At 31.6% G+C, this 126,198-nt stretch overlaps 1 protein-coding gene across 3 annotated transcripts; it reads left to right on the top strand.

Annotated features, from left to right (window-relative positions):
• The first annotated feature begins 27,970 nt into the window (after positions 1 to 27,970).
• On the top strand, positions 27,971 to 95,404 carry LOC134693365 (cholecystokinin receptor type A-like). 3 transcript variants are annotated; one of them, XM_063554139.1, is made up of 2 exons: positions 27,971 to 28,041; positions 93,086 to 95,404. In XM_063554139.1, exon 2 carries the CDS (start codon positions 93,140 to 93,142, stop codon positions 94,346 to 94,348), a length of 1,209 nt encoding a protein of 402 aa, XP_063410209.1. In that variant the 5' UTR covers positions 27,971 to 28,041; positions 93,086 to 93,139; the 3' UTR covers positions 94,349 to 95,404. The 3 variants fall into 3 exon arrangements, with proteins under 3 accessions (XP_063410209.1, XP_063410210.1, XP_063410211.1); XM_063554140.1 differs by lacking the exon at positions 27,971 to 28,041 and adding an exon at positions 69,741 to 69,863; XM_063554141.1 differs by lacking the exon at positions 27,971 to 28,041 and adding an exon at positions 83,445 to 83,540.
• The last annotated feature ends 30,794 nt before the right edge of the window (positions 95,405 to 126,198 follow it).

The raw sequence follows: 126,198 nt of genomic DNA, 5'->3' as shown, positions 1-126,198 counted from the left end.
AACTTATGCTGTTGCACTGAGGACCTCTGAACGTTAATGTTGACGGCTGTATTCAGCTTATAACTTATGCTGTTGCCCGGATGACCTCTGAACGTCAATGTTGACGGCTGTAGTCAGCTTATAACTTATGATGTTGCACTGAGGGCATCTGAACGTTAATGCTGACGACTGTAGTCAGCTTAAAACTTATAATGTTGCACCGAGGACCTCTGAACGTTAATGTTGACGACTGTAGTCAGCTTATTACTTATGATGTTGCAATGAGGACCTCTGAACGTTAATGTTGACGACTGTAGTCAGCTTATAACTTATGAAGTTGCACCGATAACCTCTGAACGTTAATGTTGACGACTGTAGTCAGCTTATAACTTATGCTGTTGCTTTGATGACCTCTGAACGTTAATGTTGACGGCTGTAGTCAGCTTATAACTTATGATGTTGCACTGAGGGCATCTGGACGTTACTGTTGACGGCTGTAGTCAGCTTAAAACTTATAATGTTGCACCGAGGACCTCTGAACGTTAATGTTGACGACTGTAGTCAGCTTAAAACTTATAATGTTGCACCGAGGACCTCTGAACGTTAATGTTGACGACTGTAGTCAGCTTATAACTTATGATGTTGCACTGAGGACCTCTGAACGTTAATGTTGACGACTGTAGTCAGCTTATAACTTATGAAGTTGCACCGATAACCTCTGAACGTTAATGTTGACGACTGTAGTCAGCTTATAACTTATGCTGTTGCCCGGATGACCTCTGAACGTGAATGTTGACGGCTGTAGTCAGCTTATAACTTATGATGTTGCACTGAGGGCATCTGAACGTTACTGTTGACGGCTGTAGTCAGCTTAAAACTTATAATGTTGCACCGAGGACCTCTGAACGTTAATGTTGACGACTGTAGTCAGCTTATAACTTATGATGTTGCACTGAGGACCTCTGAACGTTAATGTTGACGACTGTAGTCAGCTTATAACTTATGAAGTTGCACCGATAACCTCTGAACGTTAATGTTGACGACTGTAGTCAGCTTATAACTTATGCTGTTGCCCGGATGACCTCTGAACGTGAATGTTAACGGCTGTAGTCAGCTTATAACTTATGATGTTGCACTGAGGGCATCTGAACGTTACTGTTGACGGTTGTAGTCAGCTTAAAACTTATAATGTTGCACCGAGGACCTCTGAACGTTAATGTTGACGACTGTAGTCAGCTTAAAACTTATAATGTTGCACCGAGGACCTCTGAACGTTAATGTTGACGACTGCAATCAGTTTAAAACTTATGCTGTTACACTGAGGACCTCTGAACGTTAATGTTGACGACTGTAGTCAGCTTATAACTTATGCTGTTACACTGGGGACCTCTGAACGTTACTGTTGACGGCTGTAGTCAGCTTATAACTTATGATGTTGCACTGAGGGCATCTGAACGTTACTGTTGACGGCTGTAGTCAGCTCAAATCTTATGATGTTGCACTGAGGACCTCTGAACGTTAATGTTGACGACTGTAGTCAGCTGATAACTTATGATGTTGCACCGAGGACCTCTGAACGTTACTGTTGACGGATGTAGTCAGCTTATAACTTATGATGTTGCACCGAGGACGTCTGAACGTTACTGTTGACGACTGCAATCAGTTTATAACATCATCATTATTTATGTTCATATATCTTTCATATATACGCTTTTAGTTCTTTTAAACATAACATTGTTTATTTCATTTTGTTGTGTGGTTAACTTATTATATTTGTATCATGTATATGTATATGTAAAGCGCCTTAGACATGTTAGAGTGATTTTTTTGTTATATAGGGCGCTATAGAAATTTTTACTATTATTATTATTATTGTTCCCTGAGGACCTCTGAACGTAAATGTTGACGGCTGTAGTCAGCTTATAACTTATGATGTTACACCAATGACCTTTGCATTTTAATTGTTCTTATCTTCTGCAATATATTATGTAATTGATTACCGCGAGGGACATTTATTCTTCTTAATCTCATTCTTAAAATTAATCAAAATGTTTGTTATCAAGGAAAATTATTTTATATTTCTTTCTATGTGTCGTGTATATTTTCTGTCGTCATACACGCGAAGCATTGCATGTGGTTTTCAAATTTGATATACGCTTTTTGTGCTTTTTTGTTAAATATTTGTTTGTTTTGAGATTGTGACACAATGATGTCTGCTGTATCAATATTGTAACTATTTTACCTATAATGTCTGTTTTGTTTACACGTCGTTTTCAATTTAATGGAATTTGATGCGACAGTCATACAAGTGAGATGTTTAGCGCTATAAAACTTGGTTCAATCCACCATTTCCTTCATGTGAAAACGACCGTACCAAGTCAGGAATATGACAGTTGTTGTCTATTCATTTGACGTGTTTTGTCATTTGATTTTGCCGTTTGAAAAGGGACTTTCCGTTTTGAATTTTCCTCGGAATGCAGTATTTGAATTTTTAATGCTAGGTACACGTAGATCAAAAGGGATAAACTAAGTTTAATTGTTTAAAATATCTACCTAAGAAATAAATTACTTTAGCTGTATTTGACAAAACCTTTCTGAACTGTTGACCGTCAATACTCTTCAACTTCGTTTTTGACCATTTAACATTTTTAAATCGAGCGGTTCTGAATAGTCTTTGGTTGAGTGTTTAATATCAAAAGATTGATATTTTGCTTTACATTTTCTATAATAATCTAAATTCCAAGGATAAGGTACAAGGTTCTCTGTTAGGCATATAAAGACATCGAAAAAAAATTAAAATTAAAAATTTTCATAATTAATCAAAAGCGCTTTTGCAAAGAAACACAGACAAATCTTTATCATATTAAAAAGCCTTAAATTATCCTTAAACTCTATTATTGAACCGTTAATTCTACATTTCATATATGTTTTCCTTTGATTTCCTGATTTTTTTCTGATATAGTATTATAGACATTTTTGGATGTTATATATTTATTTATATGTTTAAACTAACACGATAGGTATATTGTCCGTCTGGGATCATGGTTTTTACCTACCGTGTTAATATCTAAGTCTTAAAATGTGAAGATCCCTTGCTGGTCATGGGTCTAGGTATTTCAGTTACATTATTACTAACGTATACCTCAACAATGATGTTTTTTTTTTTAGTTTCAACCCTGTAACGTTTCAAGTGTATTTGAATTCATTGTTGATTACTTGGAATGTTGGTTTTACTGACGAAGGTCTTTCCCTCTGGAAATGTTAGATTCTTCCATTACAACAAAACCTGACCTCAACGATATAGCAAAACTGATGAAAGTGGCGTTAGTACCACAATCTGATGATTTAAGCATTTTTCAAATGTCTTTTTTCATAGTCCGTTCTTATATTGTATTGCTATACCACTGTCCCATGTTAGGGTCGAGCACTCACAAACATGTCATATCTTGCAATTGGTATATAGATGTAGCTGCATGTATATTGAACTGAGGTTTATTAATTTGAATTGCTCGAACCACAATTTTCACCCCAGGAATAGATTACCTTAGCTGTATTTTACAAATCCTTCGTGAAATTTGACCGTCAATGCTCTACACCTTCTTACTTACTTATCCTATTTGCCTTTTTTTATTGAGCGTTATAGATGAGTCTTTCCTAAAAATTCTACATCGTGAGGTATAACATTCTTATGTTGATATTCAATTTAGAATTTTAATATTCCATTAAAAGCACTTTTGCAAAGAAATAGATATCAAAGGTTTCAGGATTATAATATAATACGCCAGACGCGCGTTTCGTCTACAAAAGACTCACCAGTGACGCTCAGATCAAAACACTTAAAAGCCAAACAAGTACAAAGTTGGAGCGCATTGAGGACCGAAACACAGACAAATCTTCATCATATTATTAAATTATCCTTAAAATATATCATTGAGTCGTATAACTGACATTTACGATATATTTTCCTTTGCCTACTTAAATTTTCTGATATAGTATTTTCGATATTTTTGGAATGATGACTGTTAAGATTCAAAAATTGGATTAGCAGACCGATTTAGCAAACAGATTTATTTGAAAGAAAAAGTAGGCGTTATATTTTTTCTGATAAGTGTAATCATATTTGTAAAGATATTATTAAAAACAAATATTATATGTGACATGAAATAATTAGACGATAAAACAATTTAAACAACGAGACATTAACAAATCGACCCACAAAAGTCATCAGTATAAGATATGTGACTCTCAACCTCCGTGTAATAAAGTCATGTTCCTTGGTGACCGAGAGTCTATGTATTTCATTTCTTTATCACTACCCTATGTACACTGATGTTTTAAGTAAGAAGCATGTAACGGGCAACTAGGTGCGTTTAAATACATTGCTATTTACTAGGGAGTATCAGTTTGCATAACGAAGCTCGTTGTATCTCTTTGGAAATGCTGGCTTCGTCCTTTAAGTAGCCTGACAGCCACGATATAGCCAACACTGCTTAAAGTGGCGTTTGTTTACATCTGATGTGTTAAAACTTTTTTAACAGTTTTCTTTTATAGGCTTTTCTTAGGTTTTACTGTTAGATAACTGTCCCAGGTTAAAGGGGTCGAGCTATCAGAAACATGTTTAACCCCGCCACATTATTTGCGTGACTGCCCCAATTCATGAGTAAGTAGTTCAGTTGTTGTCGTTTAACTGTTGATATCTGTTTGTTTTTGTAAATTGTTTTATTTTGGAAATGATCTTAAGTTTTTGTCAGTTGAATTGTTTCATTTTAAAAATGGTCTTAAGTTTTTGTCAATTGAATTGTTTCATAATTTGTCAATCGATGTCTTGAATATATAGCTGATCACACGGTTTGGGTTTTTCTCATAATTGACGACCGTACGGTTGCCTACAGTTGTTTACATCCACACCATTTGAACTTAAGTAAACACATTGTAGTTGTCTCATTGTCAATCATACCACATCTCTTATTTTTTTATATTTAAAAACAACAATCAACCTATATAATGAAGATATTTTAAGATACATTCCTTATCCTTTGAAAATACCTGTACCAAGTCAGGAATATGACCGTTGTTGTCCATTCGTTTGATGTGTTATATCCTTCATTTTGCCATTTGATTAGAGACTATCCTATTTGAATTTTCCTCGGAGTTAAGTTTTTTAGTGATTTTACTTTAACTGGTATCAAACATCAGTCATGAACTAAATAAAGTTTATCTTGTTATTCATATCAAATAAAAACAGTATAACTTTATTATTTATGTTTCTGTTAGTCTTCAGTAAAACCATTTTAAGCCAATATCGATGAGATTATTTTCTTATTTCCGCATACAAACCAACTTTTACTAATTGAATTTATAAATATCGTATCTAATAGAAATTGTATCCTCAACAACATAAAAAACGCACTACTTGCTCTTGTATAATAATGTTTCGTAAATTTGGGAGATTATGCAAAAAAATGTTTGATACACTAGTATATTTCATCTCTAACTTATTTGATAACATTTTCGTTAAAATGATATGGGATGTTTTTTCACAAAAGTATAAGTTCAAAGGTCTCAATTTTTTCAACTCAAAATTTGTCATTTGAGACAACTTTAGTCAAAAATCTGATTTTTCTAAAGTCAGTTTCAAAGTTTTTGTAAAAACAGATTCCCTCGATTGTATCTTTAAAGAAAATTGCATCATTTTGGGTTGAAAATAAATTGTTTTTAGAAAATGAAATGAATATTCATTTTCACTAAATGTGATGTTTATAAATTCAGAAAGATTGTTTGAAAATGTTAATTCTTTTCAAAAACACATTTGCAATTCTCTCCATAGAAATTACTGGTGCGTTTCTTATGTCGTTCATCATATATTTGCACTTATAAGACTTTTAATGAACATGCCTTAACGAAGACGGTAGATAAACCAAAAAACAATTTATTAATCATGTAGGTTGAAAGTATCATTAAGGTCTTTCCCCTACGTGAGGAAAGACCTTATTGTTTTTCTAATGTTTTTTTTTCTTTTTCTTTTTTTTCTTCCAACATTTGTTTGACAAGGCCTCATCCCCTTTCTGTTGAAGTTATCAAGACCAAATATATATCATTGATAGACCTCATCATGAACTTTTACCAGATGAACTTTTGTAGGATTTCATCATCCCCTTTAGAAGTTATCTCCCTTTTATTGATTTTTTTCAACATGGCCCCCCTTAAATGTTTTAAAAGATATCATGACCTTATTTGGACAAAAGTTAGATCTCATCATGATGTTTTACCATATGAGGCTGCTAAGGATTTCATCATTCCCTATGAGAGTTACGTCCCCTTGAAGCAATTTCTTTCTTTTACATTTTTCTCAAAAAGTATTCAAGATAGAATCGATTTGAAAACGGCAACATGTACAAGACCAAATGGCAATGATAATAAACATATACAATCATTTTGTTGTTAACCCTTATAAGGAGTTATTTCCCTTGAAAAAATATACACAATTTTTGAAAAATTGTATCTCGAGAACCGGAAGTCGTAAAGACTTGGGACCTACACCAATAATCTTAAGTTCATGTGACCTTTAATTTGCACCCAAGGTCAAAGGTCACCAAGTACAAAAAAAAATTACGCTGCAATTTCAAGCTTGCATATTAAGAAAACGATAAGAGTTTGCTGCATACTTACAGTGTATAAAATGCTCCTCTCGACGAGCTCTACATTTTATACACTGAGCTCAAAAGATTCCGACTGTCTGTTCAAAAGTTACGACGGGATGATTCTTAAAAGTATAGTATTGTGTGTATATCTTTTTAAAGGTAACAGATATCAACCTACTATAAACTGCAAAGATGATCAGTAGTTCAAGACCTTCAATTTGAGGTCAATGTCAGGTCATGATGAAATTTCACCTTGACCTTCACATTATACTATGACCTTGACCTTGTGACATTTGAAAGGTCAAGTGGTCCTGAGTTGAATGGTGATAGTCCCATGTCTCTACGACTTCCGGTTCTCAAGTTTTGTATTGCATCATATATTTGATGATTAATTGTGACCTTGGTGAACTTTGAAATTGTCCACATTCTTTTTTTATAATGTTGTCCTTCAACTGTAGATCATTTATCATTTAACAGATTTGAGATATCTATTGTCGTTTTAGAGATAATGCAGTTTGAAGTTTTGCGAGCGGAGGCATGTATTTCTGAATCATCAAGAGCTTACCACGAAAAATGTTTTAGAAATTGAAGAGGTTGACATAGTTATGTGTTTGACCAAATACCAAAATCATTCCATGGAAAAAAACACCAAAAAATCAATTTGAAATTTTCATGTTTTGCATTGACTTTGTAAGTTTCATAACTTCTATTTATAGAGTTGATATTGCATCATTATTTGCACTTTGTCAAATGGGGTCATCTGATATATCAAATTGAAGGTCTTAATAAACTCTACTTAAAAAAAGAAAATTTTAAACCCCCTTTTCATCCCAGGGGGGAAGGGTGGGGTCATTTAGTGCAAACATTCAAATTTCTCAGATGGTAAGGTTGTCGCATATCAAATGAAAGAACATAAAGCGTACATTTCATATTTAAAATTGACGTCCCCCAAAAATTGGTTGGATGGGGTCATTGAATAAAAATGTCTGCCTTAGTCTATGTAGGTTATTTACATATATTATTTTTCGCTTTCATTTGTTTTATTAGGTTTTTTAACTATTAGTTCATTGAAATTATCGTCTTTTGATTAAAAAGTTCAAAGTCGTCTGCTTCTAATTATAAAGAAAAAAGGAATTTATCGTTCACATTATTTCCTAGGCATTTGGATGATTGTCATTTCAATTACAAACGATTATACTAGATGTCCATTGATTTGTATGAGACGAAAGAAAAGAAAAGGTCAAATTTACCAAACAAACAATAAGATGAAATAAACGTGAATAAACGATATCTTTATGAACATCCTGGCACTTCAAATTCTGAGGAGGTGTTATTCTCGGGCCATAACCTCAAGCTGAATTATATTTTTTGATTTGTAAGATACATTTCGTACGAATGTAAAGAAAAAGGTTAAACTTATCAAACAAATAATTAGCTTAAATCAAGTGAACGAGCGTGATCTGTTTTACATCATGCACTTTAACTATTAGGAGGGATGCTAGGAGTTTAACCTCAAACTGCATACACATTTTTGAGCTTGTAAAATTCGATTCGGCAGGTAAAGAAAAGGTTGAATTTATTGACCAAACAACAAGCTAAAATCAAGAGAGCAAACGATATCTTAACGTATATCCTTGCACTTTGAATTTTGAGGAGTTGTGATTCTCGATAATCTATCTCTACAACTGCATTCACATTTGAATGTAATTAAAGAAAAGGTAAAACTTTTATTATACCAAACGGACGATACGCTAAAATCAAGTGAGTGAACAATATCGTATCTTTACGATCATCTAGGGGCTTTACATTTTGAGGAGGTGGGATTCTTGTTGTTTACCTCAAACTGCATTCACATTTATCTTTTATATGTAAGACACGGAGAAAAAGAAAAGGTGAAACTTATCAAACTATCAATCATCTGAAATAAACGTGAGCGAACGATATTCTTATGCTTTAAATATTAAGGAGTTAGGATCCTCGGGGTTTTACCTCAAACTGCGTTCAAAGGACAAAGGAAACAAAAAGGTTAAATTGATCGAAGAAACCGATTACGATTAAATAAAAATTAAAAGGTAAGTGAATTATATGTTTACGTGCATCCTCGCACTTTAAAATAATTTTGAGGAGGTGGATATCCGGGTTTTACCTCAAACTGCATTCGCCGTTTTGGCTCCTTTTGCAAACGACGAGAGTATAGAAAAGGTTCAACTTATCTTACAAATGAGTGAAATATAGCCTGTCTAATTCATATTGACGAACATTCTGGCACTTCAAATTTTGATGAGGTATCATATGATTCAGTCCTTCTATTGTTTGAGGGAAATATTTTATAAATCAAAGCTTAAAATTCGTGCTATACATATATGACATATGTTAAAACCCGATTTGTCCCAGCTTCAACTTATTATTTAAATGGATAAGTTATCACAATATGATCATCTCTACAAAAATGTTAATGCCTAAAGACAGAATACTCGTCCAAATTTGTTCGCTTTTTCTCAGTGTATTTAAACCGCGGCTCTGTTTGTAGGTCGGGGTTAACATAATGGAGAATAATGGTTATAAACTACTGATTACGGGAACGAATGAAATAATTTTCGAATAAAGAAATCATCGTTTAACAGAATAACTTAAATAAACAGAAAAACCTTTTTCATGAAATTACAGAATACGCGTTACTTCTTAAGACATGGACTATGCCCTTAAAATGTAAAGAAATCAAGAACATCTATCCGGATACCTACACATTTCTTAGTGACACGTGTGTTTTCATTCCTATTTCATACTGGAAGAGTATCAACAATTATGAACGGAACAAACTATATCACAAATGCAGTCGTTAATATTGATATTCATCAGATCTCAAAAGTTAAATAGTTTTGAGTTCATAACGGATTTGTTTCACTTAAATTTCGAATCATTTCTATTCATAAACAATGAGTTGCACGCAATGTCGTGCGAAGTACATGCATACCCCACACTTTAATAATCATTTTTAATCAATAAAATTCCATGCTTGTTGGATAAAATGACTTATCTAAATTAATGTCAAAAAGGAAGTAACTGCCATGGAGATTTGAAAATTGCTTACACGGCACTTTCAACATAACCAATTCAAGATCAAATATCAAATTAATAATTTTTTAACACTGAAGCTGCGTGGTTTTATAATTTAGCTTATTAAGTTAGACATGCGCAGTTAAATGTGAAACTTGTTTATTCAATATTAAATATCTAAATTCAAAATATTCCAAAACACTGGAGGTGAGAAATATGAATTGAAAAATTCCATCCTCAGTATGTAGGCACTCTGTAAAATCAAATTATCGTCAAAAGATACAGATGAAATATCAAATTATTTCTAGATACAGAAGCTGATAAATATGTAAAAAAAATAACAGACGGACGGACGTTAACTATGCCCACTCTATCGTAACCAATAGGAGAGTGCAATGGAATCAATATTCCTAATAACAACAGTTGGACGTACAGTATATATTGAACATATGTATCAAAACGTTAATGTTTACTGGTCGTCCGACATTTCATATAGTTTCAGATTTCCACGAATCGAACATTTTATAACATCAAATTTGTTTAATTCGAAGCTTCCATATCAATTTTGACAACTGTTTGTTATATCCATGTACATATTATGCAACTTTTTACGATAAACTACACGAATAGACAGGCGCTCAGAAAGTCTACAATAAATAGTCAAGTTCTTTGTGTGCACCATCATCAGTAAGCAGTGCACACCCTCAGTTTAATTTCTGTGTCTTTGTTGATATTTGTCCAATCGGCAAACATCGGAAAATACCCTTAGCTACTACTCTTCTATCGTTAGATAAAGGTACGGAGTCGAACGAGTGGTTATGAATGCGATTTCCAATACATTTAGCTAATAGTTATTATAAAGAACGGAAAGATGAAGTTTTTGATACAGGGCTCCGAAGTAACATAGTTAGAAACATTCTTCCGAAAGGCTTTGGCACACCATTTTAAGTTAATATACTGTTACGGAATATATCTGTGAGAGAAGACCATGATTATGTTTAATTATCGTTACCACAATTCTGTCCTTTTTCCTCAATTTTAACTTCACAGAATTTCGAATTGCTTGGGAAACATGGCGGGTGTATCAAGTGGAGCAGGATTTGCCAACTCCATTATCGCAACAGTTTAATGAATGCAATCATGGTCTGCAGGATTTACTGTAAATGAATTCTGTGTCACAGATGACAACGGATTAGCTAAAGTTCCATTTGTCGAACATATTGTCATTCAGTATATATGGTGCTTTTTCTGGGTGTATGGCATCACTTCCAGGTTTAGACTGATACTTCCTTGTTACATGAAGGATTTTGATCAGTCATCATAGTAAGAAACAATCATAAGAGGACAGGGGACCAGTATAAGCAAGATACAACATATTATGCGCAAGACAACAAATGTCACAATAAGATGAAGAACTGTTTATGACCATTCTGGACAACCTGAAGTTACCCTTTTATACATAAGTAACCATAAATGAGAATTGAGAATGGAAATGGGAAATGTGTCAAATAGACAACAACCCGACCATAGAGCAGACAACAACAGAAGGTCACAAACAGATTTTTAATGAAGCGAATAATTCCCGCAACCGGAGGCATCCTTCAGCTGGCCCCTAGATTATGAATTTGCCTAAGATTTGGATATTTAATCATATTTTTATCTTTGGTGATGTCTAAAGCCGTACTTAAGTTTGGAATCCGTAACTAACAAAAATTGAGAAAGAAAAACAACTAGAAACAAAAAAGAACTACAATTATTTTTTATTAAATTCTATTTATATATATTTTTTTATATAAAAATTGTCACCTTTGAACAATTATTGCATGCCTGGCAGCTTCAAAGAGGTGTATTAGAGAGGGTCTTGATGGGATTATAGAATAGAGAACAGTTGACAAAACTTGTAAAATATAGGTAAAAAGATATAAAGAACAGACATGGAAAAAAGGTACGGAATTTATAAAAAAAAAGAATAGAGAATAATTAAAGAATACCAGGAAAAAATCAGAATAGAAAGAAATAGCTAAAATATTAAAGAATACATAATTGAAGAACCCCTTCCTGGCTCACTTGAATGACAGGATATGTAAAGTTAAAGGAAAACAAAGTTGAAAAGGCATGTAATTGCATATAAATAATAGGTTCACTTTTTTCAGAAACCAATTTGATTACCATTTATATCAATTATAAAAATTACATCAGATTGTCTAATTTTCGCCCTCATTTTTTTCAATGAAAGTCGGAAGAAGATAACGTGCGAGGAAAAGAGGCATCAAAGAGCCTGTATGGGTTAGAAAAAGCAGTAATGTATGATAATGATTCATTCATGGTTTCTTTGATGTAAAAAAAATAGATATAGTGCTGTTGTCACAATAGAACTAGAAGTAGATGTATGCTAATTCTATAACAGAAAATTTCAAGTGGAATGACATTTAACTTGTATTTGCCATTTTGCACGTAGCACGTAAGCTTGTTTGAAATGTTTAAGCAATCGATGCCGATTGATAATTGAACTTTGATATCTTATGCAAGTTTTTTTTCCAATTGTCAATTGTGTACAATCTTCGCAAGAAAGGAAGGAACATTTAAATAAAATAAGCATGTTTTAGAATGTTATATTATTTAATATTTTAATATTTTAAATGTGATTCTATTTAATAAATTTCTAACTAGTGCCTTGTTCTCATTTATTTAAGTATATTCAATTTGGTGTTAAAATTTGTTAATATTTTACATGTTTCCGCAATATAATTCTCAGTCATCATTTGTTATAAGCTAAATACTACGTGGGTTGAATAATGGTCAGCGGCTGTTTGCTTTTCATCCACAGAAAAAATATTTAATTTGGGTCAGGTCGGGAAGAAATTAACAATAAAAACAGAAGGAAAGTCCTGTTATATTGGTCGGCAGGTGAAGGTCGGGAAATATATGGACTACCCCTTGGGAAAATTTGTTCTGCTGTATCCATGCAAAAGGCCTTCTGCTCAACCCTTGTTGATGCATTTGTTCTGTAATGTGAAGAGAACTTGGCACTCTAGTATGAACGCATCATATCAACTTGCCCGTATGTCCCAATTCTGACAAAACATGGATGCGTGTGTATTCACCTACACATATACCTCAATGTGACAAAGGTTCTACTGTGGGTCGGTAGAAGACTAAGAGCAGTGACTGTACCGTTTAGTCACGTCTTTGAGTGTATACTCTTTTGAAGACCTACCTGGAACCTGGTATCAGGACAATACAGCTTCAAATTACATTGTATTTTATTTTATACATAAATTAGACCGTTAGTTTTTTCATTCGAATTGTTTAACATTTGTTATTTCAGGACTCAAAATAGCTGATTATGCAATATGGGCTTTGTTCATTATTGAAGGCCGTGTGGTGACCTATAACAAATTGTTATGACATTTGGTCTCTTATTGAGAGTTATCTTATTCACAGCTATTTGTCCACTTTCAAATGCATTGATCGGCCAAAAAAAGGGTAACCCAACCCCTGAACCCCCCTTGGAACCGCCAATGTACCTCTGCACAGTATTATAGTTTAAACGATTTTGTTCGCTCAATACTGAGCGGTACTGATAATGAGAAATTAAATCCTTTCTGTTGTCTCCGATCTTGCACATGGTAATAGTTCCATGGTGTTTTTCGATTTAACCAAGTTTAAAGTGTATCATCAAGAGTGATAAAAGAGAGGCGAATGTAACAAAGGGACATTCAAACTCATAAGTCGAAAATAGACTGATAAATTTAACCCCGCCACATTATTTATGTATGTGCCTGTCCCAAGTCAGGAGCCTGTAATTCAGTGGTTGTCATTTGTTTATGTATTACATATTTGTTTTTCGTTAATTTTTTACATAAATAAGGCCGTTAGTTTTCTCGTTTGAATTGTTTTACATTGTCTTATCGGGGCCTTTTATAGCTGACTATGCGGTATGGGCTTTGTTCATTGTTGAAGGCCGTATGTTGACCTATAGTTGTTAATGATTGTGTCATTTTGGTCTTTTGTGGATAGTTGTCTCATTGGCAATCATACCACATCTTCTTTTTTATATGATAATGGAACGGCTAAAAAACAACAGTACACAAAATAGAGAATTATAGACTTATCAGCACGGAAAAACACTGGGATTATATTGGGGGCTCTGGAGGGATTTTAAGCAGATCGTGTTTCACATGTGGCACCCGTAGATTTATTTTTTACTTATTATAGAACCAATCCGGTTATAAGTCTAGGTAGCATCGGTAGGTAATATTCAAGGATACTACTACTAATAGTACTATACTAATTCAACTCACAACATATTAAACTCGATTTCATATGTTCATGAAATTGATAATTTTATTTTGTTTTTTTTTATTCGACATTTTGCATACTTCTTAAAATATTAGTAAATAAACCGATCAAATTATGCGATCTTTTGTGAATGATAAACTTGTTTTGATGTTGATGATGTTTTATTTTCATTGTATAAGAGGCGACAGTATTTTATGTCTGTTCTTAAATTGTAAATCATTTTGGATATACCAGACGATGCGAATCTGTAGATATCATATGAGTGCAATACGAAGCAAGACCTTGTCTGTTAACAGAACAATAGTTTCCTGCTTTGGATGCATCGCCCTTCATGTCTGAATATAACGTCAATCGGTAAAATTACCGAGAAGACGACCATTAAATTCAAAAAGGTCAATGTTGAGTAATGTCTTGTCTTGTAGTTATGTAATTATCAAATTATATACAAAACCTCGCAATCAAACCGGTATTATTACGGCGATAAGTGTCAGAAAGATTTGTTACGTAAAACTGCATTTAATTATATAGAATTCAAGATTTAATTATAGAGAAACACGTTGTTGTAAGTCAATTTATAACACCATTGAAGAATCGTGGCAGTACATCGTTTATAGTTAATAAAATTTGATTATTATGATCAATAAACATGAAATCAATGCGCAGACCAGGGCGCAGTCTGAATAGAATTCTTGTCTCTACAATGAAAGATAATGAAAGTATCATGTATGATAGATATTATCTTTAATAAATGAATTAATCGGTAGTAAATCAAACTTAGATAAATATTATTAATAGTCTGATAAGAATATTTGAACGGAACTTTATCTTTCATGGATATAAACTTTCAATTAATGGCTTTGTGCTGTATTTGTATTGTAGTGCATTGGGTGTGTTTATAAAAAGACAGTTATTAGATACTGCTGTCTCCAATATGCTGTCTCTAAGAATATCAATGCTTTATCAGGTGCAATTGATCTGTACACTATACTAGTACAGGTGTACAAAGAAGTCTCGAAACATGAGTAATAGCTCCCTGAAGGTTGCTTTACACCTTTTTCTTAGCCTCGTATACATGATATTTAAAAAGATACGAAACAGTTCTTGTCAATTTTTTTTTGCTATTTTGAAAGAAAAAAAGAAGAATATTTTATGTTCAAATTTAATATTTGAATCTCTTAAGGACTTGACCAAAAGGGCAAAACTGTGATAATTGAGGCTGAAGCAAACAGTTATTTAAATAACAAACATATTTTTTCTGTTCTAGTTTAAACAGACGCGGATACGTGAACCTGCACAACAGTATTGTTGTTATATACATATGAAAATAAGAAGATGATATAGTTTCCGATGCGAAAACGCTTCACCATATATAATTTATAGTTAAAGTAATCTGCTAGAACCTTTTTTATATCCTTTTTTCTTTTATTATGAAAAGGTTCCTGTCCAAATTTCGTTTCGTAAATGTTTAGCACAAATGACATAGAAGGTAATAGAAGGTAATAACCATAAAACGCCGTATGGCTTTCAAACAATGAGCAAACTCCATATCGCATATTGAAAGTCGGTTATAAACATAATAAAAGGTCCCGAAATGCCCAATTTTAAAATCAATTCAATCAAAAATAATCACGGCCTGATTTATGTACAAACAATGAACATAAAAGAAGTAGTACGATTGGATAATAGTTATCAAAAGTACCAGAATTATAATTTAGTACGCCAGATGCGCGTCTTGTTTTCTTAGACTCATCAGTGACGCTCCGACGTATCAAAATAGTTATAAAGCCAAACAAGTGCAAAGATAAATACAAAGAAAATGTAATAAAAATGAAATTTTGGCTTTGAGATTGAGATTGATTAACTTTGAAGTTATGGTGGTACGACGCTCTTTGTTTTTTGCATGAAATCATAGTATAAACTTACTTAATACACGAGGAAAATTTCAATTGTGTTTTGACTGTTTTGCATGTAAAAAGTAAAATCACAAAAATACCAAACTCCAAGGAAAATTCAAAACAAAAAGTCTCTTATCGAATGGCAAAATCAAAAACTGGAACAAAATTTTAATGATTTAAACATTGAATGATAAGCAATACGTGGACGTTATGTAACCTAATTTCTAATTTTGTGTGTTTTGTGAAAAAAATATGTTTCTCCCTCCTTAACTTCCTTGTATTATACACCTGCGATTTATATCGAGATTTATTAGCCTTTATTACGATGTAAGACTTCAATTAGTATCTGAAAACAGAATTACCTTTGAAAGGCTTTAATACAAATGTATATACTCTTACACGGCGCCAAAAGCTTCCTGGCTAAAAGAAATTTCTTTTATAAACGTAAGCCAATCAACTTTTTTTAACTAAGTTAGATTGTATCTTTTTGAGCTTCCATTAATTAGTCTAACTAAGAATTACTTTTTAGCAATAGAAATTGTATGTCCTGTTATCTTTCGAAAAGGTCATCTCCGAGGATTGTTTTTTTCTCTCTGTTGCGTTGATATTCTTTATAAATACGTATATCTGTTATGATTTAATAAGGCTAGTATATGTTTCAATAAACATGTTGAACCTTACAAGTTGCACTTTTACATTTTGCCTTTGCCTTTTTATTTTCGATTGAAATTAATTTCTATGAAAAAAATAATTGTGAATTGATGATAATGCATGTATTTTTTTTGCTTGCAGTACGAACTTCATATTTTTGGTTGAATACGTGTATTCATAGAAAAGGCCTAAAACTCAATGGAATAAGAACAAAAAAAAAACCTATACACAGTCAAAATCATCAGTAAGCATATTAACTACTGCAATGTAACAAAAGGAGTAGACATGACGCTGTTTGGTCAATGAACATAATTTATAGATATCGGAAGCTGTGGTAAAAGTGCCAATGAGACAACACTCCATCCAAGTCACAGTTTACAAAACTAAACCGTTATAGGTCAAAGTACGGTCCTCAACACGGAGTCTACTAGTAGGCTCACACCAAATGCAAGCTATAAAGGAACACAAAAAATACTTGTGTAAAACCATTCAAACGGGAAAAACAACGGTCTAATTTATTTATAAAACGAGAAACACTTATGAACCAGATAAAGAGACGACAACCACTAAACAGCATATTTCTGACAGATGCAAACAATTGACATTTCATTTCATTTTATTTTTATTTTTGTGATTCCAGCTTGACCACCAATTTTCCCAATTATTCAAATCACTTCTAGAGTTTTGTTCAGTGAAACCATAGAATAAACTTATATGCACTTGTCTCAGAATCCCCCCTTTTTATACTTCATTAGTAAATAGGAGGGATTCTAATAAAAGTGCAGAATTTAGGGCAGAAACAGTAATCAATCGATTTTTTCTCTGTTTTCTTAGTACAACTTTTCATTTTCAGTATTTAAAATATCCTCAGGACATGACTATGCATACATTTGCTTCCTATTTCGTTATAGTCACAACAACAATAATGGAGTTCTGTTGTTGTCAGACAAGCATTTTGAAAAGGCTATATTTTATGAGAAGGACTTACTATCATTAAATCATCTCATTATCCGATACCAAAATATGGACATATATTGGCTTCTTATTATCCAACCACAGAGCAAGACGTTTGTCTAATTTGTTTGAATCAGTTTGTGACTGAAATACACCTAACTATTAGTGACTGAAATACACCTAACTACAATGTATTAGTGACCTCAGCATGTTCTCTGGTAATCAGATATATCGTACTATCATTGTAAATTAAAACATAAACAGAACCAGGAAGTAGTCAAAGATCCATCAACCTACGTACGTTCTACTGAGCTCTTTCAGTACAAAAAGTATTTTGAAACCAATTAAATGGAAATGTTGATTCCCATCAAGAAACAGACAATTATAGATGTAAAGCTCAAAATCGTTTCTGGGTAAATATAGTTGTAAAGCTCCAAAATCGTGTCCGGTGTAAAACGGTTTGCAGTCAAGTAAACAAAAATAATCAACGATCTACAATTAACATCAAATTCTCTAAAAAGACTTTTACTTTAAAAAATTATATTGAAATCATATTTAGTTTATAAAGTTTATGAAATAAAGTTTTTAGGAATACGTGATATCGTGAATTGTCAAAACCAGGGGGGGGGGGGGAAGGAAAAAGAAAATTATTAAATATTACTAGTAACTTAAATATAAATAGTATATGTTATAGATAATGCATATTTTAAGGTGTTTCTTGTAGTAGAACACACCGAGGGGTGGCATGATTGATCAAATGAAAGACCGACCGGAGGGAGGTCTTTCTTTGATCAATCCTGACACCCCGAGGTGTGTTCTACGACAAGAAAAACCTTAAAATATGCATTATATATCTGACTTATATACCGTAAAAAAAATATTAATTTTATAAAGATTTGTAAAATTTAGTATCCTATTTTACCGACAACACTAAAGTGGGATATTCCTTTCTAATGCGTTCAGGTTTTAATACGCCCTGCGGCTTATTTAGAATGTCAAATAAAACTCACTAAATAATTTAGATATAAACCTTTTAAAAATTATTATCCATACACAATAAAAATATTACTGCATGAAGTAAGACACAAATGTATTGTTACCATCCGATAACAGTTTATGACATATACAAGACACATTGTAAGTAATTTATTATATCACTTAGCTTATGAAAAGGGGGAGGAGGTATGTTTTTTTTCTCTTTTTGTTATGTTATTTCCATCGAGGAAAAGTGGGTATTTTTTTAACAACTTTACTTTTTCAAAAATTCAGAAAGATTGTCTTTTGAGTAGCAATACATTTTATTACAAGATAATCAGGATATAGGTATATACCCTCCGCACCCGATCCTTCGTAAGTTACAATAATGTTATTCAATAGAATATAAGATTATCTTATTAGTTGATCATTTGATAGAGTAAAAGGTATACATGAATTTTAAAATGTTAAGAACTGACACGAAGACGAGTATAAATACATGTATGTCACCATATGATTTCTTATTTGGTGTGTATAGTTCTGAACATGCATGCAATATTTGCCACTGGACGTAGAGCAAGCAACAAATAATCAATTAACCTTTTCAGTTTGACTCAGTAAGATTTTTAAAATCTTACACACGAATATGTTAAAATCTTGATTTATTGTATGAAAGTCTTCATTAAAATTCATCTGACATATATGATAATGTTTCTTTATTGTAGCGATAAGTTAACAAAATTTCACGTTATTTGTTTCTAAAATTACAATTACGGTTTCTTTTTCACCTATCATCGATTGAACTTTGAAAAATAAATTTCCAAATCGGCAACAAAAAACTTTTAGACGAATAAAGTTTTTAAGTAAATCTGATAGATTGCATGTTTATCAAGTAAAATACTGACCTAACACAGGTCATTATTTTATGCCTTGGAGCATATACCATTGAAACATGGTATCGTCCGGGTTGATTCTGAAAAAGAATGACCTGTCGTTCTGAAAGAAAAGAACTCCATATAGGTATATAAGGCTTTGTTTATATTTTGTTAGTATCAAGATAATATTAATCGAAGAAAAAAATGTTTAATCCCTCCAAATTATATTATGTGGCTATCTAAGGCGTATCAGTATTTGTCATATAAGAGAGAAAGGCGTATACATTTATGTAACAAAAGGAAATTCAAGCTAGGTAGTCGAAAACGAACTATATGCCAAAACCGAAAAACCAAAAGACAAACAATAGTCTACAAATCACAACATATAAAACTAAACACTTAGCTATTCGAACCCGGCTGAACACAATTTGGGGTTTCTCGGGTGCTCAGGAGGTCATACCCTACTATCGTTTAGACTGGTTCCCGATCTTATTTATCTGTACGTTACACAGTTGTTATCCTTTTGTTTAGGTGTATGAGCTTTTGATTTTGCCATAAATTGATTTGGGACTATCCGTTTTGAGTTTCCATTGGTTTTTTTTAGTATTTTGGTGATTTTAATTTTTATATTGTTGCAAATTGAATGATACTTAAGTAATAAACAAAAGTTATCTATTTTGGATAAAATAAAAAAAAAATAAAAAAATTAGAAAAATTGACCTGTTATTTCATTGTAAAACGAGAAGGGATTTTTTGTTATGCAACTGTATGGCAGAACGGTTAGATGAAGGGCTGTTGTATAGTGTCAAACTGAATAAATATTCATGACATTATAATGAGAATTTGATAGGAAAATAATCCGTACTTTGCATTAGACTGATATGATTTTTAATGCGCTAATTCGCTAGGTAGCCGTTCGCAGGAAAACATGACACTCTACCCGAACACTTTATTTAGCTTTCGAACTCACTATTCTTTGTGATTACTTTTTCAATGTCGCATCCTTGACAAAGAAGCAGTAAATTAAGTTTTGTGTTTGACTCTGTCGGTTTACGAAAAAACAACCTTCCACTCTCGTGGATAGCTTATTACCACGAAATCTCAGAGGATGCAGTTGTTTTTTATTGTTCTATTACTGCCTGTCACATATCAAAAGTAGAACACCTCTACATGTATAATAAAAGGTAAGTTTGATATTCCGGTATTATTTCAACTGAAGATGAAGAACTGGATCTTCCTTTATTCATCTCTATAACCAAATATAGTGCTCATACGTATACTTTTGATTGTAATGTCTGTCAAATGCTGAATGGGATTTGTATGAAATCTCAGCGAAAAAAAACTTATCTTCAGAGAAACTACTCTCTCGTAGATAACTTGTCGATAGATTTCACAATTATTCTGCATTCACCATGACAGATTGAAGTATTGGACCGAGAACTAGATCATAATTCAAACACATTTCATTCGAAACGATTTTGATTGTCCATTTGCTCGATGTCAGATGCATGCAATCTTTTTTGTACGATGCGTCAAACGATGTCAGATGCGTGTAATCTTTTTTGTACGATGCGTTGTACGATGTCAGATGCGTGCAATCTTTTTTGTACGATGCGTTGTACGAATAGACTATTTAAATCCTTTGGTATCATATTTTTTGTTTATATTGAAACAAACATGACAATAGTTATTCTGATATTGCTGTTAATTTTCTCTGTTTGTCTTTAAAGTACATGTATCAAATAGAATACGCTCTAAAATCGAGTTGAATTACACGTACATAGAAAATAAAAAGAGAGATAATCGAAAAAAAATCTAGAATAAATTTATAAACGTTTCAACTATTTGCTAAGTAAAGATACTTTGATTTGTTTGAAGTGATAAAATCTTTCGTAGAGATCAGTTCGTAGTTAACGTACGATAAATTCAACCTTTGCACATGCATAACAACGAGTTTTGAATACTTTTTATGGTTTAATTATTGAAAAAAGGAATTTGTTACTGCTTTCATTTTTCATACATAAGAAGGTAAATATGAAAAAAAATCATGCAATTATTTTTCTTATTTTATTTTTAAGTGCATTATACTTTGTTTAGAGAGAACTTCACACGTTAGTGTTGTTAAAATTGGAAAAGGATATTGTTTAAACAAACAAAAGTGCAATACCTGACGGAATCTGGTATAAGATCAAAGAATGACATGACTAACAAGTTCAGACAAACTGTCAATATCCAATGAATAGAACAGTTTTAAATGCAATTCTTAGATTAATATTGTAGAGTTGGATATATCCAGAGTCCCCTTAATACATTTACTGGTAATTACTTGAACATTCCAAGTCTGATAGGTTTGTTCTCTTGTTCTATGATAATTTTTGTATTCTTGTCTTTCGTTTTTGTTAATATGTTTTATATGTGTGCCTTTGTGTGTTCTTTCTTGCAAGTTACGTGGCTGTATACTTCATTATGTTATTGTGTCATGGTAATTTGTTTGCTTTTATAGTGATTAAGATAATAACTCCAAAATGCTAGTCTCGTGTAAGTCATCATGATAATGTATGCCAGAAACATTTACAAAATTAGCATACGGTTAAAGTGCGGAGAGCGTACAAAAGCTCATGATTTAAGTGTATTTAAAAGCTACACGACAACGCTGCTGCCGAGTTTATTAAATATGTAACACATAAATATTACAAAACACATGTGTATACATACACATGTATATAAAAAACAGAATAAACAAACCCACCAGTCCTACCAATCTAATCTTTTTAATGATAACAATTTAAATTCTGATTTTGAACCTATCGCTTTGGTGCTGTCATTCTGAATGACCGATCGGAATTTGACCACTTGATAAGTGCGACACCGATACATAATTCTCGTATCACGGACTTTAGACGAGAACAGACTTTATCAGCGACGACACAATGTCTGAAGAGAAGGTATCAGCGACGTCACAATGTGTGAGGAGACGTTATCAAGCAGTTTAAATATCACATATTGGAGTCATATTTTCAAATGTAAAAAATATAACAATATTAAATGTCATATCCATGAAAATACAGAACTTAAAGTCCGTATAATTCCCACATTATTAAATTAAAGCAATGATCTTTTCAAACCATCTGCCTATGAATACACGTATAAATTAACGGGGTTTCTACACATTGATATTGTAAAATATCTCCTGCGAGGCACAATGTGAATCTTTTTGGCGAGTAAGCGTAGCTAAATAATCAAAAGGCTTCACATCGTGTCAAGGGGTTGATATGTTAAGACATCTATAAGTAGAAAAATTGATTATCTATTTATCGTTATATTACTGGTCTTTTCAGCCTCAAACACAGTTTTACGCTTGACGAAAGCAAGCTTGAAGTTAAACGTCTTCTCACACATTGTGTCGTCGCTGATAAATTCTCCTCTGACATTGTACTGTCGCTGCTAATGCCTGGTCTCAAGGCCGTGATACGAGATATATGGAGCAACTGAGCTAGATTAATAGAAGAATGGTAACTACGTAATAATATAATTGCATACTGTTGAACGTAGTGCATTAGATTGAAATGGTTTTCTCTTATCTTTTTTATAGGTGGCGTACCTGTCGTGTAGTCAGTTTCCAACCTAAACAGGGGTTTCTGTCATTCAGCACATCAGCGCCATAGCGATCGGTTCTAAATCACTTGATAAATTTTAATGTATTTAATAAGCATACTCTTTTTTATTATTTATAAGATACAATTGGTTTGACTTGAATTGTTGTTTTTCTGTTTGATTTTTATATGTTGTGTTACGTATATATTTGTGTATACATGTATGTACATATGTATTTCTTGTATGTACGTTGGCAACATATTAAATAAACCCAGTAGCGGCGTTGTCGTGTAGCTTTTTACTTGAGGTTTGCGTTTTCGTATTCTTCATACTTAAACCATATGCTTTTTACTTTATTGATTATTTCAAAGGCATACACCATCATGGGTGACGTAGACGAGACTAGAAGACGAGTGAAGGTCTTTGAATACAGAATGAAGATTGCTACAAAAAACTTATATCACAAAATACTGAACTCCGAGGTTATAAAGCCAGCTTAACTGACATTGGTATAAAATTTCATTGTATTGACAACGATCGTTGAACAAATCAAATAGACAGTCATGTAATAGGTAAAAATGTCAAATATAGGGATAAAGCAGTAAATGTTGTGTTTTTATTTTAATAACTATAAAAAAAAACCCGGATATACAGATAAACATGACACAATAACACAATGACGGGATGTATAAGAAGCATAAGTGAATAGCCACGTCCCATGCAAGAATGACACATTAAAAGGCACACAGGCAAAGCATATTTGCAAAAACGAAATATCATTTCCCCGAGGGTATCACAAGCTCAGTAGTCAGCACCGTTTGTGATGACATGAATTGTGATTGATATGGTTATATTTATAAATTTACTGTTTACAAATTTTTGAATTTTTTCAAATGCTAAGGCTTTTCTACATCAGGCGTAGATTACCTTAGCTGTATTTGGCAAAACTTTTAGTAATTTTGGTTCTTAATGCTCTTCAACTTCGTACTTTATTATGCCCTTTTAACTTTTTTGGATTCGAGCGTCACTAATGAGTCTTTTGTAGACGAAACGCGCGTCTAACGTATACACTAAATTTAGTCCTGGTATCTATGATGAGTTTATTCAGACATGTAACTAGTAAACGTAATTAGGGGACTCTAAACATATCCAAATCTACAGTATTAATCTAAAAATTGCAATAAGAACTGTTCTTTTTGATTTATATTGACAGTTTGTCTGGATTTCTTAATCTTTTAACACTTCTATCCGTTAACAGATTTCGCAAAAAATGCACTATTGTTTGTTGAAACAATATTCATTTCCATTTAAATCAAACTAAATATAAGATTTTTACACGTGGGAAGTTCTCGCTAAAATGGGCCATATAAAAATTAAGGTGAACGAAATAATCCGTACTAACAATACTGGCTGTTATAATACATTTTATTCGAAGCATGCGTAGGCGAAAATATAAGTTATTGTCTATCGTGTTGAAATAAATACAAATCTATAATGTATATATACTATACGTTGATAGTACAATAACTAGTTCTGTTATAGTTATCAAAGGTACCAGGCTTATAGTTTGATACGTCAGAAGCGTTTTTTGTTTTCTCTATATAAGACTCATCAGTAACGCTCAGACCAAATAGTTATAAAGCTAAACGAGCAGAAAGTTGAAGAGCATTGATGACTAAAATTGTACTATTTATAGATTATGCCGTTGGTTTTCTCAATAAATTTGTTTCAAATATTTCATGTCATGGTCTTTTATAGTCGACTATACCGTTTGAATTCTTTTTATTGTTGAAGACCGTGTAGTTGCCAATCATAATGGCTTACATCTACTTTAATTGAACTTTGATAAATAGTTGGTTAATTTGTATTAAAACATTGTTGTGACGTCATTCTATTGTTTTACCTGTTCTTTATTTTAGTGATTGGACTATCATTTACCTGTAAGAAACCATTATGTCACCTTTAGCTGTCCAATATTTTTAAGAATAGCCCTCATCTTTCTTAAAAATATTGGACAGCTAAAGGTAGCATAACGGATTCTTACAGGTAAATGAGATTACAAATAACTGAAATAAAAAAAAAACTGTTAATTACCCGAATTGTTCTCATCTTGTAAACAACAATACAACCCAAGAACAAATGACAATTAAAAAAAACATTTTTATTAAAGTCACTTTCCAATACAATAACTTTGTCACTCATCAAAACGGTTTATGAGGGGAAAAAATCACTTTCAAATTAATTTTTAACACATCCAATACTTATATCACAGCCATTTTCTCATATTTTGGGGTTGTCTCTGTTAAGACTAATTCAATAAGTTGATTATGCTCGTTGAAAGTCTTGTTTTTTGGATTTTATGAATTTATTTCTTTTTTCAAAAGAGTTATCCTCATCCTTCTTTAGGCTATCAAATTTGACATCTGGTGTTGTTCTTATTCTTCCTAACATCATTTTAAACTACAATTAAAAATGAAAAAAAGCAATGAAGTAATTCTTCTTAAATTTGATAGATCATGCTACAATACCAGGGCCATGAACAACCTAAACCTTATCCCGTGTACAAAGTGCGAATCGTGAACTTCCTTCATGGACTAGGGGACTATAATAGTTTTTATAATTTTCAAGTTTCTAAATTGATTTAGAAGTATTGTTTTTTTAAGTCTGATATTATTGCTTAAATGTGAATATAATGCTACACTTCGCTTATGAACGACGATGAATATGGAAAGTAGAATAAAAGAAGACATTACCGCATTTTATCTGTGAAATAAACCAACCGTATATAAAATCGATATGGTTCGACAAGAACCTGTTTTCATATCCTATTCTTTTTCTTTTCTCATTCACTTAGTAAAAATAAAACCCAAGTAAAAATTAGAAACTAATAGAAGAGGACTACATTTTAAAATATAATATAAATAAAACTTGCCATTAGTAGATGCTGCTTTGACGTTATCCTCTTTGTAATCCACACTGAATACGGTATCTCAATAGATTCTGAATACACATTTGATTTTAATCCAAAGTTTGAAACAACACAATCACTAATACATGCAACAACATCTTTTTCTTCGTTTTTGCATTTAAAATATACTTTCATCACTTTATCCATTTTGAAACACAAACCGTATGTAATGATATTCACGGAAACTATGAGCAAAAAATGTGAGTAGTCCTTGCGCACGTAAAAATCATGATACGCATACCCTGTGTCTAATTCTTCATGTAGCAATAAATGTTGTTTACCTTCAGCTGTACTTTCTTTTTGTCTATTTGTTTTAAGTTTAGTTATTGTTTAAAAGGGCCAACATGTAGGATATATTTTAATGTAAAGAAAGTTAATTCACAAAGCAATTTTCATACTTGATGAAAATGAATATTTCCTTGCTTTTTCTTTTCTTTTACCTTTTATCGACGTGTTAAACAATGTTTTAAATAAGATATAAGCCTCTAACAATCCATTCTGTCAAATATTGAACAGAATGGACTGTTATCGGCTTATATCCCTCACATCATGCATGTACCACCTATCCATATTTTTATATATGTACATTGTAGTACATGATGTAACAATAAATTAAATTAAACGAAATAGAAAATAATATTGATACAGCAATTCAACGACTAAAGATTTCAAAGAAAACGTCATCGGATGGTCTAACGATGAATATATATATAAAAACAATGCGGTACAGTACTTCATACAGGATGAAATTTAACAAAAGTTAACATCTCATTTTAATTTAACCGACATTTGAATTCAGACTGTAGTTCTTAAACAATAAAAATCATGCTTATTTTAAGATGCATGATTTTTAATTTTTTGTTATCGGCTTTAAACTAGCCATTCACTGCGAGTAATCTCAGTTCTGTAGATGTGTTACTTTCTGCTTTGTACATGTTGTATTTTGCTTTGCTTTTCGATCTGATAAGTTAATCCCTTTTCAGGTGATTTTTATAGTTTGTTCATAAGTTACACTATAACACCACTGTCCCAGGGTGTCTTCTTACATGTTTAACCCCGGAAAATGTTCCTGTTCAAAGTCAGGAGAATATTAGACAGTGATTGTCGTCTGTTGTTGTTTATCATATATGTTTTTCATTCAGTGGGTTGTATGTAAATGAAGCCGGTATTTGTTTTCGTTTGTTCTTTTTTTCAAGTTTGTCATATTGACCTTTTATGACTGACTGTGGTATGGTCCTTTACATTGTTGAAGACCTTATGGTGACTTCTAGGTGTTTAATTTATTACCATTTTGTCTTTTGTGGAGAGTTAGTTCATTGACAATACAGATTCTTATATCTTAATTGAAGCCTAATTTTTACATCTTTTGACTGCGTATTAGAGTTTTATACCGTAGAAAATAAATAAAAATTATACTCTGGAGTCGAAAATCGTCGGTATTTTGAATAAGCATCACGAATAGTGACTAAAATTCCGAAATAAACATACACATACGACGGCAAACACCGATAAATCTCTTCACAATCAATACTTAAATAGACGTCGTATTCTATTTTTTTTTTCATTTTCTATTATATTCGAAAAATCTTCTATGATTTCAATCATTAAAAGTAATCTGAAAAGGTTACTTTTCAAAAATTATATGGATTAAATGAAAAAGCGTAAAACCTGAAATAATGTTTGATTAATTCACTGAATTATTGTTGTATAAGCGCATTATATTTCCTTGCAGTACAAGGAGCTTATATAGATTGAGAGTAGTATAGCTGTTATTGAAAACAGGCCAATCGATTAGTATTGGTAAATGTAAATATTCCCTTTGATATTATTCCTCAATTAATTGCATTTGGCTAACTAAGTGTTAAATATCAGATGCTTAATTATACAAACAAAAAAACAATGAATGCATGCATTATATCTACTTTTCAATATATTTAACAATTAGCAATGTGGGCGTGCTTTTCTATAGTTAAAGGTAATTCCAAATGTTGTTATTGTATTGAACCAATCAACTGTCGAGCTTTGATTTTTTTTTTATATTTACGATTTCGTGGAATCCTGTCTGTTAGAATTGGAATACATTGAAAACGTTCTTGGTTGTGGTTATGTGACGGTTCTAGTTTTACAGGATTTATTTCTGAAAATAGAAGGTAAGTGGTCATTTATTCCATATCAATGCATTTGCTAAGATGTACTTATATTTTTAGTAATATACCACCAGGGTTTTTCAGTTGTCAGGAGAAATAGTGTTATCTTGAAGGACAAACTCGCATCAGGAGGCACGAAGGCGATGCTACTTAATACGTGTTTTCGCTTTATTTGAAATATATTTACGAGAAAAAACATATCTTATTTTAAACATAGGACAACGCATCTTTCAATATGGCAGTCGTTCTTCATTCTTGGAATTTTATATTTTTGTTAATTTATATCTTATACATGTATATCAATAATTAGTAAAAAAAATATTTAGATGAAAAAGGTTTATGTTCAAAAGAGCTTTGTAATTTCAGTTTCAATAAAGATTCAAAACTTGAAAATACACCATTGTTGTAATATTAATTGTTTCAATCCGTCATATTGTATTTTTAAGAAGCACATTATTTAGGTTATGTTTTGGTAGCTAGAGTAATAGTGAACAATAGTGGAATTGCGCGAAAGCAGTGTCACTTTTTTTCGAAAGTCGACTCAGTTGGAAGGAAAATGTCGTTTATATTATATCATATTTTTTGTATGTTATATTTCTCTGGTCAAGAAAAATTAAGGGACAAAAGCAGAACGTGTAAACTGATACAAATAGACACCTGAAGACAATAGTCGTTTATTGCCCTTAAATGTGGCATTATGATGTCACAACCCTGTTAATATAACCTTAGTGGTTCGTTAAAAGGGCGAGACAACATTCCAGAAGTTGAAAAAGATAAAAAAAAAACTGTATTCGTTTGCCACTTTGATAGTGTACACAAAAATAATGATGGTTCTCAAATGAAATAATTGCTTTATACTTGGAATATATACAAGATGTTTTAGTGTAGCACATGCTATACTATTTGTTCACATCATAATTAGATTCGTTGATTTAAGATAAAACCTGCTTTCATAGCTAGGGAGTCTTTATCCTACTCTTTAAGACATTTGCCTATGTTAGTACAAGTAATCTAATAATTAAGAAATACATATATGTAGTTTGCAAATTGGTATAATGCATATCCGTCTGTTCGTTCGTCCATTCATTCGTACTACCTCAGGTTCAAATGTCTAGTAAAGATAGTCAAGTAACATGAAATTGTAGTCATCGTAACTTAGAATACGATAAGTAGTTCATGATAAGAAATATTTATTAATTAGGGCATGGATCTTTTGAACAATATGCATTTTGTTGAAAAGCAATCAATGGCCTTGGACTGTTTTCTGCTCTTACATTTGTCTTAGTCTTTGTTCTTTCTTTGATACATTGTCAATATAATGGAATTGTATGTGAGCTATTAAACCAGGTTTAATCCACGTTAGAAAACGCCTGTACCACGTCATGAATATGACAGTTATTATCCGTTCGTTTGCTGTGTCTGAGCTTTTGATTTTACAATTTATCCGTTTTTAGTTTTTCCTTGACGTTTGGTAATTTTGTAATTTAACTTTTCACAATTCTCCTCTCAATATGAGCGAACAGATATATTTTTGTACTTACGATTTATCGGACTTCTATGCACTCTGATTAACTTATCATATTGTTTATAATATATCAGTCATTGTCATAATACTAATTTAAGTCTGAAATGATTGTCAAATTCCTACTTTCATATGCGTCTGAGTTTACAGAAAGCTACTTTGATCTGTATAACTATGTTCTACATGTATTGGAACATTTTGACTGATGTTGACTTCGCAATGCGACTCATGCATGAATGACAGGAGATGTGAAGCCATTCTATGTATCTTGTCTCGGTACGTTTTAAGCTCATTCGATTCCCTCATGTTTAGTCTTTAACGCTATTTTTACAACCTAGATGAAGTTCTGTGGTTTACGTCGGTAGACTTCAGCTGCCTCTAGCTTATATGATGTTTGAGTTATGGGAAGCTACTAAGTCACAAGTGGGCAATTTTGTTTTTTCCACATATGTATATATATATATATATATTTTTTTTGGTGCCTTAACACAGCTGTTTGGTTCTTCAGTTTACAAACATACGCAAGGCTATGTTTAAGCTGTTTTGAACTTTGCTTTTTTCATGTGTACGCCGTATTTTTTTTTATCACGAATCATGGATAATTAGAAAAAATATATTATTTAATTATTCACATGAAAAAGTTAGTTTTTATCAAAAGTGTTCGAGTTTTCGTGTATTCCGTGATATTTTTGTTTATTTATAATTCTTATAATACAGACAATTTGTTAATTCTAGTTTCAAATTTTTGTCTAAAATGTGAGCGCTGAAAGTTATTTCAGAACCAAATGGGAGATGAATGTTTTTTTTCAAAACAACTTGACCGGCGAAGGTTATTACCGAAGTATGAACCAACGGGAATTGGTATTATCATTTCGTTTTTGATAAATGTATATAATTTTTTTTTATGAATCATTAACTGCACTAAAAAAGGTACAATAACAAAAAACACGGATTGTTAGGGAAGTTCTAAACGAAACATCCATTATAAACAAAATCAAAAGCTGAAAGAGATTGATTTGTTGATAACAGTATACATATTTGTAGCAATAAAAACATACTACAAGAACTCAAAACAGTGTTGAAATTGTAATCATGTATACATTGTTTATTCAAAAGATCAATAAGCTAACCTGGTTCGTGTTTAAATATCCGTGCTCAGTTAGGAACATCTCCGTAAAAAAATCTGCGCTATCTCGGTTGCACTCAATTTTCTAAAGGAACAAAATCGAACTAAATCTTATCATTTATTCTTAAGTCAAGTAAATAAAACAGCTTATTTTTCGCAAGTGAATATCTTACTTTAAAAGAAAAATACAAATACACAGGGATTGGCTCTAGTTCTTTAACAATATAAATTGCAAGATTGATAGAAGTATATTTAGATATAATATAGTACACGTGGTCGTTTAATAATATGAAAAATCCAGACATCAACAACATTGTCGGTTAATATTGACTTGATATCAGATTCATTATGCAATAATGGCAAGTAGGAAAATATCTCACTTCCTTATTGTTCTTTGTCTTTGTTACGGAAACCTTTATTATATTGGAAGCAAATATAATTTACAATGATCGAAATATTAATAACCATGATCGAACTGACCGATTATTATAGTAATCAATAAAGACATTTAAATGACAATTTCTATACATTTTGTGTGACAAAAATATAGTAATCCTTCTTTTTGTTGTCTTTAATAGGTGTTCTTAATACAGTCTATAGCTAGATACTGTTATCTTCTAGCAAATAATCATTGGCGAGGATTACGATTACTAGGTACTAACATTCTGCCACATTCTATGAACTGACCTAGTATTATAGAAATAAAAAAAATAGTAATGTTTTTGACAATCTTAAATTGTGCTGTGTTTTGTGCCGTTTTGTATTGTTTGTTTGTTTATTTCTCTGTTCTAAAAATCTTGAATTCGTTTTTACTATATTCCTGTCAAGTAATGTTGTTATTATAATATGATATCTAACATTAACATAAAAGTGTGAGGTTTGGCTAGCCATAACACCAGGTTCAACCCACCTTTTTTTTCGTAAAATGTCCTGTACCAAGTAAGAAAATGATAGTTGTTATCTTATAATTCGTTCCTGTGTGTGTTGCATTGTCCTTATTTTTTGCACTTAAGTGTTACTGTTGTTTCGATAAGAGTTATCTAGACAAAATCAATGATACCGTTCAATGACAACAAAAAGCTTACTACATGAAAGACATACTGTTCATGAATAGATGATGGCAACATAAATCGATTGATAGAAAACAAATCCGGGTTACAAACTTCAAACGAGGGTAACACATCAACTGTAAGAGGGAAAAACGAAACAACAGTAACACTTAAGTGCAAAATATAACGACAATGCAGATTTTTTTGTTGCCAAAAAAAAATTGTGAGGTTTTCGATTACTCAAATTGACCCACATTCTGTAAGCTGATTTAATAAATATTAAAGTATTTAGAAATGGACATTTAAATAACAATTTTTATGCATGAACTGTCTGACTATTATAAGGTAATCTGGCATTTGTTTGTCTTTGCTGGATGTTTATGGAAAGTGAAAGTGTACTCTTATTCTCTAGCAAACTAACATTGACGAAGTTTTCAATTATTACATACTACATGTAACTACCCACATTCTACCACATTATATGAACTGACTTATATTATAGTATTCTTATATTCAATAATAAACATGTGATGAACATATCTTTACAAGGAAAGTCTGACTATCATCACGTTATCTTTCGTTTGGTTGACGTTGGTGTGTGTTCATGAAAAGCATGAAAAGCATGAAAAGGGCTAGGTAACTCTAGCCAATACATTTTTGGCGCGGTTTCCAATTAATATGTACCCTCTTTTTACCGCATTCCATGAACTGACATAATTGTATATGAATTTATGTGCGGTATCCGAAATGAATTTGAAGATTGCGCATTAATTTGAATTTTTTAATGGGGATTTTGTGTAAGTTGTATAAGTATTATCGAGTTTGTCACTGCGCCATTCAGTATCAAACTTGTATTTGTTTAATTGTATTTAGAAAGTAAAGGTTACTGTTGAGGTGTACATAATTGGATGTGCTCAATTATTTACACATATGTTAAAATAGGTAGAGCATTTTAGCACATAAATACTTTATAAAATTGAGAATGGAAATGGGGCATGTGTCAAAGAGACAACAACCCGACCATAGAAAAAACATGTTTGGTTGAACAACGTGCATTAAAACATAAGTATTTAATATTGCACATATGATGACAAAGTATGTATACATATTTTATATAGATGAGACCGGTGGTTTTCATATTTAGATGGTTTAACACTGGTAATTTGTGTGGCCCTTTATAAATGTAGATTGCTGTTCGGTTTGAGTCAAGGCTCTTTGTTAAATACACTACTTTGACTGTTAATAGTTTACTTTTATAAATTGTGACTGGGACTGAGAGTTGTCTCATTAGCACTCATACCACATCTACTTATATTTACGAATGGTTTGACTATCAATAAGGAATCGTTTGTCTGGTCGTTTTTTGAAAAAGATTTGCATTAGTAGGTCATTATAACTCTTTTATAATAGCAAATACACTTTTGCGAAGTTTCATTTAATAGATGCCATATTCTTCCACATTCTATGAACTAACTTATATAAAAGTGATAAAAATTGGGCATTTAAATGACAATTTTAATTCATGAACAGTCTAACTTAGATATACATGTTATAGTAATCCTTCGTCTTGTTGTCTTTGATAGGTATTTATGAAAAGGTCTAGAAAAATCATATTTTTTTAGCTAACAGACATTGACGCCGCTTGTAGTCAATTTATATTTCAACATTCTCTGTAATAGAAATCGAATTTTTACAAAAAGTCATATTCTTACTAGACAGTTACTAATTAAATAAGAAACGCATATAATGGAGATTTTCCTGAAAGTACTTAATAAATAATAATCCATGTTATCAGTCTATATGTATTAATCTACAATAAAATGACCTTTATCAACCAATGACTTGTCTATTTCATACCATCTTACGTGTCTGAGAACTGACAATAATTACTTACTCATCATTTTAGAAGGTATGAGTTATGGATGCTTCTTAATTTGTATATACAAGCCTTATGTAATAAAGTTTCCGTCCTTGTCCTTCACCTGATTTTATGGTTTATTGACGTCTCGAAAAAAGAGAGTAAAGGAATAAATCGACGAATTTTGTTTAACAAATATATATTTACATATTCTATTGTCACATTAAGGAAAATATGATTTGTTTCATTTTTGGAGAGTTTTAAGTAATATCGAATTGTACTTGATACGCAGATTGTCAGTACATTTGACGTCATAGTGAAATGTTGTCTAACGAACAACTGAAATAAAAACGTTTTGAATATAAGGACAATCAACAGGTCAAAGAAAGTTTAAATAGGTTAAGTATCAATGAATATTGACGAAACCAATCTGTTTAAATTATAGTTTTGTTTTATAGCAGACTTACAAGATAAACAGACATCATTACTAAAAAAATGTAAACAAATATCGAATTATGTTAACTGATATTTGTTTTGAAAACTGTTAATACACTTTCTCTAATTCTATGGAAATTTATCCCTTTCTGAACCCATTGTATAAAAAAATTTAATCAACGTGTGGTTGCTGGTGATCTCAAAAGATCATTGGATGATTTTAAGGGTCATGACCTTTTTAGCTAACTGAATGAATAAAAATATGATAACAGGTGTTAATGAAATTGACAACTTCGTGCAATGTGAAAGGCACTCGAAAGAGATTTTCGGTTAACAAAAATGAAAATGACTTTTAATCATTAGAGAAACAGATTCTTACATAGTTACTCGTGAATTATCGGATTTATCCAATCTCGATAGTTAAATTGTAAATTTTAAAGTCCTCGCCGAGGCGGCTCGGACTTTAAAATTGATAATTTAACTATCTCGATTGGATAAATCCGATAATCCACTGGTATCAATGTAAGAATCTATATTTATCAACAAAGCAGTTGATCCTGGCCGTATAAATAAACTAGGTTCAATGTTTGTTTAGCATGGTAATGAAACTCACCTTGTTTTTATCTAATGAACTCTTGTCTCTTCAAATCGACTCAAAGACTGCTTCAATGTTCGTATTAGTTCTACTGCGAAATGGCCTCTCTGTCTTCTGCATTGAAAACCTGTTATTCAGAATTTCGCATAAGTTGAGGGTTTATAATGATATTATTTTCATCTACCGATAGTATTTATTGATTGATTGATTGATTGATGTTTTCGATCGCCACTTTCAACACTACTGTGCTATTTCGTTGTGCTTAGTGCCCGGAAAACCATAGCACTTCGGTAGGGAAAACTTAAAATCCTAGTCAATTGAAGTAGGAGGAGTCGAGTACACCTGACCCATGCAAAATTCAAATTCACTTTCTGAGTGTTGACCGGCTAGTTATCAGAGTAGTTCGACCAAATAGACCACTCGGCAAACGAGATCCCCGGTAATTTTAAGAATGACACAATCTTTACAAATCCTATATTGCATTTAGCTTTATAAAAACTCATATGAAATACCAGGCTGATAATTTGTGTCCCCCATAGCTTCGTCAACATAAAAATTATCAGTGGTGCTTGAATCAAACCAGTTGTAATCCAAAATAAAATACGGAATTTCGGAGCAATGCATAAAAATAGTTTTGTCCAATAAGTCTTAAAGATTATAACCGATTTATATCTGAACGTCACTGATGGGTCTTATGCAGCCGAAACACGCGTCGGGCGTATCAAACTATAAACCTGGTTCCTTTGACAACCAATGAAATATCAACCGATTTGAAAAAGGGGATACCGCAGTTGTTAAATCAAATAGAAATAGAAAATAGTAACCCTCCAAAGCGCTTGTGTTACAGTTTGAATATTTGTTTATTTGTGTATTGTCTGTTTTGACGGTTTTTTTTCTTCTTTTGATCAATATAGGTAAGCATTCCTTGGGAACTGTAAAGGTCAAAATTCTTATGAAGATTTAGAAGATATTTTCGAAAAACGATGGCAATCGATTATAGAATTATGATTTTCTTTTAAATAAACAAAGCAAAACAACATCTACAATATAGGTTAAGTAAACAAGATCTTAAAATCAATCTTCAAAAATCGACACACATTCTTTGACCTATATTAGTTTACTTTTACAAATTGTGACTTGGATGGAGAATTGTCTCATCGTCACGTTTTCCTCATTTTATATCTATATACATTTGCCAACAAAAGGTATTGACCCAAATACCTAACTTCATTTTTAATCTTTATTTTTTAACTAAATTAATTGTTAGACTATATCCACCAACAGAAAGATTCAAGGTAGTTCTACAAATGTGAAACATATCAGCTGTTTCTGTATACTAGTCCCGTTCCTTGCTATTAAAGTAAGTAATCCATTGGATAAGTTAAGCCCTCTCCAACTGATTTTTATATTTTTTTCATGTAGTTCTTTTTCACTACTGTCCCAGGTTAGGGAGAGGTTTGGGTCCTTCAAACTAATTGCACCCCGCCACATTCTATATGTGCCTGTCCTCATCCAGGAGCATATGATAAAGTAGTTGTCATTTATTGCTGTATATCATATTTGTTTTGCATTATTATTTTCTACAAAAACAGGCGATAAGTTTGGTTTTTTTTTTAATAAATTAACATTTGTCATTTCGGAGCCTTTATATCTGGCTAAGTGCTATGAGTTTTATGGCTTTTTCCAAGGCCAGTGAGCTATAAGTGTTAATTTGCTGTGCCATTTGGTCTCTTGTGGAGTGTTGTCGCATTGTCAATCATTACCCAACTTGTTATTCTTAATATAATTAATTAATTATTCAATTACAAAGTAATAATTATATGAAAACAAACTGCGATAGTTGCATATACTTGAATATAATAATGAATTTTAACACCGAAAATAAATTTCATATTTTACAAAGTGAAAACTATATGACATTAAATTTTGTCTGCAGTACATTTTAACAACACGCATTTATATGCATCGTGCTGTTATTAAAACTGCCACATAAACTTTAAGACAATCAATATGACTATTTCACAAAGAAAACAAAGTAAGTCTAATAAGTAAAGGCCAGACTGAAAGTTTGGTGCTAGATAATTGAATCTTGCATTGAAATCCATTAAAATGGTCTGAGAATTTTATTATAGTTTATTGAATTTAAAGAATTGATATAGGTCACAAACAGTTTTTATTTGTGTCCAATTACTGTTTTTTTTACTTTTTTAAATTAAGTTCAGACTTTAACACATTAAAATAATCTTTACCTAAATTAAATTTTATTTTCAAATATTCCGTCAACAATTATTAACTGCGTTTTGTCGATGCTATAGTTATCGCAGTGTATTTAATTTCAAAGTATCTCATTAAAACGTGTTGTGAATATAATGTAATTTGAAACTTCTGTAAACATCCTGAATAGTGAATTAAAAGCTTTATTGCAATGAATAAAATTGAATCTAAATTTGAAAATTTTGAAGTATCACGAATGAAATAAGATTATCAGCTGCTGAACAAATATTTCTTTTCACAACTTTAATTTTACCGATTGTTATTACATTAATTTAGATCGTAGGATAGAAGAGGAAAATTGCGTCACCTACTGTCATTTTCAAATACTTCACTTTGACATTTGTTTTTAATATTTACGACATTATATTAGATCAACAGTTTTGTGGAATAAAAATAGAATGTGGCTGACGAAAAAGATGTCAACTTCTCAAAATGACAATCTATTGTAGCCATTCATTGATTCACATAAAATATCAAACTAAATAAAATTATAATTTATTCATTTTTGTTTCAATTATTTTGTTATTGTAAGAAAAAAACGTATTAGAAAATTTTCATTTGAGATGTTTTTGATTAAAAAGATACAAGAAGTATAAAACTATATATATAATGACAAAAAAATGCATATTAGATTGATGTTTAGGAGATGCGCAAACTATGAAGTACAAAATGTATCTAGTATACAAAGCATATATATATTGCTGTTTTTGATAAGGAGTGATGCTTCCGAAAATCGTATCGTGTCGGGATTTGTATCGCCTGCGACGGAAGTGTCAAAAAAGGAAATATTGTAATTGTAATCTGATGCCAACGATGACTTAACGTTTTGTGTAAAGTTTTTTTCAAAATGGATCTTCAAACCTTGCAATTTTGTACAGGGATACGTTTTATTACGATGTTTTCATATGTCAATGTCATATGATCATTGCCATTGACCTCACTTTCATTGTTTATTTACTTAAAAAAATATTTCAGTGGTTTGACCAGCCCTGTAGTCAACACTTTGGTGTTGACATGAATATCAATCATTTGGTCAAATTTTATAAATCAACTGTTTGCAAAAGTATAAACTATTCAAAATACTAAAGATTTTCTAATCAAAGACATAGATTATCTTAGATGTATTTGGCACAACTCTTCGGAATTTTGGGTCCTCAATGCTCTTTAACTTTATACTTATTTGGCTTTCTTACTCTTTTTATCTGAGCGTCACTGATGAGTCTTTTGTAGACGAAACATGCGTCTGGCGAAAAAACTTATATTTCTTGGACCTTTGATAACTATTTACACTTGTTTTTTTTTAAATTTATTATTAATTATAAGTGCTTAACGCCATTGAGCCTTAAGTAACATTGACTACTGCTCACTAAAGGTCAACTTCTCAGACACTGAAGCCCCTCGTTAAATTAGAATTAACGCTAATAGTTACAGAAAGATATCAAAAACCACTAATTACTTTTTTGTACGTCGAGAACGATGTTATCTGAATAAAAAGAGTGACGTAAACGTCAAGGGGACGACAATTAGAACATAATAAAGTCACAATACAGTTATACGTAAAGAGATAATAAAAAAGTCATCACTGATAGACTTATGTTTGTTCAGTGCGTTAAGGATGCGCACTGGTTTTTTTGAAGGCTAGTTATGATATTCTTAATTCTCTGGTTTAATCCCCAAGAGGGACCAACTAACGAGGACATTGACCTTTCACTTTGTCTGCCATTTCAAATTTCAATTGATAACCGTCTTCAAAAAAACTCGTTATATTGAAACAAAGCAGTGATTATCTCCCAACAATATGATGTCATTTCCAGAAAATAATGAAAGAAGGAACTATCAAAATCAGTTATCAAGAATCTTTTATTTAACAAAAATATTATGGAATTTAACTTACAAAACGTGACCGCCTCACTTCTTCCAAGAACTTAAGTTGTTCAATATTATTCATTGTCGATAAGACTTTCTTATAGATGCTTATGCCACAAATAATACTTAAGTATACAAAACGCACATATTAAATGACAACTGTGTAGCCTTTAAATGCAGACACCTATAATTCAGTGCTAGTCTTTTGTTGCTGTATATACTGTTTGGTTTTTCTTGTTTTGTTTTTTTTTGCACATTAACCAGGACATTAGTTTTCTAGATTGAATGGTATTGCATTTGTTATGTAGGAGCCTCACAGGGTTAATTATGCAATATACATAGTTGTTGATCAATGTTGAAGGTTACTCAATGGCTTAACATCGTTAACTGTTGTCTGTTTGTATCTGGTAAAGAGTTCTCTCCTCATCTACTATTAACTAATAATAGTTTTCAAAGGTACCAGGATTATAATTTATTACGCCAGACGCGCGTTTCGTCTACACAAGACTCATCAGTGACGCTCATATCAAAATTTTATAAAGCTAAACAAGTACAAAGTTGAAGAGCATTTATAAGGATCCAAAATTCCAAAAAGGTTGTACCAAATACGGCTAAGGTAATCTATGCCTGGGATAAGAAAATCCTTAGTTTTTCGAAAATTCAAAGTTTGCAAACAGGAAATTTATTAAAATGACCATATTATTGATATGCACGTCAATAAACTCATCATAGATAAAAAAAAAAAAAAAAAAGACTCATCAGTGACGCTCAAATCCAAAAAAGTTAAAAATGCCAAATAAAATATGAAGTTGAAGAGCATTGAGGATCAAAATTCCTGAAAGTTTTTCCAAAAACAGCTTATATATTTTTCCTTTGTTTACTGTTAGCTGGACATACGCAAAACCATCTCATGCAAAACAGAGTATGAAAATAGATGATTACGAAGCATAATTGTCATTTCGGGATCTTTTAGATCACATTGTTACTTAATTTCACGTTTTTTTTACAATGTTGAGACGTGAGGAAATTGGTCCGTTTGTGATATGGGTTTGTGTCATTGTTTAAGGCCGGAAGGTGGTTTATAGTCGCTAACATCAAGGTCATTTGGTCTCTTGATAATAGTTGTAACATATAAAAACATACAACATCTTAACATTTTATAAAAAAAAATTGAGTGACCAGTGGTGTTGAGTGACATTCCGGTGTTCCTATGTCTTTTGGCCAGTGCATGAACACATTGCATATGTTCAGTTTTTTCACCAATCTTCTGATAAAATAAGATTTTAGTGAGATGTATATCGACTAATTACCCAGCCCCAGGTGCAAGGCAAAGAAGACAATGAGACGAAATTTGATTACTATGATTATTTCCGGTTTTTTTTTATTGTAGAAATTCTAACTAACATATTCTAAAAAGTAAGGATTAAACCACAATTGACTGAAGATGAAGCTTTGGTTAAAATTAACAAGGAAAAGCATCATAAAATCCTGATTTTTTATTCCAAAAAGAAAACAAACAATATACATATGTATTATTACACCAGTCTGTACACCATGTACACCATGTCCTTACATTTCTAATCTTAGTCACGTCATACAGGATTTATAAGTTACACGTAATTAACACACCCAATGTCCGTTAAGCACCGACAGATTAATCGACTTCAAAGTGAATAAAAGATCTTGGAAATTTCTAAGAATGCTTCTTTAAGCATGGCTTATCTGTAAAGAAACAACGATCCCAGTTTATATCATATTTTAGTACAAACCGTTTCTTATTCAGTTGCTTTCAAGCATGAATGTAATTAATAAACTATGCGTAATATGTATGATTTGACATTTGATTACACTTAAATGCAAATCTAAGGCTACAATTCTCGTACGTTTAACATTGCAACAGTTTTATCCAATATAAGTCCTATTTCTGTTCGCGGTTATTTGCCATTCTGAAAACGAATGCAGTTTAAGATTCTACAAACAAATTGTACAAAGAAAACGAAACTGTGTTAAAATTAAATTAAATATACAAAAAATAAGTCCTCTCCTCGATGCAAATGAAAATTGGTATAAAATCGTCAAGTATGCAAAGCTTTAAAAGGTTAAAATACAAATGCAGAAAGGTATCTGGCTTTTTATGAACTCAACACATGATTAAATCTCAAAGTTTTGTTTTTAGAATGTCATCGTATAAAAACCAATTGTGTTGTCGTTTTATAGTACAAGTAGGCAACAAACATCACGTGCACTGTGTTGCAAGGGAAATCGTCTGACATTTGACGTTATTGTCAGTTACATGCATCATTGATCATGCTAAGTTCATATAAAAAAACAAATTATGTGGTATGATTGCAAATGAGACAACTCATTTGAAACATGTTTTGTGGTTTGGGTTTGCTTCATTGTTGAAGACCGTAAGATGACATATAATCACTAACATCATTGATCTCTGGACAATCATACTGCATCACTATATGTCATATTATATATGAAGTGACCAATGGACATAAGGGACATCTGAATGACGGTGTCACTATAGATTTTGGCCAGTGTATGTACACATTGCATATGTATTGTTTTGTTTCCAATTTTCTTATAAAATTAGATAGTAGTGAGATGTATATTGTCTGATTATCTAGCCCCAGGTTCAAGAAAAGGAAGACAAATGAGATGACAATTGATTACTATGATTATTTCCGAGAAATATCATTCTTGTATTGCAGAAATTCTAAATCACATAGCCTTGGAAAGTCGGGATTACACCAAAATTGGTTGAAGATGAAGCTTCAATTGAATGTTACTAAGAAAAGCATTGTAAACAAGCTAGGTTTTTGGTTCTTTATGCAGAAAAATAAAAAAAAATTAAAAAAATTAAATGTGTAACACCATTCTTTACACCATTTTCATACATTTGAATCTAAACCACGTTACACTGGATTTATTTGGGCACATGTCGTTATCACACTCCATGTGTGTAATGCATTTATAGTTTAAAGGTGAACATCTTGGGATTTTTTTTAGAATACTGATTTACGCATGTCTTATCTATTAAGAACCGACGATCCAAATTTATATCATATTGCAGGACAAATCATGGCATTGTTAAGTTGATTTCAAACAGAAACAGGATAAATAATCTATGCATAATATGTCAGATCTGACATTTAATTACAACAAAATGTAAATTTGGTGCTAAACACCTCTAACGTTTAATTTTTTAACAGTTTTATTAGATACAAGTACAATTTCAGTTCGCGGTTATAACACATTCTGACAAAGAGATCAGTTTTAGCATTAACAAAGAACAAGAAACTGTCTTTAAATTTAGATAAGTAAAAATTGAGAATGGAAATAGAAAAGTATATATAAAAAAAAGATTACTACTACATGTAGTTAAAAACAAAAAAATAAGTAAAATCGTCGAGTATGCAAATCTATTAAAAGATTAAAATATAAATGTATAAAAACAGCTGCATTTTTATGGATTCAATAGGTAACCAACATCACATGCACTATGTTACGTCAAAAATCGTCAAAGCAATACTTTTAGATAAAAATGCTAGATCTCGACACTTTATTTTCTCGCACAATATCAATATCAAACACATAAAGCATCATCCAAAAAAAAACCAAAAAAAAACCCCAAAAAACACGTGCATTCGTTACCAGTATTAAAAAGTTAAAATTGTAATCACACATACCGCGATATAATACAAAATGACGTTTCATGACCACCCGAGATCATCCTCGGTGTAATTGTGGGGTTCGTGTTGATAATTTTTACTTTTTTTTTGTAACGTCTTGTTTGCTGTAATATAGTGGTTGATTTAGTTGCCTTATGTCATACATGTATTTGTTTTTCATTTCTTATTTTGTACATAATCCGGCCATTGTTTTTACTTTGTTTGATTGTTTAACAAATGGTCAATAGGTTTCTCTGAGTCGATATTTTTGCTCATTGGTGTAGGTCTTGCTGTGTCATATAGTAATTAGTTATCAAAAGTACCAGGATTATAATTTTATACGCCAGACGCGCGTTTCGTCTACATAAGACTCATCAGTGACGCTCAGATCAAAATAGTTAAAAAAACAATTATCTACATTATGTAGATTTTAAAACGTCATTAAAAGATACCAAAGAGACACAAACACTAGACTGCTGGTGTATTCTTAATTCGAAAAGGAGGATCACAATTCAAAAAACCAATTATGTATTTGTTGTGATCCATAATCTTGTCTTGTGTTTGGTTAAAACGATTAACAACTTCATGAAAATTTATTATTTACCAAAACATTTAAGATGATAATAGATAATAAAGTGTATGATTTTTATCTTTTTGTAGAGCAAGGGAAGTCTTATAACAAAAATCACTGAACTCTAAGGCATATTCAAAAAGGGGAAAAACTGACAAAACCACCTACTTAAATGATTATTATAAATACCACATATGTTGAGGAACTCATACAGGCTAAATAAGTTTAGATGAAAATAGGAATCCAGCTGCCAAATTTGTGTAAAGGTACATCACAAAATATAAAACACAACTGACTAAAATAATCAAAGTATTTTTTGGTCGTTTTTGAAAATTATTTGAGCAGATAAACAAAGTCATTGGGTTTTTTTCAATTCTTTTATGCACACGTTTATGTTGAATCTTGTAAAATTTTCAAGTCCTTCGGCATTATTGAATATGTAAAAACTCTGTTATAAATAACTTTGTGTATATAAAACAAATCTTTAAAATTTCATAAAAAAATGTTTTTTCTTCTACATTTAAGTGAAATAATAAAAGTTATTTAACTGGAAGCTTATGAAACCAGATGATATCGATCAACCTACTCGATTTAAATTGGGCCTTTAAGGAACGGACATTTATATCATTCAAACTAGACAGGAAAACCAATTATCAAATCATATTTAGATTTATAGACTGGCTTCTGGTAGTTAATGTCGGGGGAGGTAAAAGTACTTTAACATGTGTAAGCTCACGATTCTCGGTAATGGAAAGGTAAAAGGTAGAGAGATTACAATATCAAACATGAAATCAAATATGAGATTGTTGATATCACATATCTAAAATAGTTTTTCACAATTTTACATATTTAAATAAAATCTAAAGTTTATCGCCGCCAGAAAGTGCTTTCAGAAATGTTTGTACTCAAAATGGTACATATCATTTGGACATTTTTTGTCAAATCTGCCTAAAATAACATCACTAACCACATCTTTATAAATGACACATATTGTAAAAAACTTCAAATAAAACTTGATTTCGCACTTTGAATGTATGTTTAGATTGAAAAATATTTTGAAAATAACACTATGGTGAAATGATTTAGTTTTGGATTTAACGCGTCTTCTATTTGGCTGACGTTGTTTTGTTTATCAGCTCATAGACATAATTTCATCATGTGACCGTGACGTCATCAACGTATTTTCATGATTTACTACGGTTTAAAATGAAATTCAGAGTTAAATTATAAGAAATGACTGTAATATTTTTCTGTCTATTTGAAATAAAAAAAAAAATGAGGTGCACAATTTTAAACAATCCGCTACGCATGGTTATTTAGGGTACACTACATTTTTTATGTTATTTTAAATAGACAGAAGAAAAATATACAGAAATTCCTTAAATAAATTAAGGAAAAAATTGAGCTTGTCTAAAATATAATTTGATAAGCTTCAGATAATATACTATAGTATACGAAGTATATAGTGTACTTTAGTGAAAAACATAAACTAATTAGACAAAATGATAAAGTATATGTAGACCGTTTCAAAGAAACCTTACAATAAATGCCTCTCAAATTACATTACATAGAATGTTGACATGAAACCATGCAAAGTTATACTAAATTACTGGTGACTTATAATAACATTTTATTAAAATACTACGTGACCGCATTGTTAGTTGTTTCCACTTTTCATTGTATATTAAATAAATACCAGTAATAGTTTAATATATTTAAATGTTTTAATTTGATAAGGGGCTTTCCATTTTGAATTTTCCTCGGAGTTCAGTATTTTTGTGATTTAACGTTTTGAAGTGATATGAAAAATAATATTCCTATTAATTGTTTACATTTCTTCATATCATTGAAATCTAGTCGGTTTAAATTAAGGCTACAGAAGTGTATTGATATTTAAATGCATGAACCTCAAACGAGCAAGACAGCGTGTGTTTACAGGTGAAACTTTTTCTGCCCGGCAGGTATACAAATTAAATGTCAGTCAATATGCTATAATCGAATCGAACAACTACAGATCGGTCGACTTTACTGATGTTTAAATATTTAAAACTGCGAAAAAATGTCACGTATCATTTAAAACCAAACCATACATTGATCGGTGAGCACATGTAAAGGATAAATAAAGGCAACAGTAGTATACCGCTGTTCAAAACTCATAAATCCATGGACAAAAAACTAAATCGGGGTAACAAACTAAAACCGAGGAAAACGCATTAAATATTAGAGGATAACAACGAGACAACACTGAAATGTAACACACACAGAAACGGACCAAGCATCAGACAAAATCCCACGAGAATTACAAATATAACATAAAAACCATATACATGAATTTGGGATAGACAAGTACCGTGCCATGTCTTATCTTAATATCTCAAAAATTAGAGAAAACAAACGACGCAACGTTAAAATGTAACACACACAGAAACGAACAATAATATAACAATGGCCATCTTCCTGACTTGGTACAGGACATTTTTAAAGGAGAAAAAATGGTGGGTTGAACCTGGTTTTGTAGCATGCTAGTAGTGTTTAGCTAGTAATTAAACCAGGTTTCATCATTATTTTTTTTTTAAAGTAAAGACATGTTAAAATTTACGAATATGACAGCTGCTTTCCATTTATTTGATCTGTTTGGTGTTTTGATTCTGCCATTTGATAAAGAACGTATCGTTTTGAATTTAGCTTTAGCATTTTTTAGGTTTTTTTTTTTTTTTTAAATTCTTTTTCTTTTTGTATACTATCGTTATAAAAGGATATTTTTTTTATGATACTTAATTTCAATAGACAAAATTCATTTGAAAAGGATATTCATATATCATACCATAAAACGATAATTCAAACGCACAGTGTTGCTATGTGAAAGACATTCTTGAAAATTTGACCTTTAATTGAAACTGATTCAAAACACTATTGAACCTCTAGAACTTATGCTTTGATTAATATGGACTGCTTCAATAGTCCTGATATAAACAATACATTTGTTATTTATCATTTGTCACACTCATCATGAAAGTATGTTGAAGAGTTCCATTATTCAGTAAATTCTCCATTTATCCGATAATCGTAAGATTAATTCCCAAATGACCACCACGACACTTCCGTTATCGAGACAAAAATGCACAATCTATCTTTAATGTTTGTGATTTTCTGAAATTGTCGAGACTATTCATTACAAAAGGCGTTAATGTGCTATCAATTATCTTGGAAAAAGAATAATTCGGCATTTCGGTCCTTTGTGGAAATTCATAAATGAGAAACAGATGAAATAATGATCTATTACCGAGTGTTTTATTGCTTTTTTGTTCATTTGTTGTATGTATATTACTGTGGATTATAGCAAAACAAATACAATAAGAAATTGGAGTATAATGCATTTTTAGGCAAATTATGGATACATATTGAATTTATATATATGCGTCAATGGATCATTAAAAGGATATTAAAACCAGCAACTGTTGCTATTTATGTATATATTTGATTAAAATAAGATGTGTTATTGTCTAAGGCAACACTTATGACATGGAACCTTAATAGTTTCAAATTGCATTTAATGAAATGCAAACTTATGAAATAATGTATAAACAAATGAATATAAATACTAGTACATCAAGTCCAACTGACCTATAACATATTTAAGTCATTTAAAACTATATTTAACATTTTAAACTATCACGCACTTGTAAATAACATACTATTACGGTAAAGTCTGTCTTTGATACGCATGTATCGTTGTTCATTCCGTCCAAGAAAAACGTGACTCTATTTAACATATCGAAGGAGACTCTTTTCAATAAAAATTAAATATCCACACCTCCTTCACGGTAACTTGTCAAACGTTGTTATATGTTTTTTTTTTAAATTAGGCAAAATAATATCGTTTGCCAAAAGTTTCTATTAATTGTACTACAACTGTTTAGGGGGTGTCAGTGTTTATATACAACCTGTACCACATAACTTCAAATAAAACATTAAATATCAGTATCAGATTAGAACTTTCAACATTTTTAACTTTATACAGCTATTTTGTGTTGTTATCTAAAATTATATGTTTGATATACTCATTGTGCATAGGTTCAGAATAAACTCATCATAGATATCAGGACTAAATTTTGTTGTATATACGCCAGACGCGCGTTTCGTATACAAAAGACTCATCAGTGACGCTCGAATACAAAAAAATCAAAAGGCCAAATAAAGTACGAAGTTGAAGAGCATTGAGGACCAAAATTCTTAAAATTTTGCCAAATACAGCTAAGGTAATCTATGCCTGCGGTAGAAAAGCCTTAGTATTTCAAAATAATCGATTTTTTTGTAAACAGTTAATTTAGAAATATAATCATATCAATGATAATTCATGTCAGCACAGAGTTTTTGTCAGAGTTTTTGTCTAATATAATGTATGTTATTCTTGTTATCTTTTTTTACTCATACTTTTTAGTGATATATATCTCTCACTTAAAGGGCGATCGTTCTTGGTGACGTCTAATGGAACAAAGAACATATCGTCCAAAAATTATTACAGAAAAACATTCCGCCCCACAAATAGTGTTATATTTTACTCCACATTATTGACTGTTAGATTAATAAACACAGTATTGAATCAATTAAACTGGTATGTATCAAACGCGTCTCAGTGATACCTGTTAAATCAACATGTAAACAAGTACATTTAAAAACAAATTTAAATTGTTTTTCCCATTAATACAAAAAACAACCCTGTAACGTTAATTTCCGATATTATTCTGCAACTTTTTGATAACATATCGTGCTATCATCCATTTACTGCAATTTTACATTCAGATCTCGTATTAAACATCTGAGTTTTCAATCATTTTTTTTCAAAATCAGGTTGAATTCACAAGGGGATATTTAATTTCCAGTAAGATAAAATTTTATGGACACGCAAACGCGCCATTATCAAACATTAACTATAAAATAACTCTGATTGAAATAGAATATACCACAAATATCTAAAATATTCCGTTTGTTTGATAATTTTTCGTAAATATATAAAATTACATGTCATTGTCTTCTAGAAAATCAGATTTAATATTAATCAACATCAGGGCGATGGAAAATCGGAGATAATTGGCAAGTTAAATTGTAAGCATATTAGATTTCTTATCATAGTCTTTGTCTTAATCTCAAACATCAGTCAGATGACCACAAGGCTAGTGCAAAAATATCAATATTTCATTTATCAATAATTTCATAACAAATACAAATTATGACAGAACCCATTCTGGATATTTTAATGACATTTCACTGCTTATATAGATAAGGGAAGATTTTAGCGCTCACATGCATGTTGACCCCGGACATTTTATTTGTAACTATCGAAAGTCAGGATCCTATTTTTAAGGGGTTTTTTATTGTCTCATGCTTGGTCTTGATTTTCTATAAATAAGGCTAGTATGTTACTCGTAATTATTTCACATTTGTGATATAAAGGTCTCATTGGCTGCTTATAAGGTATTATTTTGTTCTCCTTGTTAGAGACCGTCTGGTAACGCATAGTTGATTACTTACAATTTTACCATTTTAGATTGGTTCGTTGTTTGATAAGCATAGTACCCCTCCGTATTCTTCTATTACAGACAGGAATATGCTGAGATATTTTAAGGTTACAGAATTTGTTTTAAATCGTACTAGGTCATAATTGAAATATGAAGTTCGATTCTGAAAGTTTGTAGAATAAAGCGAATTAAGCAAAACATATAAACGCTTAACGACCAAACTATTAAAGTTAGAACCGTGACATTGATAAGATCTCAAAATTGTTAAAAAAAGATATAAAAAAATATGGTTATTGAAAGTATAAACATTAAAACAATATATATATCTTGAAAGAATTCATGTTTGATTGTTGCAAAATATTGACGTTTATTTAGGGAAAAAACCCTCTTGAATTGAGGACAAGCAGATATCATAATTGAAAAGAAAATGATAACCACAAAAAACATGCAGCCGAATTCTTAATTCATTTATTAGTTAGAATTTAATTGGTTCTCGACAACTATTGATTGAAAACAGTACCCATACGTCTGTTCTCTAATTGGTTTTCTACAGACTTTGATTAAAACCGAAATACATACCTCTTGCTAATAAATTCATTGTAATGTCATCGAATGCACATTTATTTAATTAATTTCAGCAGTTTACTTAAATGAAATTGAAACCTATTTGTAACTACAAGTACTAATACAGCTATAAGATTAAAATGAAAAATGAATGCATGTCGTGCGTCTAAATCTCTTTTCTTTGTCTACTTTCATCTGAAAATGATAATTGAATAATACTTTTAATTTTTTCCGTCTAATATGCTTTTCTGGATTTACCTTCATCACGAACTCTCCAATCCCAACTTTTGAAAGTGCATATACCAAAATATATTGACCGAATTAAAATAATTAATAGACAAATTTAGTTCACTGATAACTATAGTGCAATGCATCAAAATATACTAAAATTAAATTATTGAAGTAAGTGTTTTACAATTCTTGTTTAAAATGATTTGCAATTTTAAAGTAATTGATTTCGTCATTAATGGCATAAATCTACAAAGTTTATTACTTTCATCTTAGCTACAACCATAAACATAAGCTTCAATGCTAGTATGTTTCTTCAAAAGCAGTAAAAAAGACGTCAAGATAGTTTTTATCGATAGGTTATAGACAAGTGTGTCTTAATCATGTTAATTACCAGGACGAAAGAAATTTAGAGACATAATATAAATAAATGTGTTTCTCGTAAGACATTTCAAGTTTAATCTGTTTGTTTATTGTGATTCAATGCGATTAGCATGTACGTGTGCCAGACAGACATAAAACGTGTAGGCTCTGCTCATACCTGAAGATATTTTAATACCATAAAAGGCAATCTCTAATTGCCATCGCGATTATCACATACGATTACCTGTTTACAATAACTTTTTAATATGATCATTACGACATTGGATCTAAGCTATTAAACTTATAAATGATTGGACTTGACATATCTGACATCTGCTTTATCTTTGAACATAACAACTGATCCAACTCAATAATAATAAACCGTTGTTTAAAACTCTATAAGCAGTTATAGCATCCAATTTTAAAATAACGAAATGCGTGAATCACCTAAATTCAAAACTAAACGTTTCCAGTGCGTCTACGGATTTCCTGCAATACATGTATTATCAATCAAGCCAATCCTAGTCGAAAACAAATAGGACATAATCGGCAATTGTCAAACCGGACGACTATTCTGTTATTTAAAAAAATCTTAAATGTCCTGTACCAAGTCATTGCAGTTGTTATCGTAAAGTTCGTTTCTTGTTGGTTGTGTTGAATTGTGTTTCTGTTATCTCGTTGTTTTCTTCTTATAGTTAATGTATGTCCCTCTTTTTTAGTTTGTAAAGCGGATTTGTTTTCTCTCAATCGATTTATGACTTTCGAACAGCAGTATACTATTGTTACCTTTATCTAAGATTCAAGACCAGGAGGTCATCATTAGTTTTTGGGACAATCATTGACACGACTTATCTGATATGTGCTTTCAATACTAATGCTTCATATAAATTTGAACTAAGTGCTTATGGACAAAATGGTATACAGTGCATAAATGAAGTATTAAATGCAAAAGAGGGACAAATGATTCAAAAGGGAAAGTCAAACTCATAAATCGAAAATAAACCGACAACGCAAACGGTACGCTCTTTCAATTCTCTTATATGTTAACGTTTTTACTTTTAAAAAATAAAAATATATAATGGCTTTGTGTGATGAAATAAACATAACAGAAGTGAGCAAGTCAGAAAAATCCTCAGTGATCGTATTTAGTTGTTCTGAATATATATATGATTACATTGTTGGGGAAATATGGTGTTTTTATGACTCTTTTCTTAGTGTTTCTGTTAAATTTATTAACTCTTTTTTAATAATAACAACTATCAAGGATATAGAATGATGTATAGACACTTGTCTCTTGTCCAAGAGCTATGGTTACCTCTGCATTTCGTTTTCGTGTCTGTTGATAATACACGGACCAAGTTGTTGTCGAAGTATTTATCACTAATAATTCAATACAGAGGTCGTGAGTTAAAATCCTACCCTTTGCAAGTCCGGTCTTCTTTGTCTGGTTAGCCATTTGCCGGTCGATAGTCAATAATACAACGACATAGCAAAGACTGTGGAAAGTGAAATCGCAAATATACTGAACTCCGAGATGATAGATGATAACTTTCACATTTCACGTAAAGGCAGTTATGTAAAACTTCAACCATCAAACAAGCAATGTATATATACCTAGATTTTCTTTTTATTATGACTACCGACTTATAAAAGATTATGTAATGCATAAAAGCTTTCATCATATTTAACCTATAAGCCATATCTTGCTGTATACTTTTCAGTTACACAAATTTTCAAATCAATACTTCGTCTTAAAAGAAAATAAGTCTATTGCTAATTACGGTATTTTGAATTTGAAATGAATACGTTTTGAATAAAAGAAAACAAAGAAAACTTCCTTTTGGAAAACATTCCCGGTGTTATGATCGACTATTTTTACCACAGGATCCTGGTTCAGTGATCGAAAGTACAATCAGATGAAATAAAACAATATGTTTTCGTTTTCATTTTTGTTTTTTGTTTATAATCTGAAAGATGATGCACTGAAAATATGCGTCCATTACTATACAATGGCGTGAAATATTCAGCCTCACGCATATTTTTCAAATCAATGTCAAAATACCAATACGGTTTTATATTGGTATAAATATTGGAATATGACAGTTGTTGTCCATTCGTTTGATGTGTTTTTTCATTTGATTATGTCATGCAATTTGGGACTTTCCAATTGAATTTTCCTCGGAGTTCAGTATTTATATGTTATTTTACCGACATATTAAACCTTCCAATAAAACGTGATCGAGATAAAAAAAAAATCCCATTATTCTCGCACGCAAAATAATTAAGTCGTGATTAGCGCTTATAATAAGTATAGTGAAAAGTTGAATAACAAAAACAATCAAGGTAAATTTTTTATAGAAAGTCCCTAAAAATGGCACAATGAAAGCTCAAACACATCAAACAACTGGCAAATAGGGAATGTATCAATGCCTGGACTAAGTAAATGAATGTAACGGTTTTGCCAAGTTCCCATGCTATTACCCAAAAAATCCAATAAGATCGGTGCAGTTGTTAATTCATGAATGAATATAGCAGAATTTAATAAATTGTGATAAGCTTTTTTCTTTGTTAGCAATGAAAGTACATTATTCTTCTCGTTTCTTTTACAAAGTCTGCTAGCGAAGCATTCAATGATAACCATCACACTGAATGAAAATGTGATAACAAAAAAATTATAAAAGCAAATTGTCTTTTATCAGTTGGTATGGACAAGGACGGTTTTCGCAGAACAACTGTTAGGAATAACGTTGATACCTAATGACCATCAACAAACACAAGATAAAGGATCAATGTACCAAAGCGAATGTTGATTTTTGCAGTAAGAATATAAGGGGTTTTGGAATGTGAATAGGCGGTTTCTGAACACGAATACGAATAAGAATACGAATTTGTTTATTATAGTGACATTGTGTGTATATACATATAATAATAATATTTGTCAATGCAATGTTTGAACACCCGGTCCATTTGACCTATAAGTAACTTAAAACATATAAATCTTTAAATCATTTCATAGTAGAGTCCTGTAGTTCAATTATTTGCAAAAATAAATTGTCTGCGTTTTGTAAATGCTTGTAAAATATATTTAGCTGTTCTTCCTGGAAAATAAATTAAAAATTGTATTAATTGTTCACAGTGTGGTAGTGATACAAATATTTCTTTGCTTGGTACGGTTGAGTAAAGTTCATTTCGAAGTTCATTATATAAATAATAGTTAATAAGGAAAGGAATTTCACTTTCACTTTCATTTTCACTACACATTTTACAAAGTCTGCTCTCCGTTGATTCGCCACTAAACCGTCTTGTTTCAATTCTTAGAGGTAGAATGCTGCATCTAAATTGAGCCAACATCGACCGTTCTTTGCGTTCTATGTGAATGTTCACGTATGCTTCAGCAGAGAAATTATTTTTGAAAGCTTTGTAAGTTTGCAGATTTGGATATTTTTCTATTGTTTTAACCAATCAAGACTATGCTGTTCAAGTAGTTCTGATTTTGTGTTATTTATATCACACCTCTTCCTATTCTAAAAAGTTTCAATACATTGTAACTCCAATGTTTGCCAATATAGTTTTTATTTCTGCCGACCAGTTGTTTGAGCATATGCTATAGTCCCATAGAAAGATACGTTTGCAAACCCTTGAATTATCCATTTTCAACAGTCTATTCCAGTAACTTATCATGTTGAGCTATCGCCGCTTCTTTGGAAGGTAGCCATCCGATATCCCCCTCTATTGCTTGTTTTGGTGCAAATTTGTGTACTCCACGAAAATTTCAATTTGCTTTGTTTTGTATAATATCGATTCCGGAGAAGTATTTGTATCCCCAAACTGAGGAGTTGTTATCTAATATTGGTACCACGCAAAAATTATACAGCTTCTCAAATGTCCTAAATCCAATTTCCTTCCGATTGTGAAGTTTTGTGATTATAATTACTCCTAAAGCACGTCCACCACCTTTTGCAAGATTTTCTGCGTTTGATGCAAAGTATTTTTTCTCGTGGAAAAGTACTTCCAAATATTTGTACTGACTTGTAACCTCTAATTCATTGTCTCCAATCTTGAATTGGAAAGATGTACGCTGCCGTCTGATTTGAAAAGTATTACTTATGGATTTATCTGTTTTTATCAGAACTCGCCACCGTTTACACCAGTCATGTAGTTATCCAATATCTTTTGCATATCCGTCTTGTTGTATGCTAGTAGTACAATGGCACCTGCGTACAACAACATAGACAATTTGGTGTCGTCGATATTTATACCAAGATCCAAATTGTTCACTTCTTCCACAAGGTCATTAATGAATATTGAAAACAAAGTTGGTAAACCATTGTCTGCCTGTTTCACACCAGAGCTACACACAAAACAATCCGACATCTTCTGATTGACACAAATACTAGCTGTTGTGTAGGAAAAAAATATTTTTGATAGAATTGTACATTTTGCCGTTGATATTGTTCAGTAATAGCTAATAAAGTAATATATCTCGTCCACAAAGTCAAACGCTTTAGGTCCACAAATGTTGCAATTACATTAGCGTTGTTCCGAATCACAATACTAAGAAAAAGACGTGATCTGCGCAAGAACGATGTCTTCTAAATCCATTTTACTTATCAGCAAGTACCTCATTCTCGTCTAGATAGGTCGATAGTCGGATATTCCTGAAGGCACTGTACAGCTAACATATACAAGAAATTAAGCTTATACTTCGATAATTAAGCGGAGTAAGATGGTCAGATAAGGGATCCTTCAATATCGGAAAAATAATTGCTTTTCTCCAGATTGACGGTATACAACTGGTGTCAAAAATCACTTGAAAGAGAGAGCGAATCATTTGAAAAACATTTTGAAATTTTAAAACTTTGCATGGTATTTGCTCAATCCCTGTTGATTTTCCATTTTTCGCACTTTTGATTACAGTTTTTAATTCCTCAAGTGTTATGTTATCATTTAATTATTCGTTGTCATTGTATAATGGATCCGAAATTATATCATCTAATACTGTTTTATGAGATAATGCATACCTGTAAAATCACTGTTGAAATCCTCTTCCGATTTATCATTTTTATACAAATGTTCATTGTCGGATTTCAATTTATCATGAACTCTTGTTTCATCAATCAAGATTTCAACTTAGTATTATTGATTTCCATTGGAATCAAATTGTTTTTCGTGGTCCTAGTCTTTTGATTTTTTCCCAGAATTCTTTTGGGTTTTTTGTAGTCATGATTTGATGTCATTGCATAATAATATAAGTTTGTCGTTCCAGAATGGTTTATTCATTTTAAAGCGTTTTCTGGTATTTGTGCTTCTACTAAAACGTGGAATTTTATCATTCATCTCATCGATTATGACATCGCAAAGTTTTTAATATATTTCGTCTATGTATGTTTGGGTTTCCCTTGTTTTTTTTTTCTATTTGCGTTATGGTTGACTGCTGTGCAACTTTAGATAAATCTGACTCAACAATTGAGCTCGTTGTTATAACTTCAAAACAAACTGATTGTTCAAGAACATCATGCGGAAAGACGCTAACGAGCTGTTGTACTAAACTCAATACAGCAATATCATTCATTTCTTGAAGTACATGAACAGTATTAATTTTGAAATCCATAGTTAACTTTGATCTCTCTTATCAGAGTAGACTTTTGAGAGTATTTGAAATGCTTGGACAGGAAGACACAATTATTGCAAAACTTTAAGAAATTAAGTAACTTTAATACAGAAAATTAAAGAAAACTGCTCAAAAGGTTTGATAAGCTGTGAAAATCTGTTTATTTCATGCGTGCGTCGAAAGCCGGATGTTGAAAATGTTGTTTGAATTTTGTATGTGGCAGGTGTGTTCGACTTCAATCCTAATTGACTAGAATTGTCAGTTTTCATGTTGAATATATAATAACCGTTAAGAGATAACCACCAGTTCTGAAGATAGTGTGACGTTTTTGACAGATAGCAGTGCCTAGATTTTTATTGATATTGTCTACATAGTTTTCTCTATATTTCTGCCAACCGTACTTTGTATTATTTTATTAAAGCAGTTAATGTGTGTATTCTGTTATATTGTTACCTATATATTGTTTAATCGTTTTAATATTGTATGTTCTAGAACGATAGAAAACGTCTGTTTTCTTACCGGCAGCTTTTGATTAATTGTACGTTACTTTCACTTTCTCTGTTACCGGAAGTCACGAGTATTATTATAAATATAGTGAGCCTAGAAATCGTATAATTTGTAGACTGTCCTGAACATGTTGTAGTTATATTTTTGTATGATTTTCAAATTAGGGATACATGTTAGAGTATTTTATGTAAAGTTTATTCAGAAGAGAGCTTTATTTCGATTATTGTAATAAGTTCTTATGAACTATTTTTGGACCGACGTTGCGCACCTTTTCGTAGTTATTGGGCTTTATCCCCGGCTTAGTATATATCTAGGATTTTGATTGGTTAACGCACGTCGTTACAAAACCCATAGCCCCTGGGTGTTGCTAACCCATATCCCCGGACGTTGCTAACCATCATTATCTGTCTCCGTATTAAAAACGTCTTTTATTTGACTAACTGTAGGGTTCTACCAAAGGTAGTACCCTACACCCCGTAAAAAATATGTAAAATTTCCAAATTTCAATAAAACTTTTTATGATAATGAAAAAAACGTTGTTTTCACGTTAACTTTTTACCCGAATTTCCCTAAAATTTGCCCGATTCGGACTAAGACCGGGGATAAATGCGTTATCTACGTTTATATCCGTAGATATGGATATTTTAACACCCTTCAGTACCCTGTACACCCTTCGGCTACGCCTCATGGTGTACTGCGGTACTTCAGGGTGTTAAAATATCCATATCTACGGATATGAACGTAGATAACTTATAGTATCGACGTCATTTGATCAGACGTTAAGTGCAAAGATATGTACCTTATAAGGAAGTCTCCTTTTTAGATCATTGATTTCACCCCATATTTGGAATATTTCTCACGCGAAATAACAACACTAGCGTAAGATTTATAGTATTTTACGTCAGTTCCAGCTTGTCCCTACCGCCGGCTAGCAGCTTAATTTTCTTGTCTCATAAATTTCAAGGTACAGTTGTCTTTCTAAAGCAGAAGTTTTAATATCTTTTAAATTCCAGAATATTGCAATATTTAGGTAATATAATTATTTATGCAGTTCATTTAGTTGTTCCAGTTTCCAGTTTTTAACGGATGCAGACATTTAATAGTTACCTAAGTTTTGAGAATAAAGTTTAATAATGAATTTCAACTTTAAATAGGAAAAAGGTGCGTAAAGTCGGCAATGGTGTCCGTTTGTTTTAAATAGTCAGGGTTGTTGTTAAGGGGTTAGGAAAATTGTGACTTATTTATTTGTGTAGTATTTTACTTGTATTTACATGGAGAGTTGCTGATAGTATCTGTGTTTGTTGAATGCTGATTTTGGTGTAGCTGTTTTAAAGAATAATCTCTGTTTGTCTAATCTATACGAAATATTGTTAATTATTGATCGCTGCTTTAAGATATTTATATCTGTCCATTCTTGTTCCTGTTGTTATTAATATTATGTCTGGTGAATAAAACTTGTTATACATTTGAAGCGACTTTATGTTTACATTCAGAACATCAAACTAAGACTGATCTGATACTTAATTACAATACATATAAAAATACCATCGTTTTACACACACACATAAAAAGGAGACCGTTTGCCGACATAGAAACTATATTTGTGTGATATGCAGCAGTATGCAGCAGTATGCAGTAGCGGTAGCAGTAGTAATTCTGAGCATTCATATTTCCTGTCTATTTCTTTTGGTTTGTTGTTGGTGTCTGTCTGGTCTGTTGGTTGGTTTGGTTTGGTTGGTTAGAAAGGTTCTCTCACCGGTTAGCGAAAACGTTACAATAGCATAAAGACACCAAATATCAATCAACCAATTAATTTCACCAAACCTTTGCTGCCAACATTAAAAAAAACAAGTGCGTAGGTAGGGTATGTGCAATTAATATACACCGTTTTTATATCTGAGCTGAAGAACCAGTCAGTGTCCAATCAATCGTATCCAATTGGTACTGTTGTTTCACGATAATTAAAGTAAGGTGGTTAATAATCGCTACATAACGGGTGCCACATGTGGAACAGGATCTGCTTACACTTCGGAGCACCTGAGATCACCCCTAGTTTTTGTTGGGGTTCGTGTTGTTTATTTTTTAGTTTTATATGTTATGTCATGTCTACTATTGTTTGTCTGTTTATCCTTTTCATTTTAGCCATGGCGTTGTCAGTTTATGTTAGACTTTTGAGTTTGATTGTCCCTCTGGTATCTTTCGTCTCTCTTTTAATTTATTTGGATTATATATAAAATATCAAAATCATGGCATTGAACTTTGTAGTTAACACTAAATCAAAACCAATCGGCATATAACGTTATTTTGTTTCAAGAAGATCTGAATCCAGAACTAGTTTATTTAAGGAACACATTTTTATGAACTGTCATTCAATTTCTATTGAGTGACATGCATGTTAATAGATGGAGACGATCAAATATCTACTTATTGGTTTTATTGCAATGCTTAAGATAACTGGCGACAATATTTGAATACTGGAGGAATTGAGGTAATTGAAATTGAACTTTCCGAATGAATTTTGCAATGTAAGCATATATTATTGATTTTTATACTTGTTCGCATAACGTGTTTCTTGTTTAATCTTTATTAGGTACTGTCGAGACAAAAAGATTGGGACAACGAACTACATTTGTATTGTTTTATTCTCTGAAAAACTTTGAAAAAATAAAACCTCAATTTGTTACATGTTTACATTAAGCACACAGTTTCTAAACTCTCATACAATTGCTGATGATTCCTATGCCTGATAATAAATTGAATTGATACTATCTTCACTTTGCGTTAAAGTTCGGAGCTAAAGATGACTGGCGACAATATATATAAATAATGGGAAATTTGAGGTAATTGAAATTAAATCCCTTAAACAAAACTTTCTGAAACGACTTAACTGTGAAAGCATATAGAATCTATGTTACACAGATAAATTGGAAAACTATTATGATGCTAGTAGTCAGTCATGAATTTCTAATGAAATAAAATGAACAAAATTTTGAATATCATGTTCGAAATTGTATAAAAGATATAGATAAAACAGCTATTGGGCAATCATTTAATTTTGGATGTTACGCGTCTTCTGATTGTCTGACGTTGTTTGACGTCATCAACGTTTTTTCATGGTTCACTCCAGTTTGAAATGGAATTGAGAATTTAATTATAACAAATGATTGTAATAGTTTTTTCTGTCTTTTCGAAATAACATTAAAATGTGGTGCACACTTTAAAATAACCGACTACGCGGGTTAGTCAGTGTGTATCACATTTTTGAAGTTATTTCGACTAGACAGAAAAAATATTACAATCATTCCTTAAATGGTCCACCAATAAACCAATGTTAAGCAGCTGGTTTAAAACTTCTTAATTATCCCAACTTAATCATATAAACTAGGTTTAATATATGAAAATACAAAACTGAATATTCTCAAGTGGTATCATTTTTATGTCAGGACGTGTAGAAAATTTGACATGAACCAAATTTGAATAGTAACCACATAAGAAGAAATTATGTAATCGAATTTAAAACTTTCTAAGGACATTTGCTCTGTCGTAAATTGTATATGAATATAATAAACTTCTTAAGAATTTGTCGTCACTTATTGTTCGTAATTCCTGAACAGTTAAATGACATATTTGACCTAAATAATATTGCATTATATAATTAATGTGTTATTAATATAAAGTTAATCATTATCTAGGTATTATTTATACTTTTCATTGTATCATTAGCTCAGTAGTAAGTTCTTCTGAACTTACATGATTCATATCATGCATATGTACTTTTCTTAAATTCTCATCTTGTAAATAGAAAGTTTAAGGAAACGAAGATTCCAACTTCCTTAGATGCAAATTGACGTTTCAGAATCTAATGCATCCTGGGTAGCATTTTCAAAAGTGTACACCAAAACGTCGTGATTGGTTAGAAATGTCATAAACAATGGAAATTCAACCAATGACTTGACGTTATTTTCATTTTGAGGTAGGAACAATGAAATTAAACATGATCCTTTAGATTCTGAAAAGGCGAATTGACCGTCGATTAAATTGACCATTATCTAATATTGGTTCCTTTCATTCATATAGCCATATAGCTGTCCACATGTTTCATTCTTCAACACTCATATTTGTGAGCAGAGCCGAAATCCTGGAAAGCGTTTCAGGGGCATGAAATTAACATGGTTTAAATGTATTTCCTTTGCTTGTGCTTAGTGTTTATTAATCTGATAGATAACGTGTTTTTATTTGCACTTTGTGTTTTCATCATTTGAAATATGTTTTGTTTTGTCTCACTGATATTTCTACACTCTTATTTAAATTTGACATAACCAAAAACATGTTTACATTTTTTAACTGCCCCAGTTAAATTCATTAGCAAAACTTTGAAATATCTTGCTTTAGTTCCATATAATAAGAAAAGGATACTAATTCAAATCAAATCGATTTCCCGTTGCTCGATGGTTTCATAAAGGCAAAATAGCTATTCATGTGTTTCAGTCCTGAAAGGAAAGAGTGTTTAATCACGTACTATTATGAAGTCGTTGAGAATCCCCGATGGAAGTCTATGCAGTAAATCACAAATGATGCATATCATAGTAAGGTGCTCATTTTGTTTTAAATCTTTAGTTTTCTGATGTTGCCTTTTTATCGTGTTTTCATTCTCAATGATATTTTAATTTTACCAAATATGAAATATTATTTTGTTTTGTCTCATTAGTATTGTTCTCTCTTTTGAAAATGAAATCTCAAAATAGATTATTATAATTTTTAACCACTCCTCGGTTGATTTTTTAAATTATAATCCAAACTATCGTACTGCAATTATAATCTGTATAATAACAAAAGGATTATTATTCAAATTAAATCTAATTTCCATAGTCTGTTATTGCCAACGAGTAACATGTAGGTTATATAGTACCTCGCGTGTTTCATTATTCAAACACAATTGACTTTCAAGATATGGCTTTGTGCGTTCCCGATGGAAGTATACGTGTATGCAGTAAAGTTCATTGGATGCAAATAAACATTTATAAGGTGTTATTTTTTTTTCTAAATCTTTAGTTTTCTGCTGTTGCCTTAAACCATGTTTATATTAACAACGATTATTCTATTTTCATCTGAATATATTTGACATTTTTTTTGTCCCATAAATGATGCAATCTTGAAAAAAACGATTATTATAAGTTTCTAACTACCCCCAGGTCAATTCTTATACAATACTTTTAAGTATCGTGCCTGAATAATAATCCATATCATAACAAAGGGATAAGCAGTCCAATTAAATCCATGTTCAAATGTCTGTTATTGCTCGGGAGTATTATATAGGTCATGTTGCACTGCATAATTGACTTTCAAAGACATGGAATTGAACGTCCCCGATGATGAAATACGCAGTAAAGCACATTGGATGCAAAACATTTTAAGATGTTATTTCTCTTTTTGTGCTTAATCTTTGCTTCTCTATTTTTTGTTCTTATAATTGTGTTTTCATTAGCAACGGGATATCTATCTTAATCTATATTACATATTTTGTTTGGTCCCGTTCGTATTTTCATTTCTTTATAATTCTGATATCACGAAAATGTTGTTAAAATTTTAACTACCCTTTGGTGAACTCTTATTCATATTTTCAAATATATTACCTAAATTGATACCTATGAACAGTAAATTATCATTCAAATTCAGTTCAGTTCGCTGTTTCAGAATCTAATGCATTCTGGGTAATATTTTCAAAAATGTACACCGAAACGTCGTGATTGGTTAAAAACGTCCAAAACAATGGAAATTCAACCAATGCCGTGACGTTAATTTCATTTTAGGGTACGAACAATGAAATTACCCATCGTCCTTTAGATTCTTAAACGGCGAATTAACATTGTCTAGCACTGTTGCTGGTAGACTGGTAAGGCCCAAGGGTATCAAAGTATTACTTGACAGATCTTCTGAACTGATAAGATTTATATAATCTTTTGTCATTAATTGTCCGTTATAAAACTTAAAAATTATTAAGAAACAAAGGTTCAAACTCCCACAGGCAAACTTGGCCATATATGAATCTTCGAGTTCATCTCCTATATTTTATTCAATCAATATTTTGCCGTAAAAAAATTCTGTGATAGAGTGGAATTTTCTTGATTGTATGTGCTTTACTGTTATTTGATGGCAATATTATAGCTTACAAAAATATGGAACCCACACAAAGTGATACTACTGAATTTGTAGCTCTGGTCAAAACACAATATGTAACAGTATTCAGCTTTCTATTGCTTATTTTGTCTTGAACAGGGAACAAATATTTTCCAGTAGACGTACGCCAAACAACAAAAAACAAGTAATCAAAGTATGACAATCCTGTCAACTAATAGCCGGCAATAACTATAAAATCGTTCTATTAGTTAATAGGGTTTAGTTGGGTAAAATTACAAAAAATGTAGAGTTTAAAATTGATATTGTAAGTCAAGAGAGCATTAACAAAGGAAAAAACTAAGCTACAAATATTAATAGGTTTTGATATACTATTTTTCTTTTTAAATGGTGGGAAAATGCAGTCTCCAACTTTCACCTTTTATTTACATTTGTCTCAAATCTTCAGAAAAAATATTTAGAATCTGCTAAAATATAAGTAATGACCTTGTTATGAACTATCGAAGTCTCATTATGAAAAGAAAAGTGCGTGGTGTGCGGCAGAATATTTTACCCTGTATTGTTGGAAAAATCACTAGGAATCCCAAAATATCTGACAGAAATTGCTGAACCTGACCTAATTTTAACCTATAGTCCTCAATTATAAATACAGATCATTTTCTGTATAGTTAAAGATTTGGATTTTTTCTCATTTTCAGCAATCATGTAGACTTTATCAATTGTATCCTTTTATTTTTCTGTTACATTAAGAAAAAATACCTATCAGTTCTACATTTTTCTCCTGACAGATGGCTTGATATATCAAAGAAATCAAATGATTCTATAACTAATTATGACAGCTGCATTAATAAACAGAAGCTAAAAATTCATACAATGCATCATCTTAACAAAAAAAGATAAATTATTGTCAACTCTAGAAGCTAAGAACAGCATGATCTTAATTTCAATTAAGAAAGACTTGATACACAAATGTTTAAAGTCTCGAATTCCTGAGTCAGGAAACTTTTATTCAGTCGTTGTTGTTATTATTTATCAGTTTTCGAAATTAATTTTGTTTCGTGTATCATTGCTTGTCTTCTTAGTTATTTCTTCGTCGTAGTGTTGCCAGTTTATTTTCAACTTATGACAAATGTATGAGTTTGAATGTTCTTCCGGTATCTTTCGCTTGTCTCTTTTTTCATCTTTTCTGTCATATTTGTTTTTCGCAAATTATTTTGATTTGAATTAGGGCGATAGTTTTTGGGTTTCAATTATTTCACATTTGATTTCATGTTTTATAGCTGACGTTACAGTATGGAGTTTTCTTATTGTTGAAGACCGTACAGTGATCTTTAAATACTTTTATCCTAATGATTTGAACTCCGACTTAAAGTAACTCTTGTCTCATTGGTATTTTGATCTCTACATGTTTGTTTATTTTTCTATAATTGTTGAAGGCTATATGTTGCCTTTGAAGCCGTAGATGGGTTTTGCTCCATGATATATACACCAACTCAAACTCTACAAATTAAATGTGCAAGGATTTGGCATTGTAAACGAGAAAGAGAGTTATATGGCAATGTGACAGCAACGTAGAGTTGTTATAAGAACAAATAAAAAAAAAATGTATGCATCTGCTTTTACCAATAATGGTAGATGAACCATATCGTATACGCTGTTGTATTTTCTTATCGATATTTCATTATTTTTTTCGTCAAAGTGATCCGTATCCCCTTTCTGAAGTGGTTTATATTTTCAAGAAACAAAACAAGTCTCTTTACATTTTGTTTCAAATTTGCATTTCAAGTTTCTATAAAAAATATCAATTTGAAGAAAATAGACAATAAAAATAAACAGTATCTTTTGAACATTTTGATAAAGTTATAATTCAATTCAAGAAGAAACAAACTGAGTTTGGTAACTGTTAGTGATTCATATTAAACGGAGGTTTTAAGGATCTAGAAATACAAACACAAATCAAATTATTTCACTGGTCGCTTTGCACAAAAGTAATGACGTAGAAATCATTTTTCTATCAATGAGAATATTCGTTATGACAAAATCCGTCAAGAATAAAGCCGAAATATCCAATAACTTCTAATAATAAACTTAAAGATATGACAATGTTGAACAAAAGAAAACATAAGTTCTTGATAATCACAAAATTATCATTTCCGACAAGCTCAATTTAACACAAACTTTTAATACGTCTTGAGATATGTTTGTCAGTTGTTAGTTGTATTCGAACCTTTTCTTATGAAAAGTGTCATTGACTCTAATATAGTTAATGGAGAACACAAATGTAGGTCTGAGTCTTGCTTGACCTTGAATGGTGAATATGAGATATAGCTCGTGGATGGGATAAATCCATGTATACTCAACGGGATACTAAGGAATTATGGGTAAAGTAATTCATTTCACAGCTGTACTTGAACGAAGAGAATTCCAATCGTTACGCTTGAGAATGAAATCTTGTAGTCGACAAGGAGATTTACACGCAAAACGTATATTGTAAATGGATGAAATTACATGTTTAATACAAACATATTATACAACTATCTATCAAAAAGACCACAGGACTTGGTTGTATGCAAGTTCGGTATACAATACGGCCTTCACGAATATGCAAAACTTGTACTGTATATTAAAATTTAAAGAAAAACAAAGTTGGTTAAATTTAAAATAATTCAAACGAATACAAACCACTAGAAAAACTCCTGCTAAGAAAAAACAAAAATATTTTTGACATCAATCAAAGAGAACCACTTGATTACAGGTACCTGGCTAAAGACGGGTACACAAAGAATAGGGCGGGTTTAAATAATTATGAGCGCACAACTCGCCGCCGCAACCTAAAACGTAATTGGTGAAAATTCCCATTTTTTTTATGAGAAAGACGTTTACGGCCATTGAATTAGAACGTTTTTGTATACACTTTTGAATATATTATCCATATACGGTGCACTGCGTATTAAATAACGACGTGTCCCATGAAATCTATTTTTATTCAAATTCTTGTATTTTCGGGAAAATAAAAAAAATGATTAAGAATTTATATAAATAAATTGATAAATTTATTGAACAAAATGTGTAATTTCATTTTAAAAAGACAACGACAGAAAGTCTAACTTCATTTTTATAACTGTAATTGTTTATTAAATATCTCTTAAAGATCTAGCAATGCATGTACAAATCGAATTATTCCACTGGTCGCTTTGTTCATAATGAATGACGTCGAATTCATTTTTCTGTCATTAGTAATATCCGTTATGACAAAATATCAAGGTTACGGCACAAAATATCCAATAATTTCGAATAATAAATTTAAAGGAATGACAACTTTGAACGGAAAATAACATTAATTCCTAAATAGCACAAATTTGTCATTCCCGACAAGCTCACTTATCATAAACTTTTTTTACTCTCTCAGAAATTTTTTGTCAGTTGTCATTTTTTTCAAAGCATTCGTTATGGCAAAATCCAATGACTCTTGTACAAACTCTGAGTGACTTATATGTAGATCTTACTGGTCTTGAATGATGTATATGAACTTTCTTTAGTTAATGGATTTAATCCATTTATACGCAACGGGATACTATAAAATTATAAGTAAATTAATGCGTCTCACAGCTGCACTGGAACTCAGACAAGGTATATCGTTACGATTTACAATTAAGTCTTTCTGTCTTCATAGAAATTCTTTTTTATTTATAAAGTAAATGCATGATATCACCTTTTTCATCAAAAATATCAAGGATGTTTAAGAAATAATTCATGGAAGTCATAGATTGTTTGACATTTACACATGGCCTGGGCCGTGTTATTAGAACTTTATCTTAAGCGTTAGTATCAATATATGTTCGGTCTAAGAAAACGAGGTTTTTCGTATAAGTTTATATTATTATTGTTCAGCGAATTTAAACCAGATTGCCCCAAAAATAAAAAAATAAAAAAAGGAACGTGATAGCAGTACACGGGGATAATGGTCACCAGACGGATGACCACCTACCACAAGCTGAACATTCGGAACTACTGGAGACGTCACGGGGGTCAGGGACGAAAATATGTGGCACGACTAACGACTTACTAATACGTCGCACGACATACAATCAATATTGTGCGAGCATCGTTCGAAATTTAGTATTCATGACACAATCGTGCCACTGTATCACGAGTGATTTGCTACAGTTGGGAGATTGTCGTACGGCAGTTGTACTATTGTTAAACATTTAAATGGTTCATGTTGGTACCCACAACACTGTGTTTATCGCACGACAGTTACACGGTTGTGGTAAGACACTCTCACGACAGACAACAGAGAGTGACACGACAAAAAATTGTAGAGCAAAACAGTTGCATGTCCAATATTTGTCCCAGGACACACGACAGCGCCACGATGCTCAAACTATGACCCACAATTTAAAAAAATCGTGTCGTGGCTCTGCATAGATGTGTCGTGGTTTAATTGTGACCAGGGCTTAAGTATGTAAAATTGATGAAATTACATTTTTAAATAAAAATATATAAACGGGCATATGATTTGATTTTCAATGAGACAACTATATTCCATATAAAACAAAGGACTGAGATGTATGAAATTACGAGGACAGGATACCATACGGCCTTCAACAATATGCAAAGCTCGTACTGTATATTAAGATTTAAAGAAAACAGGGATGATAAAAAAAATTAAAATTCAAACAAATACAAACCGCTTGTTAGACTGGTTACTGCTAAAAAAAAAGACAGTAAATAAAGACAACCACTCGAGTACACTATGAATGGAGCGTCTTTAACAATTGTGAGCGCTCTACTCGACGCCGAAACATAACACATAATTGAAACGTCTTTGTTTACAATTTTGAAATTGCTACTTTTAGTATATTGTATTCTGAAACGTTGCACTGTGTAAAATAAAAACAAAGACGTGTCACATGAAATCTATTTTTTTTCTTTGTAGAAAATAAACAATTGACTAATTTTTAAAGTAAATAAATTTACAATTTAAAAATAAATGAAAAAAATAAAAATTTAATTTTAATAAGATAACAACATAAACACCAATTTGTCTTTTATAACGGTTTGTTGAAATATTGTTCATAGATTTGACAAAGCGTGTACTTAATCGAATTATTTCACTGGTCGTGACGTATAAACCATTTTTCTGTCTGTAGGAATATTCGTTATTATAACAAAATCCGTCAAGACATAAACTATCCAATACCAATATTTTCTAATAATAAACTTAAAGAAATGACAATCTTGAACTCAAAATAACATTAATTCTTGAAAAGCATAGACAAATTATTTCCGACAAGCTCAATTTTAAGAAACTTCCAATACGTCTTGAGATACTGTTGTCAGTTGTTATTTGTATTCAAATCATTCATTATGGAAAATGTCACTGACTTTAATACAGACAATAAATAGCACAAATTTAGGTTTTGTTTGTCTTTTAACGATGTATGTAAGTATGTTTTTTTACTCGTTGATGGCTTAAATCTTTTTATATGCAGTGGGTGATCAAAGAAAATGATAGTAATTGCTTCATTTCACAGCTGTACTTGAACTTGGACGATTTCAATAGTTTCGGTTGATAATTACGTTTTTGCAGTCGACATAGATATTCAAATTTATCTATATTATAAATGCATTAAATCACCTTTTTTACCAAAACTATCAAGAATGTTCAGTATTATTGTTTCTGACCTTTTTTTTATCAGATATCCGGAGTTCTCTATTTTTACCCGTGTATTGCTAAAAGACCAGAAATTTTCGTAATGACAAAGTCGGTAAATTTTAAGGAACAAAATATCCAATAATTTCTAATAATGAACTTAAAAAGTGTCAATTTTGAACTGAAAAGCACAAATTCATTGTAATATTGTAAGTTTTGTATTGTTGTCTTTCATGTCTGCCAATGTGCTTTGTTTATTTGCCTTTTTGTGCTTTGTTGCTATACATTTGTTTTTGTTGTAGTGGTTGGGATTTTAACACAGTGTTGACTGCTGTACCACTGTTTGTGACATTTTTACCTATTATGTCTGTTTCTGTTTTGTTCTAACATCGTTATCAATATAAGGGAGTATATGATGCGACTTTCCTGCAAGTGAGGGGTTTGGCTAGCTTTAAAACCAGGTTTAATCCACTATTTTCATCATAAAAAAATGCCTGTTCCAAGTCAGAAATATGCAGTTGTTTTCCAATTGTTTGATGACTGTGTTTGAGCTTTTGATCTTGTCATTTCACTAGGGATTTTCCGTTTTGACTTTTCGTCGGAGTTCAGTATTTTTGTGATTTCACTTTTTTTCAGATATCAGGAATCCTCTTGTTTTACACATGTATTGCTATAAGACGAGGAATATAACAATATGACAAGATTTGTCAAGGATAGGGCACACAAAATCCAATAATATCTAATAATTAACTTCAAGAATTGACCATTTAGAGCTGAAGATAAGATTAATTTCTGAAAAGGACAAAATTATCATTTCCGACAAGATCAATTTTCACAATCTTTTAAAGCTTTCAAAGAATTTTTTGTCCGTTGTTATTTGTATTCAAAAAGTTCATTATTGAAAATGTCATTGACTTTATAACAAACAATAAACGGCCTATTTGTATAAATGTAGGTCTTACTTGTCTTTTAACGATGTATATGACCTTTTTTCTAGTCGATAGCATTAATCCATTTATATGCAGCGGGATACTAAAGAATTATGGGTAAATTAATTCATTTCACAGCTGCACTGGAACTCAGACAATGTTCATCGTTCGGATTCGTTACGATTGACAATTAAGTCTTTCAGACTGCATAGAGAGTAAATGGATGAAATTTCCCTTTTTACTAAAACTATTAAAACATGGTTAAGCTTAGGAGACAATGAAACAACTATGATCGTGTATTGTCTAAAAAGACCAAAAACGATAATGTGTGGATGTAAATATACGATACAGTATGGCCTTGAACAATGAGTAAATATGAAAAAAGGAGGTTTGGTATGATTGCCAATGAGACAATTGTCTACAGGAGACCAAATGACACAGCAATTAACAACTATAGGTCCGTACGGCCTTCAACAATGAGCAAACCCCATACTGCATAATCAGCTATAAAAGGCCCTGAAATGACAAATGTAAAACAATGTAATGTCCATACTGTAGAGTAAGCTAAACAAAAAGGTTAGCAACTCAAGTTTACCATATTACCTTCAACAATGATCAAAATCCATGTTGTATTTAACTTTGGATAATTATAGTCGAAGTCGGTATATTTGACAAAACTATATGTCACTTGTCAGAATAAAATTTTGCAAACTACAAAAATCTGACTTGACATTAACCTTCAAAGATATCTATCTGATCAAAATATGTTAAATGCAATATAATCTCCAAAACTCATTTAAATGTTAACTGTTTGTGTCGACACTTTGTCTTGCACACTTTTATCCATATATTCAGAAAAAAAACATTCACCGCGGTATAGCATTTTGTACTGATGCGTCGTGAATCAAACACTCATCAATCAATCAATCAAAACGGACAACAACAACATCAGGGATTTCTACAATTGCCTGTGGTGATACGAATAGATTAATTTTGTGTGGCAGTTTTAACAGATTCTATCAAACTTTAGCTAAATTTATCCTCCCAAGCGTTTGAGTATTCGTCAATACATATATGTAAAAGACCATGGAGACTAAACCGATATTCCATCATCGCCTGAACTATCGGGTTAATCTGTTTGTATCAAGTCTCGTTATCACTGTAACGATATAAACCAATATTTACGTACAACTCGTCTTATTCCTGAACGAAGCAATCAGGTATCAAGCATTGGAAACGTATGCCGTTGCGATAAAATTATTTTTGCAAATTATTGGAAAAATTAACACTGTTGCCTCGTGAGTTGTTACAACGGAATTTATTATATCGTAAGCACGGTAAGATTTTTTTCTTAAATAGTTTTATTTAATTAAAGGTTAGTTTGAGCAGTTGTCGTGACTTATACGTCCGTCTTTGTTAACTGTCTGCAAACTGTATTTTATATTCTCTTTTAGAATACTACAGAAACTTCAGAAAATCTATCTAAATGATAGGTTAAAATTTAGTGTTTATTTTTTTAAATAGCTCTACTTAATTAAACTGCCAGTTTGGGCAATGGTCATCACGTATGCGTCCGTCATCGTTAGCTCTTTAAAATTAGTATATGTTTTATTCTTAAAGAAACTTTTATGAAACTTCAGAAATATATTGCTTAATGTCTGTTTACACATTGTAGGTTTGCCTTTTTTTTTTATAGCTATACTTTATTAAAAGGACAGGTCGAGCAATTGTTGTCACTTATACACCCGTCATCATCAACTCTCCTCAAAGTATTTGTTATCTTCTCTTTCAAGATGCTTATTTGCAAATTCAGCAAAATCTACACAAATGTCCGTTGACAGTCCCAAGTCGGTCTTCAATCAATCAATTGATTGGCCATGACATTTTTATGTTTCTTTTGGTTATAGCTTTTTTCCACATACACTGTCAAACCAAACTGAGGCGAGATTTTGTTTTGATGAATATTTTTGAGAAAATAAAATTTTCAGCAATTCTGAATTTAAGAAATTTTGTCAGCACTTTCAAATTTAACGTTAGAGCATAAAATAAAATTACACCGTACATTATCAGGAAAAGATAAATATCATTCATTTCAGCATATACATTGTATTCCCTTTCAAGTAAACTTTTTAAAAGCTATCTCTATCTAGTAATGGTTTTAAAATTAAACAGCATTGTTTTTAATAAATACATCGTAGGTAAAAACAAACATATAGGAAACAACTATGACACATAAAGCACTTTTTCGATGTGCCTTTGAAAATAATTGTGTCGTTTAATTTTTACTATTTTAAAGTATAAAGAAATTTAGAGTAAGTTTAATATTGTTTTAAACATGTTAAAAATAATTACTAGTGACAACAAACATTAATGCAATGAATCCTTGGTTATTTATTTTTTTAAAAAGCCAATTGAAAAATTTTGCCACAAATCTTGTATAACTATGCAAATAGAAGAGCTTTACATTTACCATTGAAAATTCTCATTATTATAAAACAAAAATAAATAGAAAATTGCCATCTAAAATAATATCATTTCAACACAATTATACAAAACATGAAGGTATTTTTTTTCATAAAATAGTCGAAACGTTCAAATTTTTGGAGCTCCTGGTGCTCGTGGAATTCGTGTTTTGTTTTAACTTTAATTTTCTGCGTTGTGTTTCACTGACTTTGATAGTTATTCATCTTGCTTCTTGTGGTCAAATGTTTGTCCTTTTCTTGGACGTTTGTTACTTGTATTGACCCTTGCCACTTCTCCGCACTTAATTTGATAGATTGCTCAAAAGAGTATGATTATATCAGCTTGGATTGGATATACATAGGATTTAAATATATATCGAGCCTCAAATCTATGTTCAGCTTCAAATTTGTGTTCTTTACTTGTATCTTTTTCTCATGACTCTAGTCTGTGTCCTTTTCTCATACCTGATCCTTTTACACCCGACCCGTGACTCGCTTTCTCATTCTTATGTTTCATGTATATCTGCCGAACCTTTCTATGAACATATCTTAACACATATTAACTTTTCAATGACTTTACATGTAACAGATGTCGACATGTTAAATTCAAACTGAAGGTTGTACTCGGGGTCGTAATGTTGTATTTGACAACACAAATTTCCTCGCAGTCGGTTTGACACTTCTGACGTCATTTTAAAAATAAGACAGTGTCTATAAATATAATTAGTTGAAGGACACGGCATTGAAAAAAATAAGGACACAACGAAGTCTATGACGCATTTATAGAGCAGGACACCGATTTGTGGAAACTTTTTTAAGGACACATATTTTAGACTCGACTGATATTTGAGGCTTACAGCTATATATATAAAGTCATACTGATAAACTGCAACTGACGAACTGTTATTAGTAACAGTGAGGAATTGAAACCATTATTATCTTTTAAACATCTATTAAATTTCTATATATTCTATTAAAGATATCAAACAAATTAAGTTGTTTTTAACCATGTTAACTGTACAGTAAAATTTTGGGATTTGATTATCATGGACTTTTCGTTTAGAATTTTTCCTCGGAATTCAGTATTTTTGTAATTTTACTTTTTAAGAGTTACTTTTAAACTTTTCATCTGATCTGGCTTACACTGTATAATTATTAAATCTTTTAAATAAAAGTTATCTTTATACTATATAATCATTGTACCTGGTGTTTTTGTTTTGTTTTTGTTTTGTTATTGTTTTTGTTTTTGTTTTTTGTTTTTTTGTTTTTTATTTGTTTTGTTTGTTTTTTGTTGTTGTTGTTGGGGGGGGGGGGGGGGTCTTCTTCTTTGTGTTATCAACGGGTTCCATTCACTTATTTAAGGTGGTATGGGAGTCTAAAATAAAAATGATAGAATTTGTTCATACTTTGTCAAAATGTAGTATCTATTGAAACATGTTCAAAAATATAAAAAAAAAATATAGGTCACCGTGCATTTTCTCAAGCTACAGGTTGTGACAAAATGACAAATTTTTTATGGATTATGCAGGAAAAAACAACATTTTGTGAATAGAAACTAAACAAAATGATAGAATTGTAAAATAAATTAGAAAAAGATTGCTTTCATACAATGCTTTTAGAATATCGAAAGAAAAGATAGGGTCACCGTACGTTTTTTCCGGCTAAAAGACAAAATAGGAAAATTTCATGAAGAGTCTTTCAGAAAATGCACTGTTTTAGAGTTACCTCCCCTTAAATTGCAAATTTGAAAATATTAAAAAAAACAACCAAATATAATGTACACTTGTAAAAATATTAATATTTATAAGTTATATTCTTATAAATTGGTTCTTTTAAATGAAAATATACATTAAAAATCTGCATTCCTGCATCAAATTTTGCTAACTTGATAGAAAATATGGACCTTAGATTCTCTGTTTTTTACAATCCAAGATGGCGAAAGACACTCATACCACCTTAAGAAGACTAAAAGCTATTTCCTTTTTATTCTGCATTAACATTTTGTTTGGATTTTACTATTGATATCGCAAATGACGTGTGTATCTCTTATTTTTACGGCATCGTTGTATGAAATATATACAAAAGTGGAATCTTGCATGTATACAGATTTTGATACTATAGAGTTATTTGTATACGCATAACATATTATTGCGATAAACCTTTGTATTAACAACTGTATACAGAAGGATACACAAAGGATATAAAAACTGTTGTCTGTTCTGTGATCGGTTGTTGTCTCTTTGACACATTCCCCATTTCTATTCTCAAGTTTAATACAATGTATAATTTTTGTATTGATTAAATAATTATTAAATATTTGTTTGAAAAATAGCGTGACTTACCAAACAACGGTTCTTACTTTTTGTCAAATATTTTCCATTCGATGTTCTCAAATTTTATCATTTAATTTACTATGTTTAATACTATGTCTTTCACGGCTCCAGATGCTCACTGAATGAAATCTCAATAGTAAAATTTTATGATAAATTAAGCTCGCAGGACTTATAAACGCTAGGTCAATATGATAAAACTAAAGAAAATTGTAGTGTTAAAAGCTTTTTTTCATCTTAGAAAAGAAACTAAAGCAAAATAGTAATTGCTTTTCATCAGGCGGGTACGAAATGTTTTAGAAGTAAATATTTGAAACAGGTGGTTAATATGTCTAAGCGCGCTAGTGTGAAGGAATTTGTCTACCATGTTACACAAGCGCATTTCAATTAAAATAGGTATCACCTTTTTTAACTAATGTAACTATTTTCTTTGAAATGTCATAGGGTACGTTCAGCAATGAAAGCGTTGAAGACAAAACATGTGTAATGTTTAAGAGCATAAATACAAAAGAATCAGAATTAAACAGTCAAACCCGATTTTTGTCAATTTTTACTTTAATAAATATTATCTGAACAAATCTATTTTGAAATTTTCACAAATAGTTAATATTAAAACTTCATAGCTCCTCTCATTCGTAGCGTACCTACTTTCATTTATATTTTACAAAAAGTATCGGCCATTGTAAGTGTTGCTGAAATTGGCCTTTTCATTCTGGATTTTCTGTTTCTCCTTTATTTGAATCGCTACAAGTCTTCTAACTTTTTGGCACAAGAGAATGACGTAAAAAGTCAAGAACATTTAGTCAAAGATAGAAAAGAAAAAAAAGGATTTTTAGCTAACTTTTTGTAATTGAGAATGTCTACTGTATACCAACAGCAATGATTTATTTACAGAAATTTCGCGAGAAGCAGAAAAAACCAACATAAATCGTTCTGAAAATACAAAAATCCCTCTTCTTGTTCGTGTTAATCTATACATCAGCACAGCTAGCAAACCACGTACATCAGTCAATCGTATTAATGGCGACAAACCGCGAAAAAAGTATCCCGAAAATAAATGTTTCAAAGAATATCAACCTTGTAACTTTTACACGAAAATATGCATAGAGTCCTTATTTTAGTTTGTGTATTTTGTAACCGTTTTAAGAAATAATGCATCCTTAGTAATTAATATTCTTCCAAAGCGCACATGTCAATGAGAATGATATGGATGTTAATTGTTTTATATGAATTATAAGTTACTGATGAGTCTTATGTAGACGAAACGCGCGTCTGGCGACCAATATTATCCTGGTACCTTTGATAACTATATACCACCGCATCGAATGTGAAACGATATTTCCCTTCTTTTAAAAAAGGGTTTCGTTTCTATATTGAAAACACGAGACTTTACCAAGAGTTTTGGATAATTAAGATGTAACTGTCAAAATTTGAATAAATATCGTATTGCACGAGGGTTGGTGATAGAATCTGTTTGCATGATGATTTTTAGATTTTATTTACAAAATTAATCCTAATGAATAGCCAATGGTCTGCAAAAATAAGTCTTCTTTCTTTGTGAAACCATAGACATGGTCGTGTTATTTTCGTGACGTCGCAACAGGAAATTCAGAGGTAAACAAGAACTGTTGACGTCAATCCAATGCTTAACTGAGATCAAACAAACTCCACTTTGTATAAATAAAAATAAATCAACAGTTCAGAAAAAAAAACCCAGTAAAAATAGTAACATTTTGTTATAACGTCACTCTTTTATCATGACGTTGTTTTATCCCTAGTATTAACGAACAAAACTATAAACTTAGATTCCGTAACTTAATGCGGAAAGTGTGATTTTCAAAATGGACCTGTAGATTTAAATTGAAAATAGTGATCTAAGTGGTGATCAATCGCTTAAACCTTATTGCACGCCTGTATCTTAATATTTGTTTTCTTCAATTTCTTCAATGAAAACCGCCATATAAAACGTAGGAATGAACAAATAACATGCTGTGTCGGAAACGATAAATGTGATTCTTGTTTTCACTCATTTCTCATTCCATTAAATAGGGACTTGCTGAGGATATAGTCATTAAAAAAAATTGCGTCAGTCTACCTAACTATTTGTTTTCTTCAATTTTTTCTGTGACAACCACCATATAAAGCGTAGGAAAGAACATATAACATGCTGTGTCGGAATCCATGTTTTCATTCATTTCTCATTCTAGTAATTAGAGGCTTAGTGTGAATATCATTAAATGATTCTAAAAAGTCTTTGACAAAAACATACCCACACATGTATAAAACCACAAACAGTTACACAGACGTTGGTGCGAGGTCTGAAGAACTTGAATGACAATTATACTCAGTGTTAAGAGAGAACAAACCACTTCAGGGTCTCAGAATTGTCAAGGCTAGATTTGATAGAATGTAATTATTTTGGCAATTAGAATAAACAAAAAAATGTCTCACACTATTGATTTGTCTTTAGTACATTGTAACTGGGCTAAAATATTATCCCTAATTTATTTGATTCATTGAGGTTACTTTTTTAACAGAATATCTATTTGTATCCATCTGATGAGTTAAGCCTTTTTCCATTTTGATAGTTCGCTCTTGTGTTGTAATGTTGAGCCATTGTCCAAGGTTAGGGGAGGTTGGAATCCCGCTAACATGTTTAACCCTGACACATTCTGTATGTATGTGTCTGTCCAAAGGCATGAGCCTGTAATTCAGTAGTTGTCGTTTGTCATTTGACACATTCTCAATTTGATGTGTTAAATATTTGTTTTTCGTTCAATTTTTGTACATAAATTAGGCCGATAGTTTTCTCGTTTGAATCGTTTTACATTTGTCATTTCGGGACCTTGTATAGCTAACTTTGCGGATTGCGAATTGCTCATTGTTGAAGGGGCTTCGGTGACCTATAGTTGTTAATTTATGTGTCATTTGGTCTCTTGTGGATAGTTGTCTCATTGGCAATTAAACCACATCTTCTTTTTTTTTTATATTTGATCAAAGTGTCAGCCGTTTAAATGATTCTCATGACAACGATGTCAACGAGAAATGGTGACCACAGATTGGCGCCATTTTTTGCAATCACTCCTGATAAGTTACATTCAGTACGTTCCTCAATTGAGTGACCGTTTTCATACAGTCAGGTTTTGCTAACAGTGGTTTTAATCAATCAATAAATGGCTCAAACAACTATCGTAAAAAAAATTGTAAATATCACGGGAGTGAATATCCTATCAATATCAGATTAGGCTTTTACAGACAAAAAGGCTATGTTGATAGTTTTGACACAAAAACTTATAAGTGCTAGACAAAATCTGGTGTTTATCGCATTATCAAGTTGCAACAATTTTACGTGAAAACAATCTGCTGAAGCAAAACAAGTATGACTGTTGTCAATTATAATTAAGATTTTTTTGCAGTTTTTTTGTTTTCATATATATGCAAATACATTGCAATGCAATGTCGAACTCAATATCAATTTATTTGGGTCTTGTTAATAATATTTCAATAGTATATGACGCACACCACATTGTTTGAAACGCTGCTCGGGTCAAGGTGCGTTGTGCTGAGATTACTTATTTGTCTTATAGTTAATTAAACATCTTATTTTTCTATTGTTGGCCAGCTTTCCAAACCTTCCATTTTTCAAGTTTCCTTTCAGAATGTCAGAGTTCTTAACCGATAATAACCCTGGTTGCACCATCAAATGTTTAATGCATAAAAAGTATCAGCAAGTCTTGGGACACAATTTAAATATCAAAGCAATGAGTATAGATTCAAATCAGAATTAGAAGATATGGTATGATTAACAATGAGACAATTATCCACTACAGTTAAAATAGAGCGATTTTGACAAATATAGGCAATTGTATGGCCTTCAATAACAAGAAAAACTCGAACAATATGGTCGGTTAATATAAAAAAGAATATATGGTATGATTACCAATGAGATAACTCTCCGTAAGAGACAAAATGAAACAGAAATTATCAACTATAGGTCACCATGCCGGGCCTTTATTAATGAGAAAAGCCCATAAAACGTAGTCAGCTATAAAAAGGTCCTAAAATGGCAAATATAAAATAATTCAAACGAGAAAAAACTAAGTAAGTTTAGATTAAGATTTTACCGAAGACGAACTCTGTGTCGATTGTTTTGACACGAAACCTTACAAGTGCCAGACAAAAACTGATGCTTAACACATTATCAAGTTGTAACAATTACACATATCAACAATGTGTTCAAGCAAAACAAGTATGTTGTCAACTATAATTTAGAATTTACTGCAGTTTCTTGTTTGCATTTACATTGCATTGTAATGTCTGACTTAATTTATTGGTACATGTTAATCGTGTTTCAATAGTGTATGACGGACGCCACATTGTTTTGAAGGTGATTGCTGGGGATAAATTAAGGAATGGTTAGAACGAGATATATCTTAACACGAGTTGTAAGCATGTTTTTTTTTTTGTTTTTTTTTTAAATTGTTGCAGTATCTTCTTAACACCATTAGTTGTTATACAACTAGCTAATTTTAACATACCGTTGAAGAATATATAGTCGGTTTTACTTAAATAGTTCAAAGGTCCATAACGAAGTTGAAAAAATAAACATTTTACACCGGGCATACGTTTAGGCAACAAAAGTTTACTGATGAACTCTCGGTGACAAACATAAACCGAGATAATCCAATGTACTCCAAAGAGAGCGAGATTGAGCTCATCGACCATTTAAGTGTCTTGCCATTGTTGCAAGACGATTTAACTTAGTCAAAATGTTACAAACGGAAATAGAACATAATCGATGAACAATGTGAATTGGAGGGTGAGAAAAAAAAGTAATGATGGAAAACAAATATACTATTTACACGAAATCGTGCATTATAAAAGTTTTTATTTGTAGAGGGTGTGATATTCTGCAATCAAGAGATATCTATTACTAAGTTTATAGATAAATTTGATATAAAAGTTTCTAATCAGAATTTGCTCGTTCTGTGTACCTTCCAAGCAAGCAGTAAAAGCTTGTATTAAAAGTAAAATACGAAACCATGTCGAGTCAAAAAGGCGACATTGAAGCAAATGGAACGCGTATTGAGAGTTTCTCGTTCCTCCTGAAAGATAAACGTAAGTTAGCAGTTGACTTTCTGATCTTTTCCGTGAAAAGATTCAATGAATATGACAAACGTGAGATGACAATTGTGCAGAAATAATGAGAACGACGTCACAGAAATTATAGAGAAAGCGCACAACGTCATAGAAATTTCGTGTGATTAATGGCATAATTGTTCGACCAAGATAATTGATTGTTTATATGCAGTTAACCACCTTGTTAAAACATTGAAAGTTTAGGTAAAGTTTTCGATTTCAATTCAGAGCATGTGGTGATTTTTTCTTTCATTCGATTCGAATTTAGGATATATTTTCTTTCTAAAAAAATCTGTTATTAAGAATTCGCAATTGATCGACAGATTCTCCACTTGAAACTGAACTACATAGAACATAAGTATGGCAAAATGTGAAGGCCAATACAAAAATAACTCAGTGTCAAAGTTAACAATAAAACGTTATAATTTTAATCTTTAGTCAGATTATGAAGTTTCAATTGAATATTTAAACCCCCTGTAGATCGGATCACTCCTAATGTGTTTATGTAACAAAGAAGTTTTAAATATCATTTCTAAATTCCTTCAGTGACAGATCTTACTGTGGTTGATATAAGAGCCGAAGAATTTTTTCTTCTATTTCTTGTGGATATATGTCATTCGTTGAATGGCTGATTGATAATGTAATTAGTGCTCTCTTTGTAAACTTTCAGTGCGAAATAGCTTCACCACAGTGAAGGATTATTATTAAAATCTTTGAAAAGCAAGAGAAATGTTGTTTTTACAAAATAAAGGGAAAATGTTAATACCATGAATACTTAGTCTACATTAAGTTTACTATAAAAAAAAAATTTAGACGACATACATGCATATGTTAAATAGAAACCGTTACTAAAACGCCACAATGAAACGAAAAATATCAATATGTATAGAATACACTACGGTGTTACATAATTATATAAAAAGGTATTAAAGAAATTTAAAAAGAAGTAAAAAGCGGTTAATTAACTAAAATGACGACGTTACCAGACAACATCATGGAGAGAAGAAACAAAATTTCATAATCATTGTTTTATTATTACACAGTACTAAAACACACAACGTACCAATAACTGAGAGCGTATATGTGACTAAGATCATGTGATCCAATTCTGCTCCGTCACCAGTTCGCACCTTACTACCACTGCCATTTGTATACGTATCGAATGAATACATGTATAGCTTCATGGAGATTCTTCTCGAGTCTTAAAATATCTTAATATCTTTAAAAAGGAATACTAAAGTCACCTCAACTCGTAATGTCGATAGTTTTTGGCAAATGAACGAAAAAAAAGGAAATAATATGAACGACACTACTAACTAAAACTAGATAGATACCGAAAGATAAATGTATGTTTCTTATTCTGATTTGAAACTGTTTTTGTTCCGAAAGCAAAAATGTATAAACATGACAAATGTTTTATCATAATGTACGTATCCCTTGAAAACTAAATGACTTTTTTTAAGTGTTTTTTTTAAATTTGCATCTATAAATAGTTTTGAAAAATATGACCTTTAATGAATTATTTGTCTTCTGTTATTTTATCAACAGTCGGTTCAGTTTTCATTTTAAAAAGTTCAAAACGGCATTTAATACCAGCACGTTTTCCCTCTGGGCAATCCAAATTAGAAACAAATGTTATGAATTCACAAAGCTGTAGTTCATAAAAGGAAATTAGAGCTCTCAATGGAATTGCATTGCTTTTTCTATTAATTAGTCAGAATTTCTAGAATATAAATTCTAAAACTGTCATAATTGTTATTTCAGAAAACTTCTTTACTTATTTATAATGTAAATGCCGCGTCAAATTTTCCGTTTGAAACTGACACAATGCATTTACTGTTTAATTGATTATGAATAATGAAGTACCGACAGTTATTATAAATACCATTTATAGAAATATTGCCTTGTAATGAGTTCCTAAAATAGATTGACCTTAATTCGGATTAGCCTAGTTTAACAATTACAGGGTTCGTCTATACCTTCGTATTTTCTTCTTATTGTTGCAAACTCTTTGCAAAGGTAACAATTTATAAAACAAAACAAAGCTGGGTTAAGGCCGGAACTTCGTCAACAGACGTCTTAAGTTAACTATGCTAATGTCAAACTGATTTTGAATTATTCAAACCTGGTACCAATATTGTAAATAAATGTAAAATTGTCAATTAAAAGTTTAAATATTCCATGATGACTAAAGGTTTTGCTAATTGTTGAAGGCTAAATGATGACCAAATAGTTGTAAACATCTCATCTGCCTTTTCCTCACGTGCTCTGTTGGACAGTTGTTGCATTGGCAAACATACCATATCGTTATTTTTTATGGATCTATTATAGAACATCGTGTGTTCAGCTTTGATCTTGAGCAGCTTACTAATTGTCAACAATTTGTAGTGCATGGCAAAGCGTATATTCTCTTTGTTGTATCTACTATATATAAAATATACTTATTTATTGTCTTGTCACTTTTGTATATCTTCTTATTTTGTTTACAACTTAATAATGATGATCAAACGCAATGCATGTTGAAGTGTATGGTATCTTTGTTATCAACCTAGCTACAGGTATCTTTATACTTATCTATTGGCTTGTTACTTTTGTTTAGTTTCCTATACATCTTACTTATGATTATTAAAGCATAATACATGTTGAAGTATTTATCACTTTTATCAACGATCTGCGTGTTTGCTGTGCATGTAAGTCATTTGCTTATCCTTTGATCTTATAGCAATGCAGATTATTTTGAAAGGATAATTGATGTTCAATTTGTGCCGAATTACTCACTAAAAAAAACTAAATATAAAGTTTGTGAGGTAAAGTCAATACATATATTCAGTCAAAATCAAAAATAGTCAGAACGACAATTCGTTTATGCATACAGATAAATCGGTATAAAACTACCTTTATAGGCTAGATATGCAAAACAAAATCCTGTATAAAAAAAGCATGAAAAACAGTCCGTTTAAACATGCCACTTCAAAATCCTCATAAAATTATCCTGGGCAGAGACAAATTCTTTTGCAATACCCTTAATTTAAAAAACAAATTATTATGCACACTGCAAACAAACATATTTTTATACATTAGTGTGGCAAAGGAATATAAATTAATGCATTGTATTCAAAACAATTTGGATATATTCAAATATGCATATTTTAAGTTCATGAAAAAAAGAAACTTTCATCTGCATCGCGGTACCATCATTACAAATCATCAAGTTATTTGATTCTGATTACGAAGACCTAATCCCAAGTAACTTTTCATGTAACTTTAATAATTACAACAAAATCTGCAGGTTTTTTATGGCATTACTTGACATTCAATTTTATATTGAAATCTTTTTATGTAATCGTTTGATACTTTTAATTTTTTATTAGTTAAGTTTTAAAAGTAAAAATCAAAAGCAATAAAAAAACGGAGACATGAATGATCTCAATGTTCCAAATGTTTTATCTCTAGTTTTCAAAGTATCAATATCGTATATGACCTAGGCCATCGGTCATAAAAAATTATCACCAAATCCAATATTTTTATTGATTAAGACCCACATTGGTGGCCTTGTGCTGTTGTCTGCTCTTTGGTTGGGTTACTGTCTCTTTGACACAATTCCTGTTTTCATTCTCAATTTTGAACATTGAAGCCATTGAGACTGCCTCCAGTGGTTGTGGTATTTGTGTTGCTCCGTTTTTTAGTATTTGATATAATGTTTTATTGACTTGTTTGTCGTACTATGGTCGTCTTTTAGGTTTTTTTTTATGACTGGCAAAATTTGCTCACATGAATTTCACATGAATTTCACATCAAAGTTGCATGAAAAATTTCACATGAGATTCACCTCAATCGAGCTTATACATGAAACTCACGTGAACATTTTTATGTGATTTTCACGTGAATTGAGATTTACATGAATCTGATGTGAAATTTTTCACATGAATTTCATGTGAAATTTACAACAAAAATTGATATTTTTCATGATTTTAATTAAATTTGAAAATTAAGATGTTATTTGAATTACTCTATTTTAAAAATTCATGTGAATTTCACATGAAAAAAAAATCGTGATTTTTATGTGAAATTCACATGAGTTTCACATGAGTATCACTTGAAACTCACAAAAACTGTTTTCCCGTATGAGCATGTTTGAGGTGAAATTGATGTGAATTTCACGTGAGATTCACATGAATTTAAATTCACGTGAAATTGATGTGAGTGAAATTTGCCTTTGTATATAATAGAAGATGTGGTCAGACTTCCAATGAGACAATTCTCAACAGAGAACCAAAATGACACCGAAATTAACAGCTATTATGTGTCCACTATTTTAAAATAAAAAACTCAACGCTTTATTGGAGTCTTTACTTATCTATGTCATAATTTCATATCCGGGTTATCATTAATACTAAAAACTAGTTCTCGATGTCACGAATATTCGTTCGGCCTTCAATAATGAACAAAGCCAATACCGCATATTCAGCTATACAAGTCCTAGAAATCACAAATGTAATTCAAACGACAAAACTCACGGACTAATTAATCATGTAAAAAATGTATCTGCGACTTATGAGTGTTGAATCTTCCCTTGATGTCTTTCACCCTTTTGAACCCATATACTGAAACACAATTGAATAAATTGTACTTTTTAAACATTTTTTATCTTTCTATCTCAACCTATCTGGAACTCTGGATAAAAGAAAAAACGTCTCGGTTAGAGTTTATAATTACTAATAAATTTCCGGACTTAAATTCAAAATAGGTCAGACATTTTGCGTGCAGTCAATCCTGTTCGTTTATGTCACTCGTCAGACAAATCAGTATTAGGAGTTTTGAATTCTCCTTTGACCTTTCCGTATCTTTTGTAAACCTGTGTCAAAGAATTTACAGCTTTAGTACATACAATTTGATATGTCTGTTAAACTTTCCAAAAATATATTCTCAAGTTTTCTAGACTATAATAGAATTTGAATAGTGTATATATAATTGTCTTGGATTGCAGATGCCGATGATGTGGGTAATTGTCCTCCAAGAGTCTGCAATATCAATGGTAAAATTACCAAAATTATCAATATGACCAAGACGATATTACAGTACAGTAAGTCTATTTACGGATTTTCTCATCTTTTCCGTATTGTTTTTATTTTATATATTGTGTCAATTGACTATGGCTACTGAGTGGGAACTAATACCAATCGAATTGAGAATTATCTCCGGTAATCAGCGGAAATTGCTGGTAACGCAATAACCAGCAACCTTTTGTAATTTTGATCAAGTTTAATGACTAAGTCACAAGTGAGCGACTGATGAGAACGAGATAAGAAACAATTTATTGTTAAAGCGGTCCACTTGATTGGCACTTCGATTGTAAATCATACAAATTTGATTTACTTAAGCCAGACGGGGTTTGTAAACGTCAATTAAACGTAATTGAAAACAACTTCGTCACATCGAGAACTAGTATTTAGTATTAATGATAACCCGGATGTGAAATTATGACATAAATAAGTAAAGACTCCAATAAAGCGTCGAGTTTGTTCTTTTAAAAAAGTGGACACATAATACTCTGTAACTCTTGATGACATAAATAACAAGGGGTACAATCAAAATCACGTGATGGATATACACACATCGGAAGTTACAGTCGAACTCGCCGCTTGAAAGGTTAGTAGTTTCATTTTATTGTTTATATCAATTAAATTTTGATTAATATGTTGGCACACCGAATGTCGGATAGTATGTAGTTTTAAAATAGACAATTGTTTTTGCTAGAAAGCGTGCAGTTATTGCAAACACTTCGACACAGTTCCAAATTTTCGACGAACTTTTGTGTCGAAGTGTTAGCATTAACTGCACGCTTTCCAGCAAGGATAATTGTGTATTTCAAAGCTAGAAAGTATCCGACATTCGGTGCACTACCTCATTTATTAAATTTTATTGATATAAACAAGTAAATACGACTACTTATCTTTCAAGCGGTCTGCTCGACTGTTACTTCCGGTGTGTGTATATCCATCACGTGATTTTGATTGTACCCCTTGAATAAGTAAAGACTCCAATAAAGCGTTGAGTTTGTTATTTAAAAAAAGTGGACACATAATACACTGTTACTCTTGCATAGCATATGTTATAGTATTTTCTTGTTCTCTGATACTCTGAAGTCGCTGTTTTTGAATACTATTGATGTAATTTAAGTTAGGCAACCATTTTAAATTAATTATATAATTTGTACGTTTCTCCTTCGCATTCCTCTTTCGGATTTTGTCTTATACGGATAAGGTTTTTGTTCTTTTTCAAATAGCTTAGCCTCGAGCATCACTGAAGATATATTTATTGTGTAAAATGACACAATTTATATATCAAAAAGATACAACAATCCGTCAAATAGATACAAGAGAATAAAAGGTGAAACTGTAGTATGTTCTACAAGCTCTTGGCCATAGGAATAAGAATACATATTTTACTAAGAACATACACAACATTGAAATTTGCCGTTAGAAAACTAAGAAAATATTTTAAAGTTTAGGGTCAAGTCTCCTCAATATGTTAATTCATAGATCGTTATTTATTTCTTTAAATTGCTTTACTTTTCATTGTATTTGCTCAATTTATAAAAATTGTGTATGCATTTTTTTTGTTTTGAAAATGGGATTTTGGGATGAGATTGTGTTAAAATATGAAATACTAAATTTTCTTTTACCCCCCCCCCCCCCCCCCCCCTTTTCTTGTCCCCGCGAGATTTTTCTGTGCTTCTTGTTTTTCAGTCACTTGATTAGTTTTAAATTACGCGTTTAAATGCTTTCATTGTTCATTTTCTCATCATTATTTCCCTATTTACCATGGCGTTGTCATATCTTCTCCAACATTCCCTATCGTTATATTTCGACTCTTTTTTATTCGAAATTTCAAGATTTTTTTCTTTCAAGAATGTGAACGTTTATACATTAAGCCAGTAATGATAGTCAATAACAGATCAACAGAGCTGGATTCAATTCTAATTTATTAAACATGCATTTTCGCATCGTTTTACATGTATAGTCGAACTTTTTAAGTTGCAATTTTTAAGAAACAATTAGGTGCAATGACCTCTCATTTTGCTAAAGACTTATCTACTATATATTATTACAAAACAAAGCTCTGATAAACTCATTCCTGCTACTACCAATACATTAATGCTCGAAGTTATCATTACATGGGATACTTTAATGCGCGAATTATCATTTTTAAACTTATTTTGAGATCTCAAATAACCACTTATGGATCATATTTACATAAAAACTGAAATTGATGCATTTCTGATTGTGAGTTATCAGATTAAATATCATCTATAGTGTAACATAGCTATGTTATAGTTTTGCCATACACTTCTCCTGCAAATAATTGATTGACAGGTCTTCTGTCATGTGACATATATGATATATCTATCTACCTTTTGCAATCGGTTAAAAATGTGTTAATATGTTAGTAGCTTACGAACCAATTTAGGTAATGAGGCATCTATTTGACTAGTTTTTGTGCTACGGAAACTGGCGTCTTTTAAAATATCAAAAGTTATAAAATGTACTAGATATACATTAATTTCTTTAACAATAAAATAATGTTGCTTTAAGATAACAGTATTTGTTAAAGCTTACTGAAGTATTGTCCGGCTGTCTATGTAGTATGAGTATTAATGAGACAACAAACCTACTGCTAGAGACCATATGAAGTTGATGTACGAAACTGAGCCACCGTGAGGCCGTCGACAATAAGCAAAACCCAGACTGTATAGTTAGTTCTACAAAAGGCTTAGATATGCAAACTTAATAATACAATAAAAACAATAAAAACCAACGGCCTGATTTATAGATATAAGAAGATGTGCTTCCCTATGAGTGTCAATGAAACAACTCTCCATCAAAGTCACAATTTGTGAAAGTAATTATATGAACCATTACAGGTCTAAGTACGGTCTTCAACACGGAGCCTTTACAACTGATCATTTCAATAAGGACACGTGGTAACAAGATTGTGCGATACCTTTTATATTGTGTACCTTTGACTATTCGTTTTATCTTTATATCTGATTTTTTCTTATTTCATTTCAAACAAACATTGTCATGTATTTTTTTCCCTCAAATTTCGTAGGTGGTACCCACCACTTTCACTAAAACTAACTTGGCTCTTTAAATTTTTGTAAAATTTTGTCAAAGTATTTACTTTGACCCTTAAACAAAAATATTAAAATTTAATTTTTTTTTAACCAACCGTTTTGTCAGAAAAATTACACTGGTTATATAGCACTTTGACAAAAAAAACAATTTTGATCATTGAGAAGCTTAATATTCCTTTTACAACACAACGTAATTAAAAGTTTAGCTGACTTTACAGAGTTATCTCCCTGTAGTGTTGGGTACCACCTTAAAGACCAAACATAGTTACCCCCTGTTACATCCAAGAACTGACGTGAGAAGTACTTTCATGTGAATCAGTTCTGGTACATTTATCTTATATGCATTGTTACCAGAACTTATTTTAATGACAGGTATTCAATTATTCCTGTTTGCTGAATATTTCTTCGAGATATGTGGTCTAGTTTTGAACTGTATAATTAACTATACATCGATTTGAACTGGACTGTCAAAGAATACTGTTTCTAAGAAACCAGAAAAGAAACGTATTTCCTTTAATCTGCATAATCCAATTTATATTGTGAGTCTAATGGAATTATATTGTGCTTACGTCTGTGGAAAAACAAATGTCGTGTAGATTATAGAAGAAAATTTCACTCAAAAGAACTACAATGTGCAAACAAGGAAGTCCGAAGATTCTTGCATAATTTGATAATAAAAAATGCCTTTCAAATCAAATTATATAATTCCTTAGGAATGAACACAATCGGTAGAACTGTTGTGCTGCAAACAGATGTAAACAAGATTTAAGTTTGATATTTCAAATTGTAAGCTTTTTCCTTAAAGATATCAAAAACTTTTATTTTTAACTTGATTAGATATACTAAGTGCATCTTATTTTCAATCATGGCTAAAAAGACTTTTTAGCATAAATTTGTCATATTGTCAGCTTAAATAAGTTTAGAGAATTTTAAAGGTTAAACTTAATTTATTAACTTGAATTAATAGAAGTTCCAAATTGCTGAAATATTATGAAATATTGTTTTAACGGGAACACATATTTGTGTAACAGAATTTATTTTTAACGGATTAAAGAGTAAATGATATAATTAACCAATAGCAACACATTTAATGACATTTTTGACAACTAAGTTTCAATGGGAACTGTTGATAGGCGTAACAAATCTAAGTTGACCGAGGTTACCTGACTTTGGTAAAGAACGGATTTAATTTAAATACATGTAACTAGTTTCGTCTTCTCTGTAAATATTCAATATGCCTTTACTAGTATGTTACATACATACACATACATGTATTCATGGATCTACAATCTGTCGATACCTGTAACTTAGCATTGCACAAGGTCATGTTTTTCTCTGGCTGTTTATGACGTCTTTACACTAAATCCATTGGTATTGGATGTGTACGGATTGATCATAGTTTAGTCTTAGATACATGATTTTTTATTGGTTTTTAGTGGCTTTGAACTAGCTGTCAGATAACTGCGAGTACTCTCAGATCTGTTCATAGTTTCTTTTTGTGTCGAGATGTATAAGTACCCGGCCACGTCCACTTGTATTTTTGTCCATCTGATGAGTTAAGCCTTTTTCAACTAATTTTTATAGTTCGTTCTTATGTTGTACTGTTATACCACTGTCTCAGGTTAGTGGGAGGGTTGGGATCCCGCTAACATGTTTGACCCGGCCACATTATAATTATTTATGTATGTGCCTGTCCCAAGTCAGGAGCCTGTAAATCAAGTGGTTGTTGTTTGTTTATGCGTTACATATTTGTTTTCGTTCATTTATTTTTACATAAATAATGCCATTAGTTTTCTCTTCCATTGTTTTACATTGTCCTATCGGGTTTATTTTATTGCTGACTATGCGGTATGGGCTTTGCTCATTGTTGAAGGCCTTACGGTGACCTATAGTTGTTAACGGTTGTTGCATTTTGGTCTTTTGTGGATAGATGTCTCATTGGCAATTATACCACATCTTCTTTTTTATTCTTTGAAAACTCTGTTGGAAAAAGTAATATAACAAACAAAACAAAAAACGAACTCCGAGGTTAACTCAAAACGGAAAGTCCCTTATCAAATGGCAAATTCAAAAGCTCAATCACATCAAACATATAAATAACAACTGCAATATTTCTGACTTGATATAGGCATTTTCTTTGTGTAGACAATGGTGGATTTAACTGGTTGCATAGCTAGCTAAACATCTCGCTTGTATGACATTCACATAAAAATCATTATATTGACATCGATGTGTGAAGAAGACAAAAAAAGGGCAAATTCAGGACGGGAAACAGACTTGATTGAACGAGGTTCACGTGTGCACACATCCTTTCTATAGGTTATCTAGAATATATGGCGTAAAACAAAAACAACCACGAATGATATATGTACGAGCATAGCCAAATATGGGATGGAAACCAGACAAAATAAAACTAGATTCACGCGTGCGCAAGCCCTCTCCTTTGGTTATTTAGACTGTAATGACGTAGATTAAAAATACAAACCATTAATGATACAACGATACATGTACTTACAAAAGTCCGCGCGAACAATTGATCCTTCCTTTGAATTCGCAAGTCTATATAGAAATCTTTATTTGGCTTTTACCTCAGGGTTGTCATAAGTTTTATGCATCTTTATTATTCTTTTATTATACATTGAAGACATAAATCGATTTTTTCAGGAATTTACTTTAAAAAAAGTCATCTAATTAGTTTTTGAAGGAAGAATTTTATTACAAAATTCATGAATAAAAACGGAAATAAACATTATAAAGGCCCAACTCTTGAGCTAACTCTTATATTATTATACTCCTCTACCCACATGTATTCAGTATGAATAGAACCTGCTGCTTAAAAGTGCAAGCGTGCAGCCTAATGATGTCAGTTTGATCAAACTATAAAATATGATTGTATGTCACACAGAAATTATTTTGAAATAAAACAAACAATATTTCCTTTCACTTGAATTGGCTGTACAAATTAACGGAATATAAAACACAACAGTTTTTAAAAGAAAACGCATGCAAATATCCGATAAAAGAGTTTCAAAACATATAAAATGCCAGAAATATCGCCACATTATTAGGAATTGATAAATGATTTGTTTTCCCCGATTGTTTTAAGTGAATACTTTTTTTATTACCTCCGATAAGTCAGTACTTAAAACATATTTAGATGTAGCAATACATAATTTAGTTCCATTAATAGTACATGCAATTCATTGTAGTAAAAATATACAAGATTCTCTTTGGTTCGTTTTTTGCTTTATTTCATGCTGTGTTCTTAGTTATTTGTCTGAGAGTTTTTATATCGGTAGGTATTTGTAGCGATTCCTTTGATTTTCGTTAATGTATTTATCAAAGGCAAATTTATACTGCTTGTATCGACAAAAGGGCAAATGTTAACGAAGAAACCATAAGAAGTCCTTCTAGATACGTTTATAAATAAGCCGTGGTCAAACAAAATACCAGTTAAAAGTATTTATCTGAAGGATACCAAATTCTAATCTCTGAGGTTTACGACACGATCTAGTTTCATGACAACCTATTAACTAATACCTAAAGGCTAAACAATCGTAAAACACTAATACAGACAGGGAATTAATCGAATACACCTTGATCTTTTGCATGACTTAAAACATGACTAATTAATTTGTTTTGTTAAAGGCATTATAAATCTAAGCTTTAGAGACTAATATAAATGCCACCAAATGAGAAAATAGCTTATTTTATTTTTAAAAATGTAAATGAATCAGAAAAATACCATTGTAAAACGTAGGATTTTCTATCACCTTATAAAAAAAAAAAAAAAAATTGTTGTGTAAAAATGCCACCAAATGAGAAAATAGCTTATTTTATTTTAAAAAATGTGAATGAATCAGAAAAATACCATTGTAAAATGTAGGATTTTCTATCACCTTATAAAAAAAAAGATTTTGTAAAAAACTATGAAATAGAAGAATGGAATTTCAAAGAAAGCAACTGTAAAGTAATTAGTTTGGTGATTTAGATTCGACCTCTTACACTCAAGCGACACAAGCTGTATATATTATACTATCAAGTACTATGAAGCAACTCCATGAATAGTGCGAAAACATGATCATTTGCATGGCCGAACTTATTCAACTTGTTTACAGAATCTTGATACATTAAAGGAGAAAAATGTAAATTAGCAAATCAAATTGATTCAGAATATTAAAAAAATATATATATATCCCATTTCAAGTCATTACAAGACGTATTGACTATAAACTTTACATAAAATAGTCTCTTAAGCCAAGAAATAAAAACATGAAGAACAAATCCTAATCATATTTGTCTTTTAAATGTCATTTAATTTGAAATACGTGTGACGCTGGTTAATTCGAATATTAATTCTATGTTATATTTATATTTATAAAAAAATACAATAAAAAGTTTAAAGTCTCAGATTAACACGTAAATCTGATTCAACAAAATCTTATATAAACGCTAAAACGCCTTAATTTAGGATCATTTATTGTTCACTTGGATGTTTTCGCGGATAAGTTTGATTTGGTTTATCGTCTGATTGTAAAAAAAAAATCAAAATTTACAACTTTACGACCATACTTGTACATGTAAACATTAACAGCGCATGACTGTCATGTATTCTCTAAGGGAGATAAGTTGTCCATTGTGATTAGAGATTACAATTCTTAACATGGAATCAAACACCAAGCCTACAATTAATTTGGCTTGCTTAGTTTTCAAAAATTTGACAAAATATCAACTTCGATCCTTTGAAAAAAAATCAAAAAAAAACATCAACCATATTACACTTTATCGGACAAAATATCGTTTGCTATATAGCAGTTTGACAAACACTGTTTTCCTTATCAATAGAATTTGATTAGAACGTTCAGCTAATTTTAAAAGAGTTACATGTACCACCTTGTGGTGTTATGTACAATAAGAAAGTTCGTTTTCCTAGTATTACATGTATTTAAAAGACAAATCTAACGACTTTTATAATAAACTATATTACACATGTACATGTTTATGGCAATGATTTAACTCATTGTTAAAAAAGATGGACGAAAGATACCAGAGGGACAGTCAAATTCATAAATCGAAAATTAACTGACAACGCCATGGCTAAAAATGAAAAATACAAACAGACAAACACTATAGTACACATGACACAACATATTAAACTAAAGATTGCATGAGCAACACGAACCCCACCAAAAACTAGGGGGGATATCAGGTGCTCCGGAACGGTAAGCAGATTCTGATCCACATGTGGCACCCGTCGTGTTGCTTATGAGATAACACATCTAGTAAATAGTCTAATTCGGTAGGTCACATTTATGAAAGGGAAGGGGATTGTAGTTATGACGTAAGGAACATGTCCATCTCATTGGCAATCATACTACATCGCTTTATTTTTATACACAAAATTATTTATCAGAACATATATAAATATTATGAAATCATTATGACTTGACACTATATGATATTCTTCGTATGTGGTTAGTATACAAGAAACATAAGTTTTCTTAATTACGTTGACGTAAATAAAAGAAAACTAAGAAATTTTGTTTTAATACTATATTTTAGGACTTAACCATGTGTCTGTCAGGTTAGGGATTCGGTCCAAGTACATGTACCTATAATATGCCTTTTTGTGCTTCTCTGTTAAATATTTGTTTGTTTTATAGTGATTAAGATAATTATAACACAATGTCAACTGCTGTAAACCTATTTTTTACACTATTATGTCTGTTTGTTTTGTTCACGCATCGTTGTCGATATAATGGAATTTGATGCGACTGTCATACAAGTGAGAGGTTTAGCTACCTATAAAACAAGATTTATTTCCTCATTTTCTATATAAGAACATTCCTGTACCAAGTCAGGTAAATGACAGTTGTTATCCTTTCGTTTTATGTGTTTCAGCTTTGTGTTTGGTCATTTGATTAGTTCATTTTTTTTGTGATTTTACTTTTGAATAAATTTAAATTATCAACAAGAAAATGTACAAATAACCAATCAAATAATATTTTATTACAAGCGAACAAAGGAGAGAAATGTATTATATAGATATAGGAAGATGTGGTGTGAGTGCCAATGAAACAACTCTCCATCCAAACAACATTTTAAAAAAGTAAACCATTATAGGTCAATGCACGGCCTTCAACACGGAGCCTTGGCTCTCACCAAACAACAAGCTATAATAAAGGACCCCAAAATTACTAAGGTAAAACCATTCAAACTGGAAAACCAACGGTCTAATCTATATAAAAAAAACGAGAAACGAAAAACACGTATAAATTACATCAGCAATCGACAACTACAGATTCCTGACTTAGGACAGGTGCAAACATTTGCAGCGGGATATAGTCTATATTGATCCCGGCACCAAGTAAACAATCTATCAAATAATTTATACAGCCTTGATCTAAAACAGATTTGTATTAATTTACAATTAGTTCGTCATGTTTAATATAAAACTGACAGTTTGTCAATGTCTCATCTTTCTATTTTAGGTATTGTGTAGTTCTAAACTTGTTACATTTGCGAAGAATTGCTATTCAGAAGAGATGGAAGGAGAGGAGCCGAAAGAAAATGAAACAGACATCCAAATTGCAATCGGAATCATGTGCGCGTTTTCTGTAATTGGAGTTATTGGAAACGGTTTAGTTCTTTATGGATTTACACGTGCTAGGTCAAAGTACACATCCACCATTTTTATTCTTACGCTCGCCGGGACGGATTTTACAACATGTCTGATAACAATTCCCGCTACAGTTGCAATGGAATTGAATAAATTTGAAATGGAACATGATATTCTGTGCAAAATATTTCATTTCTTGACAACGAGTACTATTTCATTTTCAGCTCTCACAATGGTAATGATAGCTATTGACAGGTATTTCTGCATTTGTCGGCCATTTATGAGAGTTATGACAGTATCACGTGCAGGCGTTCTTATTTGCATGTCCGTAATCATTGCCTTTGTTATTGGAATATTTTCATGCCTAAGTTATGGAGTTTATAACTATCCTACGAATAATTTGACATCTTTGCTCAACGAAACATCAACAATTGATCCGAATCTGTCTCCCGGAGAAATAAAAAACAACTTAGTGAAAGCTCATAATATGTACAAAAATGAATCTGGGTTACACAACAATACCGAAAAGCCACCAGAAATTGCATATGGTCAATGCTATTTTAACCATTTAACATTTGGAATCAAAGGCGCACAAACATTTAAAACAATTCATTCGGCATTTTACGCTGTCTGTGTCATTGCTGTTACCTTCATTTATTGCATAATTTATGGCTTCATTTTAAAACGACGCAGGCGACGGTTACGCAATGAATCATTTCCGTGTTGCACTTTCAAACAGAGTCCTATTGGAGAAAACGACAATACCGAAATAGTTTACCTTGGAAATGACGCTACAACACAAACAGAAGACATTAATCTTAACGAATCGTCATGTTCCGGAAAATTTAAAAATGGATTTACCGATCGTACGAAAGGTGTATTACACAGTAAACTAGAGAAGATCCGAATGAATAATATTAAAACAGCATTGATGCTTTCCATAGTGGCGGTTATTTTTATAATTGTATTTTTACCTGCATGGTTGATGATGCATAATCTCATTGATTTTAATGTGACAATATTTTATTTATATTTTACGTACAACGTCAGCAATCCGTTTGTGTATGCTTTCATGAATCCTGACTTTCGGAAGCAGATGATTGACATATTTAAAACATGGCGGAAAGTACCCTGAGGAAGACATATTTTGTAATGATTATCATATACTGAATCTGAATATAGACAATCTAAATATACCTGACTGGAGCACTCACAACTACGACATCTAATTAATACTTTTAAATTAAATGTTAAATGTACCCTTTTGTTCATGCAAAGAACAACACTAAAATGAATTCCATGTGAATATACCGTCCAGCAAAAAACTTCAATGTGTAAACAAAGTCACATTATTGAAATAGTGCACTAACTTTTGAAATACCGAAAAGCCAATTGTTCACTCGATAACGACCGAGTTCTTACGATTATTTTTTCGTTAAAAAAGAATATCAAGCAAGTATTATCATTACTCAGCGTTAAAACATTAAATTCATTATATTTAGTTATAGCATTACAAGTAAACTTAATTTAGCAGTTTAATAGCTCTGAACAAATTAAACGAGAGCAACAAGTTGTACGAAATGTGTTCGATCTAAACAATCTGATAGATTTAAGAAAAAGAAAAAAAGTATTTCTTACTGTGAGTACTAATAGAAGGATATCCCATACTGAAAAAGGCAAACCGACAGATCTTCTTCAATTGGGGGTTGACTAATCGAGCTTTATTTAAATTTTACATTTTTACACTTACAAATACCACATTTGTACCCCCAAAATTACAAATTCAATTAATAAAAAAGACATGTAAAGAATATTATCTTTGATTTGGTCCAGTGTGTTCACTTTTATGAGCTTTAGTTTTGACCACTATGTGGCTAATTTAATGTTTCTTAAATGAAAAAAATCGAGGCAAGAATAAATTGATCAAGTAACATGTAAAAACTGTTTGAAGAATGCATTGACCTTACCTTTTTATATTGTAACTCTAAAGAGACCAAATGGGATCAAGCTTGAAAAGGAATGCTTTGTGTTGCGTTACTATTGACACTCAGTGTATTATATTTTAATAAACAATGAATGGAATTGCTTATTTATTTCAGTTCACTTCAGGTACTTGAACTTACTTAATCATTATTTGCCTATACGGTAATGGCTCTCGTCATGTGAATGTGTTCCTAAAGCTGTAATTCAGTGTCTGTAATTACTCATTTGCTTTCAAAATAAATACGTTACCATACCTGATTGTTTGGTCTTACAATAGCAACCATAAAAAGATCAAAGACAAACTTCCCGTTTGCCGAGATTTACAGAATTGTACACATCAATTTTCTAAACGATATACTTTTTCATTTTACCAAATTTTGACTCCTGATTATACAATTTATCGAGAGGTTACCTTTTCTGAGGCTGGACATTCTGTTGACTGTTGCTTATACAATTTATCGAGAGGTTACATTTTCTGCGGTTAGACATTCTGTTGACTGTTGCTTATACAATTTATCGAGAGGTTACCTTTTCTGAGGTTAGACATTCTTTTGACTGCTGGTCCGAGAACACAATTAATTCGTAGTGCATTTCTTTTAGAACATAAATGAAAATAAAAAAAATCCCACCTGCACTTTCTCAAAGAAAGTTTTACAGTGTGTTGTACTACTTTTGGGACAAATTATATCAAAATTATAGAAAACTTCATCGCGTCTAACTCAAAATATGGACAATTTTATGTTTAGGGCGTCTTGAAATCTTTTGACAGCTTCCGAAGTGCTCATTTTCAACCTTTTTCAGCTGGACCAAATCACTACTTTCCTTTAAAATTCTGGACCCAAATTTTTTTACAGTGTAATTTTATCCCCCTACTTGCAATTTGAGGCATTAAACATGGAGAAATAAATTTGGAAGAGGTATAAAAATTAATAGCAAGTAACCCACTGTCAACACTAGGGACTATATTTGTGAACAACGAAAATCAAGGGACGACAATGGTGGTCTCGGACCTAATAGCTTATACAATTTATCGAGACGTTATCTTTTCTGAGGTGAGACATTCTGTTGACTGCTGCTTATACAATTTATCGAGAGGTTACCTTTTCTGAGGTTAGACAGTCTGTTGACTGCTGCTTATACAATTTATCGAGAGGTTACATTTTCTGAGGTTAGACATTCTGTCGACTCCTGATTATACAATTTATCGAGAGGTTTCCTTTTCTGAGGTTAGACATTCTGTCGACTGACTCCTGATTATACAATTTATCGAGAGGTTACCATTTCTGAGGTTAGACAGTCTGTTGACTGCTGCTTATACAATATATCGAGAGGTTACATTTTCTGAGGTTAGACATTCTGTCGACTCCTGATTATACAATTTATCGAGAGGTTTCCTTTTCTGAGGTTAGACATTCTGTCGACTGACTCCTGATTATACAATTTATCGAGAGGTTACCTTTTCTGAGGTTAGACATTCTGTTGACTCCGGATTATACAATTTATTGAGAGGTTACCTTTTCTGAGGTTAGACATTCTGTCGACTGACTCCTGATTATACAATTTATTGAGAGGTTACCTTTTCTGAGGTTAGACATTCTGTTGACTCCTGATTATACAATTTACCGAAAGGTTCCCTTTTCTGAGACCGGACATTCTGGTACTCGGTCGTGTAAGAGCAATCAAAATAATTTGAAAATAAGATCGGCGCAGTTAGAAGGAACAGTTTACTGTTTCTTTATAATTTTTCCGGTAAAGAAAATAAACGTAAATTTATTATCCCTAAAAATTAATCCGATTGAAAGCTTGATTTCTTTTTCTTCTATACACTGCTTTCGAGCTCACTCGACTTACTTACAGGATGTCGTATCACAGAGTAGGTAGTACATCATAATCTTGTGGTGCCATAAATGCACCGATGATTTAATAACATATGCATTAGAGAGCTACCATTTAATTCTTATCGGGGACGGGGGCTTGAATGACATTTGTAAAAAGCAGACCAGGATCCGGAGTTTTTAGTATAAAAAAGGCAGGCTGAGCAACTTGGTACAAAAAAGGCAGGCTGACAATTTATGTAAAAAAGTCAGGATAGACTAATTAAAATAGGCAGGGCCAAAAAACCAGGACAGAGATTACATCTAAACAAAATACAGGACAAATATTTTTAGCATACCCCTCCTCCTCCCTTCCCCAAAGAAATCAAACGGTAGATCCTTTATGTTGAAACGTACGGCCTACGATGATTCATCTAGTCTTGCTTTGAAATATTGAGTTTGAAAATTCTTGAAGCAAATGCACCAAACGTATAAAGTATCATTTTTTGATGGATTGTTGTTTATCTTGTTTTAATTTTCTTATGTTCTTTTTTGTTTTTCTATATTTATATGGTTTGTTATTGACCTTTTAAGAAAAATTATCCCTTTAAATTTAACATTTTCAATGACAATTTCAATTAAACCCTTAAATAAGAGGTTACAATTGACGAATCATTTTCGTTGAAGTGTGGATAGACATCAATACTTAGAGGCAGATACACAAAGAAGACAAAACAAAGACATGCTGATGAGTTGCCTTGTTACATTTACCCCATATCGCATTTGTTTCGTATGTATGAACTGCTTTACCATACATACTCTACACTTTGGAAATGTGATCTCTTATCAAACCTGGTGGTGTCAGCAGCTATTCCGAATGAGTCAATGACGGAAATGAATAAACTATGGTTATCATCGATTTCAATAATGAACTGTGAAGGGGTTTGTGTCTATTGTCACTTTGTATGATTCGTTGCGGTCAGTTTTTATTGGTGAAGGAAGCCGAGGTACCAATAGTTATCAAAAGTACCAGGATAATAATTTCGTACACCAGACGCGCGTTTCGTCTACATAAGACTCATCAGTGACGCTCATATCAAAATATTTATAAAGCCAAACAAGTACAAAGTTGAAGAGCATTGAGGATCCAAAATTCCAAAAAGTTGTGCCAAATACTTCTAACGTAATCTATGCCTGGAATAAGAAAATCCCTAGTTTGTCAAAAATTTCAATTACAATAGCAACCCTAAAAAGATAAAAGACAAACTTTCCGTTTGCCGAGATTTACAGAATTGTACACATCAATTTTCTAAACGATATACTTTTTCATTTTACCAAATTTTGACTCCTGATTATACAATTTATCGAGAGGTTACCTTTTCTGAGGCTAGACATTCTGTTGACTGCTGCTTATACAATTTATCGAGAGGTTACATTTTCTGAGGCTAGACATTCTGTTGACTGCTGCTTTTACAATTTATCAAGAGGTTACCTTTTCTGAGGTTAGACATTCTGTTGACTGATGCTTATACAATTTATCGAGAGGTTATCTTTTCTTAGGTTAGACATTCTGTTGACTGCTGCTTACACAATTTATCGAGAGGTTACCTTTTTGAGGTTAGACATTCTGTTGACTGCTGCTTATACAATTTATCGAGAGGTTACCTTTTCTGAGGTTAGACATTCTGTTGACTGCTGTTTATACAATTTATCGAGAGGTTACCTTTTCTGAGGTTAGACATTCTGTCGACTCCTGATTATACAATTTATCGAGAGCTTTCCTTTTCTGAGGTTAGACATTCTGTCGACTGACTCCTGATTATACAATTTGTCGAGAGGTTACCTTTTCTGAGGTTAGACATTCTGTTGACTCCTGATTATACAATTTATCGAGAGGCTACCTTTTCTGAGGCTAGAGATTCTGTTGACTCCTGATTATACAATTTATCGAGAGGTTCACTTTTCTGAGACCGGACATTCTGGTAGTCGGCCAGGTAAGAGCAATCAAAATAATTTGAAAAAATAAGATCGACGCAGTTAGGGGGAACAGTTTACTGTTTCTTTATAATTTTGTCCTGTAAAGAAAATAAACGGTAATTTGTTATTCCTAAAAATTAATCCGATTGAAAGCTTGATTACCTTTTTTCTTCTATACACTGCTCTCGATCTCACTCGACTTACTTACAGGATGTCGTATCACAGAGTAGGTAGTACATCATAATCTTGTGGTGCCATAAATGCACCGATGATTTCATAACATACGCATTAGAGAGCTACCATTTAATTTCTATCGGGGACGGGGGCTTGGATGACATTTGAAAAAAGCAGACCAGGATCCGGAGTTTTTAGTATAAAAAAGGCAGGATGAGCAACTTGGTACAAAAGTAGGCAGGCTGACAATTTATGTAAAAAATCAGGATAGACTAATTAAAATAGGCAGGGCCAAAAAGCCAGGACAGAGATTACAACTTAAAAAAAATACAGGACAAATATTTTTAGCTTACCCCTCCTCCTCCCTCCTCCAAAGAAATCAAACGGTAGCTCATTTATGTTGAAACTTACGGCCTACGTTGATTCATCTAGTCTTGCTTTGAAATATTGAGTTTGAAAATTCTTGAAGCAAATGCACCAAACGTATAAAGTATCATTTTATATCACATATACAACATTCTGATATGATTTGTGTAGACTTAATATAACTAATTCAGTTTAATCCATGAGAACACGAGTGAACGTACTGCTGTTGTTTTTATTCATAATTAAATTGTCTTGATTTTTATAGGGTCAAATATATATGTGTCTTTTTTAGTTTTCTAAGTAGTTTTTGGTGGATTGTTTTTTATCTTGTTTTAATTTTCTAATGGTGTTTTTTGTTTTTCTATATATACATGTATACTAGAACACACCCGTGATATCGCGGGTCCGTGACTGAATGAATGTGTATAACTAAGCGTATGCCTTATTTTAGTATTGATATTATCATCTAATAAAGACGCACAGTTTTCTCTGCTTTCAAAAATCTTTCTGTTTGAACCCGTCGACCTGGAACATATTAATTATTGGTAATATTAATAATTTGGAAAACAAAAGGGCCTGGAATGGATTATTTTTTACTCAACAGTATACAGCAAAATTCTAAATACACCGTTTGGTGGTGCGCCTGTCAGATCTGGAACGTACAGATAAGGTAACAGGTGAATATACTATTGGTATCGGTGTCGGACTCGATCCGGAACTTCTCAATTATTGGCAATATGAATTACGTGGAAACAAAGGGACCTGGAGTGGTTTAATTTATATCAACACCATTGTACTATATTAAAATTGAGAATGGAAATGGGGAATGTGTCAAAGGGACAACAACCCGACCAAATAAAAAACAACAGCAGAAGGTCACCAACAGGTCTTCAATGTAGCGAGAAATTCCCGCACGCGAAGGCGTCTTTCAGCTGGCCCCTAAACAAATATATACTAGTTCAGTGATAATGAACGCCATACTAATTTCCAAATTGTACACAAGAAACTAATATAAAAATAATACAAGACTAACAAAGGCCAGAGGCTCCTGACTTGGGACAGGCGCAAAAATACGGTGGGGTTAAACATGTTTGTGAGATCTCAACCCTCCCCCTATACCTCTAACCAATGTAGAAAAATAAACGCATAACAATAGTTATATATAAAGTTGAATCTTTGATTAATCGTTTTTACGTAATGACGGCTGACAAATTGGACCTCGTAATTTTAGTATTATAGATGGTTTGTTATTGACCTTTTAATAAAAAATTATCCCTTTAAGTTGAACATTTTCAATGAAAATTTCAATTAAATCCTTAAATAAGAGGTTACAATTGATGAATCATTTTCGTTGAAGTGTGGATAGACATCAATACTTAGAGGCAGATACACAAAGAAGACAAAACAAAGACATGCTGATGAGTTGCCTTGTTACATTTACCCCATATCACATTTGTTTCGTATGTATGAACTGCTTTACCATACATACTCTACACTTTGGAAATGTGATCTCTTATCAAACCTGGTGGTGTCAGCAGCTATTCCGAATGAGTCAATTACGGAAATGAATAAACTATGGTTATCATCGATTTCAATAATGAACTGTGAAGGGGTTTGTGTCTATTGTCACTTTGTATGATTCGTTTCGGTCAGTTTTTATTGGTGAAGGAAGCCGAGGTACCAATAGTTATCAAAGGTACCAGGATAATAATTTCGTACACCAGACGCGCGTTTCGTCTACATAAGACTCATCAGTGACGCTCATATCAAAATATTTATAAAGCCAAACAAGTACAAAGTTGAAGAGCATTGAGGATCCAAAATTCCAAAAAGTTGTGCCAAATACTTCTAACGTAATCTATGCCTGGAATAAGAAAATCCTTAGTTTGTCGAAAATTTCAAAGTTTGGTAAACAGGAAATACCAAGCGACACGCAACGATCTTTGGCAAAATTGGCAATCAATGTCACAAATATCGGAGTCAAACACTCATCGCCACGTGTGAAATTCGAAACCACACTATCATAAATCGATGACATGCTATAGTGATTATTGTAGATAATCTACTTATATCACTCGTCCATCGAGGTAAATAGTAATTAATGCTTGAAGTTAAATCATCACACCTGCCTGTTAGTGTTTGCATTCCGTTAGGAAATCACTGTAGTGGTCAATAGCTTTAAAGACCTGACTTCCTGTGGTTTTCAATCACCAAACGCAGTCGGTACAATGATATTACAAGAAAATAATAAGAATAAAGTCTTAGATTACTACTACTAAGTGTACACTTTTTGTAATTCAAACTAGAAAGAAGACATAGCTGTTCCAGTAGTTACCACCGATTCTAGGGCACTCAGATTTTATTTTATATCATAACTTTTCAAACATTTTGGTTTAAAAATCTTCTACCTTGGCTTCCTTCCGTTTCGATTCAAGTGCAATGTAGGAGTCGTAAACAGACGAAATGAGCATTTTGACGTACCGGATTATAAGCAATGTATCTTTGACGAGTTGTTTTCCTGCATAAAATAATATTTTCTTATTAGAAGTCAAGAAAATATGACAAAGATAATGGGAACGTCTTTTCATCTGGAAAATGTAGTACAACTTATACCTAAGTGAATTGACCTTTGTTATCTTTGATAATGAAACTATCATTTTCATTTTTAAAAAGTACGTAAAACCTAGACTTCCTTGTCATCAGATACGTAGTTATCACCATATAAAGGGACATGTGGCGTGTGGTCACATCATAATTTTGCGGCGTTTTGTATCCTGTTCCCAGCACCTGCTTAATATCTTGGAGGTATATACGCAAGGTATTAAGAAAACAAACAAAATTATTTTACAATGTAGGACAACAGCACCTAAGAGGTTGGCTCTGGTATTGAAACGCTATGACAAAACAAAAAGACGGCTTTTGTCCAGAAATAAGTCTGTAATCAAAGTTATTCCATTTCTAGATTCATAAATACTTATTCTAGTCGAGACTGAATAATTACGTTCATCCGCTTAAACGCTTAGAGAGGGGGTTCCGTTTATGCACATTAAAGATCGATTTATCCAACTATATCTGAAATAAGTAGGCGGGATGTAGCACGTTCAGAAATAAGTGTCAAAATTTAACAATACTTCCTGGTTAGGACATTCATAATTGAGCGGCCTTCAAATAGGGATGTCTATTTTTTTTTTAAAGTCTCCATATCTATTGATCAAATGTTTCATTGTAAACGTCAAAATATCATTTGCCAGTTTGCAACTGCACGTTAACGGAACGCGTATTTACAAATGTAACAATTAATCACAAATTCCATCTTATATTTTTCTGTTACAAAAGAACACAACACGTTGATTTACATACTGAGAAGATAATTAATGATTTTAACATTCGTTGTTCCTCCTGGTAAACATAGACAGTGATGTTTTATTTAGGGTCGGTACGCATAATTTGCTAGTAGAATACTCTTTGTAGAGATCGTAGCCGACATATAATGACAATACAATACAGTCAAACATTTGTAATTGCAAGTATGCATAGTACATTTGTACTGATTGATATGTAATTCAGAGATACATGACTGTTTTATTAGTTGTTATTGGCTTTGAACTAGCGTTGAGTAACTGCGAGTACTCGAAGATCTGTACTTTGTATTTTTAGTATTTGAAAAATAAAGGCAACAGTAGTATACCGCTGTTTAAAACTCATAAATCCATGGACAAACAAAAATCGGGGTAACAAGCGTGTTTACGTCATATCGTTCTGCTTTGGATATTTGTCTCATTGGGAATCATTCCATATTTGTTTATAACACAGTTTAAATATAAGCAGCAGAGATTACAAAAAAACACCAACAAAATAAACAAGAAATCAGATTAAAACTCATATGTTTACCAAATAATAAAGATTTACAAAAACAGCACATACCAGAGCTTCCATTCTATTTTTGGTATTTTTTTTAAATCAGGTTTAAAATTGATTGTTTGTAATTGTTATTTGGTAATTTTACAATAACATCTTTAGATATTACTGTTTTACACTATCAGACATTTTACAATAACATCTTTAGATATCACTGTTTTCTTCTATCAGATATTTTACAATAACATCTTTAGATATCACTGATTTCTTCTATCAGATATTTTACAATAACATCTTTGGATATCACGGTTTTCCACTATCAGATATTTTACAATAACATCTTAAGTTATCACTGTTTTCTTCTATCAGATATTTTACAATAACATCTTTAGATATCACGGTTTTCCACTATCAGATATTTTCCAATAACATCTTTAGATATCACTGTTTTCCACTATCAGATGTTTTACAATAACATCTTGAGATATCACTGTTTTCTTCTATCAGATATTTTACAATAACATCTTTAGATATCACTGTTTTCCACTATCAGATATTTTACAATAACATCATTAGATATTACTGTTTTCCACTATCAGATATTTTACAATGACATCTTTAGATATCACGGTTTTCTTCTATCAGATATTTTACAATAACATCTTTAGATATCACTGTTTTCTTCTATCAGATATTTTACAATAACATCTTTAGATATCACGGTTTTCCACTATCAGATATTTTACAATAACATCTTTAGATATCACTGTTTTCCACTATCAGATATTTTACAATAACATCTTTAGATATCACGGTTTTCTTCTATCAGATATTTTACAATAACATCTTTAGATATCACTGTTTTCCACTATCAGATATTACTTGTTTACACTCTCATACATTTTACAATAACATCTTTAGATCTTCACTGTTTTACACTATTAGACAAATTCATTATTAGTTATGTTAGGGTACAACAGTAAACTGCTCGGAATTGATTTATATTGATCACAAAGGTTGATCATTCGTCTAAGCATTTTGAAATCCTCCTTAAATTTGAATATTCAAGAGTCATAATCGTATTCTTAAATCTATCTTTAAAATCCTTTACATCAAAATTAAAACGTCTAAAGCCGTTCCCTTTCTTTTTAATAACAAATGTAAAAACTCATCCGAGGATTGTCGATAGCAGAACGTGAATCAACGCTTATTTAAAATAATATTTTCTTTTTTAATAGTTGTCATTGACATTTGGAGAAGATCGCTACAACTTCCTTTCATCGGGCGATAATAGTAAAAAATTTACCTTTGTGAATTGATTTTTATTATCTTTCATAATGTTACTGTCATTTGCATTCGAAAAAAGTACTTAAAAGCGTCTGCGTCATCAGACGAATAGTTACCGCCACACGATTTTATTCGGTGACATTTCGATGCTGTTTCTTGCACCTGCTCGTCCTGCGGTTAAAATATGCAATGCAAAAAGATATAAAACAAAAACATAATTGTACAATGTACGACAACAGCAATATTGCACTCATCAATCATTACTCAAAGGATTGCCCTTATTATAGAAAAGATGATCAGAACTGTTTTCGTCCGGCATTAACACTCAATTTGAGGGACATCCAGTGTTAGATTTAAAAAAAATGCATTCAAGTCTAGACGGAATAATAAAGTTCATCCGCCCAAATGCTTAAAGAGGGTTTGATTTAGGCACATTATATAATCATGTATATTACTCATTCTGGAATAGGTTGGCACGTACAGGAGAATAAGTGTCCACATTTAACAAACCTTCCTGGTAAGTACATTTGTAATTGTCCATGCTCTGTCTAGGTCTGTCCATTTTTGAAAAAAAACCACGATTGTTTCATTAGATGTTTTTCTTTGTAATCGTGCAATAAATGATTACCACTTGACGTTAAGCAAACGTTAATTAACAGATTAATCCTAAATTCCATCTTATTTTCTTCTGTTACAAAAGAACGCAACACGTCGATTAACATACTGAGAAGTAAATTAATTATTTTTTTACAGACAGTCTACCTTTTCGCAGATGTAGATATTGATATTTTATTTAGGGTTGGTGCGCATAATCTGCAAGTAGAATACGCTTTGTTGCGATTTTAACCGACACTTAATGACTCTTAATAAAACAGTGCATGACTATTTTGTTAGTTGTTATTAGTTTTGAACTAGCTTTTAGTAACGGGGAGTATTCTGAGATCTTTACTTTGTGTCGTTAGTATTTTGTTAAGCATTTTTACGTTATTTCGTCTCCTGTGGATTGTTGTCACATTGAAAATCATTCCTGTCTTTTATATAGCACAGTAAATATGTAAAAAGCATCTATTAAATATTAAGCACCAACTGAAAAAACAACGTTTAAAACTAACATATCAAAATAATATACATGTAGATTTTTAGGAGCAACACATACAAGAGCTTACACTCCGTTGTTGGTCCCACTTTTGAAATGTTCTAGAAATGGTTAGTTTACAAATATCATTCAACTCATTCAAGAGTGTGTCCAAAGTATACTTCAAAACACTTTTACCAGTATAGCATACTGATTTTATGTTATACCACAAAACATTATTTGCCTTCATATAAGTTCGTTTGCAGTTCTTTTAATTGATATCTCTCCACCAGAAACTAAATGACGTGGACCTAATTACTGCAATTTATTTCAGTTTAGACCAGTTGAAGTTACATATTTTTTCAACACTGGTCGAGTCAAATAAGCACTGTCAAGAATATTAACTACATTTTGTCTAATCGAAATCTCGTAAAATCTTGTGTGTTTTATTTGAAGCTTGCATATGAAGACAGAGACATCAAGAGGTCGTCAATTGGTCTCCACCTATAGACAAATGTCCATATAATACAAGTATGAAACGCACGAAACCTTAACATGTACATTCAATTCGCCGTTTCAGAATCTAATGCATTCTCGGTAATATTTTCAAAAATGTACACCGAAACGTCGTGATTGGTTTAAAACGTCCAAAACAATGGAAATTCAACCAATGTAGTGACGTTATTTTCATTTTGGGGTACGAACAATGAAATTACCCATAGTCCTTCAGATTCTGAAATGGCCAATTGGGACTATCAAAGATCTGCGTTCAAAACAAATTTCACAGATTACAAAAATAAAGAACAAAATCAAGTGGTCAACAAGACTAAGTTGTCTCCATCCATAGACAAATGTTTATACAAAACAATTATGTCTCGCTAGAAATCGCAATAATTATAGAAATTAGGGATGTACTTAGTTGAGGTTTTGTAATTTGTGTTAACTGTTCGGAATCCTCGTTTTTTTTTACCATTCGATAGAAGGTAAAATATTTTGCCCAATAACACCAATTTATCTTTTTGTACTAGTCAACAAAAGCAAAGACACACGACTTTGGAATAAAATTGATCAAAAAGTATTAAATTTAAAACAAAATGAGATACACTATTTTCAAAACCTTTTATTTGCTTTTTATGCACATATGATAATAGAAATCAAAACTTGTCGGAAAGTATCTAAATTGCGTGTAAACGATCATAGGGTGCAAATTAGTTTTGCGGAAAGTTGAATAAAAAATCGGCACATAATTTTCTAAGCCCTTAATAAAATTTCAAATTTGTTTTAAATATTCAATATGCTAATTAATTTATGTTCATGTTGTAACTAATGGGTTAAAATATTATTTTTTCATTTTATTTGGGGAGGGGGGGGGGTGTTTTGTTAACCTTTGGAACCTTTCAGATTAGTATCAAGATTGTTACCGTTTTTGGAATTTCACTTTACACATTCTGTCTATGGTGAATCAGTTGATAATGTATACATTTAATCGATTTTTTGTGGGGCTGAACTTTGCTTATCAAATAAACAAAGAAACTGTATGATTTTTAAAAACAAATTGATGGCAAACATTGTCTTAACTTTTAAATGAGAGATTGGCATCATTAGCTTGCACTTCTGTCTTTAATATTGTCGTTTAATGTAGACAACGAACGTATGTTCCTAAACTAATGTTCGTCTGACTTATAGTATCAAATTTGATTCCTTTGGTTTTTTTTTTTCACCTAAGTAAAAGAGAGACGAAAGATACCAGCTCAAGAGGGACAGTCACACACACAGATTGAAAGTAAACTGACAACGACATGGCTAAAAATAAAAAATAAACACAAATAATAGTACAGACACATCATAGAAAACTAAAGTCCAAGCAACACGAACCCCACCAAAAAACTAGAGGTGACCTCAAGTGTTCCGGAAGGGTAAAGTGTGTCTGTCAAAGGAAGACCTGCTTTCAACACCAATCATTGGCAATCATACAACATATTCTCCTTTTTTTAATTATAATAAAATAGGCTCGACAATAACCCACTAACCTGTGATGTGGTGGTATGATATGCAACAAATAAGCGATATATGCATTTAGGTATTCATTTGAATCTGTAGGGATACTAGATATTATTTATCTAACGATTGAATGTTGGATAGATAAGATATTTTTCTCCTGTAATATATATATAGTTTAATTCTACTTATACAAACCTTAATTTTCCAACCATATCCCCCCTCCCCCCGAGGTTATATAGAGCACCATATCATGTTAAATTCTATTTGCCAAACATGATTGAATTGTTTTGTATTTCCAATTTCAAATCACATCGTGTGAGTAAAAAAATTAACAGATTTAAAAAAAGGAAACGAAATTAAAAGCGGTGTATTTTTAGAGACCTGTTTACAACATATGCGTATTTTTCATGACCAACTCGATTAATTTGGTATGAAATGTCTGTAGTTCAAACTGAGGAAATTATATGATGTTTGATTACATCACTGCAAATTCAAATGAAAACGTGTATTGAAGAACTGTCAGCCAAAATGGAGACAAATGAGAAATTAACAGAACTATTGGAACATAATCTGCATGAAATAGATTAGATCTTATCTCGGAACACCTCGGATGTTTTGCTTGATTGGGATTGAAGCGAGATCGTGCTTCAGATACAAATATCAACTATACGTTTCATTAACCTTTCTTATATAATAACGTCTGTATAATTTTGATAAGATGCATAGAAATTAAGACGGAAACGAGCTATTTGAAGATAAGTTGAAAGGTAGATTTTATTTAGTTTTATATGTTTCATTCCAACTAGTTAATTTGATCCTTAACATTAAGCAAATATTATCTTTCAATTACTTATCATGCTTATAGTCTAAGATATGAGATGTACATTGTATGTTTTATTAGAACAAACACGTTATATGGATTCCTTGCGGGACTTACGGGAGCATGCACAAATATTCTTTGAACATGGATAATTTTAAATTTCACCATTGGCAGCATTTGTATGAATCCGAGATTCTCTAATTGCAATTAATAGTGTCTTTAAATTGATACATAATATTCAAATTGGAAAATAGGAAATGGCGTTTTATTAACAGCTTTACATGTATTTGCTTAATGCTTATATTTTCGAAATGGACCCAAAAGCACACAAAAGAGAATGCAAGAAACCACGAAACAACGTAATGATTGCTTTTGCTTAGTTGAAAACTTTAAAAAATAACTTAATGTTATACGCTAAACAATTAAACAACCGACGATTTGTTATTAGTTTAGTTTAAACATATTTATTTATAGTGGATTGGGAAACAAGTTTTGCAACTTATATTAATCCCTTTCCACTTTGCGGGTGCGAGTGCTGCCTTGTAGCGGCATTAGCCTACTCTTTTTTGAAATCTACAAATCGACGATTTGTTATTGATATATATACTATATATAACTATATTAAAAAAAGACATAAATAAGTCATACTTGTTTTCGTATAAAATTCAAAGAATAAAAATACATATTCATTATCAATTCTTTAAAAGTCATCAACGCCAAAGATAACGTTTGTAGCTGAAGTGTGAACAAAGCCAGGCTTAATATATATCGATATGAATAAGACAGGAGCTTCAAATAAAATTATATCTTTTGATAAAGCGTAAAATATGCATAAGTCATCCGTCAGAACTTATCGATTATACTACAAGCAACTCCCATTGCAAGTTAGCAATCTTCAGTCAGATTAAAGATCACATAAAGCTGAAGTTTACGTTAAGCAATTCGATCACTATAAAATCATAAACTACGACCTTTTGTAAATACTTGATAAAATATTTTTAGGCTGTGATCCTTGCTTCCTTTGCCACAGAAAAAAGAAAACTAGTGACAAGTTTACACTTTTGAGACATACGAATTTTTACATATAGTGGAGAATATTTGTTTTTCATACAGTCGGATTCTGAAACAGCCTATCAAACTTCATTTGGAACTGGTGGTAGGGTGTAATTTGTCATTATCGGTGGTACTTTCTGTGTACTCCAGATTCTGTCACAAATACAAAATAGCACCGCAAAATAGCCATGAGTACTGTAAGTCGCATGAAGCACTAGCAATCGATTACTTATCATTTAGATAAAGTTGAAAGGTTTTTAACAATGGTTTTTTTTATAGAATCGGGACGCTTTAAAGCTTTACAAATGTTAATGAGATTGTTGAAAAATCAATTGTTTATCATAAGACTTTTACATGTTGACCAACATAACGTGTGTATCATCTGGAGAATAGGAAGAACTGCTCATTCCTCTTAAGCATTTGAGTTTTCTCCCGTTAGTTTTTGCCTAATCTTTGATTTTTCTAAGTTTTGGGTTTAATAGATTTGCTAGACTAAGTTTTCTGTCGTTTTTTATCCAATATAGAGACAGCAACGTTTTACGCAAAGAAAACAAAAAGATCAATAAAAAAGGAAGAAACATTAACAAATTTTTACATTCGTTACAAATAAATATGATGACATTCGTTTTGACTATCAAAAGTAATCTAAATATTTGAATTCTTGAGAAAAAAAAGATGTGTGTACCTTTTAGTTTTTACAAAAGAAAGGCAGCGAAAGATACCAAAGGAACATTCAAACCCATAAATCGAAATTAAACTGTCAACGCCATGGTTAAAAAAAAGAAAAGACAAACATATACACAATAGAACATAAAATACGACATAGAAAACTAAAGACTTAGCAACACGAATCCCACCAAAACCTAGGGTTGCTCCCCGGAGCTCCGCAAGGGTAAGTAAATCCTGCTCCACATGTGGCACCTGTTGTGTTGCTTATGTTATTATGAACTAGGTTATAAGTTTAATTCGGTAGTTCACATTTGTGAAAAGGGGACGAGTTTGTAGTAACAAAATTAGGAACATGGTCATTATCATCGTTAAAAAGAAAAATCTTAAACGTTTAACCAACTCGTGAAGTCGTCTGTAAAACGAACGAAAGAACTTGTTCACCACTTGAGACTCATAGTTTGGTAGCTGCCCTGTGATTGCTTGTATTTTGATACAGAAAATATAAATGCAGTGTTAGTCACTTCTACAAAAAAAATCAAAGTATTAGACATGATATGCAAGCCACTTGTTTAGCATCTAACATTCCACAATACACATTTGTTATTTTATCCGCCAATTTAACAGATGCCGGTTGTTTGTCATACATCAATAATAAATTTATCTAATTTCGTCATTTATAGATGCTTCAGCCTTCATGTTAGATGTGTTTAGGGAAAACCATGACACAACAATGCCAGGATTTTTTACATGTCCTAATTTATTGATATAATCGCCATCATGTTTACTGGATTTAACCAGTTATTCTCATACATGTCAATTAATTTAGTGACACATTTTGATTGTGATTTAACTTGAATAAACGAAAACAATGTACCAAGTTTTGTTAAAAGCAGATGTGAGTCAAATGTTAAAAACATGTTTGGTTCCATAAAAAGAGAATAGAATTATGTTACTTTTCACAATAAAGAAATCATTTTGAACATTTGTTTATTTTATACTGATCACTTTCTGGAGAACATTATGCATACACTTTATTTTATAATAATGCGGGTAAGGCAACATACTTTGATTATTTGAAATGTTAACAAATGCAATGTAGAAATCTATGATAAAAATAAATACAAAGCATATGCGAGAAATGCTTTGGCTTCTAAATAATAAACATATATCAAAATATATGCTCCTCTTAATTATAAAGAAGTGCATTTTGATACGTCTGAATTTCAGATAGTCATCACCGCTGTCTGTTTAACTCTGTTTTACTAGTTTTACACACATTTATGTTAATTGACACATTCTAAATGTTAGGATATTATTAACAAATGCAATTCTGCAATCTTTAATTTAAAATAAAAGTAAACATAAATGCTTGAAAGACAATAAGTGCACTATGTTGTAGTTTTCTCTGACTCTAGACTTATTAGACTGATAACAAGAAACAATGAAACAAAGCATTAAAGAAAGAATAAAAGGAAAACAAAAAAGAGATTATAGACGAAAATATAAGTATCCCCTCTCCCCAAATATTTATATTAATAAATATGTTTCATTTGAAGTCGACCAAGATGATCCTCAAAGTAATATGGCGTGTGTAATATGGACTATGTGTAGGTAGTTTATAAAATGTAAAAAAAAATAATCGCATACTTAATTCATGTGAAATTATACTAACAAAATTTAGCAAAGTCATTTGATGAGTTTCTGTGATATTCAATTTTTCAATATTACCCGTCTTAAAATTTCGATTGATAAAGATTTGACAAGGGACATATAATCCAGAAATAATGATAACATTCCATCAATAGACACTTTTTCCAAAGGTTACACTTTATAACAAAGGATCATAAATTGGACGATTTATTGTTTTATTGAGGATTTATTGAGTAGATAACAGACAATCTACAAATACGGAAAGGAAGAGAGTAAACAATCCTATTTCTAAAGAACATTAACGTTATAATAAAATTAACGGTACCAATTTTCTTGCACCAGATTCACATTTCGACAATACATGTCTCTTCAGTGATGCTCTTGGCCAAAATATTTGAAATTTAAAGCTTATATAAAAGATGAAGAGTTATAATCCAAAAGGTACAAAAAGTATAGCCAAATCCGTGAAAGGAATCAGAGCTTTGCATGAGGGAGATACGTTCCTTAATTTATGATAAGATATTGTGAACATATCGGACAGTCAAACGGACACTCTCTGTAATACGAGCTTCACTGAATGACGACAAATAAAGTAACAGAAGCGTACGCTTTTCAAAAATGATACGGTACAGGACATTTAACAAAAAACATGGCGACCTTAACCTGTTCTTATGGCTAGCCAAACCTCCCGCTTTAAACTAATTTTAACAAATATCGCGTCATGAGAAAACTACGTTACAATCTACACCTCGACTCGATCAATTAAGATTTTATGAAACTTAGGTTCAACTCCCTCAGGAAAGGTTCACCTTAAAAGAGTTTTGTAAATGTTTGAGGTACCTTTTGTTCATAATGTAAAGAGCTCTTCACATGTTTCGGTACTATTACATCGTTGCCGTCAAATGTTTTATCTTTGAACGATCATGTTGGAGGTAAATCAAGAAATGCACTGTTGACGCATGACATTTATAAAGTGTTGTTTTCGTTTGAAAAATAGTGAAATCAAAATGTCAGTATTCAAACGGTTTACGGTAACTTTTAATCGGGATTTAAGTGAAAGCTTTGTTATTCGGTTGCTAAAATACTTCGGCAGTTTTTTGTACACAAAGTAGAATGGGCAAATTATTGGAAATATGATAGATGTATCTTACGCTGGGCATAACTTATGTGTCATTAACAATAATTTAACACAATTTCTTAATCCACCTGAGAGTAGATAAATACTAAACACGTGCAATATAAGCTATAATTTCGAATTTCTGAAGAAAGTAAAGTAACACAACAGAGTTTTTATGAATTAATGAATCTGTTATGCAACAATTATATGAATCATTCGGTATTCATTTTCTTGTTGAAATGTATCTGGTCAGAATTTTAAAGAAATTGAAATAGCTGCATGTTGATTGAATATAACTGTTTATGAAATACATGGTCATCGTGCATATATAGATGTCTACCTGTAGACTGGATCTAATTTGACGTCATTGTTTTAGAATCACTACGTTTTCGATACTACTATAAAATAAACACGATCAAACTTTTTAAATCTTAGACACGGTCTGCAGACCACTAGTTTGTCGTCTTAAATTCGATTTTCACAAAGTACAACATTTTAAGCCATCCATCACAATAGCACAAGTCATTTCTGTTGTCATACATCAATATTTAATGTCCATTGTCACAATATATAGTTGAGGCAGCTGTCAAGTTTGATGTGCTTAGGGAAACACTGAAACTAAACTGACGCCATTTTCTAAATGTCCTTATTTTCGTAATAACCGTCATCAGGATATATCTTGATAAATACAGGTTTTTAAATACATTTAGGCCATATAAATCTGAAAATTTCAAAGCGTAAAAGGTCAAAGGTGAAAAATATGCACCATTTTCTTTGGAGAATGACTTGTTTTTCATTGTTTCGTCGATTGATCGATAGCGTTTGATTTTGTTAGCTGGCATTGATTTTCCCTGTTTGAAGTGCCTTGGTATTTGGTATTTTTGTTATACTTTTAAGGATCTGCCAAAATTAGAAATGTGTCTGATACATGTATCTATTTATTCAAAACAGAATAAGACAAAAGGATAAAAAAAAAAGACAAATATCAGCATGAAACAAGAAGACACAAAACTAAAAAAAGGAAAAAAACAGTAAATAAACAGGAGGGAAATGTACAAAATTGGATGAAATCTACGGTAACCTCATCAAACCTTGATCTTTATCCTACTCCACTTGAGGCACAGGACAGGACAGTATAGTTAAAAAAAATGTATCAGCAATAAACCAAAGCTAATGTTCTTCTATTTATTTGTATTGTAGTCCTGTAATATTATGTTGTCATTTTAATGTAACATTGACATTAAAGTGCGAGGTTTGGCATGCCACAAAACCAGGTTCAACCCACTATGTTTTTTTTTTAAATGTCCTGTACCAAGTCAGGAAAATGGCCATTGTTATATTATTGTTAGTTTCTGTGTGTGTAATATTTTAACGTTGTGCTCCGCTGTGTCGTTTGTTTTCTCTTATATTTGTGTGTGAAATCACATTACTATAAGACGTGTCACGGTACTTTTCTATCCCAAATTCATGTATTTGGTTTTGATGTGATATTTGTTATTCTCATCGGATTTTGTCTAATGCTTAGTCCGTTTCTTCTGTGTGTGTTACATTTTAATGTTGTGTCGTTGTTATCTTCTTATATTTAATGCTTTTCCCTCAGTTTTAGCTTGTTACCCCGATTTTGTCTTTTGTCCATATATTTACGAGTTTTGAACAACAGTATACTACTGTTGTCTTTATTTATGACATTTAATACAATGTAATAATAGAGTAGCTTTGAATGGATCAAGAAATAGCAGTTATAGTTCCAACGTAATATTTCTTTTCTTTGATTTATCAAATAGCTTTAATATATCTTATCTATATATAAACAAATTATTGCTAAGTAATTTTATGAATAATAGTGCTCGAGGTTTTAATTTCTGTTTACTAACACCTTTATTAGATATAAAGAGTTGACTAGGGACATATTTCTCGATTTATTTTACTTGACTGGGTGGACTTAAACCGATTCGCTCATAATGAACCAGTCCATCTTTATATAGGTGTATTAGAATAAACTCATCAATGAAGTGTCCAGTAATTATTTTTAAATTTCTTTGATGACACTGATAAGTGATTCGAAATCAGTAATAATTATAACGGCAATCATCCTTATCACACACATCTTCAAATAGACTGTCCTTATGCAAATTAAAACCTAGGCTCCGCCCGATCAGTTGAAATAACATTGGTAATACAACTCTGAAATAATGAGACAATATTTCAAAAGTTCGCACTTTATATAAAGAATGGATTATTAATTCTTAGATTGATTGTTTCTTTTTACTATGGAAAAGATTTCTTTTATAAATAAACCATTTATTTAGTTCGTATTTCCTATCATGTTGGTTGACCAGGAGGATACTCGATGAACAACTTTAAATTCTACTGGAAAATAAAGTATGTCAGTTAGGAACATGGATTGTGCTTTGCAACAGATGACATTTCCACCATAAAAAGGGTTATCGCAAAATATTTCTTACCATGTAGAGATTAGCACATCGCCATCCATGAATAACCATATTACACGTCCTCAATTTGACAAGCTTTTCATGTGGTTACATTAAGCGGAGCCGAACGGCTTCCTTTTCTAATAAATTGTTTCTCAGCAAGACAAAACTTAAAGTGACTTTATATTTTCATGCCCTTTCATTTTTAGACGAAGGACAAAACTGGTTTAGATAAAATTAGGTACTTTTATGTATCTAAGGTTCTACCTTAGGCATAGTAAACCTTTAATGGATGTGAAAGGTTCGTTCTGATCATTAGTGTAAAGCTCCTTGCATGTTTTAACACTTATATATTTTGACATTCGGACTGGTGGCTCAGACTAGTGCTTATGACATGATTAATTATAAAATGCGCTGCTGGCGTATACAAATTTATATTCATGTTGTGTTTTTTTTCATTAAAAAAATAGAGCTACATGTATCATTGAAAAGGTCAGTATTCAAAAGGTTAACAATAACCTTCAATAGCAATATATGAAAACGGTTTATAAAATAGCTTTATCGTCTTCTGAACACTAAACGGAAAAAAGTATCAGTAATTAGAAATATGTTCGAAACATCTAACGCTATGCGTAACGTCTATGTCATTAACAACAATTTAACCCAATTTCTAAACCCACCTGAGAGTAGAAAGATTTAAAAAAAAATCACGTGCGTTATAAGCTATTATCCTTTCATTGTTGTATATATTTTTTTAAAAGTCAAATAATAGAACAGAATGTATATAAATGTCAGTAGAAATGCGCGGACAGAATCATCGACCTTCCACAGGAAACCTGGCAATTATATTCAACGAAGATCTTATTTTAACGCACCTGTCTAACAGACTATTGCTTGCAGTAGATGAACACCGTTGCCCTTATCGTGTGTTTATTTTTGATCAGAATTCAATTGTGATTCTTAAAGTTTTGTTTTCATGATTTAAAAATTAGGTTTTGTTCCAGGTGGCGTTTGCCGCACCATTGTTTTTTTTAATTCACAGCACTGAGTAGACACCGCTGCATGTTTACTTCTGGTCCCGATTAAATAATCTGCTCAGACGTTAGTGCTTCGGCACTAACATACATGATATATGTACCTTTTATAATATTTCAAGTCTTCAAATAACTCGGTAACAAAGGATCCAAAGCCTTCACTCAATGTTAAGTTCAGGTAGATCAAGCTATTTATTACATGAACCTTTCTGTTATATAGTGTCCCTAATATTCAATCAAATGAAAGATATAGATATTTCTTTTCAATTTTTGTGTTTAAATATTACTGATGAAGTTAAAATCACAGACTCTTCGGATGCTACAAATCTTGAAAATATGTTCCCTCCTTATGAAGTATGGTTTACGATGCAAAAGTAGACAAGTGAAGCTATCTCAACAAGATTTTGCGTTGTTTACAAAATTTCTTTCTGATTTGATAATGTTGATAATGTGGTATCCGCTATATTGATGTTTTAATAATCCTTTTATCACACTACAAAATTACAGATTGATATTGAAGCGCAATCTCATAAAAGTGACAAACATGGAATAATCAGTACTAGGCAACGTAACGCTTAGTTGTATTTATTACAAGCAAATATTCACATTTGCCTATGATTTAGATAACCCTGCCAATCAAATGTCAATAAATATAATATATATAAGTAAACCGATACTATGCAACAATTGTAAACACCACTCTATATGCAAATAGTTTCCGCAGTTATTTATTTATTTTTATGTGTTTGCGTGACCATAAATATTCCCCAGCTTGTCATTCATTTCTTCTTAGTTGATAATAAAAGGCTACTCTTCTGAGAAATATAATTTTCAAGGGCATTGTTATCATAATTTTTACAAAACGTTGACACGTCTCGGAAACAATTTTTAGTTTTTCATTACCACAGAGATTCTTACAAATTGATATTGACGTATTACTATTTATAATTTTTTAAGATAGCATTGGAAACAGTCAAATTAATATAGTTGCAATGGTTCATTTAGTTCTGTGCAATGATCTTTTGATCCTCCTCACATATCAACCTGTCAATTTGAAAAGTTCATCATTCTAAATATGCAAGAATTAATGAAAAAATGGACATAAAGCAAAAAAGATTTCAACAGAAAAATGAGGAAGTGCAAATTTGGGCCAAATATTGTCTTAAATCATGAGTATCTTTTTAATTAGCAAATAGCAATAATATTGACCTACCAAGCGTTATACGCATAACGTAGTTTAAATAGCCATAAATTAAAAGTAAATTATGTAGGTTTCATACAAATCTATACTGTTTCTTGATGTATAGATTCTGCGTACTGATGTTGTTTATCACCTTAACAACATGTTTTACTGTTCTTTCATTTGTCTTTGTTCTATTGTTAATATTACTTTTACTGTTGAATGGTTTTATGTGATATCCGTTTGACGTGGCTCGGTACTTATACATCTCGTCAATGTGTGTGTATTGGCTTTCATTTTTTGGTGGTTTGTTTTGTATATGCGACTCTTTGTATTTCTTTTGTTCTTATTACGTGACTCTGTTCTTTAAAAGATCCCGTCAGTATTATTTTGGTCTATTATATGTCATTATGATATATTTCTATTATGAATTACTATATACGTTGAACCACAAACGTCAAAATCATTCAATCGCGTAGTGGAATTAACTATTTTTGGATTCTCATAAATTCTACCTTTAACTTTTGGACTAGTTTAAATCTCGGTCTATTTCTGTAATTTGTTCTTACATACTTTTGATTTTTTAACTCTGTATGCTTACATTGCCTATGTAAATTTTAAAACTGTTTGTATGCACATTGAACGACAAATTTATGTGACGTATACAAATTTTATGACGTCAGACACTCAAGTCAATCCATGTGTTCGTAGATAGATGTTTTTGTGTTCTGTTAGATTGTCCCTTTTAAAATTGTTATGCGATGATGACTGATGTAGCCATATTTTGACTATTTTATTAATTCTGACTTTTTATTTAACGCATCATGTAAATATAACGGAATTTGATGAGACTGTTATTAAAGAGAGAGGGTTAGCGCTATAGAACCAGGTTTAATCCACCATTTTCTACATTTGAAAATGCCTTTACCAAGTCAGGAATATGACAGTTTTTGTCAATTCGTTTTTGATGCGTTTTGTTATTTGATTTTGCCATGTGATTATTTGAACAGCGGTATACTACTGTTGCCTTTATTATGGACTTTCCGTATTGATTTTCCTCTGAGTTCAGTATTTTTGTGATTTCACTTTTCATTCATATAAATTATGTACATTATATTAAACGCACAGTGTTTGCCGAAAGGATTTTTTATATACATGTAGGATGGATATTTTTTTAATAAAACCTACTTGACTTAGCCATAACGTTAGATGGTACTAAAACGTCATCAATTCGAATGTGTTGAATTAACAACAGGTTATTTGTCATTCGAGGATTTCAATAAGAAGATAGCTAGTATTTTTCTTAAAATTTTAACCTCCGAAGTTGAAAACAAAATGACAATTTAATAGTAAAAAACAAATAAACGATCCTAAGACAAATAAAATTTCATATAGACTGAGTAACATCAACCCCATTAAAAAAGTAAAAACACAAAAATACTGAACTCCGAGAAAACATTAGTCCAAACACATCAAACGAGTGGATAACAACTGTCATATTCCTGACTTGGTACAGGCATTTTCTAATGAATTAAATGGTGGATTGAACCTGGTTTTATAGCTAGCTAAACCTCTCACTTGTATGACAGTCACATCAAATGAAAACCGGGGATGATCTCAGATGCTTGAGTTAAGCAAAAAGAAACTGTTGAATAGAATTATACAGTATTTTGCTGTTAAGAAAGTCACTCGTTACACCTACTAAGCAATACGTTCTTAAAAGAGAAGATACGATTAAGCTAATCATGAGGGCTTCTTTAATGTAGAAACTAGAAAACATTTTCAATTTTTCAATCAAGATCAGTTCATATGTAAAACTATTGTCACTCAGATCTCAGTAAAACTGTTTATGAATGTTCGTATTTTCTTTTTCAATGAGATATTCCCGTGTTTTAACAAGACAAATTTATGCATTTTTTTTCATTTTCCTATTAAGGTTACATTTTTCAGTTCAATTATTGTTCAATTTCAATTGAATTAAGTATTTTTATTTGGTTTAAATATCTTATATAATGATTGTCTTTTTCAAGCTTAATTTTACATGCAAACTCGAATAATGATTATAAAAACACGAAAAACAATGGTGGATATGTTTCAAATGTCGAAATAACAATCCCATCTCCTTTTATTTATGTAATGTTACAAACCGAGTTATAAGTACATATATTATCAGGTGTGTACTAACATTAGCAACATGACAGGTGTCATATGTGAAGCAGTAATTCAGAAGAATCTCAGATCTCTCCAGTTGTATAATATGATCCCATATGCTCTTCAAGTTCGTAATGTGTTTGGCCTTTTTAACTCCTTTGGATTCAAGCGTCACCGATGAGTCTTTTGTAGACGCAACGCGTGTCTGGCGTAAATACAAAATTTATTACTGGTATCCATGATCAGTTTATTTACAACCACGGAGTCAATGCCTCTGCTGGCGGCGTTTTAATTTCCCGAGGGTATGACCAGCCCAATAGTCAGCACTTCTGTACTGACATGAATTATCATTGATATGGTCATATTTATAAATTATCTGTTTACAAAACTTTTGAATGTTTGAAAAATGCTAAGGCTTTTCTATCTCAGGAATATATAAACTAAGCTGCATTTGACAAAACTTTTAGGAATGTTGGTCCCCTGTGCTTTTAAATTTTGTACTTTGTTTAGTCTTTTTACCTCTTTTGCAGCCGAGCGTCATTGCGGAGTCGTTTGTAAACGTAACGTGCGTTTGGCGTAAATACAAAAAATATTCCTAGTATCTCCGATGACTGAGTTCGTTTCGATGGGGTTGGTGGTTCTCATTTTTTTGTTTTCTAAGTTGTGTTTTGAGTACTGTTGTTTTTATATATAGGAAGATGTGGTGTGAGTGCCAATGAGACAACTCTCCATCCATTATTTGTCTGTTTGTCTCTATTTTTTTTAGCCTTGATGGTGTCAATCTTTTTTCGACTTATGAGTATAATTCTCTTTTGCGTCTCTCTATAACAAGAGTATTTGTATCACATGTGTGTATTTTGATAAAGTGATTGTCAGGATGCGTTAATACGATGAAATCTATACGTGTTTATCATGCTTTGAAATACTTTCAAATTAGCCGAATCTCAATGATTGAATAATTTCGTTGTTTGTACCCAACTAAAAGTAACGTCATTTCATTTTTTGATTATCCAATGCTTCTTACATTTTATAACCAATCTAAAAAAATAAAATCATAAACCTACGGAAATCTGATGAAAATTCAAAACATATCAAATGGCAAAATCAAATGATAAAACACATCAAACGAATGGACGACAACTGTCATATTCCTGATATGGTACGAAATGTGGTGGTGATTTCTAGTCAACATGTTTTAGAATGCTTTTAGGTTCTGAAAAGAGAATTGAATGGACTTTGTTTCTCCCATTTATTCAATTGATATAAAACGACTTCAAGTGTTAACACAACAACAAAAAAATCAAAGTGAATTATTGAAATTGTATGAACTTAACATATTACTCTTTTCTAACTCACTCTTTATAAGTAGCACAACCTTTAGGTTAATGGCATTTATGCTGAATGTTTCGTCATAGGGTGTGACACCAGCCTTGTAGTCAGTTCTCCAGTGCTGACATAAAATATCATATAAATGATAACTTTCTGTTTATTTAGAATTAAAAAAAATATACTAAAATATATAATAAAAGAAAATGTGTGTTTTGTACTACCTGCTATGACAATATCCAGCTTTAACTTGACTCTTTTTTTTATATTGGTTTCCAATGTTCTCGCTGATGTACATAATTATAGGTCAATGTACATAATTCCATAACGAAACTTAACACAGTAGAGTCATATGTAAAAGTCCTGTTAGTCTGTAAGATTTAATCCAAACTTTTCTTAAACTCGTAGAGATTAAGTGCCAGTCTTTGTAAGAATCAGACAATTAAGGTAAAAATTAAAACATGATTAAAAAGAAACCACCGAGCTAATCATGCTATTTAATACTAACCATCATCCTGAGTTAACAAATATAAGTTTTTCGTTTGTGTGTGTCTGCTAATATCAAATAATTTGGTTAGAAAATTGGTTAGAATGATAGCAAATCACAGAGTTATCTCCCCTTTTTCGTTAATTTCTAGTGCATTTCAAACAATTTGTATCTTCTATTACCAGAACAGAAAATGGAAATGAATGTTATTTTTGTGCATAACTACATAAGATGAAATGAAAACAATGTCAAATTGGGTGGGGTTTTTTGTTCATGTTTTCACCACTGCCTGATTCTTAGGCAGACTGGCACTTAAAAGCTTTTCAAATACAGACATTTTCCTATTGTTGGAAATCGTTTGTTGACCCGTTCATGTTTTAAGTATTAACTTCATTCATGTATAACGATGTTTTTGACACATCTCCTACAGAGAATCCTTGGAATAAAAATAGTTTCCATTGCATGAACGGATGCAAATTGTAGTGACTTTAACATGTTTAAAGCATTCACTAGCTTTTGTTGTTAAAAAAATACTTATAATCCGCTTTGATCAGTATTGATGTTCTAAAGATTAAATAGGATTAATTCATATTGATTATTCTTTTCAATATCTTTTCTTTTTATTATTTGTTCTACAATGCGTACTACATATTTGATTTGTACAGCAAAGAGTCCGTTTTCTTTTCTTTTTTCCTTTGGTTTACTACTTACCTTTACATATGGTATGTGGTCTATCTACTGACAAAGCCGTTTGAAGTCAAATACTGTATTATAATGAGTGTTAAAAGAGGGGATAATGATACCAGAGGGACAGTCAAAATCATAGATCGAACATAAACACCATAGCTAAAATAGAAAGAGACAAAAGACAAATAATAGTACACATGAAACATAATATAAAACTGAAAGGTTATTGTTTGGCTTCCTAGTCTAAATGAATTTTGAAATTTAAAAATTCCAACAGTTAATTCTACAAATGATAGTGACCATTCATGTGAAAGAAGTAAAATTTGATGTAAAGATGTATAGCGATTGACTTGATCATTTTCACACGATTTGGGGTTAAGATGTCGATCATCAGACTTTTCTAAAATATTCTTTATAAAGCACAAACATGTCAGTATTCTCCTCAGAAACTAACAAAACCTTTAAATAGACTTATTGAAAGGGGATATAGTTACGATACTGTTGTCAGGTCATTAAAGATTGCATATTTTGGCTTTAACATTGATTCACTGATAGGGTCTTTGCATCGGAACTAAACACATTTATTTCTAAAAAAAAACAGTTGTTAGCATGACACGGGTTATGTTCTTCTCGTATATTTTATGATAGTATGATACTAAACCCCTAACGGGATTGTACCTGCTATTCATATGATGAAGACATAATCTTTCAATCAGTTTAATTGAGGTCTGGAGCTGGCATGTCAGTTAATTGCTAGTAGTCTGTTGTTATTTATGTATTATTGTCATTTTATTTATTTTCTTTTGTTACAACTTTTGACATCGGACTCGGACTTCTCTTGAACTGAATTTTAATGTGCGCATTGTTATTCTTTTACTTTTCTACATTGGCTAGAGGTATAGGGGGAGGGTTGAGATCTCATAAACATGTTTAACCCCGCCGCAGTTTTGCGCCTGTCCCAAGTCAGGAGCCTCTGGCCTTTGTTAGTCTTGTATGATTTTAAATTTTAGTTTCTTGTGAATAATTCGGAGTTTAGTATGACGTCCATTATCACTGTACTATTATGCATATCTTAGGGGCCAGCTGAAGGACACCTACGGGTGTGGGAATTTTCGCTACATTGACGACCCATTGGTTGCCTTCGGCTGTTGTTTGCTCTATGGTCGGATGGTTGTCGCTTTGACATATTCATCATTTCCTTTCTCAATTTTATTTTGTTTTTTTTTTCAAAATTATTGACAAACAGATCATCGTATTTAAATATCTTGTATGGTATGGTAGTGCTTAAACCTAAATTTTAGCTAAAAAAAAATGTTCATGGTTCTCTGTAGTTTTTTCTAAGTATTTACCTAGCCGGTTTTAATAGGTATCACAAAAAGAACGCCTATATAATACAAAAGATGAAGAATGAAACATAATATTTTGTTTGGGTAATTATCAAACGTTATTGTGTTTTTATTTTATTGCTGGTATAAAAAAACATTGAATACATACATGTACTTACATTATTTAAAACATTGAAAACATACATGTACTTACATTATTAAAAATCGACGGATATGTATGGTTGCCAATAAATCGTTTTCAATTGTTCTTATTACTTTTTAAATTCTAATATCGTCTCATTAAGGTGGTACCCAACACTTTAACTGAAATTAATTTGGCTCGTTTAATTTACATAAAATTTTGACAATGTGTTTACTTTGACCCTTTAACAAAAATATAAAAATTTCAAATCTTTTGAACCAAGTGTTTTGTCTAAAAAATTACACTGGTTATATAGCAGTTTGACAAACGCCAATTTTGATCATGGAGAAGCTTGATATTCCCTTTACAACAAAACGTAATTAAAACGTTTAGCTGACTTTACAGAGTTATCTCCCTGTAGTGTTGGGTACCACCTTAAACTGTAAATAAGCTTTTATAAATATTGAACATGACAAAGCATTAAATTCATGTTTAAAGAACTACATTATATGACATTAGCTTAAGGTATAGACTTGGGGACTACAACGATCGATAAATCAAATGATAATACAGAAACACCTAAATCACTAACGTCACTGAAGTATGAAATTGAAATAAAGTCGATGATGCAAAAATTACCACCAATTAACTGTTTCGGACTCTAAAGTAATTCGATTTGACAAATACAATGTATTACGTACATTCATTGGTCGATTTCAATTTATAACTTCGCCAATAGTCGTGCACATCATTTCAGGAACACCTTTTTTGTAATATTACCTTTTTCAGATTTCAAAAGGTCGAGAGCAGTGAATTAGTGACGTCTATATATTCAGAGATATATTAAATGAATACCAAAATCGTACTTTTGATGAAATAGTTAAATAAGAATCGTCAGAATCGACAGTTTTTCAAATATATTTTTGTAATAAAACTAAATTATATGACGTCATTTAGTGGTTACAAATCATCGTGAGTATTCATCCTAATCCATGCAAAGGATAAGGTTGGTTACACATACTTTTTATTGGTGGGTGATATATGCCGTACGGTTACACAGTTCGAGGTTAATTCTAAACGTGTTAAAATATTCTCTGTTAATACACACGAAAAACTGGCCATACAAAATATGCTCACATTGTACAGGCTGGTCTTCACTTTGTAGATATATTCTGATAGTTAAACAGGAGCTACTGACTTTTGAATTAGCTTATATCAGCCTAGGCATTTGGTGTTGCGCAGTCTATGATTTTCTCTGTAGTGTTTTGTGGACTTTCAATTCTCAATTTTATTTGATTTTCTTTTTGATTTTGTTTTGCCATGTCATTGACAGGGTTTTTTCCGCTTGTAATGCTCTAATTTCCTTTTTTATTTGGTTTGCATCTTTTGCTATAAATACACAATTAGAAACGATACACAAGGAAAATCTTTTTATTTTAACAACGATCCCTACCAAAGGACAAATACAATTCCCTATGTCAAACTCAACAACATTTTGAATACACCCAACAGAGACCACAAATGATCAGCTGCTTCACACAAAATTCTTCAATGAAGATAGCATTTATAAGGTTTGTAAAATACAATTTACGCCTGGAAGTTCTGGACTTTGCATGTGACAATATAAAACCAGTGAGTAGTTAGATTTGAAACCTGTTTTCGTTTATCTCGATTATGTAGACACCAATATACTCTGTTGTCTGCTCTATGGTCTGGTTGTTGTCGCATTGACATATTCCCCATTTCCTTTCTCAATTTTATCTCTCTGAAGCTTATATGAACGCTTCCCTCAGTTGATCTAAATTGCAGACGTTATGTTTCAATTGACAGAATTGTGTTAGACTCAAACACTGGTGTTATTGAAACTGAAATTATAGTTTATTTTATTTGATGCGAAGATTTAAACATCAACGTACAATTCAGGTTACAGACTATTCTTAACGCACTGTACACAATAAATCTTTATTTATAATGTATATAAGTTAAACAAAAATACCAAACTCAAATGTATCTAAAAAGGGTACAAGGCCACAGAACACCTGCCAAATTTAAACGTTTATAGTCTTAATCGAGAGAAAATACAAAATAACTTTCATATAACATACAGTTGACATTTTCCGTCAGAGTGGTTGCTTAAACCTAGTTTAATAGCAAACTGTACCTCTAAATTGTAGCGCAGTTGTTTTTTTGCCGGATATGCGTAGAACTGTTTTAGCAATTCTACATCATAGATACAGTGTTGGTTGATTAATTCTCAATTACCCTCATCGTTCTTTAATTGCATTTGGATGACAATCTTCAAGAGAAATATTCACACATAATGTATTTCTATTTGAATAACTCTATAAATATCGAAGCTTTTAAGATATATAGATTT

The sequence above is a fragment of the Mytilus trossulus genome, chromosome 12 (genome assembly GCF_036588685.1).
Source record: "Mytilus trossulus isolate FHL-02 chromosome 12, PNRI_Mtr1.1.1.hap1, whole genome shotgun sequence".
Classification (NCBI taxonomy): Eukaryota; Metazoa; Mollusca; class Bivalvia; order Mytilida; family Mytilidae; genus Mytilus; species Mytilus trossulus.
This window is presented reverse-complemented; position numbering and strand designations above follow the sequence as displayed.

Coding starts and splice junctions, on each gene's coding strand:
- LOC134693365 (XM_063554139.1), top strand. CDS start 93,140: ATGGAAGGAGAGGAGCCGAAAGAAAATGAAACAGACATCCAAATTGCA.